The 103,591-nt window shown below is 30.4% G+C and overlaps 3 protein-coding genes across 3 annotated transcripts; 2 read left to right on the forward strand and 1 right to left on the reverse strand.

The window, feature by feature from the left end:
- Positions 1-1,942: 1,942 nt before the first annotated feature.
- On the reverse strand, positions 1,943-60,459 carry LOC135136800 (growth/differentiation factor 8). The gene is made up of 3 exons (XM_064066217.1): positions 59,638-60,459; positions 14,403-14,785; positions 1,943-2,958 (listed from the first exon to the last, which is right to left on the reverse strand). The coding sequence occupies exons 1-3, from the start codon at positions 60,083-60,085 to the stop codon at positions 2,581-2,583; spliced, it is 1,209 nt and encodes a 402-aa protein (XP_063922287.1). The 5' UTR covers positions 60,086-60,459; the 3' UTR covers positions 1,943-2,580.
- Positions 60,460-95,581: 35,122 nt separating this feature from the next.
- Positions 95,582-99,407, forward strand: LOC135136814 (uncharacterized). Its single transcript, XM_064066234.1, has 3 exons — positions 95,582-95,656; positions 95,724-95,797; positions 99,182-99,407. The coding sequence occupies exons 1-3, from the start codon at positions 95,582-95,584 to the stop codon at positions 99,405-99,407; spliced, it is 375 nt and encodes a 124-aa protein (XP_063922304.1).
- Positions 99,408-100,194: 787 nt separating this feature from the next.
- Positions 100,195-100,657, forward strand: LOC135136815 (uncharacterized). Its single transcript, XM_064066235.1, has 2 exons — positions 100,195-100,213; positions 100,308-100,657. The coding sequence occupies exons 1-2, from the start codon at positions 100,195-100,197 to the stop codon at positions 100,655-100,657; spliced, it is 369 nt and encodes a 122-aa protein (XP_063922305.1).
- The last annotated feature ends 2,934 nt before the right edge of the window (positions 100,658-103,591 follow it).

The following is a 103,591-nucleotide window of genomic DNA, read 5'->3' on the forward strand; positions in this document are numbered from 1 at the left end:
AAAAATCGAAAAACCCAAACAGCGAAGTCGAAAAATCGAAAAATCGAACAATCAAAGAACTGAAAAATCGAAACTTCGAGAAGTCGAGAAATGGGGAAATTAAAAATACATTAATTGAGAAATCGGAAAACTGAAAAGATAGCAAAATCAAAATTTGTAAAATTGGAAAATGGAATTACTGAAGAACTGAAAAATCAAAAAATCGAGAAAACGAAAAATCGAAAATTTAGAACTTAGAACGGACAAAATATCGTAAAATACAAACACCAAAAATAAAAAAAATCCAAAATCTAAAATTTTAAAATCGAAAAACTGAAATATCGACAAATCGACAGTACTTCCTAAGATAAGACTGATTTTGGCAAATTACGTACCCTCTAGGAAAATAGAGGGTGGGTGGGCGGCGCTAGTACTTGCTAAATGAAAAATCTAAAGTTTAAAAAACGAATAATTGAAAATTCAAAAAGTAAAACATCGATAAATCAAAAAATCCAGAGCTCCAAAAAATCGAAAAGTCGAAATATTAAAAAATCCCAGAACTGAAGGATCGAAAAATTGAAAAATAGAAGAAAAATTGAAGAGTCGAAAAACTGAAAAATCACAAAATTCAACGAAACATTCAAAAATTGAAAAATTGAGAGATCGAAAACCTGAAAATTCAGAAACGTCAAAATGTGAAAAATTAAACAATATTGAAGAACTGAAAAATCGTAAAATAAAAAAAAAATAAAAATCAAAAAAAATTGAGAAATCGAGGAGCCGAAAATCTAGAAATCAAAAAATCGAAAAATTGAGAACATGCAAAATATAAACCACCAAAATTGTGACTGAAAATATGTAAAAATTAATGCAAAATAGAATCTCCACTGCATGATTTCAGTTCGACAGACGCAAACGGAAGACCTACTTTTTGACGTTTTAGAAGTCATGAAACGTGTAGCAGACATCAAATTGGCCCTTCGTCAAATGGATTCGATAACACAATTATTGTAGGTCGTATTTAGTATGTTTTTAATTTCCAAAGGTATTGTAGCAGTGTTACTTTTACCAAACTTTGACTTATATCTTTTAGGTATTATTCTGAAAGGGCTCGAAATTTATTTCGTCTCAAATTTTTGTAGCGTATAAAGAAATGATTTCACTTAATCTTGTCATTTTTGCCCAGAAAACTTAAACAAACCACTTTTTGTGTGTTTTCATGGGAAATTTTATTTTGATTCTCCACTTGTAAACTAGTCAACTTTTTTTAACTTTTAGTTAATAAATACGAATACGTTAATCCAAGGATATCCTGATTTTAGGAAGATGGGTTTTCTAATTCTTGGAAGAATTTTATTTGTTATTTAAGGTTTTTTGCACCAAACTACAATTAGTGCATAATTTCACCGGTTTGTTATTTAAATTATAAACAAGCTCGATCATGAGAAAAAAAAAACACAATATTTGGTAGGTTAAGCGTCAACTTTCCTTTGTATAGCGGAACAATAGAATCATTATTTGCCATTGTCGCTGTTATAAATTTGATTTAGAAACTTCGATAAATTTTAAAGGAGAAAGAACACAGCGAGATCGATTTCACGGCATTAAATATTGTACACCTATTTTACTACTTTTATTATTAAATAGCGTAACAAGAGTATGAATTTTTTTCAAAATTTCGTTCAGATTGCACTTTACATAGACGTGCTAAATTGAGTGCATAATTTTATCGTTTGGTAGCTAAGAAGAGATAAATTTTTGGTTAAATTAAATGACACAGATTGGAATAACGACGGAATGACGAAATATGATAAAAAGAGTGTGTAATGTTTGATCCTCCGATTTTTTTTTAATACAATTTTTAACGTTGTGGGTGAAGGGTCAACCATTATCAAGCAATTGTCAAACTGGAATACAGAACCACGTTTTAATAAACTCGTGACGTACAAAAATAAAGCCATAGTCGTTTGTAGATGTATTTATTTTGCAAAATTCTATTAATTACAACTAATTTACAATTATAAAAGCAAAACACACGACACATAGAGAAATCAGGCAATACTCATAAACCAAAAAAAGTAACGGAAAAAATAAAAATGAAGATTGATTTTTTATGAATACTGCATGAGCCACACAAAACAAGTAATTTTAGCAACTAACCGAATTAAAAAAAAAAAAAACGAAAATCAGAGATCCTACAAAACAAGTCGAATCTAAGAACAGTCTTTATTTACAAAAATATGTTACATCAGTAGAAATTTTGGAAATTTATCACAAACATCCTGAAAGATTTTTCGAAAAATATTTTCTTCCCTTAAGGCCGTCGTATCACAAAAGCAACGCCGTTGTGCATAAATTTATCACTCGTTTTCGCGAACAAAACAAACAATTTATCACTGGACTCGTAAAAAATTTTGCTAGCTAATGTACAAAAATAAATATTAAAAAAAACTTAGACTACACGTATCACATATTTATACAAAATATTTACAACAGATTAAGCGGCTCCAGTCACTCGACACTTCACCAGCTCGGCCAGCGTCCCACGAATAAATTAAGGAGGAATTAAAAAAGTAAAACGAATTAAGAGAGAACGGCCCATTAGGAGCAGCCGCACCGGTCGACCACCATCCCGGGCAGGCTGCCGAAGACGACGTTGAGCTGCTGGTCGAAGTAGAGCATGGTGATGGAGCTCATCTTCCGTGGGGCGCAGCAGGGGTGGGCGCTGTTGGGGGAGGCGATCTTGGTGATGTGGGTGTGGGCGTACCGCTGCAGGGTGACGTAGGGGCACTCGCCGGAGCAGTAGTGGGCGTCGTACCGCTTGGGGGCGATTATGAAGTCCCAGCCGAACTCCTCGAAGTCCACGATGAGCGGGTAGCGGCAGCAGAGGGGCTCGTTCATCTTGTCGTCGCAGTTGAGGCCCACGTTGCGGCGGGTGCGGCGGCGGGCTTCCATGGTCGACACCTCGACGAAGGGCGCCTAAAAACAAAGCAGAATTTAAAATCATTTACCTTAATTAATTTCTAATTAATTAAATATAATTATAATTACTTAATAATTTAACAAGTATCAAATTAATTAAATAATTGATAATTCGACATTCTTTTTGTTGATTTCAACGCCCAGAAGCATTTTAAAAAGCTTCACTTCTTCGAAAATCTCACTGTTTTCTCAGAATCGACGAATTAAATATTTAAATTTTTGTAATATGTACTTTAAAAATCGCACTTTGAAACCGAATTTTTCGAAAATTTTGATCCGCTATGTTTTTCGATTCAGATTGCGAAGATTTATATCAATCTCAGATTTTTTGTGCATTTCTGGGCAACTTCGCCAAAAATCCAAATTTTCAATACCCCCATGAATGAATGAAATTTTTTACTTTTCCCTAAACACCGTCGAAAATTACCAAAAGAATCTCTTTGTATTGATTTCGACCTCAAGAAGTTTTAAAAAGGCTTTATTTCTTCGAAAATTTTGACTTTTTTTTTCAAAATCGGCAATATGAAATATGGCAATTTTTGAAATGTCTCAAAAATCAAAGTTTGAAACGGTTTTTCGAAAATCGAAGTCAACTGCATATAGATTTATAACCCAGAAATATTTTCTGTATTCTTTGACAACTTCTTTCAAAGCTTGATTTTTCGAGAACCCAATGTTTGAATGAAATTTTTGACTTTTCCCTAAACACCGTCGACAATTACCAAAAGAATCTCTTTGTATTGATTTCGACCTCAAGAAGCTTTAAAAAGACTTTATTTCTTCGAAAATTTTGACTTTTTCTCAAAATCGGCAATATGAAATATGATAATTTTTAGATATTCTAAAAATTGAATTTTGAAATCAATTCTTTCAAAAATCTTGGCCAGTTGTATTTTCGATTCAGTTCGTCCAGACCTATGAGTCCGATTTTTTTCTTGCACTTTTGGGCAACTTCGCTAAAATCTTAATTTTTCAGGAAGCTCATGTATGTATGAAATTTTTGACTTTTCTCTGAACACCGTCGAAAATTACCAAAAGAATCTATTTGTATTGATTTCGACCCCAACAAGTTTTAAAAAGACTTTATTTCTTCGAAAACTTTGACTTTTTTTCAAAATCGGCAATATGAAATTTGATAATTTTTAGATATTCTAAAAATCGAATTTTGAAATCAATTCTTTCAAAAATCTTGGTCAGTTCTATTTTTCGATTCACTTCGGCCAGACCTATGAGTCAGATTTTTTTCGTGCATTTTTGGGCAACTTCTCTAAAATCTTAATTTTTCAGGAAGCTCATGTATGTAACAAATTTTTGACTTTTCATTAAACACCGTCGAAAATTACCAAAAGAATCTCTTCTTATAGATTTCGACCTCAAGAAGTTTTAAAAAAGGTTTATTTCTTAGAAAAATTTGTCTTTCTTCAAAAGCGGCAATATGAAATATGGCAATTTTTAAATGTCATAAAAATCAAAATTTGAAGTCGAATTTTTCGAAAATTTTGGTCAGCTCTGCTTTTCGATTCGGTTCGTCCAGAGCTATAAGCCAGACTTTTTTCGTACATTTTTGAGCAACTTCGCTAAGAGCTTAATTTGATGTATGCAATTTTTGGCTTTTCTGTAAACACCGTCAAAAATTACAAAAGGAATCTTTTTTTTTATTTAAACTTTTACAATTATTGAAAAGGCTTCACTTCTTCGAAAATTTTACCTTTTTTTCAAAATCGACAATATGAAATATAGCGATTTTTGAAATGTCTCAAAAATCAAATTTTGAAACCATCTGTTTCAAAAATCAAAGTCAACTGCATACAGATTTATAACCCAGAACTATTTTCTGTATTTTTTGACAACTTCACTAAAAGCTTAATTTTTCGAGAACCCAATGTTTGAATGAAAGCTTTGACTTTTCTCTAAATACAGTCAAAAATTACAAAAGGAATCTTTTTTTTATTTATTTAAACCTTCAGAAATTTTAAAAAGGCTTCAATTCTTCGAAAATTTTACCTTTTTTTCAAAATCAATAATATGAAATATGGCAATTTTTGAAATGTCTCAAAAATCAAATTTTGGAACCGTTTTTCGAAAATCGTAGTCAACTGCATACAGATTTATAACCCAGAACTATTTTCTGCATTTTTTGACCACTTCTCTAGAAGCTTAATTTTTTGAGAACCCCATGTTTGAATGAAATTTTTTACTTTTCTCTAAACACCGTCGAAAATTAAATTAATGTTTCAAAAATCAAATTTTTAAGCCGTCTGTTTCGAAAATCGTAGTCAACTGCATACAGGTTTATAATATTTAGATGCATTTTTTGACAACTTCTCTAAAAGCTTAATTTTTCGAGAACCCCATGTTTGAATGAAATTTTTGACTTTTCTCTAAACACCGTCGAAAATTACCAAATGAATCTCTTTGTATTGATTTCGACTTCAAGAAGTTTTAAAAAGGCTTTATTTCTTCGAATATTTTGACTTTTTTTCAAAATCGATAATATGAAATGTGACAATATTTAAATGTTCTAAAAATCAAATTGTGAGAATCAAATTTTTCGAAAATCTTTGTCAGTTTTATTTTTTGATTCAGTTCGTCCAGACCTATAATCCAGATTTTTTGTGTATTTTTGGGCAACTTCGCTAAATGCTTAATTTTTCAAAAACGTCATGTATGTATGAAATTTTTGACTTTTCTCCAAACCCGGTCGAAAGTTACCAAAATAATCTTCTTTTATTGATTTCGACCTCACGAAGTTTCAAAAATGCTTTATTTCTTCTAAAATTTTGTCTCTTTTTCAAAATCGGCAATATGAAATATGGCAATTTTTAAATGTCATAAAAATCAAATTTTGAAATCGAATTTTTCGAAAATCTTGATCAGCTCTATTTTTCGATTCTGTCGTCCAGACCTATAAGCCAGAATTTTTTGTGCATTTTTGGGCAACTTCACTAATTAAAAGCTTAATTTTTCAAGATCCCCATGTATGTATATTTTTGACCTTTCTCCAAACACCGTCAAAAATAACCAAAAAATCTCGTTTTACTGAATTCAATTTCTAGAAATTTTAAAAAGGCTAAATTTTTTCGAAAATTTTACGGTTTTTTCTGACGGCAATATGTACGAAATATGGCAATTTTTGACAAGTTTTAAAAATCGTATTTGGAAACTGAATATTTTGAAAATCTTGGTCAGCTGTATTTTTCGATTAAGATCATCCTAGATCTCGATAACTTCATACTCATAATTTTTCTGTGCATTTTTGGGCAATTTCGATATCCAAAAGTTTTAAAAAGATTAAAAAATACAATTTTGACGCCGAATATTGTTAAAAATTTGGTCAGTTGTGTTTTTCAACTCAGGTCATCGAGATCTATATCCCAGAATTTTTGTGAATTTTTGTGAATTTTTGGGCAACTAAAACCTAAGAGGCTAATTTTTCAAGACCCCCCATGAATGCATGAAATTTTTGACCTTTTTTTTACTGATTTCAACCTTCAGAGTTTTAAAAGAGCTATTTTTTCGAAAATTTTCCCATTTTTTCTGAACCGGCATTACAAAATATGACAATTTCTGACGATTCTCCAAAAACCGTCGAAAACTACCAAAACAATTTATTTTTCTTTGGGCAATTCCCTAAAAGCTTAATTTTTCATGAAATATGAAATTTTTGAGCTTTCTCTAAACACAGCCAAAAATAATCTATTTCTGTTGATTTCGACTTCCAGAAGTTTTAAAAAGGCTTCATTTCTTTAAAAATCTTAACGTTTCAGAAATAGCATATAAAAAGTGGCTATTTTCGAAATTGTTAAAAATCGAATTTTGAAACCGACTACATATTTCGAAAATCTTGGTCAGATGTGTTTTTCGATTCAGATTATAAAAACCTAGATTCCAGATTTTTTTTTTAATTTTTGTTGTTTGACTTTTCTCCAAAGATGATCGAAAATTACCAAAAAAAAACTCTGTTCGTTTCGAAGTCCAGAAGTTTTAAAAAGCCCTCAAATGTTTCAAAAATGTTTCAAAAATCGAATTTTGAAACCAAATGTTTCCAAAATTTTGGTCAGCTGTGTTTTTCGACTCAGATCGAAGAATTGTTTTGTTTATTTTTGAGCAACTTCGCTAAAAGCTTCATGACCCTCATATTTGTATGAAATTTTTGACTTTTTTCCAAACACTGTCGAAAATTACCAAAAGAACCTTTTTTTAAATTCGACCTAAGATTTTTCCATTTGTTCAGAATCGACAATATGAAATATGACAATTTTTGGAAACATTTAAAATTCGAATTTTGAAAGAAAGATCATCGAGATATATATCCCAGAAAGTTGTGTGTATTTTTGGAGAACTTCAATAAAAGCTTAATTTTTGAACGCTCCTCCATATATGTTAAATAGGTTTGATTTTTTCGAAAATCTTACAGTTTTTTCAGAATCGGTAATAGATACTAAATATGGCAATTTTTGAAGTGTTTTAAAAATTGGATTTTGAAGGTTCGTGAAACTTAGTCAGCTGTATTTTTTGACTCAGATCATCGAGATCTACGAGTATATAACAAAATTTTTTGTGAATTTTTGGGCAACTTCACCAAAAGCTTCATTTTTTAAGACCTCCATACGAAATTTTTGATCTTCTTCCAAACCCACTCCACAATTACTAAAAGAACCTGTTTTTGTTGATTTCTACCTCCACAGATTTTAAAGACTTCATTACTTTGAAAATTTTCTCGTTTTTTCAGAATCGGCACTACGAAATTTGGTCATTTTTGAAGTGTTTTAGAGATCGAATTTTGATACCGAATATTTCCAAAATCTTGTTCAGCTGTGTTCCTTGATTTTGAACATAGAGAGAAATGTGTATGTCAGAATTTTTTGTGCTCTTTTTGGACAACTTTACCAAAATTTTAATCTTTCAATACCCCTTTCTATGTATCCAATTTTTTACCATTTTCCAAACACCGTCAAAAATTACCGAAAGAATCTCTTTTTGTTGATTTCGACCTCCGGAGATTTTTTAAAGGGCCTCAATTCCTCGAAAATCTTACCGTTTTTCCACAATGGGCAATAGAAAATATGGAAACTTTTGGAATATTTTAAAAATCGCATTTTACAACCGAATATTTCGAAAATCTTGCTCACCTTGTTACTTAAATCTGAACATCGAGATCTATATCCCAGCATTTTTTGTGTATTTTTGGGCAACTTCGACAAAATTTTGTACCTTTCTTCAAACACCGTCGAAAATTAACAAATGAATTTTTTTTTATAGATTTCGATCGACAGATTTTTTTTTAAGAGGCTTCGAAGATCCTATCGGTTTTCCAGAATCAGCAATAAAAAAAGTGTCAATTTTTGGAATATTTTAAAAACTGCATTTTGAAACCGGATATTTCGAAAATATTGTTCAGCTATGTTCCTTGATTTTGATCATCGAAATGTCTATCTCAGAATTTTTTATAAATTTTTGCCAAAGTTTTAATTTTTCAATACCCCTTATATCTGTATGAAAATTTTGACATTCTTTCGAAAATCAGGAATTGTGGTGGTAAATTCAATTAAACATGTTACTTACATAAATAAATCATTTTAAATCCAACGGGGGTTTAATTCTTGTTGGCATAACATAACCTAGCTTCTAAATTTAGCCACACAAAACTCCTAGTAGGTTATGTTGTAACATTACGATTTCATCACAATAAAATGCACATTGTTACGTATTTGATGACACTTGATGTTAGTTAACTTAGTTTGTTTTTATTACTGCTTGAGAAATATTATTGTTAAGCAATTAAAGAGATTAAGCCTTTTCATAGAACTTTAATTAAGGCGTGACATATAAAAACCCATCCTTCTACATTACAGGAAAAAATATCGCTCCCATTCAGAGTACATATCTAACAAACAAATACCAATATTTGCAAACAAGTTATGAAAAACGTACTGATAAATTATTAAAGAATTCCTTACAGTACGATTTCAGAATTTTGCCAACAACGATGTCTACAAAATAGTGCATAGTTCTCTCATCGATATTTTAAACCACTTTTCGTATTTAGGTTGCCACTGCATTCACTGATATCCAAATCTCAACTTAATGTAATCGCGCCTTATCTCCACTAATTTAAAACTGTGATTATCCGGGTTGTCAAAGATCACACAAGTGATGCGCATTTTTCTGAACAAATCCACAGTCATCTAGAAAAAAATCATAAACGAGTACAAGTTTCTATTGTCGTAGCGATTTGTAATTCGTCCGTACGTCAGCGCAAGAATGCTAAAAATTATTTTAAGGTACAGTGGGCAGCGGTATCCTAAATTTTGCCGATTTTTGTATTCAGGAAGTAGTTTTCAGCGAGACAAGTGTGGGAATTGGCCATCCGCCCATTGTGCTGACTACACAGTTTCCATTCAGCAGCCGTCGACATATTTATAACTTCGATGACAGTCGTAATTCAAAAAGCCTAATTATAAATTATCATCGAAATCAATTATTTTGTCAAAGTTCAAAGGTATAATTTACACAAGTGAACTTGAGAAATCCATAAATCCTACACTGAGTAGAAATTTCGGTGACTTATCACCGTGTTTGTCCACTCGCTATCTAGTTACATAATAGTTAGTGAAATTTATGGAACGCGATTCAACTTAAATAGAGAATAATTACCGCGGCTGTAATAACTCATGCAGGGTATTAATAGATCATACTTTAGTGCTGCGACAGATAAATCAAATAAACATAGGCTGATAGCGACAATGTTGTGATTAGAAACCTCATTTTTCCACATTCTTGGACACTGCACACTGCACCTAAAAAACTGGCGAAGGTTATTTCGACTGAAATTTCGCCGCCCATGAAGTGCAGCAAAATAAATCTGGCTTCGAAAAATTATACAAAAATTTGCGATTTTTGTGTTCTAATAACTTCTATAAAGTAAACACCTGTGGCGTAAATAACACTCCCGCAGGTTTTTTTGACTTGAATTTTCTTTGGTTTTTTAATTTTCCAAATTTAGATTTTTTTCAATTTTTAGATTTTGCACTGTTTCGATCTGGCTTTCTCTAGTTTTTATTTTCTTTATTTTTTTCAATTATTCTATTTTTCAGTGTTTCGACTTTATATATTTTTTTCAATTTCAGTTTTCCCAATATTTTGTTTCTCAATTTTTTCGATTTGCGATTTTTCTTTTATTTTATTTTTTCAATTTTTAGATTTGCCCATTTTTAAATTTAAAACTTCTGGAGATTTCAATTTTTAAATTTTCAAATTCCCGATAATTTGATTTTTGCGTTTCTTACTTTCTTTATTTTTACAATTTTTCGATTTTTCAGTGTTTGGATTTTATAATTTTTTGTTTTTCTAATTTAAAATTTTTCAATTTTTCGATTCTTTAATTTTTCATTGGCTTCGGTTTATTTTTTTATTTTAACAATTTTTCGATTTTTAAATGTTTCTATTTTACAATTTTCTCTTTATCCAATTTCAATTTTTTAAATTTTTGGTTTCTGCAATTTTTCAAATGGCAACTTTTCAATTTTTCATTTTTTTATTTCGTCGATTTTCCAACTTTTGGATGTTTTAATTTTTATATTTTTTAATTTTTCATTTCTTCAATTTTTCGTTTCGGTTGTTTATTTTCTTTACTATTTCAGTATTTTGATTTTCAATGTTCCAATTTTCTTGAATTTTTCAATTTTTTATCCTTCAATTTTCACTTCTCCAATTTTTAATCCTTCAATTTTCTATTCTCCAATCTTCAATTCTTCAATTTTCAATCCTCCCATTTTCAATGCTTCGATTTTCAATCATTCAATTTTTAATCCTTCGATTTTCAATCATTCAATTTTTGATCTTTCAAGTTTTAATCATTCAACTTTTAGTCCTTCAATTTTTAATCCTTCAATTTTCAATTTTTCAATTTTTAATCCTTCATTTTCAGTCTTTCAATTTTTAATCTTTCAACTTTTAATTCTTCAAGTTTTGATCCTCCAATTTTTAATCCTTCAACTTTTAGTCCTTCAATTTGTAATGCTTTAAATTTTAACCCTTGAATTTTCAATTATTCAATTTTTAATCCTACAATTTTCAATTCTTCAACTTTCAATTCTCCAACTTTAATCCTCCAATTTTTAATCCTTCAATTTTCAATGCTTCAGCTTTTGAATCCTTCAATTTTTAATTCTTTAATTTTCAATCTTTCAATTTTTAATTTCTCAATTTTTAATTTTTCAATTTTTATAAACCTTTCAACTTTTAATCCTTCAGCTTTTCGTCTTTCAATTTTTAATCTTTCAGTTTTCAATCCTTCAATCTTCAATCCTTCAATTTTCAATGCTTCAACTTTTAATCCTTCAATTTTTAATCCTTCGATTCTTGATCCTTCAATTTTTGATCTTTCAAATTTTAATTTCTCAATTTTTAATCCTTCCACTTTTAATCCTTGAATTTTTAATCTGTCAATTTTTAAACCTTCAATTCTTAATCCTTCAATTTTTGATGTTTCGAATTTTAATTTTTCACTTTTTAATCCTTCCACTTTTAATCCTTGAATTTTTAATCTGTCAATTTTTAAACCTTCAATTTTAATCCTTCAATTTTTAATCCTTCAATTTTTCAATCCGTCAATTTTTGATCTTTCAAATTTTAATTTTTCAATTTTTAATCCTTCCACTTTTATTCCTTGAATTTTTAATCCGTCAATTTTTAATCCGTCAATTTTTAAACCTTCAATTTTAATCCTTCAATTTTTAATCCTTCAATTTTAATACTTCAATTTTTAATCCCTGAATTTTTAATCCTTCAGCTTTTAATTTTTCAATTTTTAATCCTTTAGTTTTTAATCTTTCAATTTTTAATTTTTGAATTTTTAGTCCTTCCACTTTTAATCCTTGAATTTTTTAATCCTTCGATTTTAATCCCTCAATTTTTAATCTTTCAATTTCCAATTCTTCAATTTTCAACGCTTTAACTTTTAATCCTTCAGTTCTTAATCCTTCAATTTTTGATATTTCAAATTTTAATTTTTCAATTTTTAATCCTTCCACTTTTAATCTTTGAATTTTTTAATCCGCCCATTTTTAAACCTTCAATTTTAATCCTTCAATTTTTAATCCTTCAATTTTCAATCCCTGAATTTTTAATCCTTCAGCTTTTAATCTTTCAATTTTTAGTTCTTCAATTTTTAATCCTTCGATTTTAAATTCTTTAATTTTAATCCTTCAATTTTTAATCCTTCAGTTTTCAATCCTTCAATCTTTAATCCTTCAACCTTCAATCCTTCGATTATCAATCCTTCAATTTTCAATCCTTCAGTTTTCAATGCTTCAACTTTTAATCCTTCAATTTTTAATCCTTTAGTTTTTAATCTTTCAATTTTTAATTTTTGAATTTTTAGTCCTTCCACTTTTAATCCTTGAATTTTTTAATCGTTCGATTTTAATCCTTCAATTTTTAATCTTTCAATTTCCAATCCTTCAATTTTCAACGCTTTAACTTTTAATGCTTCAACTTTTAATCCTTCAGTTCTTAATCCTTCAATTTTTGATCTTTCAAATTTTAATCTTTCAATTTTTAATCCTTCCACTTTTAATCCTTGAATTTTTAATCCGCCCATTTTTAAACCTTCAATTTTAATCCTTCAATTTTCAATCCCTGAATTTTTAATCCTTCAGCTTTTAATCTTTCAATTTTTAGTTCTTCAATTTTTAATCCTTCGATTTTAAATTCTTCAATTTTAATCCTTCAATTTTCAATCCTTCAGTCTTCAATCCTTTAACCTTCAATCCTTCGATTTTCAATCCTTCAATTTTAAATCCTTCAATTTTCAATGCTTCAACTTTTAATCCTTCAATTTTTAATCTCTCAATTTCCAATTCTTCAATTTTCAACGCTTTAACTTTTAATGCTTCAACTTTTAATGCTTCAACTTTTAATCCTTCAGTTCTTAATCCTTCAATTTTTGATCTTTCAAATTTGAATTTTTCAATTTTTAACCCTTCCACTTTTAATGCTTGAATTTTTAATCCGCCCATTTTTAAACCTTCAATTTTAATCCTTCAATTTTTAATCCTTCAATTTTCAATCCCTGAATTTTCAATCCTTCAGCTTTTAATCTTTCAATTTTTAGTTTTTCAATTTTTAATCCTTTGATTTAAAATTTTTCAATTTTAATCCTTCAATTGTTAATCCTTCAGTTTTCAATCCTTCAGTCTTCAACTTTCAACTTTCAATCCTTCGATTTTCAATCCTTCAACTTTTAATCCTTCAATTTTTAATCTTTCAATTTTTAATTTTTTAATTTTTAATCCTTCCACTTTTAATCCTTGAATTTTTGAATCCTTCAATTTTAATCCCTCAATTTTTAATCTTTCAATTTTTTAATCCTTGAATTTTCAATCTTTCAATTTTCAACCCTTCAATTTTCAATGCTTTAACTTTTAATGCTTCAACTTTTCATTCTTCAATTTTTTATCCTTCAATTTTTAATCCGTTTAATTTTAATCCCTCAATTTTTAATGTTTAACCCTTCAATTTGCATTCCTTCAATTTTCAATCCTCCAATTTTCAATCCTTCAATTTTTAATCCTTCAATTTTCAATTCTCCAATTTTTAAATTCTTCAATTTTCAATCCTTCAATTTTCAATCCTCAAATCCTTCATTTTTTAATCCTTGAATTTTTAATCTTTCAATTTTTGAAGATTCTGTAGTTTTTCAATTGTACAATTTTTGGGTTTTCCAATTTCTTCGACTCGATTCGTTTTTTCTTCTTTCCAATTTTTCGATTCAGTAAGTTTTTTCTATTTTTAATTTTCTCAATTTACAATTTTTTCGACATTTCAATTTTTTTTATTTTTTAGTTTTCGATTTTTAGTTTTTCCATTTTTCAGTTTTTTCAACTTTTTATATCAAAACACAGGAGAAATTGCAAAACTCTAATTGAAAAATCAAAAATTAAAAAACAAAAAATTATAAAATCTAGAACTACAAAAAATGGAGAAACAAAAAATTGAAAAGTCTGACAATTAAAAATTCCGCATCTGCAAAATGAAAAATTGTAATATAGAAAAATAGCAAAATTGAAAAATTGCAAATAGAAAAATTGAAGAAACTAAATATTTTGAAATGAATAAGTTAAGAAATCGAAGAAAAATAAAAAACGCAAAATTATTATCACTCTTATAAGTCAAAATAAAGATATATATGTAATCTTAAAGTAAATGTAAAAGTTGTCTTTTTCCATTGAAAAATTTTGTGATGACGTCATCAACATTTTTGCAAGGAAACGATTTGACAATAATCGATCCAGTAGTTCCGAAGATTATCTGTCTAATAAAAGCGGACATACGGCAGACAGACAGACAGACAGACGGACGGAAACGGTAGACCTATTTCTTCGTACTTTACATTACAATACTTTCTTAGGCTCGGTTTCTCGAACGCACCAACTCACCTTACTACCGTCGTCCAAACTCGTATCCGTCACCACCACCTTCTTCCCGTTCGCCGTCCCGTTCACCACGAACCCGTAATTCTCCCTCGGGTTCTTGAACCACTCCGACACCGTGATGGTGAGGTCCAACTTGACCCAATCTCCCCTCCCGAACGGCTGCGTCACCTTCTTGCTCACCATCCTGTACAGCCCCGGAGTGTCCGGATGGTCCGGAGCTTTGTAAACCTTGAACACCTCGATGAGAACATCCGGTAGAGGGCGCCGCTCTGCACCTTTCACGTACACGAACAGCGTGGCGTTGCTCACGTGATACTTCGTTATGCTGTCGGAGAACATGAAGTGGAGGATGTCGTGCCCACGCCAACTATGCCTCAGTCTTGGATCTGCAACAACGAACCGATGAAGCGACTTTGTCGGGTCTCCCCTACACGGGGTACACTGTATACAAACACGTGTCGGTGTCAACTGCGCGATAATGAGTTTTTTTAAGTGGCATGCTGATAAAATTGTTTCAATTCCGTCACTTCGGTGATTGGTGATGGGGACTGGGCAGGGACGGACTGGGGCGGAATGGAAACGTGGGGTTTGGTAGAGTTCGATGGACGAAAAAAGGTTGATTGTAAATCACGCAGATGTGAAAGTGAGTGACAAAATTGTAAATACAGAGTTATCTGCTCGTTGACACCACATATGAAGATAGAGCTTTAAAAATAGATTTGTGTTATTGTTTAATTTCGTTTTGATTGAAAGGGCGCCAAAATTTACTCCTAGCTGAACTTTGCTGCGAGATTCGAAGATTCGGTTTGTTTCTGTGGGAGGAGGTCTCGAAACTGATTGTGATAATGGTTGAGAAAATAGCAACAAGTCGGGTTTTATTTACGTTGGAGATTGTGTTTGTAAATTTTGCGTTAAAAAAATTATACATTTCTGAGAAAAAAATTGGACTTTGAACAGCAAATTAAAAACACGAAAAAAACTCAGACTGTGTTTGGATAATTTTTGTTTTTAATATTTTTGAAGTGTCCAGGTGTAACGTTTTGAATTTTTGACTTTTTTTTCAAACGTTAAGGTAATAATTTAAGGTCTCTAAGTTAACGAACTAAAATGTTTGCAACTAATTCAAAAGCTTAATATTGAATTTTTGTAAATTTATCAGAATTTTGGCTTAAGACGTGAACGTTGAAACAGATTTTCAGATAATAAATTAACAAAAAAAGATATTTTAAAAATTAAAGCTTCTAAAGCCAATTACATTATTTATCTTATTTATGGAACTAATAAATTGCCATTGTTCTTTGATACATTTTTTTCAAATTTTGACTTTTTCCTCTTTCCTTCAAAACGTCTTGAACTGTCAGGACACTCAGAATTTCATTCACAATTTAAAAAAAAAAACTCTTAGTTGAAATACTTGAAAAACTATTGAAGGAAAAAATTCTACATTTTTTATTTAAGGATTTTGAGATATTTAAATAAATTTCTCAAGATTTTAAAAGAAACAAAAAAAAGGTGAACAGTGAGATACAATCTTAAGAATATCTAGAATCCAAATCAAAATGTCAAGGAGCCAAAGTTCTACATTTAATAATAGAAAGTTTTGACGTATTTAGATAAAACTGTCAAAATTCTAAAAAATATATAAAAGTTAAAAGTTATAAAACAAAACTGTAACATTAAGGGACCAAAGTTCAGCATCTTGATTTAAAAAAAAATATTGAAAATCAAAACAGAATTTTAAATATCTGGGGATCCCAAATAAAAACCTCAAGGGACCAAAGTTCTACATTTTTGAATCAAAAATGTCTGGGGTCTAAAATTCTACATTTTTTATTTAAGGATTTTGAGACATTTAAATAAAATTCTCAGGATTTTAAAAGAAACGAAAAAAAAAGGTGAACAGTGAGATACAATCTTAAGAATATCCAGAATCCAAATCAAAATGTCAAGGAGCCAAAGTTCTATATTTAATAATAAAAAATTTTGACATATTTACATAAAATTGTCAAAAGTCTAAAAAATATATAAAAGTTAAATGTTATAAAACAAAACTGTAACCTTAGGGGACCAAAGTTCAGCATCTTGATTTAAAAAAAAATATTGAAAACCAAGACAGAATTTTAAATATCTGGGAATCCCAAATAAAAATCTCAAGGGACCAAAGTTCTACATTTTTGAATCAAAAATGTCTGGGGTTTAAAATTCTACATTTTTTATTTAAGGATTTTGAGACATTTAAATAAAATTCTGAGGATTTTAAAAGAAACGAAAAAAAAAGGTGAACAGTGAGATACAATCTTAAGAATATCCAGAATCCAAATCAAAATGTCAAGGAGCCAAAGTTCTATATTTAATAATAAAAAATTTTGACATATTTAGATAAAATTGTCAAAAGTCTAAAAAATATATAAAAGTTAAATGTTATAAAACAAAACTGTAACCTTAAGGGTCCAAAGTTTAGCATCTTGATTTAAAAAAAATATTGAAAATAATCAAGACAGAATTTTAAATATCTGGGGATCCCAAATAAAAATCTCAAGGGACCAAAGTTCTACATTTTTGAATCAAAAATGTCTGGGGTTTAAAATTCTACAATTTTTATTTAAGGATTTTGAGATATTTAAATAAAATTCTCAAGATTTTAAAAGAAACGAAAAAAAGGTGAACAGTGAGATACAATCTTAAGAATATCCAGAATCCAAATCAAAATGTCAAGGAGCCAAAGTTCTACATTTAATAATAAAAAATTTTGACATATTTAGATAAAATTGTCAAAATTCTAAAAAATATACAAAAGTTAAAAGTTATAAAACAAAACTGTAACCTTAAGGGTCCAAAGTTTAGCATCTTGATTTAAAAAAAATATTGAAAATAATCAAGACAGAATTTTAAATATCTGGGGATCCCAAACAAAAATCTCAAGGGACCAAAGTTCTACATTTTTGAATCAAAAATGTCTGGGGTTTAAAATTCTACATTTTTTATTTAAGGATTTTGAGACATTTAAATAAAATTCTCAGGATTTTAAAAGAAACGAAAAAAAAAGGTGAACAGTGAGATACAATCTTAAGAACATCCAGAATCCAAATCAAAATGTCAAGGAGCCAATGTTCTACATTTATTAATAAAAAATTTGACGTATTTAGATAAAATTGTCAAAATTCTAAAAAATATATAAAAGTTAAAAGTTATAAAACAAAACTGTAACCTTAAGGGACCAAAGTTCAGCATCTTGATTTAAAAAAAAATATTGAAAATCAAGACAGAATTTTAAATATCTGGGAATCCCAAATAAAAATCTCAAGGGACCAAAGTTCTACATTTTTGATTCAAAAATGTCTAGGGTTTAAAATTCTACAATTTTTATTTAAGGATTTTGAGATATTTAAATAAAATTCTCAAGATTTTAAAAGAAACCAAAAAAAAGGTGAACAGTGAGATACAGTCTAAAGAATATCCAGAATCCAAATCAAAATGTCAAGGAGCCAAAGTTCTACATTTAATAATAAAAAATTTTGACATATTTAGATAAAATTGTCAAAATTCTAAAAAATATATAAAAGTTAAAAGTTATGAAACAAAACTGTAACCTTAAGGGTCTAAAGTTTAGCATCTTGATTTAAAAAAAATATTGAAAATCAAGACAGAATTTTAAATATCTGGAGATCACAAATAAAAATCTCAAGGGACCAAAGTTCTACATTTTTGAATCAAAAATGTCTGGGGTTTAAAATTCTACATTTTTTATTTAAGGATTTTGAGACATTTAAAAAAAAATCTCAGGATTTTAAAAGAAACGAAAAAAAAAGGTGAACAGTGAGATACAATCTTAAGAATATCCAGAATCCAAATCAAAATGTCAAGGAGCCAAAGTTCTATATTTAATAATAAAAAATTTTGACATATTTAGATAAAATTGTCAAAAGTCTAAAAAATATATAAAAGTTAAATGTTATAAAACAAAACTGTAACCTTAGGGGACCAAAGTTCAGCATCTTGATTAAAAAAAAAATATTGAAAACCAAGACAGAATTTTAAATATCTGGGAATCCCAAATAAAAATCTCAAGGGACCAAAGTTCTACATTTTTGAATCAAAAATGTCTAGGGTTTAGAATTCTACAATTTTTATTTAAGGATTTTGAGATATTTAAATAAAATTCTCAAGATTTTAAAAGAAACGAAAAAAAGGTGAACAGTGAGATACAATCTTAAGAATATCCAGAATCCAAATCAAAATGTCAAGGAGCCAAAGTTCTACATTTAATAATAAAAAATTTTGACATATTTAGATAAAATTGTCAAAATTCTAAAAAATATATAAAAGTTAAAAGTTATGAAACAAAACTGTAACCTTAAGGGTCCAAAGTTTAGCATCTTGATTTAAAAAAAAATATTGAAAATCAAGACAGAATTTTAAATATCTGGGGATCCCAAATAAAAATCTCAAGGGCCCAAAGTTCTACATTTTTTAATCAAAACATGTCTAGTGTTTAAAATTCTACATTTTTTATTTAAGGATTTTGAGATATTGAAATAAAATTCTCAAGATTTTAAAAGAAACGGAAAAAAGGTGAACAGTGAGATACAATCTTAAGAATATCCAGAATCCAAATCAAAATGTCAAGGAGCCAAAGTTCTACATTTATTAATAAAAAATTTTGACATATTTAGATAAAATTGTCAAAATTCTAAAAAATATACAAAAGTTAAAAGTTATAAAATAAAACTGTAACATTAAGGAACCAAAGTTCAGCATCTTGATTAAAAAAAAAATATTGAGAATCAAGACAGAAATTTAAATATCTGGGGATCCCAAATAAAAATTTCAAGGGACCAAAGTTCTACATTTTTGAATAAAAAATGTCTAGGGTTTAAAATTCTACATTTTTTATTTAAGGATTTTTAGATATTTAAATAAAATTCTCAAGATTTTAAAAGAAACGGAAAAAAGGTGAACAGTGAGATACAATCTTAAGAATATCCAGAATCCAAATCAAAATGTCAAGGAGCCAAAGTTCTATATTTAATAATAAAAAATTTTGACATATTTAGATAAAATTGTCAAAAGTCTAAAAAATATATAAAAGTTAAATGTTATAAAACAAAACTGTAACCTTAGGGGACCAAAGTTCAGCATCTTGATTAAAAAGAAAATATTGAAAACCAAGACAGAATTTTAAATATCTGGGAATCCCAAATAAAAATCTCAAGGGACCAAAGTTCTACATTTTTGAATCAAAAATGTCTAGGGTTTAGAATTCTACAATTTTTATTTAAGGATTTTGAGACATTTAAATAAAATTCTCAGGATTTTAAAAGAAACGAAAAAAAAGGTGAACAGTGAGATACAATCTTAAGAATATCCAGAATCCAAATCAAAATGTCAAGGAGCCAAAGTTCTATATTTAATAATAAAAAATTTTGACATATTTAGATAAAATTGTCAAAAGTCTAAAAAATATATAAAAGTTAAATGTTATAAAACAAAACTGTAACCTTAGGGGACCAAAGTTCAGCATCTTGATTTAAAAAAAATATTGAAAATCAAGACAGAATTTTAAATATCTGGGAATCCCAAATAAAAATCTCAAGTTACCAAAGTTCTACATTTTTGAATAAAAAATGTCTAGGGTTTAAAATTCTACATTTTTTATTTAAGGATTTTAATCGTAATCTTAAGGGACCAAAGTTTAGCATAAATTTGAACATTGAGACACATCCTGAAGAATGTCGAGAAACCAAACAAAATCTCAACCGGCCAAAATTTTACAATTTTTAATAAAAAATTTTGACAAATTTAGATAAAATTGTCAAGATTTTAAGAAATACACCAAAAGTTAAAAAAAGTTATGAAACAAAATTGTAATCTTAGGGGACCAAAGTTCAGAATTTTGAATTTAAAAATAGAGTTGAATATTAAAACACAATCATAAGAATCTCGAGAACCCAAATCAAAATCTCAAAAGAGCAAAGTTCTAAATTTTTTGTTTAAAAATGCTGACATATTTAAATAAAATTGCCAAAGTTCTTAAAAAAAGGAACATTGAGAAACAATCTTAATGTATTGTAAAACAAAATCGTAATCTTAAGGGACCAAAATTTAGCATAAATTTGAACATTGAGACACATCCCCAAGAATGTCGAGAACCCAAAAAAATCTCAAGCGGCCAAAATTCCACATTTTTTTGTAAAAAATTTTGACAAATTTAGATAAAATTGTCAGGATTCTAAAGAATAGACCAAAAGTTAAAAACAGTTATGAAACAAAATTGTAATCTTAGGGGACCAAAGTTCAGAATTTTGAATTTAAAAATAGAGTTGAATATTAAGACACAATCATAAGAATCTCGAGAACCCAAATCAAAATCTCAAAAGAGCAAAGTTCTAAATTTTTTGTTTAAAAATGCTGACTTATTTAAATAGAATTGCCAAAGTTCTCAAAAAAGGAGCATTGAGATACAATCTTAATGTATCATAAAACAAAATCGTAATCTTGAGGGACCAAAGTTTAGATTAAATTTGAACATTGAGACACATCCCCAAGAATGTCGAGAACCCAAAAAAATCTCAAGCGGTCAAAATTCCACATTTTTTTATAAAAAATTTTGACAAATTTAGATAAAATTGTCAGGATTCTAAGGAATACACCAAAAGTTAAAAAAATTTATGAAACAAAATTGTAATCTTAGGGGACCAAAGTTCAGAATTTTGAATTTAAAAATAGAGTTGAATATTAAGACACAATCATAAGAATCTCGAGAACCAAAATCAAAATCTCAAAAGAGCAAAGTTCTAAATTTTTTGTTTAAAAATGCTGACTTATTTAAATAGAATTGCCAAAGTTCTCAAAAAAGGAGCATTGAGATACAATCTTAATGTATCATAAAACAAAATCGTAATCTTAAGGGACCAAAGTTTAGATTAAATTTGAACATTGAGACACATCCCCAAGAATGTCGAGAACCCAAAAAAATCTCAAGCGGTCAAAATTCCACATTTTTTTATAAAAAATTTTGACAAATTTAGATAAAATTGTCAGGATTCTAAGGAATACACCAAAAGTTAAAAAAAGTTATGAAACAAAATTGTAATCTTAGGGGACCAAAGTTCAGAATTTTGAATTTAAAAATAGAGTTGAATATTAAGACACAATCATAAGAATCTCGAGAACCCAAATCAAAATCTCAAAAGAGCAAGGTTCTAAATGTTTTGTTTAAAAATGCTGACTTATTTAAATAGAATTGCCAAAGTTCTCAAAAAAGGAGCATTGAGATACAATCTTAGTGTATCATAAAACAAAATTGTAATCTTAAGGGACCAAAGTTTAGCTTAAATTTGAACATTGAGACACATCCCCAAGAATGTCGAGAACCCAAAAACAATCTCAAGCGGCCAAAATTCTACATTTTTTAATAAATAATTTTGACAAATTTAGATAAAATCTTCAAGATTCTAAAAAATACACAAAAAGTTAAAAGTTGTAAAACAAAATTTTAGTCTTAGGAGAACAAACTTCAGCATTTTGAATAAAAAAAAAGTTGAACATTAAGACACAATTTTAAGAATCCTGAGAACCCAAATAGAAATCTCAAGGGACCAAAGTTATACATTTTTGAATTAAGAATTTGAAGGTTTCAAAATTCTACATTTTTTAATTAAAAATTTTGACATATTTAAATAAAGTTGTCAAGATTCTAAAAAATATATTAAAAAAGGACCAAAATTCAGACTTTGTACAGATTGAAGAGCACCATTAATTATTAAAAAGAATCGAAGTTTAAGTAAGGATAATTACTTGAGCTTTCGACATTCTATGTACGAAAAGTTAAAAATTAAAAAGGATTTTGAGAAGACGTCATCAATGTTTTGGAGAGAATGCAGAAATATTGCTTAAAAGTGTAGTTAAATTTTCAAAGTAACTGGTTAGGTAGTTTTAGAATTTTTAATAAAATCCCATTTTATTCGTATGAAACACCTACAAAACATGGAATTCTAGAGTTTAGTCCACCATCTCTCCAAAATTAAAAAATAAATACCTCGTCACCCAGTCTATCAAACCCTTAACCTTCAAACACCCTGTATACCCACATTCTAAATTTAGCCCCACATTCCACCGAAACTAGGTTAATTTTTTCCCCCACAAAAAAACTCCAATCCAGCAAAAATAACTCGCCTTGAGGGTTCCAAATTACCCCCCGCTGTCCCGCCGGATCCGGAATTTCTTCGGCGCCTCGCCCGCCGGCCACCTAGTCCGTCCCTGCCGGCCACATGCCCGGAATTTTTCCGCGCTTCTTCCCTTAGCAACCGTCTTTTTTATCGGCTCTCGACATAACTCGAGAAATTAAGTCAAGGCCGGCGTGCGGGGGTAGGCCATTAGGAAAATGCCCCCGCCGGCGACCCTGATTTACGGCCGCCAGATCCGAAGGGTTGCTCGAGCGGACTCAGGTACGGCCGACCACGTGGCGAAAGCGGGCCAACGAAGCTGCTGGCGTCAAAGTGAGTAATAGAGTGGGCTCATATCTTGGTCAGTGGTGACCTTGGTGGCGGCCCCGACTGACCCAAACACTGACCCCTCCATGCAATTGCAAGTAATTGCACTTGAACGTGATCTACGGTTCTACACCCCACACGGCACAAGAGGTGCAAGCGAGAGGTGGGGGCATGCGGTGCGTCACCGCGGCGACGGTGACGTAGCCCGGGTGCATTCGGATCGGCGCGATTTTTGTTTGTTTTTTAATAAAAATTAATTTAACTGATGATAATAATATAATTGTGTTTAAGGATCACAGTCGCATTTACCAAGAATAAACACAGATTATCGTGACTTTAAAAAGAGGCTATGCATTAAAAAAATCACTGATATCGGGCGAAAAAAAGACTCGTTTCTTGAAATTTCTTTTTAATTTTGTTTCTAATCTTTTTGTCTCCTATTTTTAGAATAATCAGAAAATCGTTAAGATAGGACAGTGTTACATCTCAGTTGAACCGTAGCGGTATAAAACTTCTGTTCACATATGTTAACACAAAATTTCGTCAGCAAAAAACTTATTTAGATTTTGACATTTCTGATTCTATTAAAATTGACTTTTGCATTAAAATGACGGATTTTAAAATTTATAATAAAAAAAACAGATATTAAGTATATTTTTTTTATTCTTTACGAAAATTCAGGTCAAGGTTTTAAGACAAATCTCTTGACAATTTCCAAATCGACGGATTTTTTATAACTGATGTTTTTATGAAAACATGGCAAAATTCTAAGAAAAAAAGATTAAGAAATTTGGAAAGAAAAAATGTTCTTAGGAAAAATTTAATATCTAGTCGTTGTTTTGATAAAAAAACAGAATTTTGACATTTTTCCCTATTTATATACTATTGATAGGTGAAGCTTAAAACATGACAAAATTGTAAGAGAAACAAAGACAAGAAAGTTGGAAATACAATTTTTGATAAAAAACAAAATGATACTAATTTCGAAATTGTCGGATTTTTAATAAATGACGTTTTATAGAAACATGACAAGATTGTAAGAAAAAATGCGAAGAAATTTTGAAAAAAAAAATTGATCTTGGAAAAAATCTGCAGCTGATGTATAGAAAATGAAGAATATTTATAATTTGATAAAAAATAAAATCTTGACAATTTCCAAATCATCCGATTTTTTTTATAAATGATGTTTTTATGAAAACATGGCATGATTCTAAGAAAAAATGATAAAGAAATTTGGAAAAAAAATCTGTTCTTAGGAAAAATTTAATATCTAGTCGTTACATAAGATTTTTTGTTTTGATAAAAAGCAGAATTTTGACATTTTCCCCTATTTTTAAACTATTGATAGGTGAAGCTTAAAACATGACAAAATTGTGAGAGAAACAAGGACAAGAAAGTTGGAAAATACAATTTTTGATAAAAAACAAAATGATACGAATTTCGCAATTGGTGGATTTTTAATAAATGACGTGTTATAGAAACATGAGACAAGATTGTAAGAAAAAATGCGAAGAAATTTTGAAAAAAAAATTGATCTTGGAAAAAATCTGCAGCTGATGTATAGAAAATGAAAAATATTTATAGATTGATAAAAAATAAAATCTTGGCAATTTCCAAATCGTCGGATTTTTTATAACTGATGTTTTTATGGAAACATGGCAAAATTCTAAAAAAAAAAGATAAAGAAATTTGGAAAAAAAATCTGTTTTTAGGGAAAATTTAATATCTAGTCGTTACACAGGATTTTCTCGTTTTGATAAAAAACAGAATTTTCATATTTTTCCCTATTTTTATACTATTGGTAGGTGAAGCTTAAAACATGACAAAGTTGTAAGAGAAACAAAGACGAGAAAGTTGGAAATTCAATTTTTGATAAAACCCAAAATGATACTAATTTCGAAATTGTCGGATTTTTAATAAATGACGTTTTATAGAAACATGACAAGATTGTAAGAAAAAATGCGAAGAAATTTTGAAAAAAAAATTGATCTTGGAAAAAATCTGCAGCTGATATATAGAAAATGAAAAATATTTACAATTTGACAAAAAATAAAATGTTGACAATTTCCAAATCGTCGGAAACAGAATTTTGACATTTTTCCCTATTTTTATACCATTGATAGGTGAAGCTTAAAACATGACAAAATTGTGAGAGAAACAAGGACGAGAAAGTTGGAAAATACAATTTTTGATAAAAAACAAAATGATACGAATTTCGAAATTGGTGGATTTTTAATAAATGACGTGTTATAGAAACATGACAAGATTGTAAGAAAAAATGCGAAGAAATTTTGAAAAAAAAAATTGATCTTGGAAAAAATCTGCAGCTGATGTATAGAAAATGAAGAATATTTATTAGTTTGATAAAAAATAAAATCTTGGCAATTTCCAAATCGTTGGATTTTTTATAACTGATGTTTTTATGAAAACATGGCAAAATTCTAAGAAAAAAAGATAAAGAAATTTGGAAAAAAAATCTGTTTATAGGGAAAATTTAATATCTAGCCGTTACACAGGATTTTCTCGTTTTGATAAAAAACAGAATTTTGACATTTTTCCCTATTTTTATACTATTGATAGGTGAAGCTTAAAACATGACAAAGTTGTAAGAGAAACAAAGACGAGAAAGTTGGAAATTCAATTTTTGATAAAACCCAAAATGATACTAATTTCGAAATTGTCGGATTTTTAATAAATGACGTTTTATAGAAACATGACAAGATTGTAAGAAAAAATGCGAAGAAATTTTGAAAAAAAAATTGATCTTGGAAAAAATCTGCAGCTGATATATAGAAAATGAAAAATATTTACAATTTGACAAAAAATAAAATGTTGACAATTTCCAAATCGTCGGAAACAGAATTTTGACATTTTTCCCTATTTTTATACCATTGATAGGTGAAGCTTAAAACATGACAAAATTGTGAGAGAAACAAGGACGAGAAAGTTGGAAAATACAATTTTTGATAAAAAACAAAATGATACGAATTTCGAAATTGGTGGATTTTTAATAAATGACGTGTTATAGAAACATGACAAGATTGTAAGAAAAAATGCGAAGAAATTTTGAAAAAAAAAATTGATCTTGGAAAAAATCTGCAGCTGATGTATAGAAAATGAAGAATATTTATTAGTTTGATAAAAAATAAAATCTTGGCAATTTCCAAATCGTTGGATTTTTTATAACTGATGTTTTTATGAAAACATGGCAAAATTCTAAGAAAAAAAGATAAAGAAATTTGGAAAAAAAATCTGTTTATAGGGAAAATTTAATATCTAGCCGTTACACAGGATTTTCTCGTTTTGATAAAAAACAGAATTTTGACATTTTTCCCTATTTTTATACTATTGATAGGTGAAGCTTAAAACATGACAAAGTTGTAAGAGAAACAAAGACGAGAAAGTTGGAAATTCAATTTTTGATAAAACCCAAAATGATACTAATTTCGAAATTGTCGGATTTTTAATAAATGACGTTTTATAGAAGCATGACAAGATTGTAAGAAAAAATGCGAAGAAATTTTGAAAAAAAAATTGATCTTGGAAAAAATCTGCAGCTGATATATAGAAAATGAAAAATATTTACAATTTGACAAAAAATAAAATGTTGACAATTTCCAAATCGTCGGAAACAGAATTTTGACATTTTTCCCTATTTTTATACCATTGATAGGTGAAGCTTAAAACATGACAAAATTGTGAGAGAAACAAGGACGAGAAAGTTGGAAAATACAATTTTTGATAAAAAACAAAATGATACGAATTTCGAAATTGGTGGATTTTTAATAAATGACGTGTTATAGAAACATGACAAGATTGTAAGAAAAAATGCGAAGAAATTTTGAAAAAAAAAATTGATCTTGGAAAAAATCTGCAGCTGATGTATAGAAAATGAAGAATATTTATTAGTTTGATAAAAAATAAAATTTTGACAATTTCCAAATCGTCCGATTTTTTTTATAAATGATGTTTTTATGAAAACATGGCAAGATTCTAAAAAAAAAAGATAAAGAAATTTGGAAAAAAAAATCTGTTTATAGGAAAAATTTAATATCTAGTATAGGATTTTCTTGTTTTGATAAAAAACAGAATTTTGACATGTTTCCTTATTTTTATACTATTGATAGGTGACGCTTAAAACATGACAAAATTGTAAGAGAAACAAGGTCAAGAAAGTTGGAAAATACAATTTTTGATAAAAAACAAAATGATACTAATTTCGAAATTGTCGGATTTTTTATAAATGACGTGAAGTTTTATAGAAACATGACAAGATTATAAGAAAAAATGCGAAGAAATTTTGAAAAATGATGTATAGAAAATGAAGAATATTTATAGTTTGATAAAAAACAGAATATTGATAATTTCTAATTCGTAGAATTTTTAATAAATGATTTTTTTGTGAAAATAGAGCACGCTTGACTTTGATCAATAATGAATTTCACATTTTTGATTAAAATTAAAAACAAAATCATACCAACTTCAAAATCGTCAGTTTTTCAACAAGTGACGTTTACATAGAAACAGCACACGATTCTAAGAAAAAAGGTGAGGAAATTTTGAAAAAAAAACTTCTTGGGAAAAATATGAAACTGAATGGAAATGTAAAGTATCCATATTTTGATAAAAAACAAAATCTTGTCAATTGCCAATTCGTGGGATTTTTAATAAATGATTTTTTTTGTAAAAATAGGACAAAATTCTACGAAAAAAAGGTAAAGAAATTTAGAAAAAAATTCGTACTTGGGAAAAATCTGAAACCTTATCTGAGTATAGGATTTCCTTCTTTGATATAAAACGAAACATTGACATTTTCTCAGCCTTTCGATTAAATAGGTGAAGCTTAAAACATGTCAAGATTTTAAGAGAAAGAAAGGACCAAGAAAGCTGGAAAATACAATTCTTGATTTTTATCAAAAATGAATTTCACATTTTTGATAAAAAGGAAAAATCATGCCAACTTCGAAATCGTCAGTTTTTAAATAAGTGACGTTTATATAGAAACATGACACGATACTAAGAAAAAAGGTGAGGAAATTTTGAAAAAAAACTTCTTGAGAAAAATATGAAACTGAATGGAAATGTAAAATATATATATTTTGATATAAAACAAAATCTTGTCAATTGTTAATTCGTGGGATTTTTAATAAATCATTTTTTTGTAAGAATAGGACAAAATTCTACGAAAAAAGGTAAAGAAACTTTGAAAAAATTCGTACTTAGGAAAAATCTGAAACCTTATCTGAGTATAGGATTTCCTTCTTTGATATAAAACGAAACATTGACATTTTCTCAGCCTTTCGATCAAATAGGTGAAGCTTAAAACATGTCAAGATTTTAAGAGAAAAAAAGGACTAAGAAAGCTTTATCAATAATGAATTTCACATTTTTGATAAAAAACAAAATCATGCCAACTTCGAAATCGTCAGTTTTTAAATAACTGACGTTTATTTAGAAACATGATACGATTCAAAAAAAAGGTGAGGAAATTTCGAAAAAAAAAACTTCTTGGGAAAAATATGAAACACAATGAAAATGTAAAATATTCATATTTTGATAAAAAAACAAAATTTTGTCAAATGCCAATTCGTGGAATTTTTAATAAATGATTTTTTTTTTGTAGAAATAGGACAAAATTCTACAAAAAAAGGTAAAGAAATTTTCAAAAAAAATCGTACTTAGGAAAAATCTGAAACCTTATCTATGTATAGGATTTCCTTGTTTGATATAAAACGAAACATTGACATTTTCTCAGCCTTTCGATCAAACAGGTGAAGCTTAAAACATGTCAAGATTTTAAGAGAAAAAAACACCCAGAAAGCTGCAAAATACTATTCTTGATTTTTATCAATAATGAATTTCACATTTTTGATAAAAAACAAATTCATGCCAACTTCGAAATCGTCAATTTTTAAATAAGTGACGTTTATATAGCAACATGACACGATTCTAAGAAAAAAGGTGAAAAAATTTTGAAAACAAAACGCCTTGGGAAAAATATGAAACAGAATGGAAATGTAAAATATTCATATTTTGATAAATAACAAAATCTTGTCAATTGCCAATTCGTGGGATTTTTAATAAATTATTTTTTTTGTAAAAATAGGACAAAATTGTACGAAAAAAAGGTAAAGAAATTTTGAAAAAAAATCGTACTTAGGAAAAATCTGACACCTTATCCGAGTATAGGTTTTCCTTCTTTGATATAAAACGAAACATTGACATTTTCTCAGCCTTTCGATTAAATAGGTGAAGCTTAAAACATGTCAAGATTTTAAGAGAAAAAAGGACCAAGAAAGCTGGAAAATACAATTCTTGATTTTTATCAATAATGAATTTCACATTTTTGATAAAAAACAAAATCATGCCAACTTCGAAATCGTTAGTGTTTAAATAAGTGACGTTTATGTAGAAACATGACACGATTCTAAGAAAAAAGGTGAAGAAATTAAAAAAAAAATCTTCTTGGGAAAAATATGAAACACAATGGAAATGTAAAATATTCATATTTTGATAAAAACAAAATCTTATTAATTCCAATTCGTAGGATTTTTAATAAATGAATAATTTGTGAAAATAGAGCAAGCTTATAAGAAAAGAAGGTAAACAAACTTTGAAAAAAATCGTACAAAGGAAAAATCTGAAACTTTATCCAAGTATCGGATTTCCTTTCTTTGATCAAAAACTAAACCTTGACATTTTCTCAGCCTTTCGATCGAATAGGTGAAGCTTAAAACATGTCAAGATTTTAAGAGAAAAAAGGACCAAGAAAGCTGGAAAATACAATTCTTGATTTTTATCAATAATGAATTTCACATTTTTGATAAAAAGCAAAATCTTGTCAATTGCCAATTTGTGGGATTTTTAATAAATTATTTTTTTTTTGTAAAAATAGGGCAGAATTCTAAGAAAAAAAAAGGTAAAGAAATTTTGAAAAAAATTCGTGCTTGGGAAAAATCTGGAACCAATTTTAATAATGTCTTTAGATTGTCAAAGATGAAGACTAAAAGTTGTCAGGGCTTTAAAAGAAAAAAGGAAAAAAATTTGGAAAATACGATCCTTGATATCAATTTAAATCTACTGCCAATAACGAAATTAAAAATTTTGTCGGATTTTTAATAAATGAATCTTTTATAAAAACATGACAAAGTTCGAAAAAAAAGGCGATGAAATAATTCGTTCCTACGAAAAATTTTAAACACTATCGGAGTGCAAGATTGATACTTTGATAAAAAACAAAATTCTGAGTATTTCCCTATCTGTAGATTGTTAACAGGTGCAGATTAAAATACGTCAAGGTTTTAAAACAAAAAAGCAAAGAAATTTGGAAAATATAATCCTTGATAAAAATTTAAATTTTTTATCAACATTAAATTTCAAAATTTTGATAGAAAACAAAGTCAAGCTTTTCTGGAAAGATGACAAAGTTGTAAGAAAAAAAATCTTCTTGAGAAATATCTGAAACTGTAGAGAAATGAAGAATGTTCATATTTTGATAAAAATTGTTAACAAATAAAGATTTCATAGAAACAAAATCTTGAAGAACCCAATTTGCTAGAAAAAACTTAGAAAACGTGTAAATCGTTCGCATACGTATAAAACAAAACCCGACGTATTCAAACCGGAAAAAACCTAAATTTAGACAAAAAACGCCATAAATACCTCAGTACAAAAAATGCGAAAAAAGTGGTTTTTCCACGAGTATGACGGAAATCATCAAGGGCAACGGAATAATTTTCGACTTTGCAATAATTGTCAATTTTTTCGACACGTCAAACCTGCTATCCGCGTCAAAAAATTGTCGCCAATGCGGACATTTTCCCAAAAAAAGCATTCATATTCATAAATTCAATTCACTTTTTAAGCGAAAGTCCAAACCAGTTCCAACTAACCCGGTAAAAAACCGCGCTAATCTATATTTTTTATCTTTTAAATAAATATGTAGGTAGTATTAAATAATCTCGCGATTATCTTCTGATGTAACATTCAACGAAAGGTGAAACAAAAATAAACAATGAATCAATTTTTCTTGGTAGTGCATTAAGATAAAAACACTTGAATGAAAACGTTGTATGAACAATTAATTGGCACGATATATAATAATTATAAATGTTTATTTCGAAGCATAAAGCGCGAAATTTAAATTTATCGAGCGGAATTGTTGTCGATCGAGAGTGCATCGATTGCGGCGCGCCACGTCACTCTGGCGCCCGTTGCGTCATTCCCCGTGGTCCCACCTCGGCGGCCTCGGCACCTTGGTCCGTTCCGTTTCGGTGCAGCGGGAATATGGTGCATATAGAACATGTCAGTGTTAATGCAGAATTACGGTCAGAGCGCAGCGTGTCCATGAACCTGCGGCCGTTAAATAAAAACGGACGGTGTACATAACAACAAAAATAGAGAGACCGATTAGAGAGAGGGCATTGTGTGTTTTGTTTTTCGAACAACAACAACAAAACGTTTAAGTGATGCCTCTTCGAAGTGCAATGTTCTGCATGACCCCTCAAATAAAATGCCATCTCTTGCACAATGCAACCAATCTGCCTAAATTTAATCGCTTCCATTTCCTTTCGGCACCAAGCAATAATTATATAATGGCGGTTTTTCGCTTCTTCTTCTTTCTTCTCCTGGGGGTTCGGGGCGGCGCACGTGAGAACCAATTGGTGCTTCCTCCGGTTCACTGACCTACCGTACGCACGCATGGTGCCGATTTTTTCGGCTGGTGGAAGGCGGTTTCGGCGAAAGTGCATTTCCGGAAGAACATTCTTGGGTTTTTGCTGGTGGTACCGCTCGAAAATTTTGACCCGCTTCTTTTAGTTTTGATAATAAAGTAGGTGACTGAAGAATAGGGAATATAGATCCCATGAGTCGATTCGAAAAACTTGAAGTGTTAATTCCAGGACCAAAATTTTCGAAAAATCTGTTTCAAAATGCATTTTGGAAAAATTTCGTTTGAAATTTTTTTTTAGATATTTTAAAGTTGGAAAAACAAAGATCAATAGTCCTGCACCAAGATGTCCAAAAAATTCGGAAAATGATTTTTTTAATACTCCGAAATTTCGAAAAACCGTCAAAAAATTGAGACGAGTGATTTTAAAAACCTAATTTTTTTTAAATTGCCTAAAAGTAATCAAAAAATTTTGGGAAATAAACCTCAACGAGCTGATTCAGAAAATATAAGCTGCTAAAGGCACCCGACAAAGATTTTCGAAAAACTTGGTTAGAAAATTATTTTTTTTTTAATATCTCGAAGTCTCAAGATTTTTGAAAAGTTGATTAAAAATCCTAAAAAAATTCTGGGACATAAATATTGATGATTCTTCTCTAAAAACAAAGTTTAATGGTCTCGGACCAAGATTTTCGAAAAATTCGTTTCTAAGGTGTTTTTTTTTTTAAATACCTCGGAATTTCAAAGAAAAAACGTCAAAAACGGTCGAACAAATAAATTACTGAAAAATTGAGAATTTTGGAAAATTCGTTTAAAAATTCCGAAAAAATTCTGAAATATGCATGGACAAGCTGACTGAAAATATTAAATGTTAATGGCTCCACCCAAAGATTTTCGAAAAATTGGGTTTGAAATTTTTTTTTACATATGTTGAAATCTCTAGAAACGCTAGGAAAAACGTAAGGAGTAATAGTCCCGCACCAAGATGTCAAAAAAATTCGGAAAATGATTTTTTTAATACTCCGAAATTTCGAAAAACCGTCAAAAAATTCAGACGAGGGATTTTAAAAACCTCATTTTTTTTTTAAATTGCCTAACAATAATCAAAAAATTTTGGGAAATAAACCTCAACGAGCTGATTCAGAAAATATAAGTTGCTAAAGGCACCCAACAGAGATTTTCGACAAACTTGGTTAGAAAATTATTTTTTTTTTAATATTTCGAAGTCTCGAGATTTTTGAAAAGTCGATTAAAACTCCAAAAAAAATTATGGGGCATAAATATTGACAATTTTTCTCTAAAAACAAAGTTTAATGGTCTCGGACCAAGATTTTCAAAAAATTCGTTTCTAAGGTGTTTTTTTAAATATGTCGGAATTCAAAAAAAAAACCGTCAAAAACGATAGAACAAATAAATCACTGAAAAATTGAGAAAAAAATCTGAAATATAGACAAGCTGATTCGAAAATATTAAATGTTAATGGCTCCACACCAAGATTTTCGAAAAATTGGGTTTGAATTTTTTTTAATATCTTCAAATCACAAAAAAAACAATAAAAATTTTTATTGAAAAAGTGAGATTTTTGAAAAATTGCCTTAAAATTCTTAAAACAATTTGCGATAAAACTCCACGAGCTGATTCGGAAAACATAAAATGTTAATGGCCTTGGACCAAGATTTTTGAAAAATTCGATTCGAAATTTTGATATATTGAAATCGCAAAAAATGGTCAAAAAATTAGCATAAAAAAATTAAGGTTTTTCAAAAGTTACCGACATTAAACTTCTCAAAAAATTCTCGGACATAGACCTCGACAAGCTGATTCGCGAAATACAAGACCGAACCAAAATTTTTTAAAAAGTGCTATGAAAATCTTTTTAATATCCTGAAGTTTCGAATGACGAATAATCGAGATTTTTGAAAGTTGTAAAGTGTTTACTGGTTCCGGACCAAAATTTTTCAAAAACTCGGCCCGAAAATGATTTTTTTAATACCTTGAAATTTCGAAAAATGGTCAAAAAATTCATAATACAAATCAAAGTTCTTTAAAAAGTTGTGTGAAATTAAAAAAAAAAATGGCAGAAAATAGACCTCAACGAGCCCATTCGGAAAATATAAAGGGATAATGACACTGGACCAAAATTTTCGAAGAACTTTGTTCGGAAAAGATTTTTTAAAATTTTTGAAGTCTCGAAAAACGACTTAAAATTCGTATTGACGAATTGCGATTTTTGAAAAGTTGTCTAAATTTCCTAAAAAAATTCTGGGACCAAGATTTTCGAAAAATTTTGTTTGAAAATATATATCTTTTTAAATATCACGAAATTTCTGAAAATGATCAAAAAATTCGTACCGAGGAGTATTGCAAAATTGAAATTTTTAGAAAGTTACCAAAAAATCCTCAAAAAAGTTTGAAAAATTCAGTTCGAAAATATTTTTTTAGTACCCCAAAATTGCCTAAAAATCATCAAAAAATGTTGAGAAATAAACCTTGACGAGAAAACTTGCTTTGAAATTCTTTTTTTTTTTTAATTTTTCGAAGTCTTGAAAAACGATCAAAAATTCAAATTAAACAATTGAAATTTTTGAAAAGTTGCCCAAAAAGCTCCACGACTTTTTGTTTGATCGATGCTGGAAAAACTATTGAAATTTTGGAAGAAAAAAAGCCGAAAATAAAATCTGCAAGTCGAAATCTATATGAAGATGTCCAAAAACTCATACTGTAACTCGTATTGAAAAACTGAAATTTTCGAAAATTTGCTTAAAAATTCTGGGCAAGAGATTTTGAAAAATATAGAGATTAATGGTCCCGGACCAAAATTTTCGAAAAACTCGACCTCAGTTTTTCAACATCCGACCCTATGAATTTTTGTACCGTTTTTCGAGATTTTGAGGTATTAAAAGTCATTTTCGAGCCGAGTTTTGAAAAATTTTGGTCCGGGACCAGTAAACACTTTACAACTTTCAAAAATCTCGATCATTCAATTCGAATTTTTGATCATCTTTTGAAGCTTCAAGATATTTAAAAATCTCATTTTTAAACCACTTTTTTGAAAATTTTGGGTCGGTGCCATTAGCATCTTATATTTTCCAAATCAGCTCGTCAAGGTTTATCTTCCAGAGTTTTTTGAGAATTTTAAGGTAGGTAACTTTTCTAAAACCTTAATTTTTCATAATACCAGATTTTTTGAGCATTTTTTCGGTTTCGAAATATTAAAAAAAATTTCAAAAAATTCTAGAAAATAGACCTTGACGAGTTCATTCGGAAATTATAAAGCGTTAATGAGACTAGACCAAGATTTTCGAAGAACTTGGTTTGAAAATGATTTTTTTTTATTTTTAAAGTCCCGAAAAACGATTCAATATTGAATAATTGCGATTTCTGAAAAAATTCTGAGAATATACATTTCGACGAGTTGATTTGAAAAATACAAAATATAAGTTTAATGATCCCGGATCAAGATTTTTGAAAAATTCAGCTTGGAAAAATATAGGTATATTTTTTAAATATCATGCAATCTCCAAAAACTATCAAAAATTGAGTATTGTAAAATTGAAATTTCTGGAAAATTGTCAAAAAATCCCCAACAATTTTAGGATAAAATTGAAAAACATAAGTAGTCCCGGACCAAGATGCTCGAAAAATTCGGTTCGAAAATATTTTTTTAAAACCCCGAAATCTCGAAGTTTGCCTAAAAATTCTCAAAAAATTCTGGGAAATAGACTTCGACAGCTGATTCCCAAAATATAGATGCTAATGGCACTCGAAAATCATTTTTTTTTATATTTGGGGGTCCCTAAAAATGATCAAACATTCTAATTGAAGACTGACATTTTTGAAAAGTTGACTAAAAATCCTGAAAAAATTCTGGGAAATCCATTCCGACGAGTTGATTTGAAAAACATAAATGGTCCCGGACCAAGATTTTTTATTTTTTTTTTTCTAAAAACAAAGTTTAATGGTCTTGGACCAAGATTTTCGAAAATTTCGTTTCTAAGGTGTTTTTTTAAATTCCTCGGAATTCCAAAAAAAAAAACGTCAAAACCATCGAACAAATAAATTGGAAAATTGAGAATTTTGGAAAATTTGACTAAAAATCCCGAAAAAATTCTGCAATTTTTCTTCTACGGAATTCTAAAAAATTTTGAAAAACGGGCAAAAAGTACAGAATTTTGAAAAGTTGCCTAAAAGTTCCCACCATTTTTTTATCGATGCTATAGATATATCAGCAAATGACTTTCGGTAATTTTCGAAGAGCTTACGAAAAAGGTCCAAAAATTCATACTGAGGGGTATTGCAAATTAAGATTTCCGAAAAGTTACCTATCTTAAAATTCTCAAACAATTTTGTGACATAGACCTCGACAAGCTGATTCGGAAAATACAAGATGCTAATTGCACGAACCAAAATTTTCTAAAAAGTGGTTTGAAATTATTTTTTTACTAGTCCCGGACCAAAATTTTTCAAAAACTCGGGTTGAAAATGATTTTTTTAATACTTCAAAATCTCAAGTTGTTTGAAAATCCAAAAAAAAATCTGGGACATAAATATTGACGATTATTTTCTAAAAACAAAGTTTAATGGTCTCGGACCAAGATTTTCGAAAATTTCGTTTTGAAGGTGTTTTTTTAAATTTCTCGGAATTTCAAAAAAACGTCAAAAACGATCGAACAAATTACTGAAAAATTGAGAATTTTGGAAAATTTGTCTAAAAATCCCGAAAAAGTTCTGAAATAGATTCACATATCTAGAAATCTAAAAAAAAACATCAAAAATTTTTATTGAAAAGTGAGATTTTTGAAAAGTTGTCTAAAAAATCTGAAAATATTGTGGGAAAATTTTGACCCGCGTGTTTTAGTTTTAATACTAAAGTAGGTGACTGAATAATAGGATAGCATGGAAAAGAAACTGCAATTTTTGTTCTACCAAATTCTAAAAAATCTTGAAAAACGAGCGAAAATTGAGAATTTTGAAAAGTTGCCTAAAAATTCTTAACAAATTTTGGGATATAACTCCACGAGCTGATTCGAAAAACAGTCTTAATACCTTTGGACCAAGATTCCCGAAAAATTCGATTCGAAATTTTAATATCTTGAAATCGCAAAAAATGGTCAAAAAATTGGTATAAAAAAAATTAGGTTTTTCAAAAGTTACTTATATTAAAATTCTCAAAAAATTCGTTTTAGATATTTTGAAATTCTAAAAACGGTAAAAAAATTCATGCACGGGAGTACTGTAAAATTTAAATTTTTGGAAAGTTGTCTAAAAATCCTGACAAATTTTGGGATATAGACCTGGACGAACTTATTGGAGAAACATGAAAATTAATAGTCCCGCACTAAGATGTCCAAAAAAATTTGGAAAATGATTTTTTTAATGCTCCGAAATCTCGAAAAACCGTCAAAAATTCAGGCGAGAGATTTTAAAAACCCCAGATTTTTTAAAAATTGACTAAAAATAAACCAAAAATTTTGGGAAATAGACCTCGACGAGCTGATTCAGAAAATATAAGTTGCTAATGGCACCCGACAAAGATTTTCGAAAAACTTGGTTAAAAAATTATTTTTTTTTAATATCTCGAAAAGTTGACTGAAAATCATAAAAAAATTCTGGGAAATACATTTAGACGAGTCGATTTGAAAACAGTATTTAGTGGTCCCGGGCCAAGATTTTTGAGAAAGTCTGTTTGAAATTTTTTTTTGATACCTCGAAAACTTTAAAAACGGTCAAAAAAAAATTCATGGAGGCGAGTATCGTGAAATTAAAATTGTTGAAAAGTTGCCCAAGAACCCCCAAAAAATCCTGGAAGTTGATTCGAAAAACTTGAAGTGCTAATGTCCCGGGCCAAAATTTTGAAAAAAATCAGTTCTAAAATGGATTTTTTTTTAATATTTTGAAATGACAAAAAGCGGTCAAAAATTCGTTCGAGGATATTGAAAAACTGAGAATTGGGAATATAAATTAAATAATATAAAATGTTAATGGACCAAGAATTTCGAAAAATTCTGTTTGAAAATAAGCTTTTTTAAAGACCTTGTAAAATTCATAGAGGGGTATTGCATAATTGAAATTTTTGGAAAATTGACCAAAAATCCTCAATACATTTTGGAACATCTCTATGAAGTCACTCTAAAACATGAAGTTCAATAGATCAGGACCAAGATTTTCAAAAAATTCGGTTCGAAATTGATTTTTTTTTAATATCTCGAAATCGAAAAAACGGTCAAAACATTATAAAAAATAGAGGCTTCTTAAAGCTGCCTAAAAATTCTCAAAAAAATTTCAGAAACAACCTGGACGAGCTGATTCAAAAAATACAAAGTACATCTCGAAACAAGATTTTCGAACACTAGGTTAGAAATTGAATTTCTCGAAAAACGATAAAAAAATTTTGCGACATAAATTTTGACGTGTTAATTAAAAAATTTAACGTGTCAAAAATTCATTTTGAGGAATTGACATTTTTGAAAAGTTGCCCGAAAACTCTCAAAAAAATTCTACGATTTTGACATGTTGATTAAAAAAAAGCATTTTTTCGACATATTTGGTTTGAAAAAGACTTTTTCTAAATAACACGTGAAAATCACAAAAATTTTTGAGAATTTTCGGGCAACTTTTCAAAAATCTCGTAAAAATACCAAAATTCATTTTGGAGAAGTGAGATTTTTGAAAAGTTAGGTTCGAAAATGACTCTTTTTAATATTTCGAAGCCTAGAAACACGGTAAGAAAATTCACACAGGGGAGTATTGGAAAAGTGATATTTTTTTGGAAGTTACAAAAAAATCTTTAAAACAATTTGGGATATTTTTCGGAAAACGTAAGGGTTAGTGGACTCGAAGCAAGATTTTCAAAAAATTCGATTTAAAAATGAGCTTGAAGTCTCAAAGAATGGTCAAAAAATGCATATGAAGGATTTAAAAAATTGAGATTTTTGAAAAAATGCCTCGAAAATTCTCTAAAATACATAGTTCCCACAAATTGAGAATATTTAAGTCATCTAAAAGACAAAAAAAGAGTGAAATATAGATCTGGATCAGCTGATTCGAAAAACAAAAATTGTTAGTAGCCGAACTAAAGTTCTCAAAAATTCGGTTTCAGAACCTTGTTTTTTAAATATCCCGAAATCTCGAAAACCAGTCAAAAATTCATATAAATCATACTGAAAAATTGAGAAATCGAAAAGTTGCCTAAAAAATGGTCCCTAATCAATATTTTCACAAAAATTCGATTTTAAAATATATTTTTTTAATGTGTAGAAGTCTCGAAAAACGATCAAAATATTCGTGTTGAAGGATTAAGATTCTTGAAAAGCTCCTAAGAATCCTATAAAAATTCTAGTATTTAAATGTCGACGAGCTGATGCACCCTTATAGATTTCTTCTTTTTGTGATCGAAAGCTCGTTGTCACATGTCACACCACATGAGCCTGGCAGAATTAACCGTATAAGCAGATATAAGTAGTAAGTTTTGACTTAAACTATGGCTCTATGCCGTCCTCATCTGGTTTAGCTTTCATTAAACAAATTATGGTGCGATCAACACAATTTGTAATCGAGTCATCCTTCTCTGAAATTATTTATGTCCAAGATACTCATAAACTCAATCTTATTACAAGACCACCAAAAAGGTCAAATCACCTCCCCCTCAAAAATTTCCGTGGGAATCCCACCCGTCGGCGGCGCGCCGTCAAAACAACCGCGCGTAATTGCTGAAAAAATATTTATTGTTTTTTGAATTGCTCCAATATCTCCCGATAATTTCCAGTTCAAGGGGCAGAATTATTCGCAGCTAGCAGTATCAATTAAGTACGTCGTGCTCATAACAAAGATTGAAGAGGTCATTAATTGGCTAACAGTAAATAAGTCTGTAGTACAATGCGTCTTTGAGTGCAATCGAAGAAAAACAAACGGGACGAAAAAGTGCAGCTCGCCGACTTCGAATCGAAGAATGAGGCGAGGGTGCAGGATTGAGCATCGCGTGCACCTGCACCGTTTCAGCTGCAATTTGTGGCTGAAATTATACATAATTGAAAATGTTTATTATTCCTGGAAACGTTACGCACGTTGTTTATTGGCGCAAAAGTGCATTCAGCACACGCGTCTTCGATTACATGCAACCGAAATGCACGGCCGCGGGGCGGGGGGTGGATTTAAGAGTGCAGAATGCGGCGGGAAATGCAACGAGTGCGCAGGGAGGGGGGCGAAATTTTGAAATTGATATCATTTTTACGATTTTTAGATTTCTACAATTTCTAGGAGCATTAATACTTCCAAGATCTTCAGAGAAAAAAAAAATATATAAGCCCCGCCCACCCACCCTATCTCAATTGTGATGATTTTTTTATTCGTTGTGAACCAAGAGGGCGGAGCTTAGCTGCAAAACCTTTATTTATCTACGATAAATTAAAAACATGAATTCGAATATCGTCTGGTTCAAAGAATACAATGTATACTAAGAAAAAAATAAAGCCAAAGATTAAGCCCCACCCATATCTGCCGTGATCTAAATAGTAATGAAATTTTCATTCGTTGACAGACCTAGGGGCGGAGCTTAATTGCAAAATGCATATTTCCCTACAAAAATTTACCATTTTAAATTTGCTTTCACCTTCTAAAAATAAATAAATCATCACAATTAAAATGGGGTGGGTGAGCCGGGTTTATATTTTACCTATTTTTCTTAATATACCTGGTGTTTTTTGACCAACACAACACCCATAAATATGTTTTCAATTTCTTGTACAAAAATAAGTATTTTGCCCCCTTGGTACACGGCGAATAAAAAAAATCATCACAATAGAGACAGGGTGGGTGGGCGGGCTTATATTTTGCCTTGTTGTTTTAATATGTGTACACCTCATTTCACAACATAAAACTTAAAAAGTTTAAAATGGAAAATTTGTATATGGAAATATGGATTTTGCAATTAGGCTTCGCCACATAATTACAAAATCCAAATTTCCTAGCAAAAATATACCATTTTAACCATGTTTTAAGTCGCTTGTTGTGAAAAGGTGGCCATGTATATTAAGAAAAAACAGGTAAAATGTCTGCCCCCCCACCCACCCCTTCTCAATTGTGATTAATTTTTTATTCGTCGTGAGTCAAGAGGGCGGAGCTTAACTGGAAAATCCTTATTTCTCCACAAGTAATAAGAACATGTTATTGAGGTCGTGTTGTTTAAAGAATAGTAGGTATATTAAGAAAAAAGCAAGCCAAAAATTAAGCCCCACCCATATCCATCCCAAGCTAATTTGTGATGAATTTTTCATTCGTTGTGAGAGCGAGGGGCGGAGCTTAATTGCAAAATCGATACTTTCCTACAAAAAATTACCTTTCTTGTTGTGACAAGAAGACTACAGATATTAAGAAAAAATTGGTTGAAACTTATTTCGACAGAACTTCCCTAGCCCCTAAAGTCCAATCGAACAAATACAACTTCGAAAAATTATTATCAACTTTAACTTTGAGAATTCTTTTTTTTTTCATCTTTATAGTCAGTTTTTCCATATATTTTTTTTGATAACGTCATTAATATTTTAGCAAGGGTTCACATATTAATTTAGTGTTAATAGACTCCTCAGAGTTTTGGCACTCTTGGAATCCCCGAAATCTTTGAAATTTAGAGAAGACTTTGAACTTTCACACTATTTGGAATATTTTCACAAATCCTTTAAAATGTTTAGAATTTCTAGAATTCAGTAAGTTTTTGAAATTTCCAGAAGTTCCAGATTTGCTAAATGTTATAAAAATATCAGTCTCTGATAAGCCAGAATTCATTATTTTCCCCAGTTTTCAAGATTTCTAGGTCTTCCAGATTTTTCAAACTTTCTAAATATTTCCAAATTTTCTAAAATTAATAGACCCCAAGAGTCTTTAAATCTTTGAAATTATTGGAAGCTCTGGAATCTTTAGACTCATTGAGATCTATAAGATAATAATTAGGGCGTTCAAGACCCCTAATACTTGTAGGATTTATAAAAATTAAAGGAAGCTTTCTACAGATTTTTACGATTTTTAGATTTATAGGATTTTTATTTTGTTTATAGCCTTTGGAATCTCTAAAATTTTTGTCATGTTAAGAGTTCATGCGTTTTTTACAAATTATAGAATCTTTGAAATATTTGGAACAGAATTTTTAAAACTTTTTAACGTTTGAGGGCTTAGAGTGTTTAGAATCTTTAGAGTTTTCAGATTTCTTAAGAGTCTTAATAATCTTTGGGAATTTTATAAAATTTTGAATTTTTTTAATTTCTAGGAGCATTAATACTTCCACAATCTTAAGAGAAAATAAAACAAAATATAAGCCCCGCCCGCCCACCCTATCTCAATTGTGATGATTTTTTTTATTCGTTGTGAACCAAGAGGGCGGAGCTTAGCTGCAAAATCTTTATTTATCTACGTATTTGAGCATCGTGTTTTCAAAGAATATTATGTATATTAAGAAAACAATCAAGCCAAAGATTAAGCCCCACCCATATCTGCCATGATCTAAATAGTGATGAAGTTTTCATTCGTTGACAGACCTAGGGGCGGAGCTTAATTGCAAAATCCATACTTCCCTAGAAAAATGTATCATTTTAAATATGTTTTAAGTTTCTAAAAATAAATAAATCATCACAATGGGTGGGTAGGCGGGGTTTATATATATTTTACCCTTTTTTCTGAATATACCTAGTATTCTTTGAACAACCAAATACTCAAAAACATGTTTTCAATTTTTTGTAAAGAAATAAGTATTTTGGAGTTAAGCTCTGTCCCCTTGGTTCACGGCGAATAAAAAAAATCGTCACAACTGACATAGGGCGGGTGGGCGGGCTTACATTTTGCCTTTTTGGTTTAATATGTGTACACCTCTTCTCACAACATAAAACTTAAAATGTTTAAAATGAAAATTTGTATAAGGAAATATCGATTTTGCAATTAGGTTCCGCCCCATAATTGCAAAATATATTTCCTTGGAAAAGTGTACCATTTTAACCATATTTTAAGTTTCTTGTTGTGAAAAGATGGCTATGCGTATTAAGAAAAAACAGGGAAAAAGTAAACCCCGCCCACCCGCCCTATCTCAATTGTGATGAATTTTTTATTCGTCGTGAGCCAAAGGGGCGGAGTTTAACTGCAAAATCCATATTTTCCTACAAAAATTTAAGGCTTAAATTTTGCCTTTTTGTTTTAATATGTGTACACCTCTTTTCACAAGATAAAACTTAAAATGTTTAAAGTGAAAATTTGTATAAGGAAATATCGATTTTGCCATTAGGCTCCGCCCCATAATTGCAAAATATATTTCCTTGCAAAAATGTACCATTTTAGCCATGTTTTAAGTTTCTTGTTGTGAAAAGATAGCTATGTATATTAAGAAAAAACTGGCAAAATGTAAGCCCCGCCCACCCGCCCTATTTCAATTGTGATGAATTTTTTATTCGTCGTGAGCCAAAGGGGCGGAGCTTAACTGCAAAATCATGATTTCTCTACAAGTAATAGAAACATGTTTTTGAGATCGTGTTCAGATTTTCCAGATTAGCCCAATTTTTCAGATTTTTCGAAGTACACAAAATGACTAGAATTCCCACATTATCCAAAATTTCTAAAATTATCAGGCTCCAGTTATACCAGAATTTTGAAATTGAACCTTTTCCAATATCTTCAAGATTTCTAGCTCTACCACATTTCCCACACTTTCTAAATTTTTTCAGATTTTCTAAAATTTATAGATCTCAAGAGCCTAAATCTTTGGAATTTTTGGAATTTCTCTAGAACCTTTAGAATCTTTCAAGTATTCGAAACAGAATTTTAGCTTTTGCGCCTTAGAGTCCTTAGAGTGTTTAGACCCTTTAGAGCCTTTCCAATCTATGGAGATTTATACCTTTTGAATTTTTTTGAACCACTGGAAACTTTAGAATCTTTGGATCTCTAGAATGTGATATTTTTTGATCTGTGGAATCTTCGGAATTTTTGGAATCCTGAAATTTCTTTAGATTTTTTAAATTGCCGGCTTCTCTAAATTGACTCATTCATCAATTTTTTTGAGTCACCCTGTATAAGCTTTTAAGCAATGATAAATCACAAGAATAGACTCATCATATTTTGCACTTTGCGGATGGGATTTATTCGGCAAAATTTTGAGATGACGTCATCAATTTTTTGAGAGGGGCTAAACCAATTGATTTTGCTTAACGATTTACCAAGGTTACGATAACCTTAAAATATTTGCAAGATTTCAGAGCAATCAGTTTTGCAGTTTCAAAGTTGTATTGCAAAATATTGTTATCTACATGATATTCCTAATACACATACAAAATACGACAACAATCAGTCCAGTAGTTTTGGAGATTACTTGTCTAAGAAAAATGGATGCAGAAACCAAAACTTGCCTTACGCACCAATTTTGCCATTTTTCTTTAATTTTTCTTTTATTTAAAAAAAATCGAGATTCTTTGAAGTAAAGAATAATCTTCCACTTATAAAATTGTTACAATAGTTATTACCTTGTATATTTTTTTTAATTTGTCATTTATCTTAATTTGTCTTTGGAACTTAAGCTCACTTCTTAAAAAAATCCCGGCTTTTTTCGGTGAAAGTTGATGAGAATTTCAACGTTCTTTACTTTCGCTTTGCTTTCATTACTCTTTTTGCCCTTACTTTTTATTTGTTTTTTTTTAACGTTTATATTTGCACTTTCATCTTCTTTTTCGTACTCCACGTACCTTTCATTAATTTAATTTTTTTAAATACGTTCTCTCCGCCTATACGAATACGCGATTTTTTTCCATATTTCGCGTTTTACGAATCCTCGCCACCCCGCCGCCCTCGCCCTCGCCGCTTTTCCTCGCGTTTTCGTGATTCACGTCGCTAAAACCGCGCTAACGGGATGACAAAATGTGGACACCTTAGGTCAACACAGATTGGAAGGTCATACATAGCAATTGCGTAAGGCTCTATTAAATTGAAACAGACAAAACCCAGACGACAATATTCATCATAAGTTGGCTGGGCGCACCGAAAAACAAACGAAAAATTCCGCCAGATCGCCGGCTTTTTCGGCTCGGAGCGGCGCGGATCGCTAATTGACGAAAAAACCTTGACACAGAAAGAGATTGCGACTATCAATTTATCAATTTTTTGCCACAATTAAATATTTTTAAGTTATTGCCATGTTAACGCCACGATAATGGCCTATGGTGACCGGTTGCATCCGCGTCTTCGATTAAATTATTCATAACGCGAATTTGCATTTTACGACTGACATAAATCCCGACGGATTCCTTGGGCGAGATTCGAATGTGCCTGGGATGGAGGGGGAGAGGAAAAACGGAGATGGTGGCGGCGGGGGACGATATTATTATCATTAGTATTATTATTATTAATAATAGTAATAGTTTTGGACGAGTCCGGAATTGCCTTCAAGAGCAAGGACTAAGTTATTGTCAATATTTGGAGCGACCTTGAGTGCATTGGCCGTTATAGTTACTAGAATATAAAAAAGTAATCCCTCCATTTCAAATTATTGGTCCCCTAAATGCAGTTTTATTAGGCAAATACAAGTTTGCAATTTTGAGGTATTTTAAGAATACTGTACAGCAGTGTAATAGAACTATCCTAAATTTGTCTGTCATCTCCACCAAAAAGTTGATAACGTCATTCAAAAAACTGTATAAGTACTAAAAAAAATGTCTTATAGACCAACGTACAGTATGAATAATTTTGAAAATTTCAAATTTCTAAGAGGCTGTATTTTTAAACTACTTGTGGATTTTTTTCTGTCAAATTCTGTTCTTTTTTTACTAATTTTTTACTCTGTGTCGTTCATTCACAATTTCTGAACTTGACACAGTTTTTACCTTCTTCAATTAAGACTTCAATCATCTCTTTTTTTATACATTTCTACTTAACAATCAGGTCCTTTTTCTCTATTTTTGTTGTAACTTCCACTTATTTTCTATTATTTAATCCTACGTTATTTCGAATTTTGTTGTCGTTCGTGCTTTAACCGGAATAACATATATCGAAAATTGTATTCCTTTGTGTCTGTTACTTTTTCACTTGGTTTTTCATTCTTTGCTACGACTCAAAAGCTGTATATATTTTTTATCTCATATTTCTTTCTTAATCTGCCTTCCATCCTACTTATACACTCCACATTAAGACCTTCTTATTTCTCAATATTTCTCCATGAGTTCTTTCATCTTCTTTCTTTTTTAGTTCCTAATTTTAATATAGAATTATCACAAGGTTCAGAATTTTTATTGAACATTTCTTTTCAACAACCAAAAATCCAGACCTCAAGAAAATTACAGATTCTAACAAAAAAATTCTAGAGATAATCAACTACTCAAAATTACATTTAAAATTCACTTTTCTTCTAAAAGACAAAATTTTCAAGAAGAAAAAATTTAAATGAGAAAAATTCAGTTTTTAGAAATTGTAAATATTACTCTTTTGTCGAAACGTCTTTGAATTGATGTTTTTGTATTGATAAAAATAATCCAAAATTAATTAGACACAACTTTCCTGGCCTCTGAAGCACAGTCAGTCCTGCATACATGTAAAAGAAACAATATACAAGTAATAATAAAAAAATGTCTTATAGACCACTACGTACAATATTAATAATTTTGAAAATTTCAAATTTCCAAGAGGCTGTATTTTGAAACCACCTGTGAATTTTTTTCTGTCAAATTCTGTTCTTTTTTTACTAATTTTTTCCTCTGTGTCGTTCATTCACAATTTCTGAACTTGACACAGTTTTTACCTTCTTCAATTAAGACTTCAATCATATCTTTTTTTATACATTTCTACTTAACAATCAGGTCCTTTTTCTCTATTTTTGTTGTAACTTCCACTTATTTTCTATTATTTAATCATACGTTATTTCGAATTTTGTTGTCATTCGTTCTTTAACCGGAATAACTTATATCGAAAATTTTATTCCTTTGTGTCTGTTATTTTTTCATTTGGTTTTTTATTCTTAGCTACGACTCAAAAGCTGTATATATTTTTTTACCTCATTTTTCTTTCTTAATCTGCCTTCCATCCTACTTGTACACTCTACATCAAACCTTCTTATTTCTCAATATTTCTCCATGAGTTCTTTCATTTTCTTTCTTTTTTAGTTCCTAATTTTAATATAGAATTATCACAAGGTTCAGAATTTTTATTGAAAATTTCTTTTCAACAACCAAAAATCCAGACCTTAAGTAAATTACAGATTCTAACAAAAAAATTCTAGAGATAATCAACTACTCAAAATTGCATTTAAAATTCACTTTTTTTCTAAAAGACAAAATTTTCAAGAAGAAAAAATTTAAATGAGAAAAATTCAATTTTTAGAAATTGTAAATATTACTCTTTTGTCGAAACGTCTTTGAATTGATGTTTTTGTATTGATAAAAATAATCCAAAATTAATTAGACATAACTTTCCTGGCCTCTGAAGCACAGTCAGTCCTGCATACATGTAAGAGAAACAATATACAAGTAATAATAAAAAAATGTCTTATAGACCACTACGTACAATATTAATAATTTTGAAAATTTCAAATTTCGAAGAGGCTGTATTTTGAAACCACCTTTGGATTTTTTTCCTGTCAAATTCTGTTCTTTTTTTACTAATTTTTTCCTCTGTGTCGTTCATTCACAATTTCTGAACTTGACACAGTTTTTACCTTCTTCAATTAAGACTTCAATCATATCTTTTTTTATACATTTCTACTTAACAATCAGGTCCTTTTTCTCTATTTTTGTTGTAACTTCCACTTATTTTCTATTATTTAATCATACGTTATTTCGAATTTTGTTGTCATTCGTTCTTTAACCGGAATAACTTATATCGAAAATTTTATTCCTTTGTGTCTGTTACTCTTTCATTTGGTTTTTCATTCTTTGCTACGACTCAAAAGCTGTATATATTTTTTTATCTCATATTTCTTTCTTAATCTACCTTCCATCCTACTTATACACTCTACATCAAGACCTTCTTATTTCTCAATATTTCTCCATGAGTTCTTTCATCTTCTTTCTTTTGTAGTTCCTAATTTTAATATAGAATTATCACAAGGTTTAGAATTTTTATTGAAAAGTTCTTTTCAGTAACCAAAAATCCAGACCTTAAGAAAATTACAGATTCTAACAAAAAAATTCTACTCAAAATTGCATTTAAAATTTACTTTTTTTCCAAAAGACAAAATTTTCAAGAAGAAAAAATTTAAATGAGAAAAATTCAGTTTTTGAAAATTGTAAATATTGCTCTTTTATCGAAACGTCTATGAATTGATGTTTTTGTATTGATAAAAATAATCCAAAGTTAATTAGACATAACCTTACTGGCCTCTGAAGCACAGTGAGTCCTGCATACATGTAAGGGAAAAAATATACAAGGAATTATAAAAAAATGTGTTATAGAGCACTACGTACAGTATTAATAATTTTGAAAATTTCAAATTTCCAAGAAGCTGTATTCTGAAACTACCTGTAGTTTTTTTTCTGTCAAATTCTGTTCTTTTTTTACTAATTTTTTACTCTGTGTCGTTAACTCACAATTTCTGAATTTGACACAGTTTTTCCCTTCTTCTATTAAGACTTCAATCTTCTCTTTTTTCATACATTTCTACTTAACATTCAGCTCCTTTTTCTCTATTCTTGTTGTAACTTCCACTTATTTTCTTTTATTTATTCAGATGTTACTTCGAATTTTGTTGTCTTGCGTTCGTTAACCGGAATAACTTATATCGAAAATTTTATTCCTTTGTGTCTGTTATTTTTTCATTTGGTTTTTCATTGTAAGCTACGACTCAGAAGCTGTATATACTTTTTTATCTCATATTTCTTTCTTTATCTGCCTTCCATCCTACTTATACACTCCACATTAAGACCTTCTTATTTCTCAATATTTCTCTATGAGTTCTTTCATCTTCCTTCTTTTGTAGTTCCTAACTTTAATATAGAATTATCACAAGGTTCAGAATTTTTATTGAAAATTTCTTTTCAACAACCAAAAATCTAGACCTCAAGAAAATTACAGATTCTAACAAAAAAATTCTAGAGATAATCAGCTACTCAAAATTACATTTAAAATTCATTTTTTTTCTAAAAGACAAAATGTTCAAGATGAAAAAATTTAAATGAGAAAAATTCAGTTTTTGGAAATTGTAAATATTACTCTTTTATCGAAACGTCTATGAATTGATGTTTTTAGATTGATGAAAATAATCCAAAGTTAATTAGACATAACTTTACTGGCCTCTGAAGCACAGTCAGTCCTGCGTACATGTAAGAGAAAAAATATACAAGTAATAATAAAAAAATGTCTTATAGAGCACTACGTACAGTATTAATAATTTTGAAAATTTCAAATTTCCAAGAGGCTGTATTTTGAAACTACTTGTGTATATATTTTCCGTCAACTTCTGTTCTTTTTTTACTAATTTTTTACTCTGTGTCGTTCATTCACAATTTCTGAACTTGACGCAGTTTTTCCCTTCTTCTATTAAGACTTCAATCATCTCTTTTTTTATACATTTCTACTTAACAATCAGGTCCTTTTTCTCTATTTTTGTTGTAACTTCCACTTATTTTCTTTTATTTATTCATATGTTATTTCGAATTTTGTTGTCGTTCGTGTTTTAACAGGAATAACTTATATCGAAAATTTTATTCCTTTGTGACTATTATTTTTTCATTTGGTTTTTCATTCTTAGCTACGACTCAAAAGCTGTATATATTTTTTTATCTCATCTTTCTTTGTTAATCTGCCTTCCATCCTACTTATACACTTCACATTAAGACCTTCTTATTTCTCGATATTTCTCCATGAGTTCTTTCATCTTCTTTCTTTTGTAGTTCCTAATTTTAATATAGAATTATCACAAGGTTCAGAATTTTTATTGAAAATTTCTTTTCAACAACCAAAAATCCAGACCTTAAGAAAATTACAGATTCTAACAAAAAAATTCTAGAGATAATCAACTACTCAAAATTGCATTTAAACTTCTTCTTTTTTTCTAAAAGACAAAATTTTCAAGAATAAAAAATTTTAATGAGAAAAAGTCAATTTTTGGAAATTGTAAATATTACTCTTTTATGGAAACGTCTATGAATTGATGTTTTCACATTGATAAAAATAATCCAAAGTTAATTAAACATAACTTTCCTGGCCTCTGAAGCACAATCAGTCCTGCATACATGTAAGAGAAAAAATATGCAAGTAATAATAAAAAAATGTCTTATAGAGCACTACGTACAGTATTAATAATTTTGAAAATTTCAAATTTCCAAGAGGCTGTATTTTGAAACTACTTGTGTATATATTTTCCGTCAACTTCTGTTCTTTTTTTACTAATTTTTTACTCTGTGTCGTTCATTCACAATTTCTGAACTTGACACAGTTTTTCCCTTCTTCAATTAAGACTTCAATCATATCTTTTTTTATACATTTCTACTTAACAATCAGGTCCTTTTTCTCTATTTTTGTTGAAACTTCCACTTATTTTCTTTTATTTAATCATATGTTATTTCGAATTTTGTTGTCGTTCGTGTTTTAACAGGAATAACTTATATCGAAAATTTTATTCCTTTGTGACTATTATTTTTTCATTTGGTTTTTCATTCTTAGCTACGACTCAAAAGCTGTATATATTTTTTTACCTCATATTTCTTTCTTAATCTGCCTTCCATCCTACTTATACACTCTACATCAAACCTTCTTATTTCTCAATATTTCTCCATGAGTTCTTTCATTTTCTTTCTTTTTTAGTTCCTAATTTTAATATAGAATTATCACAAGGTTCAGAATTTTTATTGAAAATTTCTTTTCAACAACCAAAAATCCAGACCTTAAGTAAATTACAGATTCTAACAAAAAAATTCTAGAGATAATCAACTACTCAAAATTGCATTTAAAATTCACTTTTTTCTAAAAGACAAAATTTTCAAGAAGAAAAAATTTAAATGAGAAAAATTCAATTTTTAGAAATTGTAAATATTACTCTTTTGTCGAAACGTCTTTGAATTGATGTTTTTGTATTGATAAAAATAATCCAAAATTAATTAGACATAACTTTCCTGGCCTCTGAAGCACAGTCAGTCCTGCATACATGTAAGAGAAACAATATACAAGTAATAATAAAAAAATGTCTTATAGACCACTACGTACAATATTAATAATTTTGAAAATTTCAAATTTCGAAGAGGCTGTATTTTGAAACCACCTTTGGATTTTTTTTCTGTCAAATTCTGTTCTTTTTTTACTAATTTTTTCCTCTGTGTCGTTCATTCACAATTTCTGAACTTGCCACAGTTTTTACCTTCTTCAATTAAGACTTTAATCATCTCTTTTTTTATATATTTCTACTTAACAATCAGGTCCTTTTTCTCTATTTTTGTTGTAACTTCCACTTATTTTCTATTATTTAATCATACGTTATTTCGAATTTTGTTGTCATTCGTTCTTTAACCGGAATAACTTATATCGAAAATTTTATTCCTTTGTGTCTGTTATTTTTTCATTTGGTTTTTTATTCTTAGCTACGACTCAAAAGCTGTATATATTTTTTTACCTCATATTTCTTTCTTAATCTGCCTTCCATCCTACTTGTACACTCTACATCAAACCTTCTTATTTCTCAATATTTCTCCATGAGTTCTTTCATTTTCTTTCTTTTTTAGTTCCTAATTTTAATATAGAATTATCACAAGGTTCAGAATTTTTATTGAAAATTTCTTTTCAACAACCAAGAATCCAGACCTTAAGTAAATTACAGATTCTAACAAAAAAATTCTAGAGATAATCAACTACTCAAAATTGCATTTAAAATTCACTTTTTTTCTAAAAGACAAAATTTTCAAGAAGAAAAAATTTAAATGAGAAAAATTCAATTTTTAGAAATTGTAAATATTACTCTTTTGTCGAAACGTCTTTGAATTGATGTTTTTGTATTGATAAAAATAATCCAAAATTAATTAGACATAACTTTCCTGGCCTCTGAAGCACAGTCAGTCCTGCATACATGTAAGAGAAACAATATACAAGTAATAATAAAAAAATGTCTTATAGACCACTACGTACAATATTAATAATTTTGAAAATTTCAAATTTCCAAGAGGCTGTATTTTGAAACCACCTGTGGATTTTTTTCTGTCAAATTCTGTTCTTTTTTTACTAATTTTTTCCTCTGTGTCGTTCATTCACAATTTCTGAACTTGACACAGTTTTTACCTTCTTCAATTAAGACTTCAATCATCTCTTTTTTTATACATTTCTACTTAACAATCAGGTCCTTTTTCTCTATTTTTGTTGTAACTTCCACTTATTTTCTTTTATTTATTCATATGTTATTTCGAATTTTGTTGTCGTTCGTGTTTTAACAGGAATAACTTATATCGAAAATTTTATTCCTTTGTGACTATTATTTTTTCATTTGGTTTTTCATTCTTAGCTACGACTCAAAAGCTGTATATATTTTTTTATCTCATCTTTCTTTGTTAATCTGCCTTCCATCCTACTTATACACTTCACATTAAGACCTTCTTATTTCTCGATATTTCTCCATGAGTTCTTTCATCTTCTTTCTTTTGTAGTTCCTAATTTTAATATAGAATTATCACAAGGTTCAGAATTTTTATTGAAAATTTCTTTTCAACAACCAAAAATCCAGACCTTAAGAAAATTACAGATACTAACAAAAAAATTCTAGAGATAATCAACTACTCAAAATTGCATTTAAACTTCTTTTTTTTTTTCTAAAAGACAAAATTTTCAAGAATAAAAAATTTTAATGAGAAAAAGTCAATTTTTGGAAATTGTAAATATTACTCTTTTATGGAAACGTCTATGAATTGATGTTTTCACATTGATAAAAATAATCCAAAGTTAATTAAACATAACTTTCCTGGCCTCTGAAGCACAATCAGCCCTGTATACATGTAAGAGAAAAAATATGCAAGTAATAATAAAAAAATGTCTTATGGACCACTACTTACAGTATTAATAATTTTGAAAATTTCAAAGTTCCAAGAGGCTGTATTTTTAAACTACTTGTGAATTTTTTTCAGTCAAATTCTGTTCTTTCTTTTACTAATTTTTTACTCTGTGTCGTTCATTCACAATTTCTTAATTTGACACAGTTTTTCCCTTCTTCTATTAAGACTTCAATCATCTCTTTTTTTATACATTTATACTTAACATTCAGGTCCTTTTTCTCTATTTTTGTTGTAACTTCCACTTATTTTCTTTTATTTATTCATACGTTATTTCGAATTTTGTTGTCGTTCGTGCTTTAACCGGAATAACTTATATCGAAAATTTTATTCCTTTGTGTCTGTTACTCTTTCATTTGGTTTTTCATTCTTTGCTACGACTCAAAAGCTGTATATATTTTTTTATCTCATATTTCTTTCTAGATCTGCCTTCCATCCTACTTATACACTCTACATCAAGACCTTCTTTTTCTCAATATTTCTCCATGAGTTTTTTCATCTTCTTTCTTTTGTAGTTCCTAATTTTAATATAGAATGATCACAAGGTTCAGAATTTTTATTGAAAATTTCTTTTCCACAACCACAAATCCAGACCTTAAGAAAATTACAGATTCTAACAAAAAAATTCTAGAGATAATCAACCACTCAAAATTGCATTTAAAATTCTTTTTTTTTTTCTAAGAGACAAAATTTTCAAGAATAAAAAATTTTAATGAGAAAAATTCAGTTTTTGGAAATTGTAAATATTACTCTTTTATGGAAACGTCTATGAATTGATGTTTTCAGATTGATAAAAATAATCCAAAGTTAATTAGACATAACTTTCCTGGCCTCTGAAGCACAATCAGTCCTGCATACATGTAAGACAAAAAATATGCAAGTAATAATAAAAAAAAAATCTTATACAACACTACGTACAGTATTAATAATTTTGGTATTTTCAAATTTCCAAGAGGCTGTATTCTGAAACTACCTGTAGATTTTTTTCTGTCAAATTCTGTTCTTTTTTTACTATTTTTTTCCTCTATGTCCTTCATTCACAATTTCTGAACTTGGCACAGTTTTTCTCTTCTTCAATTACGAATACATTCATCTCTTTTTTTATACATCTCTAGTTTACATTTAGATCCTTTTTCCTCTATTTTAATTGTCAATTCCACGAATTTTTTTATTCTTATTTTGTTGAGAATTTTATTGGAAATGAAATGAAAAGAAAATACTTCAGAAATTCACACACTGCAGTGAATGCAATAACACTCAACGGGACTTTTGCACTGAAAAATCCCACTATAAACGGAGCACCATCAGATCGTCGTTACATAATGGAAGATAAGGTTATTAAACGTCTATAATTTGCCCAAAATTACTACTCCGCGAAGACTTTTTTTCATTCTTTGACGTCTTTTAATAGAAGAAGTGAACCCTGAGGTACTTATTATAGTTTTTTTTTTAATTATGAAATTAAAGCGTATTATTTGAGTCCGCTTATACCAACTTTCATTTGTTATAATAGTTACTCAGAAATAAAAAAAATAATAATAATAATGGGGTCAAAAAATATTACGTAGAAATTCGAACTTTCGCCAACTTACGCGAAATTTCTTTCTGGAACCTTATCGTTATTTAAACAATCCTAAACCGTTAAACAATTGTTATTCGGCTTTGCTAATTCACGCAAATAAAAAATAAATAAAAAAATATCGCCTACTACCGGAAACCGAAAGCAGCGATTTCGTAACAGCGCGCCACCCTCACAAACTCATTACTGTTTACTTTACGCCATAAATAAGTCACTGTTTCATGACCTGGCGAAATTATATAAAATCTAGAGAGGAAGCAGCGTGTAACTATTCGCCAGATGGTATAAATAGCGTTTATTGTAATTTTTATTTTTACGCAAAGGACACCACATGAAAGGGTCTTGGCACCACGTAGTAACAAGACTCGGAGGTTTTCACCGGCGACGTGGGCAAATCTGGCAGCCGAATCCTCTAACACCGAGTCAAAGTTAAATCCGAGTGCATCGGTGGAGTGCATTTCGAGATTAAAAAGTCCTGACGAGTCGAAAATTTGCAGAGGTTATCGGAGGCAAAAATAAAATAGAATTTTGCGATAAAGTACAAAGTAACAAAGTTGCACATGCCCGAAATTAAATTGTTCTTTGTTAAGGTTATTCGCCCCTCCAAAACATTGATGACGTCGGCTAAAAATTATTTTGGCGACGTGGAGCGTGAAAATTTCTGTGTTTGGACCTACCACAACGTTGGTGACGTAGGTGGAAAAATGATTAAATAAATATACATTTTAACACGAAGTTTCCCGATTTTGTTAAAAATATGTTTCAGTCTGGATAAGAATTACATCTGTTTTTGTGGTTATTATGTTGCTATGTTATCTATAAATACGGTCGTTTTTTCAAAGAAATTATGACATAAATACACTTTTTTCTTATCAATTGAATGCATACGTAATTGTAAATTTTATTTATAATTCCTCTTTGATTGCAAAACGGTTTAAATTTCAATCTATTTATGTGTATGTGTAATATACCAGTTTTAACAAAATGTATACAAAGTAAAAAGCTACAATTTCCAAACAATATTCAAGTTAAATCAATAAAATTACCTTTTTCAGACTTCGTAACAAACGCAAGTCATATATTCTACCTTTCTTAAAAAAATAAAAAAATAATATACAGGGTGTTCCAATGGACAGTAGTGAAAAACCTATCAAAAAATTATTTTCGCACTTTTAAGATCTACGTAATAACATAATTTTATGTAGTTAGTTGTTTGGACCTAAATTACAAAAATAATATATACAAAAAATCATAACGATAAGTCGTTTAAGGTGTTCGAAAAAAATTTTGGAAAATTTCTATTTTTGAAAAATTGATTGACGGCCGTTACAAAATCAGCGACTTTTCAGCAACGAAGAAACGATTTGTGATTAAAAGTTTTCTCACAGTTTCACTATTCAAAGTCGTTAAAAAATATAAAAAATATTGAAAAATTTTCATTTTTGGATTTTTTGCACGGCCGTTAGAGGTTCAGAAATTTCCCAACAATTAAATATTAATTTACGTTTAAAAGTTTCATATAGTTTCACGATCGGCCCGGATCAAGGTCCAAGGGCTAGAGTATCACAATGTAGTTTTTGCCTTTTTTTGATAATAATTAAAGACATATTGAAAAATAAGGATTTAAAAACATGATTCAAGTTAAATCAATAAAATTACCTTTTTACCTTTTTCAGACTTCGTAACAAACCCTAGTCATATATTTAACCTTTCTTAAAAAAAAAATAAAAAAAATAATATACAGGGTGTTCCAATGGATCAGTAGTGAAAAACCTATCAAAAAATTATTTTCGCACTTTTTAGATCTACGTAATAACATAATTTTATATAGTTAGTTGTTTGACCTAAATTACAAAAATAAGATATCCAAAAAATCATAACGATAAGTCGTTTAAGATCTTTGAAACAAATTTTGGAAAGTTGCCATTTTTGAAAAATTTATTGACAGTCGTTATAAAATCAGCGACTTTTCAGCAACGAAGAAACGATTTGTGATTAAAAGTTTTCTCACAGTTTCACTATTCAAAGTCCTTAAAAAATATAAAAAAAAAAAATGAAAAATTTTAATTTTGGATTTTTTTCACGGCCGTTACAGGTACAGAAATTTGTCAGCAATTAAGTATTAATTTACGTTTAAAAGTTTCGTATAGTTTCACGATGGCCCCGCTCCAAGGCCCAAGGGCTTAAGTACCACAATGTAGTTTTTCCCTTTTTTTTGATAATAATTAAAGACATATTGAAAAATAAGGGTTTAAAAACAATATTCAAGTTAAATCAATAAAATTACCTTTTTCAGACTTCGTAACAAACGCTAGTCATATATTTAACCTTTCTTAAAAAAAATAAAAAAAAATATACAGGGTGTTCCAATGGATCAGTAGTGAAAAACCTATCAAAAAATTATTTTCGCACTTTTTGGATCTACGTAATAACATAATTGTATGTAGTTAGTTGTTTGACCTAAATTACAAAAATAAGATATACAAAAAATCATAACGATAAGTCGTTTAAGGTGTTCGAAAAAAATTTTGGAAAATTTCTATTTTTGAAAAATTGATTGACGGTCGTTACAAAATCAGCGACTTTTCAGCAACGAAGAAACGATTTGTGATTAAAAGTTTTCTCACAGTTTCACTATTCAAAGTCCTTAAAAAATATAAAAAAAAAATGAAAAATTTTAATTTTGGATTTTTTTCACGGCCGTTACAGGTACAGAAATTTGTCAGCAATTAAGTATTGATTTACGTTTAAAAGTTTCGTATAGTTTCACGATGTCAAGGTCCAAGGGCTTAAGTACTACAACGTAGTTTTTCCCTTTTTTTGATAATAATTAAAGACATATTGAAAAATAAGGGTTTAAAAACAATATTAAGTTAAATCAATAAAATTACCTTTTTCAGACTTCGTAACAAACGCTAGTCATATATTTAACCTTTCTTAAAAAAAATTAAAAAAAAATATACAGGGTGTTCCAATGGATCAGTAGTGAAAAACCTATCAAAAAATTATTTTCGTACTTTTTGGATCTACGTAATAACATAATTGTATGTAGTTAGTTGTTTGGACCTAAATTACAAAAATAATATATCCAAAAAATCATAACGATAAGTCGTTTAAGGTGTTCGAAAAAAATTTTGGAAAATTTCTATTTTTGAAAAATTGATTGACGGTCGTTACAAAATCAGCGACTTTTCAGCAACGAAGAAACGATTTGTGATTAAAAGTTTTCTCACAGTTTCACTATTCAAAGTCCTTAAAAAATATAAAAAAAAAAATGAAAAATTTTAATTTTGGATTTTTTCACGGCCGTTACAGGTACAGAAATTTGTCAGCAATTAAATATTGATTTACGTTTAAAAGTTTCGTATAGTTTCACGATGTCAAGGTCCAAGGGCTTAAGTACTACAACGTAGTTTTTCCCTTTTTTTGATAATAATTAAAGACATATTGAAAAATAAGGGTTTAAAAACAATATTAAGTTAAATCAATAAAATTACCTTTTTCAGACTTCGTAACAAACGCCAGTCATATATTTAACCTTTCTTAAAAAAAATAAAAAAAAAATATACAGGGTGTTCCAATGGATCAGTAGTGAAAAACCTATCAAAAAATTATTTTCGCACTTTTTGGATCTATGTAATAACATAATTGTATGTAGTTAGTTGTTTGGACCTAAATTACAAAAATAACATATCTAAAAAATAATAACGTTAAGTTGTTTAAGGTCTTCGAAAAAAATTTTGGAAAATTGCCATTTTTGAAAAATTTATTGACAATCGTTATAAAATCAGCGACTTTTCAGCAACTAAGAAACGATTTGTGATTAAAAGTTTTCTCATAGTTTCACTATTCAAAGTCCTTAAAAAATATAAAAAAATTGAAAAATTTTCATTTTTGGATTTTTTCACACGCCCGTTACAGGTTCAGAAATTTTTCAGCAATCAAGTATTGATTTACGTTTAAAAGTTTCGTATAGTTTCACGATGTCAAGGTCCAAGGGCTTAAGTACCACAACGTAGTTTTTCCCTTTTTTTGATAATAATTAAAGACATTGAAAAATAAGGGTTTAAAAACAATATTAAGTTGAATCAATAAAATTACCTTTTTCAGATTTCATAACACATGCAAGTAATATATTTAACCTTTCTAAAAAAAAAACTAAAAAATAATATACAAGGTGTTCCAATGAATCAGTGGTGAAAAACCTATCAAAAAGATATTTTCGCACTTTTTAGATCTACGTAATAACTTAATTTTATGTAGTTAGTTGTTTGACCTAAATTACAAAAATAATATATCCAAAAAATCATAACGATTAGCCGTTTGAGGTCTTCAAAAAAAATTTTGGAAAAGTTCCATTTTTGAAAAATGTATTGACAATCGTTATAAAACCAGCGACTTTTCAGCAACGAAGAAACGATTTGTGATTAAAAGTTTTCTCATAGTTTCACTATTCAAAGTCCTTAAAAAATATAAAAAAATTGAAAAATATTAATTTTTGGATTTTTTTTCACGGCCGTTACAGATTCAGAAATTTGTCAGCAATTAAGTATTAATTTACGTTTAAAAGTGTCGTATAGTTTCACGATCGGCCCGGTTCAAGGTCCAAGGGCTTGGCTAGCAAAACGTGATTTTTCCCTTTTTTCAGAATTATACATGTTGAGAAATCAGTTTTTACAAAACAATATTAAAAATGAATCAATAAAATTTAACTTGAATTCTTCGTGTCACATTCAAACCATCTATTTTACTTTGATTAAAAGAAATCTATGAAAATAATAATATACGGGGTGTCTCATAGCACAAGCATAGAAGATCTATTAAAAAATATATTTTAGTAGCCATTAATTGTTTGACCTAAATTACACAAAAAATATATGCAAGAAAACCTACCGATAATTCGTTTAAGTTCCGTTTTATTTTATTTTTATAATTTTTTCACGAAAAAAGTCAATGACTTTTCAGCAATAAAGGTTCAATTTGCGTTTACAAGTTTCGCATGGTTTCACGCCCGGCCCAGTCCAAGGTCCAAGGGCTTGTCTAGCACAAATTGCCTCCCTCCACAATATTAAAATTTAATCAATAAAATCACCCTGCTAAAAAATCTAAAAATAATAAAATAAAGGTGACCCAATAAACCATTGAAAAAATAGTTTGGCACAGTTTTTCGAAACACACCATGTAAATTTAAATTTAAAATTAAATCATTATTTTGTCACGACAAACAAAAAAATAAAGTGGAACACCCTGTATTTATAACTGCTCCGAACTTACCTTGACGTAGCTTTTTTGACATCTTGTGGTCTGGTTTCCCCGTCAGGTTTTTTGTAACAATTTTTACTGTCCCATAAACGTAAGAGATTAGAATAATTATTTGTTTATATCCGTGCACTATGGAACCGAATTATTTAAACAAAAAACATGAAAAAAAATTTTGACAATTCACCCCACAAAGCCCAAGATTAATTAGAAGCGGTTTTAAAATACAGGGTGTCTCGATATTTTCGTCGAAAGTTGGACTTACATGGTTGAGCGAAAGTGAGGACTTCTTGCGTTTTGACGTGGTAGTCGTCCTCTTCCTCCGTGATGGAGTATCCCGTCTTGAACCTGGGCTCGTCGCTCTGCATGCCGCCCATTTCCTGGTCCACCTTGGCCAGGAAGTGCGGCGGCACCGGGGGCAGCACGCGCCCCGTCACGTTGGGGGCGGTCTGGAAGCCCATCCGCCGCAAGACCTCCCCCTTGATCACCTCCAGGTTGCGGCTCTTGATCTCCTCGCGCATCTTGCACGAGCCGCAGGCCGAGGCCTGGGTGGGCTCCAGATTGTCCGCGAATCGTCTTTTCACAATACTGTTTGATCGGTTCCGGATTTCCTTATCACTAAACGTCGGCGTTATCATAATGAGGATTAAGAGCAGTTTTATAGTTCTCCCGGAGTCGGGGAGCGACCCCCAGACGCAGCGCCCGCTTACCATCTTATCTCTCTAAATTAATCAGTCGGAGTATCACAAGTTTGTCAGATTCGATATGGCGTATCACAAGTCCGAAAATCACTCGAATTTTATCACATTTTCGAAGGCGCGAAGAGGAGCACTCAGCACTAAACCTTCATCCCCCATCGCTCTATAATACTTGGATGGCAATTTGGATCACATTCATCTATTATTAATTTTTTTCTAATCACAAGTCGATCACAATCTGAATTTACATTGGACAATTTTTTTTTCAGTCGAAGCTCTCGATTTTTTTTTCTTAGATTCTGTATCACATTCGCACGCGTGTCGGCTTCAAGAAGAGATCTATCAGTACGGTAATAAACCGAGTTGGTTAGAGTTAAAGACCAACACTGAGCTATAATATAAAGCTGAGACTATATATGTGTGTAAACCTCTACAGTGCGTGTGTATCTACTTGTACGAGCGCTACCGCGTCGATCAAGCCGTGCTCGACGGACAGCGGCACTGCGATTGGCGGAGACGCGGAACGCCGTTTCGAAAAATAGATCGTACCCAAAGAGGGCACAACGCTCACCAAACGTACCGGGCCGCAAAATCGGGAACCGCGGTAATTACACAAAACGGACGCAGGGGGCGCCAGCGTCGAAAAAAGACGATTTTTGAAAAATTTAACTTGTGGCCTTATTAGTATTATTATTATTTTTATTATTACTTGGTATATTTCTCGCTGCGCTTAAATATTGCACCACCAAAACTAAATTCTCTCCCGACCTAATTGTTGCTGTTGAGAAGATATCGCAACACAGTAAAAGCCGAGTTTAATTACAATTTGAGTGGTACCCAAAACTCAACCAAAAGTCTGTTCTCGTTTTTAACGTTGCAAAATACATAGTTTGGAAAAATATTTCATAAAAGTCACAATTTTACTTTTTGAAAACAAAAGTTTCCTCTTTAAAAATTAAAAATAGGGTTTTTTTGACTTAGCAAAAACATTTTTTTAATTTCTTTAAGACAATGCTAACTTTATGAAACATTTTTTGCTAAACAAAGGAAATTTTTTCGTTTAATAAAATCTTTTGGTAAAAAACTTTTGTTTTTAGTTTTCGTCAAAAAATTACCTCGCTGAGTACAGTGGTTTAGAGAAAAATATTTCACAAAAGTCACAATAATTTTACTTTTTGCCAAAAAATGATCTTCTGTTTAAAAATGAAAAGTTGGAGTTTTTGGTCCAAAATATTGCCATATGTTTTTTTTAATTTGGCATAAATATTTTTTGAATTTTTTTTGACAATGCTAACTTAATGGAGCATTTTTTAGACCATATAATTTATCATTTTTTACATGTATAAGTTTGTATTAAAAATAAAACAGTCTTTGGGTTGTTCGATATATTGTTTAAAACATTTTTGACTTTACGTGCTTGTCACCTGAGCAAAGTATACTAAAATTGTAGACTAAAAATTAATATTGAAAATATATCAGTGCTATACAAAGGGAATTTTTTCGTTTAATAAAATCTTTTTTGTAAAAAACTTTTGTTTTTAGTTTTCGTCAAAAAATTACCTCGCTGAGTACAGTGGTTTAGAGAAAAATATTTCATAAAAGTCAAAATAATTTTACTTTTCGCCAAAAAATGATCTTCTGTTTAAAAATGAAAAGTTGGAGTTTTTGGTCCAAAATATTGCCATGTTTTTTTTTAAACTTAGCTAAAATATTTTTTGAATTTTTTTTGACAATGCTAACTTAATGAAGCATTTTTTAGACCATATAATTTATCATTTTTTACATGTATAAGTTTGTATTAAAAATAAAACAGGTTTTGGGTTGTTCGATCTATTGTTTAAAAGATTTTTTGACGTTACATGCTTGTCACCTGAGCAAAGTATACTAAAATTGTAGACTAAAAATTAATATTGAAAATATATCAGTACTAAACAAAGGGAATTTTTTTCGTTTAATAAAATCTTTTTTGTAAAAAACTGTTGTTTTTAGTTTTCGTCAAAAAATTACCTCGCTGAATACAGTGGTTTAGAGAAAAATATTTCATAAAAGTCAAAATAATTTTACTTTTCGCCAAAAAATGATCTTCTGTTTAAAAATGAAAAGTTGGAGTTTTTGGTCCAAAATATTGCCACTTGTTTTTTTTAACTTAGCAAAAATATTTTTTGAATTTTTTTTGACAATGCTAACTTCATGAAGCATTTTTTAGACCATATAACTTATCATTTTTTACATGTATAAGTTTGTATTAAAAATAAAACAGTTTTTGGGTTGTTCGATATGTTTAAAACATATTTTGACGTTACATGCTTGTCACCTGAGCAAAGTATACTAAAATTGTAGACTAAATATCAATTTTAAAAATATATCAGTATCATACAAAGTGATTACTTTTAGTTTAATAAAATTTTTGGAAAAAAAACACAGTTACCTGCAGTTTTGGCAAAAAAATTACGTCGTTGAATAAATTGGTTTAGAAAGAAATATTTCATAAAATTCACAATAATTTAACTTTTCCCAAAAAAAAGATTGTCTATTTAAAACTGAGAAGTTGCCTTTTTTGGCTCCAATTATCATCATATGTTTTTTTTAATCTAACAAAAACATGTTTTGATTTTTTCTTTGAAACAATGCTCCTTCAGGATACATTTGTTAGAACATTTAATGTATAATATTTTACATACATATATAAGTTTATATTAAAAAAAATCAATTTTCTTGTTCGATACGATGTTTGGACCAATTCTTGACGTTACATGCTTGTCACTTGAGAAGAGCATATTAAAATTGCGAAGTAAAAACTGCTGTTAAAAATATATCAGTGCGGAACAAAGTAAATTTTGTTCGTTTAATAAAATCTTTTGGAAAAAAAACACAGTTATTTTTATATTGTGTAAAATTCATAGATTTTTTACCCTAAATATTGTCATATTTTTAACCTAAGAATACAATTTTTTTGAAAATATTTTTTTTAATAGTGCTAACTTCATGATACATTTGTTAGACCACATAATTTATAATTTTTTACATATATAAGGCTATATTAAAAAACAAAAAAACCATTTTTGAGTTGTTCGATATGTTGTTTAGATCATTTTTAACGTTACATGCTTGTCACCTGAGCAAAGTATACTAAAATTGTAGACTAAATATCAATTTTAAAAATATATCAGTACCATACAAAGTCATTACTTTTAGTTTAATGAAATCTTTTGGAAAAAAAAAACACAGTTACCCGCAGTTTTGGCAAAAAAATTACGTCGTTTAATAAATTGGTTTAGAAAGAAATATTTCATAAAATTTACAATAATTTTACTTTTCCCAAAAAAAAAGATTTTCTATTTAAAAATGAGAAGTTGCCCTTTTTGGCTCGAATCATCATCATATGTGTTTTTTTAATCTAACAAAAACATGTTTTGATTTTTTTTTTCTAACAATGCTCTTTCAGGATACATTTGTTAGAACATTTATTGTATAGTATTTTTCATATATAAGTTTATATTAAAAAAAATCAATTTTCTTGTTCGATACGTTGTTTGGACCAATTTTTGACGTTACATGCTTGTCACTTGAGAAGAGCATATTAAAATTGTACAGTAAAAATTGCTATTAAAAAAATATCAGTGCGGAACAAAGTAAATTTTGTTCGTTCAATAAAATCTTTTGGAAAAAAAACACAGTTATATTTATAATGTGTAAAATTCAAAAATTTTTTACCCTAAATATTGTCATATTTTTAACCTAAGAATACAATTTTTTTGAAAATATTTTTTTTAATAGTGCTAACTTCATGATACATTTGTTAGACCACATAATTGATAATTTTTTACATATATAAGGTTATATTAAAAAACAAAAAAAGCGTTTTTGAGTTGTTCAAAATGTTGTTTAGACCATTTTTTGACGTTACATGCTTGTCACCTGAGCAAAGTATACTAAAATTGTAGACTAAATATCAATTTTAAAAATATATCAGTACCATACAAAGTGATTACTTTTAGTTTAATAAAATCTTTTGGAAAAAAAAACACAGTTACCTGCAGTTTTGGCAAAAAAATTACGTCGTTGAATAAATTGGTTAGGAAGAAATATTTCATAAAATTCACAATAATTTTACATTTCTCAAAAAAAATGATATTCTATTTAAAAATGAGAAGTTGCCCTTTTTGGCTCCAATCGTCATCATATGTTTTTTTTAATCTAACAAAAACATGTTTTGATTTTTTTTTTCTAAAAATGCTCCTTCAGGATACATTTGTTAGAACATTTAATGTATAATTTTTTACACATATAAGTTTATATTAAAAAAAAAAAACATTTTTTTGTTGTTCGATACGTTGTTTGGAACAATTCTTGACGTTACATGCTTGTCATTTGAGAAGAGCATATTAAAATTGTAGAGTAAAAATTGCTATTAAAAAAATATCAGTGCGGAACAAAGTAAATTTTGTTCGTTCAATAAAATCTTTTGGAAAAAAAACACAGTTATATTTATAATGTGTAAAATTCAAAAATTTTTTACCCTAAATATTGTCATATTTTTAACCTAAGAATACAATTTTTTTGAAAATATTTTTTTTAATAGTGCTAACTTCATGATACATTGGGTAGACTACATGATTTATAATTTTTTACATATATAAGTTTATATTAAAAAACAAAAAAACCGTTTTTGTGTTGTTCGATATGTTGTTTAGACCATTTTTTGACGTTACATGCTTGTCACCTGAGCAAAGTATACTAAAATTGTAGACTAAATATCAATTTTAAAAATATATCAATACCATACAAGTGATTACTTGTAGTTCAATAAAATCTTTTGGAAAAAAACACAGTTACCTGCAGTTTTGGCAAAAAAATTACGTCGTTGAATAAATTGGTTTAGAAAGAAATATTTCATAAAATTCACAATAATTTTACTTTTCTCAAAAAAAAATGATTTTCTATTTAAAAATGAGAAGTTGCCCTTTTTGGCTCCAATCGTCATCATATATTTTTTTTTCTAACAATGCTCCGTCAGGATACATTTGTTAGAACATTTAATGTAAAAAAATGTAAAAAAATAAATTTTCTTGTTCGATACCTTGTTTGGACCAATTTTTGACGTTACATGCTTGTCACTTGAGAAGAGCATATTAAAATTGTAGAGTAAAAATTGTTGTTAAAAATATATCAGTGCGGAACAAAGTAAATTTTCTTCGTTTAATAAAATCTTAAAAAAAAACACAGTTATCTTTAGTTTGTGCAAAATTCATAGATTTTTTACGCCAAATATTGTCATATTTTTAACCTAAAAATACAATTTTTTTATTATATATTTTTTAATAATTCTAACTTCATGATACATTTGGTAGACCACATAATTTATAATTTTTTACATATATAAGTTTATATTAGAAATAGATAAGTTTTCAGGTTGTTCGATATGTTCCTTAGACCATATTTTGACGTTACATGCTTGTCACCTGTGCAGAGTATAATAAAATTGTAGACTAAAAATTAATTTAAAAATATATCAGTGCTATGCAAAGAACTTTTTATAGTTTAATAAAATCTTTTGGAAAATACCAAAGTCAAAATAATTTTACTTTTCCCAAAAAAATTATCTTCTATTTAAAAATGAAAAGTTGGAATTTTTGGCTTCAATTTTCATTTTTTTTAACCTAGCAAAAATGCGTTTTGAACACTTTTTGAACTTACTGAGTTGAAAGATTTATTAGAATATACTTACAACGTAGAACATTTTTTAGAAATATTTGTAACACTTTTTGAAAAAGCGTTAGCTTTGATTTTACAAAACCAATAAAAAATATTTGCCACGTCGTCCAAATGCTAAATGTGGCAACGTTGTCAAGGCTAACTCTGAATAAAAGTGTTCTCGATTGGAGTAATATACACAAGACGAGTTTTTTGACATGTACGTAGTTTGTACTTTACATAAACCTGAATTATTTTTGGCACATTTAAAACGAATTATACACGGCATGGTTACGTCCTGGGTCTTTTTTATCGAACAAGGATACCGCTAGATCCTTGACATTTTTGATTTTCTTGTTGCAAATGACGTGAGCGGTTCGCTTGAATAAAATTATTCATTGTGTGTTCTTATAACATTATTCTTCGTAGTATATGTGTTTTTACTAATAATAGAATAATTTTTACATATATCTAAATTTCCATATATGTATATGTTTTTTTTTAAAATAGTGTTTCTGACGCCTTGATCGACCCGGTGGCCGTAGCATCCCGGGGGTTTCTTCGTAACATGCGTCACTCCCTGCAAAAAGCCGAATGTAACCAAATTACATAATTTCAATTTTTCGGTCACCGTGACGCCGTTTAATTGCACGTTGCGAAAGATTTTTTACTTCGACCACAATATCGCAAAAGTCGATTTTCATTGTGCGCCTCCAAGGTCAGAGTGCAGCTACCCTGGACACATCCTGGTGGCTATCCTTGGTCGAATTCGTTAGCGGCCAACACGCGTCCACAGTTTTTTTCGGTTTCGCAACTCGGACTCTTTACGTAATAGGTGATCTTGCTAGAATGCGACCTACCTCAACATTTCGGTAAAACCAGATAGGTTTTTTAGGTATTGACGCGCCGCAAATTCTGCGAAAAAACTTGCTCGGAATTATTCAAATGACGCGAGTTGCAGCACGGGCGCCAGAAATAGACCAAGCTGTTTGTAAACAAACGAGGGAACGAGGACGCTTTTTGGCGGGGTTTTGGCGCGTAAGGGAGGATCTCGGGCGCACGACTTTATCGAGTCGGTCGGGCTGGATGGAAATCGCACACTGACGTGTGTGTGTGTGCGCTGGGTGCATGTGTGTGTGGAGTGGGTGAATCTCGCGGGTTTTGATTGATTTGGCTATTGAGTTGGTGGTTTTTCGAATTGAGGAAATCGGGGAGGGCAAATTGGGATAAAGGATCTGTGGAGGAACGAGTCGTTCTTGACCGATGGAAATTACCGGAATTTATCACGTTTTATTAACTTGCTCTTTAATTTAATTCATGAATATGATCATTTTTATATAGAATGGGTTTTATTTAAATTTATTATACGTTTTGTGGGTTTCTTTTGTTTAAATGATCATATATAAGCAGGATGCCGGAGCTTTCGTAACAGCGCGATCCGGAATTTGGAGAAACTCCGGTTTTCCGAAAATTTGCAAGGTTTGTCGGATTTCAATAAATTAAGCGACACGTGTGATTAACTTAAAGCTAAAATAAAAATTTTATGGGCATAATGATTACTGTTATTATTTTCCACTCTAAATGATAATTAATATCATAATTTCCTTAATTTTTTTTATTACGAGCAGAGCGAGTGTCTAAAACACAAGTATCTGGAGAAATTTATAAAAGAGATACGTACTATACTTTTTCTATGACTTCAAATTAAAACCATAATTATCAAAACTCTGAATTTTATTACCTTACAAAAAAAATAAAATACTGACATCTGCAGAAATTTTAGGCTTTATAAAGCTCCTAGTCGTTCCCAAAGTGTTCAAAATTTCCATACTTTAGAAAGGTTCTAAAGGGTCTAAAAACGCTAAGGACTCTAAGAGGCCAAAAGCTAAAATTCTGTTTCGAATACTTGAAAAAAAATACTAAAGGTTCTAGAGAAATTACAAAAAGCCAAGGATTTTAAAACTTGTAAAAATGGCACGAACTCTTAAAATGCCAAAGATTTTAAAAATTCCGAAGACTTTAAAGAAAACAAAAATCTTCAAGACCTGAAAAGCGTAAAGATCGGAAAAATGCGCTATTTAATTTTTATAAATCCTAGAAGCACTGAAGGCCTTGATCACCTTAATTATTATTTTATAAATCTTAGAGACTGTACAGATTTCAGAGATTCCAAAAATTCCAAAGATTTAGACTCCTGAGATCTATAAATTTTAGAAAATCTGAAAAAATTTAGAAAGTGTGAGAAAATGTGGTATAGATAGAAAATATTGTAAAAGGTTGAATTTCAAAATTCTGGTATAACTAGAGCCTGATAATTTTAGAAATTTTGGAAAATGTGGAAATTCTAGTCGTTTTGTTTACTTCGGAAAATCTGAAAAATTGGGCTAATCTCGAAAATGTGAACATTCTGTAAATTTTGAAAATTTTGCAAATTACGAAAATTCCCAAAAATCAAAAAAAAATTAAAAAATTTTGAATCTCGAAACTTCGAAAGTTTACACAATCTTAAGATTTTTTTTTCCACCTTCCATAAATTCTAAAGACTCGATACATCCTAAAAATCTTAAAGTTTTCATACACTAGAATTTGCGAATTATAGAGACACCAAAGATGCTAAATAAACTAAAGTTTTAGGTTTTAAATAGAAAAAACATCAACAAAATCTTAAAAATTGTAAAGATCTTGGATGTATTTATGTTCCTAGAAATTATAAAAATTGTAAACTTTATAAAATTTAGAGTAATTCTGAAATATCCAATAACAATCGTAAAAATCTGAAGGAAGCTTTGTTTAATTTTTATAAATCCTAAAATAAATTCTAAAGATTCTAGACATTTCAAGAATTTTTTAATATGTGTAGTCTTCTTTTCAAAACAAGAGATCTAAAATATATTTAAAATGGCCAATTTTTGTAGGAAAGTATCGATTTTGCAATTAGGCTCCGCAATTGAGTTTGCGATGGATATAGGTGGGGCTTAAATTTTGGCTTATTTTTTCTTAATATACATAGTATTACATAGTATTTTTTGAACAACACGATCTCAAAAACATGTTTTTATTACTTGTAGAGAAATAACGATTTTGCAGTTAAGCTCCGCCCCCTTGGCTCACGACGAATAAAAAAATCATCACAATTGAGATAGGGTGGGTGGGCGGGGCTTACAATTTGCCTGTTTTTTCTTAACACTCATAGCCATCTTTCTATAACAAGAAACCTAAAACGTTATTAAAATGGTACATTTTTGCAAGGATATATGGATTTTGCAATTATAGGGCGGAGCCTAATTGCAAAATAGATATTTCCTTATACAAATATTTCATTTTAAACATTTTAAGTTTTATGTTGTAAAAAGCGGTGTACACATTTTAAAAGAAAAATACTAAATATAAGCCCGCCCACCCGCCCTGTCTCAATTGTGATGATTTTTTTTATTCGCCGTGAACCAAGGGGGCAGAGCTCAACTTCAAAATACTAATTTCTTTTCAATAAATTGAAAACATGTTTATGAGTATTGTGTTTTTCAAAGAATACCAGGCATATTAAGAAAGAAAAGTAAAATATAAACCCCGCCCACCCACCCGATCGTAATTGTGATGATTTATTTATTTTAAGAGACTTAAAACACATTTAAAATGGTTAATTTTTGTAGGGAAATATGGATTTTGCAATTAGGCTCCACCCCTCGCCCTGACAACGAATGAAAAATTTATCACAATTGAGTTTGAGATTGATATGGGTGGGGCTTAATTTTTACCTTCTTTTTTCTTAATGTACATAGTATTACATAGTATTTTTTGAACAATACGATCTCAAAAATATGTTTTTATTACTTATAGAGAAATAAGGATTTTGCAGTTAAGCTCCGCCCCCTTGGCTCACGACGTATAAAAAATTCATCACAATTGCGATAGGGTGGGTGGGTGGGGCTTACATTGTGCTTGTTTTTTCTTAATACTCATAGCCATCTTTCTATAACAAGAAACTTAAAACATTATTAAAATGGTACATTTTTGCAAGGATATATGGGTTTTGCAATTATAGGGCAAAACCTAATTGCAAAATAGATATTTCCTTATAGAAATTTTCCAATTTAAACATTTTAAGTTTTATGTTGTGAAAAGATGTGCACGTATATTAAAACAAAAAGGCAAAATGTCAGCCCGCCCACCCGCCCTATCTCAATTGTGATGATTTTTTTATTCGCCGTGAATTGTTTTACAAGAAATTGAAAACATGTTTTTCAGTGTTGTGTATTTCAAAAAATACTAGGAATATTAAGAAAGAAAGGTAAAATAAAAAACCCCGCCCACCCACCCCATCCTAATTGTGATGATTTATTTATTTAAGAAACTTGAAACACATTAAAAATTGTAAATTTTTGTAGGGAAATACGGATTTTGCAATTAGGATCCGCCCCTCGTTCTAGCAACGAATGAAAAATGCATCACAATCGAGTTTGAGATTGATATGGGTGGAGCTTAATTTTTGGCTTGTTTTTTCTTCGTGTACATAGTATTACATAGTATTCTTTGAACAACACGACCTCAAAAACATGTTTTTATTAACTACTTGTAGAGAAATAAGGATTTTGCAGTTAAGCTCGGCCTCCTTGACCCACGACGAATAAAAAATTCATCACAATTGAGATCGGGTGGGTGGGCGGGGCTTACATTTTGCCTGTTTTTTCTTAACACTCATTGCCATCTTTTTATTACAAGAAACTTAAAACATTGTTAAAATACTACATTTTTGCAAGGAAATATGGATTTTGCAATTATAGGGCAAAACGTAATTGCAAAATTGATATTTCCTTATACAAATTTTCTAATTTAAACATTTTAAATTTTATATTGTGAAAAGAGGTGAACATCTATTAAAACAAAAAGGCTAAATGTCAGCCCGCCCACTCACCCTAACTCAATTGTGATGATTTTTTTATTCGCCATGAACTAAGGGGGCAGGGCTTAACTGCAATATACTAATTTTTTTACAATAAATTGAAAATATGTTTTTGAGGATTGTGTATTTCAAAAAATACTAGGAATATTAAGAAAGGAAGGTAAAATATAAACTCCGCCCACCCACCCCATCGTAATCGTGATGATTTATTTATTTTAACAAACTTAAAACACATTTAAAATGGTAAATTTTTGTAGGGAAATATGGATTTTGCAATTAGGCTCCGCCCCTCGCTCTGACAACGAATGAAAAGTGCATCACAATTGAGTTTGGGATTGATATGGGTAGGGCTTAATTTTTGGCTTGTTTATTCTTAATTTACATAATATTATATAGTATTTTTTGAACAACACGATCTCAAAAACATGTTTTTATTACTTGTAGAGAAATAAGGATTTTGCAGTTAAGCTCCGCCCCCTTGGCTCACGACGAACAAAAAATCCATCACAATTGAGATAGCGTGGGTGGGCGGGGTTTACATTTTGCCTATTTTTTCTTAACACTCATAGCCGTCTTTTTATAACAAGAAACTTAAAACATTGTTAATATGGTACATTTTTGTAAGGAAGAATGTATTTTGCAATTATAGGGTGGAGCCTAATTGCAAAATTAATATTTCCTTACACAAATTTTCCAATTTAAACATTTTAAATTCTATGTTGTGAAAAAATGTGCACATATATTAAAACAAAAAGGCAAAATGTCAGCCCGCCCACCCGCCCTATCTCAATTGTGATGATTTTTTTAATTCGCCGTGAATTGTTTTACAAGAAATTGAAAACATGTTTTTCAGTGTTGTGTATTTCAAAAAATACTAGGAATATTAAGAAAGAAAGGTAAAATATAAACCCCGCCCACCCACACCATCGTAATTGCGATGATTTATTAAAATATGGATTTTGCAATTAGGATCCGCCCCTCGTTCTACCAACGAATGAAAAATGCATCACAATCGAGTTTGGGATTGATATGGGTGGGGCCTAATTTTTGGCTTTTTTTTTTTCTTAATATACATAGTATTACATAGTATTCTTTGACCAACACGACCTCAAAAACATGTTTTTATTAACTACTTGTAGAGAAATAAGGATTTTGCAGTTAAGCTCGGCCTCCTTGACTCACGACGAATAAAAAATTCATCACAATTGCGATAGGGCGGGTGGGCGGGGCTTACATTTTGCCTGTTTTTTCTTAACACTCATAGCCATGTTTTTATAACAAGAAACTTAAAACATTGTTAAAATGGTACATTTTTGCAAGGAAATATGGGTTTTGCAATTATAGGACGGGGCCTAACTGAAAAATTGATATTTACTTATACGAATTTTCCAATATAAACATTTTAAATTTTATGTTGTAAAAAGAGGTGTACACAACTTAAAACACTTTAAAATGGCAAATTTTTGCAGGGAAATATGGATTTTGCAATTATGCTCCGCCCCTCGCTCTGGCAACGAATGAAAAATTCATCACAATTGAGTTTTGTATTGATATGAGTGAGGCTTAATTTTTGGCTTGTTTTTTCTTAATATACATAGTATTACATAGTATTCTTTGAACAACACGACCTCAAAAACATAGTTTTATTAAGTACTTGTAGAGAAATAAGGATTTTGCAGTTAAGCTCCGCCCCCTTGGCTCACGACGAATAAAAAATTCATCACAATTGAGATAGGGTGGGTGGGCGGGGCTTACATTTTGCCTGTTTTTTCTTAACACTCATAGCCATCTTTTTATAACAACAAACTTAAAACATTGTTAAAATGGTACATTTTTGCAAGGAAATATGGATTTTGCAATTATAGGGCGGAGCCTAACTGCAAAATTGATATTTACTTATACGAATTTTCCAATATAAGCATTTTAAATTTTATGTTGTAAAAAGAGGTGTACACATTTTAGAAGAAAAAGACAAAATATAAGCCCGCCCGCCCACCCTGTCTCAAGTGTGATGATTTTTTTTATTCGGCGTCAACCAAGGGGGCGGAGCTTAACTCCAAAATACTAATTTCTTTACAAGAAATTGAAAACATCTTTTTGAGTATTGTGTTTTTCAAAGAATACTAGGAATATTAAGAAAGAAAGGTAAAATATAAACCCCGCCCACCCACCCCATCGTAATTATGATGATTTATTTATTTTAAGAAACTGAAAACACATTTAAAATGGTAAATTTTTGTAGGGAAATATGGATTTTGCAATTAAGCCCCGCCCCTCGATGAGACAACGAATGAAAAATTTATCACAATTGGGAATTCAGGTCGGGGCGGATATGGGTGGAGCCTAATCTTTGGCTTTATTTTTTTCTTAATATACATAGTATTCTTTGAACACGATATTCAAATACATGTATTTAATTTCTAATAGATAAATAAAGTTTTTTCAGTTAAGCTCCGCCCTCTTGGTTCACGACGAATAAAAATCAGCACAACTGAGATAGGGTGGGTGGGCGGGGCTTACATTTTGCCTTTTTTTCTTAAGATTTTGGAAGTATTAATGCGCCTAGAAATCATAAAAATTCTAAACTTTATAAAATTACTAGTAATTCTGAAATATGCAAAATTTCCAAAGATCGTTAAAACTTTAAGGACTCAAAAGATTTTTAAAATTCTGTTCCAAATATTTCAAAGATTTTATAATTTGTAAAAAAACGAATGAACTCTTAACATGCCAAAAATTTTAGAGATTCCAAAGACTCTAAACAAAATAAAAATCCTAAAAATCTAAAAATCGTAAAAATCTGAAGAAAGCTTCCTTTAATTTTTATAAATCCTACAAGTATTAGGGGTCTTGAACACCCTAATTATTATTTTATACATCTAAGACATTCTAAAGATTCCAGAGATTTCAAGAATTTCAAGGATTTAAAAACTCTTGGGGTCTATTAAGTTTAGAAAATTTGGAAATATCTAGAAAGTGTGAAAAATCTGGAAGACCTAGAAATCTTGAAAACTGAGGAAAATGTTGAATTCTGGCATATCAGGAGACTGATATTTTTATAACATTTAGAAAATCTGGAACTTCTGGAAATTTCAAAAATTTACTTAAAACTAGAAATTCTAAACGTTTTACTGAATTTGTGAAATTATTCCAAATAGTGTGAAAGTTCAGTCTTTTTTAAATGTCAAAAATTTCGAGGATTCCAAGGGTGGCAAAATAGTAAGGAGTATTAATACTAAATTGATATATGTGTCCTTGGTAAAATGTTAATGACGTTTTCAAAAAAAAATTATATGGAAAAACTGATTATGAAGATGAAAAAAAAAGAATTCTCAAAGTTAAAGTTGATAATAATTTATCGAAGTTGAATTTGTTCGATTGTACTTTAGGGGCTAGGGAAGTTCTCTCGAATAACTTTCAACCAATCTTTTCTTAATAAGTGTAGTCTTCCTTTCACAACAAGAAAGGTAAAACATGTTTAAAATGGTAAATTTTTGTAGAAAAGTATCAGATTTTGCTAATAGGCTCCGCCCCTTACTCTGACAACGAATGAAAAATTCATCACAATGGAACTTCGGATGGATATGGGTGGCGCTTAATTTTTGGCGTGTTTTTTCTTAGTATCTATAGTGAACAACACGATCTCAAAAAGATGTTTTTATTACTTGTAGAGAAATAAGGATTTTGCAGTTAAACTCCGCCCCTTTGGCTCCCGACGAATAAAAAATTCATCACAATTGAGATAGGGCGGGTGGGCGGGGTTTACCTTTTCCCTGTTTTTTCTTAATATACATAGCCATCTTTTCACAACAAGAAACTTAACACATGGTCAAAATGGTACATTTTTGCAAGGAAATATAGATTTTGCAATTATGGGACGGAGCCTAATTGCAAAATCAGTATTTCTATATACAAATTTTCGATTTTAAACATTTTAAGTTTTATGTTGTGAAAAGAGGTGTAACCATATTAGAACAAAAAGACAAAATATAAGCCCGCCCACCCACCCTATGTCAATTGTGACGATTTTTTTTATTCGCCGTGAACCAAAGGGGCAGAGCTTAACTTCAAAATACTTATTTTTTTTCAAGAAATTGAAGACATGTTTTTGAGTATTGTGTTGTTCAAAGAATACTAGACATATTAAGAAAAAAAGGTAAAATATAAACCCCGCCCACCCACTCCATATTAATTGGCTGAAACAATGGCTTAGGTTGTTCATAACAACTCCTCATTAGTCACGAAATTATTTAATCACTAGCGGAGCGAGTGTTTAAAACACGAGTGTCTAGAGAATTTTCGTGTTTTTGTATTTTTTTCTGTTCAAAATATTTTCGCAGACCTATACTCAAGCGTTTGTCGTAAACAATAATTTTCAGAAAGTAATAACAGGAACCACACAATTTGTTCTATTTTTTTTTTTAATTGTTTACTGTTTATCAATAAAGAAAATCTATTTACGGACATTCATCAAGAATGGGAAACTTTGAAAGTCAAAGTGCAACACGTGTTCGAGGCAAAAACCCGTACACTTTTAGCAAATAGGCAAATTCCAAACTGCACCTCTCGCAGCAAAAAATCGGCCGCGATCTTCGCTAATTAATTTTAGGTTTTACACAAGCCCCATTCATGTTCCCATCACGTGTAAACTAAATCGCATCTCTCACGACTTGTTAGCCGAAAACCGAACTTTAACAAGTAGGAACACCCACGTCCAAAATGGAAAAAAAGCGCACAATGTGATAATACACCGGCATTTTTCAAAGGACCTTGCATTTAACAACTTTTAAAATGCAGTCGCTTTATATTCATGATACCATATTATTAAATTGTAAAAAATGGTGCATTGCAAACGGCCAAACGAGATAATGGTCTTGAGATCCATCTCGGCACGAACACGAAATAGCACGACCGGCACACATTTCATTTATTATAAAAAACTGGTTATTGTTGCCCGCATCTCTTTTGTTTTAGCTTTTTTATTGAAAATAAAGTATGTCATGATTAATATAAAATTTTGTGCGACATATCAAGGACAACGAGATTCGGTGCACTCTCCTGAGAGAGAAAGAAATGTCAAAATTTTCTCGGCCGAACGGCGGCGTTGACGCTAATGTAATGATATACAAGGTGACGCACGAAAAAGTGCCTGGTTGGGCCCAAAATGCCCTGTGGCTGAGAACTTTGGCGAATTTGCACAAAATTCTTGATCTTTTTAAGTAAACGTACGGTATTTGTTGTCCACAGATTCATTGCCGGTTTTTATCTTCTGACAGATGACAACAAATTTTTGCGATTTTTGTTTACTGATAAATTCTGTAAAGTTGAAACCAGTGGCGTAAGTAACACACGGACTTGAATTTTCAATTTGCTATGTTCGAGTTTTCAACTTTAAATTTTTCAGTTTTTCACTTTTCCAAATTTTGAATTTCAATTTTCCAAATTTTTTTAATTTGTCGTTTCGTCAAATTTTCGATTTTTCAATGTACCGATTTTATCATTTTTTCAACTTTTAGACTTTTTGCTGTTTCACTGTCAATTTCACATTTTTCAGTTTATCTATTTCCGTATTTTTTTATTTTTTTAATTTTTGATTCGCAATTTTTCTCATTTTCATTTTATAATGAAATTATAAATATTTATATATGTAATAATAACTATAATTTTTTAATTTTGTCACTCTTCTTTGATAATTTTTTTAATTTTCAATTTCATTTTTTTGACTTTGCAATTTTGACGATTGTATAATTTTTCAATTTTTACAATTTTGGGCCTTTCAATTGTTCGATTCGATTCGTCTTTCCGTATTTCCAATTTTTTGAATTTATTAATTTTTTTGATTTTCAATTTTCCCAATTTTCAGATTTTCAATGTTTCAATTTTCCGTTTTCAAATACACCAATTTAAAATTTTTAGATTGTCCATATTTTCGATTTTGCAATTTCTCGTATTTTCAATTTGTCCTTTTTGCAATTGTTTCCGGTTTTTTAGTTTTTTGATTCTTAATTTTTCGTTTTTCAACTTTTTCAATCAAAAATGTTTAATTTTTTGATTTTTCAATTCTTTAATTTTTCATATTTTCGAAGTTTGGATTTTCAGCTTTTCGTTTTGCTTTATTTCGTTCATTTATCCAATTTTTCGATTTTTCAATGTTTCGATTTTATAATCCTTTATCTTTTCAATTTCAATTTTTCCAATTTTTCGATGTACAATTTTTTATTTTAAAAATCTTCAGTTTTTCGAATTTCTAATTTTTGGATGTTTCAATTTTTGGACTTGCAACTTCATGAGGTTTCAATTTTTAACTTTTCGATTTTTCTTTCTTCAATTTTCCGTTTCTTCCATTTTCAATTTGCAATTTTTTGTTTCGGTTTTTATTTTCTTTATTTCTTAAATTTTTCGGTTTTAAAATGTTCTTATTTTATGGTTCTTTTTTTCAATGTAAAAATTTTCAGTGTTTGGATTTTCCAATTTTTATATTTTGTAATTTTTCGATTTGAGTTTTTCAGTTTTTAATCTTTCTATTTTTTGAAATGCAAATTTTCGTTTCGTTTTTTTATTTTCTTTAATTTTGCAGTTCCCTTCTTTTAAATGTTCTCATTTTATAAGTCTCTTTTTTCAATGTGAAACTTTTGGGTTAGTAAATTTTTCGATTTTCAATTATTCGATTTTTCAATTTTTCGTTTCTTCAGTTTTCGTTTCGCAATTTTTTTCATTTTAAATATGTAATAATAATTTTAATTTTTAAAAATTTTCCATGTTTCTATTGTTGGATTTTGAAACATATTCATTTATTTTTTCTTTTTTTAATTTTCCATTTCCTCAATATTTAATTTTTCATTTTTTCGATCTCTCAGTGTTCAGTGCTCAGTTTTATTTTTGTTTTTTCGATTTTTAAGTTTCCCGAGTTTTAGCTTTTCGATGTTTAATTCTTTCTTTCGTTTCTTTAGTGCTTCGATTGGCAATTTTTCGATTTTCTACTTTTTCATTTTTTCAGTTTTCAATTGTTCAACTTTTCGAATCAAAAAAATGGAAAAATTGCAAAATTGTAAAATTCAAAAATGAAAATGAAAAAACGAAAATGTATAAAATGAAAACTTTGAAAAATGTAGAAGCTGGAAATCATGAACTTGAAAGATTGAAGAAATGAAAAATTGAAAAATCCATAGATTGAAAGTTGAGAAATTTTGTAAAATTGAAACATTAAAAATTAAAAAGAAAAAACAAAAACCTATAGCGAAATCCAAAAATTGCAAAATTGAAGAATTTAAAAATTGGAAAATCGAGAAATTTTTAAATTTTTCAGTTTTCCGATTATAACTTTTGGAAGTTTCCATGTTCTAATTTTCTAAATTTTCTTTATTCAATGTGAAATTTTTCAGTTTTTGGATTTTTCAATTTTTCGATTTGCAATTTTTCAGTTTTTAATTTTAATTTTATTTTGTATATAGTAATGTATAATTTTTAACATTTTTCACTTTTTCAATTTTACGGTTTTGGAATTTTTGTAATTTCTACATATTTAATTTTTCAAATTTTCCATCTTGACAATTTTTCGAATTTACACTTTTTGGGTTTTCTAATTTTTTCATTCGATTTGTTTTTTCTTCTTTCCAATTTTTCGTTTCATTAACATTTTCAGATTTTCAATGTTTCCTTTTTTTCGTTTCTTGGACGTCAGTGGATTTGAAATTTATCCCTTTTTCAATTTTTTCCGATTTGTTAGTTTTGGATTTAATTTTTCGGTTTTGAATTTTTCTATTTTTCCACTTTACTATTCAAAAAAATGTGGAAAAATTGCAAAATTGTAAAATTTGAAAAATCAAAAATGCAAAAACGAAAAATATAAAATCAAAAGTTTGAAAAATCTGAAAATTAGAAACCAAGAACTCAAAAATGTGATAAACGAAAAATTGAAAAATCGAAAGATTAAAAATCGTCAACTCGGATATTTGAGGAATTCAAAAATTGATAATTCTAAAAACTGGAAAATCGGGGAATTGAAAAATCGAAGATTGAAAATTTAAAAAATAGCAAACCGAAACATTATAAAATCGAAATAACGCTGAAAAAATAAAGGAAATGAAAAAACTAAAAATTCTGATATAAATTCTTGGAAAAATGAAAAATAAAAATCGGGAAAATGAAAAAGAAAAAACGGGAACTTGAAAAATTGAACAAACGAAAATTCGAAAAATTAAGAACGGAGAAACTGAAAAATCGAAAAATTGAAAATTTTAAAAATGGAAACTCGAGGACTTGGACTTTTCAATTTTTCATTTCCTCAATTTTTAATTAGCATTTTTTTTAGTTTTCATTTTGATGTGTAATAATAATTTTAATTTAAAAAAAAGATTCACTTTTCAATTGCTGGATTTTGAAACCTTTTCATTTAATCATTCGTTTTTAAATTTTCCATTTTCGCAATGTCTAATTTTTCAATTTTTCGATCTTTCAGTGTTACAGTTTTCCTATTTTACGGTTATTGAATCATCTAATTAAAAGGGGTAGGAATATTTATAATTTTTAAAATTTTTCACTTTTTCAATTATTGGATTTTAAAACTTCCCCCCTTTTTCGATTTTTCCAGTTTTCAGTTTTTAATTTTTCAATTTCTCCATATTCAATTTTCCAACTTTTCGATTTTTATATGTTACAAATTTTAGATTTTCGTATTTTCACGATTCTATAATTTTTCAATTCAAAAATTTTTTTAGTTTTCCAATCTTTCTATTCGAATTCATTTTTTCTTCTTTCAAATTTTTCGATTCATTAATTTTTTGGATTTTTAGTTTTTCATTGTGTCGATTTTTCGTTTCTTCAGTTCTTCGATTTTCCGATTTTTACCGATTTTTTGGTTTTTCGGTTTTAATTTTTTGGATTTCTCAATTTTTTAATTTTTCAAATTTTCGATTCGAAAAATTGTGAAAAAATTGCAAAATTGTAAAATTTGAAAGATCAAAAATGAAAAAACGAAAAGTATATAAGAAAAATTTTTGAAAATCTAGAAATTGGAAATCAGGAGCTTGAAAAAGTCAGGAAAAATTGAAAAATTGAAAAATTAAAAATTGAGAAACTGAAAAATTGGATTTTTGGATTGACAATTTTTCGCTTCAGATTTTATTTCCTTTATTCCTTCAATTTTTCGATTTTTTATTGTTCTACTTTTCTAATTTCCTTTTTTAAATTTTGTATTTTTCAATTTTTCGATTTTTCTATGTTACAGTTTTCCAATTTTCCGATTCGATTCGTTTTATTTTGTTTACCATTTTTTGATTTCGATTTTTAAGTTTCCCAAATTTTAGATTTTCAATGTTTCAGTTTTTCGTTTCTTCAGAGCTTCGATTTGAAATTTGTCCCTTTTTCAATTTTTTCCGATCTGTTAATTTTTTTTGTTTTTAATTTTCCGAATTTTCAATTTTCCGACTTTTCAGCAAATCTAAAATGAAAAACGAAAATTATAAAATGAAAACTTTAAAAATGTACAATTTTTGGCTTTCTCAATTTTTCGACAGGTTCATTTTTTTTCGATTTTTCGTTTTTCCACATTTTCAATTTTGCATTTTTCCGTTTCTTCAGTTTTTCGACTCTTCATTATTTATTACTTTTTTTTTTGATTTATCAATTTTTTTATTTTTTCGATTTTTCAACTTTTCAAATCAAAAAAAAAATGAAAAATTACAAAATGGTAAAATTGAAAAATCAAAAATGAAAAACTAAGATTACAAAATGAAGACTTCGAATTACCTAAAAATTGTAAATCAAGAATGAAGAGAAATTGAGAAACTGAAAAATCGAAAAAGTGCAGAATCGAAAAAACGAAATATTGAAAATTAAAGAAATCGGAAAATCCGATAATTGAGAAATCTAAAAGAATTAAATTGAATTAAAAAATCGAAGAATTGAAAAATCAAAAATTGGAAATTTTAAAAATTGGGAAACCAAAAATTTTCAAATCGAAAGAAACATTGAAAAAATAAGATAAAATGAAAAACTACAAATTGTAATTTTTTTGAGTCAGCCTGTATGAATAATTCTAAAATCTATAAACGCATTGATAAACCACTATTATATAGTCACAATATTTTGCAATTTTCAAAATTTTATTACACAATTTTGATTTTTTTCCAAAAATTTGGTTGTGTAAGGTAAAAAGTTTCTTGATTTTTAGTGGAAAAATTGCAAAATTTAAAAATTGAAAAGTGAAAAAGCAAAAACGAACAAGTACAAGCTGAAAACTTTGAAAAATCGAAAAATCGAAAAACTGCAAAATCGAAAACACGAAATATTGTTAAATCGGCCCGATTTTCAAATTTTTCGGTTCCCTGATTTTCAAACTTTGGGATGTTTCTATTTTCAGATTTTCCAATTTTCTATTTTTTCAATTTTTCTGTTTGCAATGTTTCGTTTCAGATTGTTATTTCTTTATTCTTTCAATGTTTCGCTTTTTCACTGTTCTAGTTTTCTAATTTTTCTTTTTTCAAAGTTAAACTTTTAAGTTTTGGATTTCGACTTTCGAATTTTGACGATTCTATAATTTTTCGATTTTACAATTTTTGTGTCGATATTTTGGTTTTTCGATTTTCATTTTTTGAATTTCTCAATTTTTTAGTTTTTCAACTTTTCGATTCAAAAAAAAAGTGGGAAATTGCAAAATTGTAAAATTTGAAATATAAAAAATGAAAAAACGAAAACTATAAAAGAAAAATTTTCAAAAGTCTCGAAATTGGAAATCAGAAACTTGAAAAAGTCAAGAAAAATTGAAAAATTGAAAAATAAAAAATTGAGAAACTGAAAAATTTGATTTTTGGATTGACAATTTTTCGTTTCAGATTTTATTTCCTTTATTCCTTCAATTTTTCGATTTTTTATTGTTCTACTTTTCTAATTTTCCTTTTTTAAATTTTGTATTTTTCAATTTTTCGATTTTTCTATGTTACAGTTTTCCAATTTTCCGATTCGATTCGTTTTATTTTGTTTCCCATTTTTTGACTTCGATTTTTAAGTTTCCCAAATTTTAGATTTTCAATGTTTCAGTTTTTCGTTTCTTCAGAGCTTCGATTTGAAATTTGTCCCTTTTTCAATTTTTTCCGATCTGTTAGTTTTTTGTTCTTAATTTTCCGAATTTTCAGTTTTCCGACATTGCAATAAATCTAAAATGAAAAACGAAAAGTATAAAATGAAAACTTTAAAAATGTACAATTTTTGGCTTTCCCAATTTTTCGATAGGTTAATTTCTCGATTTTTCGTTTTTCCACTCTTTCAAATTTGCAATTTTCCGTTTCTTCAGTTTTTCGATTTTTCAATATTTTACTTTTTTTGATTTTTCAATTTTTCAGTTTTTCGATTTTTCAACTTTTCAAATCAAAAAAAAAAGAAAAAAATTACAAAATTGTAAAATTGAAAAATCAAAAATGAAAAACTAAGATTATAAAATGAAGACTTCGAATTATGTAAAAATTGTAAATCAAGAATGACGAGAAATTGAGAAACTGGAAAATCGAAAAAGTGCAGAATCGAAAAAACGAAATATTCAAAATTAAATAAATACGAAAATCCGATAATTGAGAAATCCAAAAAAATTAAATTGAATTAAAAAATCGAGGAATTGAAAAATCAAAAATTGGAAATTTTAAAAATTGGTAAACCAAAAATTTTCTAATCGAAAGAAACATTGAAAAAATAAGATAAAATGAAAAAACAACAAATTGTAATTTTTTTTGAGTCACCCTGTATAAATAATTCTAAAATCTATGAGTGCATTGATAAACCACAATTACATAGTCATAATATTTTGCAATTTTCAAAATGTTGTTATACAATTTTGATTTTTTCCAAAAATTTTTATGTGTAAGGTAAAAACTGAGCACGGATTCATAAACCACATGTGAATGATTATCTTATTTTATAAATCTGGAATAATGTGCGACAGACGGACAGACAGACAGACATTTTTTTATTTTTTCGTACTCTAGGGATCACGAAACGTCGAGAAAGCATCAAAGTAGCAGTCATCCAATGGACTCGATTAATAATAAAAAAAATAGAACGGCTACTAGATCGACGTTTCTGTTACATGCAGTACCTCGAAAAAAGACCATCGATTATTAAATCAAGTACCAGCAGCTGGTCAAAATGTAAAAGTGTTCTTAGAATTCGGTACGCAACGTTTCGTACTGCACCGTCTTTCTTTTTTGGTCTATTTCAATTTGGAATTTCCAGCGTTCTTGTTCGAAAAAAGTGGAAATCCTTTCTCCCCGCGCCCTGCCGTTCTGCATTGACAGGTGTTCTCGATCTAACCTGAAATCAATCAAGCACGCGTCAGCTAAAAACAAGAACAGAATTTATCAGCATCGCTTTATTACACAATTTCCTTATGCTACAGATGACACAAAATTAAAATTGCTAATATCGCCCTGTATAATTTTACGGTTTTTTCATCTCCTTCCATTAACCATTTATCCGTCTTACAGCCGATCACGATTAAAATTCATAAAGTCGAAATTTACATTAAATGTCAACCTCGTGTGCGGTGCGCTCTACCTAAGAAAAAAAATCTCCTTTCGGTGCAGTTCAACGTCTGAAATTTATTATTGTTGTAATTATTCAGTTGTAAAAAAACGAAATGTAGGACCGGACATAAATAATACATGGTGAGCGCTATTTAATCCGAATTTTACCTGTAGACCTGTTCAGGTAAGGATTCACACAGTTAAAAAAGGAAAAAGACTCCTGATATGCCATATGTTACTATCTGAATAAATTGCCTTCAACCCTTTGCCGGCTATTAGGGGGTCATTAGACCTTTTTCGAATTTAAAACTTTTAACCGTTCTTTGGTGCTTTTTCAAATCGAGAAAGCGTGGGAAATTAAAAATCAAACTTGTTTGATACAGGTGGCCCACAGAAACGGTTACTGGTTCGTGCGGTGCGTGGAAGATAGATACAGGGTGCAGGGAAAGACGCCCAGCGATTAATCTTACGGGGCGCATCTGATAAGAAAGCGAAAAAAGGGCCGACGCTGCGGGCTTGAGTAATTTGTAAATGACACGGGTGGGAGCGGCGCACGAATTCACTCATAAATTTACCTAGAAAAGGTGCCTTCGGATATACAGTTGATCGTAAAATATCACATATTATTATAAAAATTACAAAAATTCGATTCCTACATTGATTTATCAAACGCAGTTACGAAAAATCAAGCAATTTTTGAATAAGTACATATTGATGATTTTTAAAACGACGTCATTATTTTTTTTTATTTCGTTGGGTATTTCTCAAAGATGAAACTAAAGTTTAATCTAAAAACAATGGCGTTCGCAGAATTTTCACTCACAGTACTATTACTATTTTCGTATACTAGGTGCTGCCAAACACCGAGACAACTTTTATTTTAATTCCTATTCTATATAGTTCTCGTTCTCATTTTAGTTTTTGCTCTCTGCTTCTCGTCTGTATTCTTCCTCACACTTTTCTTCTTCATTTCTTCATTCTGATTTCTATTCTTATTTTTCCCCTTTACGTTGTGGTTCGTTTTCATTTTGGTTCTGTTTTTCCCTTTTTCTTCTATTTTCGTTCTTATTTTAGAACATTTGTTCTTATTTGGTTTCTCATTCTCGTTTTTATACTTTCATTAGTTCTCAGTCTCATCCATTCTCGCTATTATTCTTTCCATTTCGTTGTATTTCACATTGTCATTTTGGTTCTCATTTTTTCATATTTTTCTTTTGCTTTTGCTTTCATTCTCGTTCATGCGTTAGTTTTCGTTGACATTCCAATTTTCGTTCTCATTCTCTTATTTTCCATTCGTGTTCTCAATCTAGTTCTAGTCTTATTCTCGTTATTTTCTCATCTTCGATTGTGTTTTCATCCCCATTCTACTCCTTTACGTTCATCTCACTTTAGCTCTAATCTTGATTATTGTTTTGTGTATATTTTTGTTCTTATTCATTGTATTTCTCGTTTTCATTTTGACCTTCACTTTCTGCTCATTTTTATTTCATTTTTCTTCTTAATCCCGTCGATATCTTCGTTCTCGTTGACATTCTAATTTTCGTCCTCATTCTTTTTCACTTTCTTCTAGTCTCGGTTTAATTCTCATCTCGTTTGATTTTTCATCTTTGATCGTGTTTTTATTTTCATTCTTATTTTCGTTTTTTGCTCACTCTTGGTTCCTGTTTATTTCTTATCTTTATTTCCAAATTTATTCGCCTTTACATTTCTCGTTTTCATTTTGGTCCGCATTTTCTTTCCATTTTGTCTTTATTCTCGTCAAAATCTTCGTCTTCGTTCACCTCCTCTCAGTCTCGTTCTAGTCTCGCCTTAATTCTCACTCTATAGTTCTAATCTTGGTTCTTATTTTGTTTATATTCTTGTCCTTATTCCCAATTTGTTCCCATTTTCTTTCAGTTTTGTTTCTATTCTAGTCAAAATCTCCGTTTCCGTTTCCATTAATGTTTTAATTTTCGTTTTCATTCTCTTTCTCATACTTGTTCTCAATCTCATTCTAGCCTCGCTTTAATTCCCATTTTGTTTGTTTTCTCATCTTTTTCGTGTTTTAATTCCCATTCTCATTCACGTTCTTTACCTTCATTTCGCTTTAGTTCTAATTTTGGTTCTTATTTCGTTTATAGTCTTGTTCTTAATCCCAATTTCATTCTCGCTACATTTATCGTTTTCATTTTGGTTCCCATTTTGTTCCCATTTTTCTTTGCTTCCTGTTCTTACTCTCGTCCACATGTTCATTATCGTTTTCGTTGACATTCTAATTTTGGTTTTCGATCTCTATCTCCTTGTTCTTATTCCCGTTTTCATTCTCGTTATTTTCCTCGTTTTCATTGTGGTCCTCATTTTCTTCCCAATTTTCTTTCATTTTTGTTCTTATTCTCGTCGCTATCTTCGTTATCGTTTTCATTAACCTTTTCAATTTTCGTCCCCGTTCTTTTCTCGTTCTCATTTTCCTTCTTTACGTTCATCTCACTATAGTTGAAATCTGAGTTCTTATTTTGTTTATGTTCATGTTCTTATTCCCAGTTTGTTGTGGTTGTGGTTCGTTTTCATTTTGGTTCTCTTTTTCCCCTTTTTCTTCTATTTTCGTTCTTGGGAAGTAAAACCGATAAAGGATGAAAAAATTAATGAGAGAGAGAATTAAAGGGAGATTAAATCGAGATTGAGAACAAGAATGAGAACGAGAAGAGGACGAAAATTAGATTGTCAACGAAAACGAGAACGAAGATAATGTCGAGAATAAAACAAAAATGAATGAAAAGTGGAAGGAAAAGAGAAAAACAACTGGAATGAAAACCCTTAACAAGAATACAAGTAAAGTAAGAAAAAAATTGAGATGATTTTAGAAAACGAGAATGAGAAGGAAATAACAATCGAAAATTAGAAAACAAACGAGAACGATAATTAAAAGGAGAGTAGGACGAGATTGAGGACAAAAATGAGAAACAGGATGGGAATAAAAATTAGAACGTCAACGAAAACGAAGACGAAGATTGACGAGAATAAGAACTAAAATATGAAGAAAATTAGAGCATAAAATAACGAGAAATACGACGTGAATAAAATTGGGAATAAGACTATGAATATATACAAAATAGGAACCAAGATTAGAACTAAAGTGAGATGAACATAAAGAACGAGAATGAGAATGAAAACATGATGGAAGATGAGAAAACAAAAGGGAATGAAAATTAAAGCCAGGCTAGAACGAGATTTAAAACAAGAAAGTAAAAAAGAATATTAACAAAAATGGGAACGGATATACGGTGAAAATAATAACAAGAATGAACGAAAAACAAAATAATAAGAGCCAAAATGAAAACCAGAAATACAGTGGGAATGAAAACGGGAATAAGAACAAGAATATAAATAAAATAAAAACCAAAATTAGAACTAGAGTGAGATGAATGTAAAGAACGTGAACAAGAATGAGAAAGAGGAGAACGAGAACCAAAATTAGAATGTCAGCAAAAACGAACATATGAACGAGAATAACAACTAGAACGAAAGAAAAATGGTAAGAAAATGGGAACCAAAATGAAAACGATAAATGCAATGAGAATGGAATTGGTAATAAGAACAAGAGTATAAACCAACAGGAACCAAAATTAAAACTGAAATGAGATAAACGTAAAGAATGAGAATGAGAATGAGAACACGATCGAAGATGAGAAAACAAACGAGACTGATAATTAAATCGAGACTAGACGGAGATTTAGAACAAGAAAGAGGAAAAGAATGAGGACAAAAATTAGAACATCGATAAAAATGAGAACGATCATAAGGATGACAATAAGAACAAGAATGAAAGAAAAATGGAAAAATATGCGAACCTAAAGGAAAACGAGAAATGCAATGAGAATAAAAACAGGAATAAAAACAAAAATATAAATAAAATAAGACGAATTGAAAGAACGAGAATGAGAATAAGACGAGGAATTGAAAAAAAACCGAGAAAAATGAGAACCAGAATGAAAACGAGAAGTAGAACGAGAATGAAAAGAGGAATAAGAACAAGAATACAAATAAAGTAAGATGAATATGAAGAACGAGAATGACTTGAAAAGGAAAAGAAGATCGAAGATGAAAAAACAAACGAGATTGGAAATTAAAGCGGAACTAGAACAAGATTTAGAACAAGAAAATGATAGAGAACACGGACGAATATATATATATATACGAAGAATATGGACGAGAATAAGAAGATGAATGAAATAAAAATGGTAAGGAAATGAGTGCCAAGAAGTAAAACAGAAATAGAACGAGATTGAAATCGTCAATAAGAATAAGAATATTAATAAAATAAGAATCAAAATTAAAACTTGAACAATGTAAATGTAAAGAATGAGAATGACCAATCAAGGATGAGAAAATAAACGAGAAAGAGGATTAAAGCATGATTAAAACGAGACTGAGAACAAAACTGAAAACAAGAATGAGAACGAGTATGAGAACAACACGAGGACGAAAATTAGAGTGTTAACGAAAATGAGAACGACGATATTGTCGAGAATAAGAACAAAAATGAAAGAAAAATGGGAGAAAAATGAGAGGCCAGATGAAAACGAGAAAAACCACAGGTATGAAAGTGTTTAACAAAAATATAAATAAAATAAGACGAAAATTTAGAACTAGAATGAGATGATTCTAGAGAATGAGAATGATAATTAAAGAGAGAAAAAGAAAAATGGTAGGAAAATAGAGCCAAAATAACGAGAAATACAACGAGAATGAAATTGGGAATAAGAACAAGAATATCAGCGAAATAATAACCAAGATTAGAACTAAAATAAAATGAACGTAGAACAAAAGAATGGTGAGAAAACAAACAAGAATGAGTATTAACCCTAGACTAAAACGTGATTTAGAACAAGAAGGTGAAGAAAAACGAGGATGAAAATTAGAATATCGACAAAAATGAGAACGAACATGCGGATGAGAATAAGGACAAGAACGAAAGAATAACAAAAAAATTAAAGCCAAAATGAAAACCAGAAATGCAGTGAGAATGAGAACGGGGATAAAAACAAGAATATAAATGAAATAAAAACCCAAACTAAAACTAGAGTGAGATGAATGTAAAGAACGAGAACTAGAATGAGAAATAGAACCAGAACCAGAATGTCAACGAAAACGAGAACGAATATATGGACAAGAATTAGAACAAGAACGAAAGAAAAATATGAACCAAAATAAAAACGACGAAAGCAACGAGAATTAAATTGGGAATAAGATCTAGGCTATAAACGAAAGATTGGAAGTAAAATAATATGAACGTAAAGAACGAGAATGAGAATGAAAACACGATCGAAGATGAGAAAAAAGACGAAAATTAGAATAATAGCGAGACTAGAACGAGATTGAGAGCAGGAAAAAGAGAATGAAGACAAAAATTAGAATGTCAATGAACACGAGAACGAAGACAGTGACGGAAATTAGAACAAAAATGGAAAGAAAATGAGGGCCAAAATGAAAACGAATAATACAATGTGTATAAATAAATATAAAGTGAAACTTACGTAAAAAATGAGAAAGCGAATGAGAAGGAAAACGTATCAAAAACGAGAAAACAAAAGAGAAGGCGAAGTAAAGTGCGACTAGAACGAAATTTAGAAGAAGAGAGTGAAAAAAAAAACGATGCCGAAGATTAGAATATCACCAAAAATTCCAACGGATAAACGGATATAACATAAGAATGAAAGCAAAACGTAAAATGAAAGCTAAAATAAAAACCAGAAATACAAAGAGAATGAAAAGGGGAATAAGAGCAAGAATATAAATAAAATAAAACGAATGTAAAGAACGAGAATGAGAGTGATGTGGAAAATACTATCGAAGATCAGAAAACGAACGAAAATGGGAATTAAAGTGAGATTAGAACAAGATTTAGAACAAGAAAATGAAAGAGAACATGGACGGGAATGAACATATGGACGAGCATAAGAACACCAATGAAAAAAAATCGGAAGGAAATGAGAGAGAATGAAATCGGTAATAAGAACAAGAATATAAATAAAATAAGAATCAAAATTAGAACTAGAGTGATATAACTGTAAGGAATGACAATGAGCAGTAAATACTATCAAGGATGAGAAAATAAACGAAAAAGAGGATTAAAGCGAGACTAAAGTGAGACTGAGAACAAGAATGAGAACAAGAATGAGAACAAAATTGGGAACCAGAACGAGGACGAGACGAGGACGAGAATTAAATTGTCAACGAAAACGAGAACGAAGATATTGTGGAGAATAAGAACAAAAATGAAAGAAAAATTGTAAGAAAAACGCTTAACAAGAATAAATAATATAAGAAGAAAATTTAAAACTAGAGTAATATGATTCTAGAGAACGAGAATGAGAAGGAAAAGAGAATCGAAGATGTGAAAAAGAACAAAGACAAAAATTAGAGCGTCAACGAAAGCGAAGACGAAGATCGACGACAACAAGAACAAAAATGAAAGAAAATTGAGAAGAAAAGGAGGACCACAATGAAAACGAGAAAAATAATGAGAATGAAAACTTCATTATTTTTTTATTTCGTTGTGTATTTCTAAAAGATGAAACTAAAGTTTAACCTGAAAACAATAGCGTTCGCAGAATTTTCAGTCACAGTACTATTAATATTTTCGTATACTAGGTGCTGCCAAACACCGAGACAACTTTTATTTTAATTCCTATTCTATATAGTTCTCGTTCTCATTTTAGTTTTTCCTCTCTGCTTCTCGTCCGTATTCTTCCTCACACTTTTTTCTTCATTTCTTCATTTTCTCTCTTCCTCTAATTTCTATTCTTATTTTTCCCCTTTACGTTGTAGTTCGTTTTCATTTTGGTTCTATTTTTCCCCTTTTTCTTCTATTTTCGTTCTTATTTTAGAACATTTGTTCCTATTTGGTTTCTCATTCTCGTTTTTCTATTTTCATTAGTTCTCATTCTCATCCATTCTCGCTATTATTCTTTCCATTTTCGTTGTATTTCACATTTTCATTTTGGTTCTCATTTTTTCATATTTTTCTTTTGCTATTGCTTTCATTCTCGTTCATGCGTTAGTTTTCGTTGACATTCCAATTTTCGTTCTCATTCTCTTATTTCCCATTCTTGTTCTCAATCTCGTTCTAGTCTTATTCTCGTTATTTTCTCGTCTTCGATTGTGTTTTCATCCCCATTCTAGTCCTTTACGTTCATCTCACTTTAGCTCTAATCTTGATTATTGTTTTGTTTATATTCTTGTTCTTATTCATTGTATTTCTCGTTTTCATTTTGACCTTCACTTTCTGCTCATTTTTATTTCATTTTTCTTCTTAATCCCGTAGATATCTTCGTTCTCGTTGACATTCTAATTTTCGTCCTCATTCTTTTTCACTTTCTTCTAGTCTCGGTTTAATTCTCATCTCGTTTGATTTTTCATCTTTGATCGTGTTTTTATTTTCATTCTTATTTTCGTTTTTTGCTCACTCTTGGTTCCTGTTTATTTCTTATCTTTATTTCCAAATTTATTCGCCTTTACATTTCTCGTTTTCATTTTGGTCCGCATTTTCTTTCCATTTTGTCTTTATTCTCGTCAAAATCTTCGTCTTCGTTCACCTCCTCTCAGTCTCGTTCTAGTCTCGCCTTAATTCTCACTCTATAGTTCTAATCTTGGTTCTTATTTTGTTTATATTCTTGTCCTTATTCCCAATTTGTTCCCATTTTCTTTCAGTTTTGTTTCTATTCTAGTCAAAATCTCCGTTTCCGTTTCCATTAATGTTTTAATTTTCGTTTTCATTCTCTTTCTCATACTTGTTCTCAATCTCATTCTAGCCTCGCTTTAATTCCCATTTTGTTTGTTTTCTCATCTTTTTCGTGTTTTAATTCCCATTCTCATTCACGTTCTTTACCTTCATTTTGCTTTAGTTCTAATTTTGGTTCTTATTTCGTTTATAGTCTTGTTCTTAATCCCAATTTCATTCTCGCTACATTTATCGTTTTCATTTTGGTTCCAATTTTGTTCCCATTTTTCTTTGCTTCCTGTTCTTACTCTCGGCCACATGTTCATTATCGTTTTCATTGACATTCTAATTTTGGTTTTCGATCTTTATCTCCTTGTTCTTATTCCTGTTTTCATTCTCGTTATTTTTCTCGTTTTCATTGTGGTCCTCATTTTCTTCCAATTTTCTTTCATTTTTGTTTTTATTCTCGTCGCTATCTTCGTTATCGTTTTCATTAACCTTTCAATTTTCGTCCTCGTTCTCTTTCTCGTTCCCATTTTCGTTCTTTACGTTCATCTCACTATAGTTCAAATCTGAGTTCTTATTTTGTTTATGTTCATGTTCTTATTCCCAGTTTGTTCCCTTTTTCTTTCCATTTTTCTTTCATTTTTGTTCTTATTCTCGCCAATATCTTCGATCTCGTTGTCATTGACATTCTCAATTTTCGTCGTAATCGCGTTTTCATTTTTGTTTTCATTCGTGTTCTCATTCTTGTTCTCATTCTTTTTCTTATTCTTGTTCTCATTTTTGTTCTCATTCTTGTTCTCATTCTCATTCTCATTTTTGTATTCAGTCTCGTTTTAATCACGTTTTACTTCTCTTTGTCGTTTATTTTCTCATCCTTGATTGGTTTTACTCCTCATTCTCATTCTCGTTCTTTACATTGACATAATTCTAGTTCTAATTTCGATTCTTATTTTATTTATCTATATTCTTGTTCTTATTACCGACTTCATTCTTGTTGTATTTCTGTTTTTCTTCTGGGCTCCTTTTCTTCCCATTTTTCTTTAATTCTTGTTGTTATTCTCGTCCATATGTTCGTTCTTGTTTTTGTTGATATTCTAATTTTCGTCCTCAGTTCTCATTCTCATTCTTATTATCAATCTCGTTCTAGTCTCGGTTTAATTCTCGTTCTTTACATTCATCTTATTTTATTTATATTCTTGTTCTAATCCTGTTTTTATTCTCGCTGTATTTCTCGTTTTCCTTTTGGTTCTCATTTTTTCCATTTTTCTTTCATTCTTGTTCTTATTCTCGTCCATATGTTCGGTCTCGTTTTTCTTCTCTTTCATTTTCTTGTTCTAAATCTTGTTCTATTCTCTCTTTAAGTCCCAATCACGTTTGTTTTCTTGTCTTCGATCGCGTTTTCCTTCTCATTCTCATTCTCGTTCTTTACTTTTATATCATATTTCGTTTATATTCCTATTCTTATTCCAAATTTCATTCTCATCGCATTTGTTGTTTTCATTTTGGTTCCCACTTTCTTCCCATTTTTTGTTTGATCTTCTTCTTATTCTTGTCCATATGTTCATTCTTGCTTTCGTTGACATTTTAATTTTGATTCTAGTTCTCTTTCTCACTCTTGTTCTCGTTCTTTAATTTCATCCCACTCTAATGCTAATTTTGGTTTTATTTTATTTATATCTTGCTTTACTTCCCATTCTCATTCTTTCGATTTACATTGTTCGAGTTCTAATTTTGATTCTTTTTTTACATATTTATTCTTCTTATTATTATCTTCGTCGTGTTTTACTTTGCATTATCATTCTCGATCTTCACATCCATCTTATTTAATTTATATTCTTGTTCTTATTCCTCTTTTCATTCTCGTTCTACTTCTTGTTTTCATTTTGGTTCTTATTTTTCTCGCTTTTTTTAATTTTTGTCCTCATTCTTATTCATATTCTTGTTCTAAATCTCGTTCTAGTTTCGCTTTAATTCTCAGTCTCGTTTGTTTTCTCATTTTTCTTTCGTTCTTGTTATTCTCGTCCATATGTTTGTTCTACATTTTATTGACATTCAAATTTTGGTTCTCGTTCTCTTTCTCATTCTTGTTCTCGTTCTTTACATTCATCTCGTTCTTATTCTAATTTTCATTCTCACTGTATTTCTGGTTATCATTTTGGCTCCTATTTTTTTCGTTTTTCTTTCATTCTTGTTCTTATTCTTATTCGTAGATTCATTCTCATTTTTGTTGATAATCTAATTTTGGTCCTCGTTCTTTTTCTTTCTGGTTCTAAATTTCGTTCTAGTTTCGCTTTAATTCCCTTTCCTGTTTGTTTTCTCATCTTCGATAGTGTTTCATTCTTCCTCTCATTCTCGTTCTTTACTCAGTTTAGTTTTAGTTAGTACTTATTTTGTTTATTTTTTATTCTTATTCTCAATTTCATTCTCGTTGCATTTCTCGTTGTTTTTTTGACCCTCATTTTCTACCCATTTTTTTTCATTTTTGTTCTTATTCTCGTCAATATCTTCGTTGACATTCTAATTTTCGTCTTCGTTTTCTTTCTCTTTCTTGATCTCATTCTTGTCCTAGTCTCGTTTTAATTCCCATTTTCGTTTGTTCTCCTATATTTTCACCCTCGTCCTCTGCGTTCATCTCGCTTTAGTTCTAATCTTGGTTCTTATTTCGTTTTTATTCTCGTTCTGTACATTCATCTCACTCTTGTTCTAATTTTAGGTTTTATTTTATTTATATTCGCGTTTTTATTCCCATTTTCAATTTCTTGGTATTTCTGGTTTTAATTTTGGTTCTCATTTTTCACGTTTTTCTTTCGTTTTTCGTCCTCGTTCTTTGTCACTTCATCCTTCTAAATCTCGTTCTAATCTTCGTTTAATTGTCATTCCCTTTTGTTTTCTTTTCTTCGATCGTGTTTTCATTCTCATTCTCATTCCCGTTTTTTACATTCACATCACTCTAGTTCTAATTTTGATTCTTGTTTTATTAATATTCTTGTTCTTATTACCTATTTCATTCTCGTTGTAGTTCTGGTTTTCATCTTGGTTCACATTTTTTACCATTTTTCGTTCTCGTTCTTGTTCTCTTTTATTTTCTTGTTCTAAATCCTGTTCTAATCTCGCTTTAATTCCCATTCTCGTTTGCCTTCTCATCTTCGATCGTGTTTTCCTTCACATTCTCCTTCTTGTTCTTTACGTTCATCTTATTTCATTTATATTCGTGTTCTTTCCTGTTTTCATTCACGTTGTATTGCTTTTTTTCCCTTTGGTTCTCATCATCTTTCCCCGTTTTTCTTACATTATTCTTATTCTCATCCATATGTTCGTTCTCGTTTTTGTTGATATTCTAATTTTCGTTCTCAGTTCTCTTTCTCATTCTTGTTCTTAATCTCGTTTAGTCTCGGTTTAATTTTCATTCTCGTTCTTTACATTCATTTTATTTTATTTATATTATTTTTTTTATTCCTGTTTATATTTTCGTTGCATTCTCGTTTTCATTTTTCTCGTTTTTCTTACATTCTTGTTCTTATGCTCATACATATGTTCGTTTTCGTTTTTGTTGTTATTCTGATTTAGTCTTCAATTCTCCTTCTCGTTCTTTACATTCATCGCATTCTAGTGCTAATTTTGATTCTTATTTTATTTATTTATATTTTTGTTCTTGTTCCCGTTCTATTTCTCCTTCTCATTCTCACTCTTTAATTGTTCTTCTACTCTATTCCATTCTCGTTTGTATTCGTTTTGACATTCTCTTTCTTGGTTTAATTCATTTTCATACTATCGTTCTGTAATTCTAAGTTTAATTCTCAAGTTCCTTCTACTCTTGTTTTTATTCTTGTTCATAGTTGCGTTTCAGTCGCGTTTTCGTTGTCAATTTAATATCCGTTCTTCTCATTGACTCCTATTTCTTTTTCTTCTTCTAATTTTTATTCTCATTTTCTTTTTTTGGTGAGCCGAAAAATAATAGAACCGTCAAAAAAGTCGAAAAACTGTAACATAGGAAGATAGAAAAATTGAAAAATTAAATATCGAGAAACTGAAGTCTAAAATTGAAAAATCGGAAAATTAAAAAGTGAAAAATTGCAAATCGAAAAATAAAATTGAAAAATCCAAACATTTAAAAATTTGACACTGAAAAAAAAGCTAGAAAATTAGAACATTGAAAAACCGAAAAATTGCAAAATCTAGAAAATGAAAAATTCAAAATTTGGAAAATAGAAACACTGATATAAAAGAATAAAAAAATTGAAGAACTGAAAAATTCAAGTCAAAAAATCTGCAGGAGTATTATTTCCCCACTGATTTTTACTTTATAGAGGTCATCAGAAAACAATTTCTAAAATTTAGGAAACCCTGAGGATTTACAAACCTGTTGTGTCACTCGTTTAGAATTCTCACCGAATTAACGACCTTTAAAAAAAACTAACAGTAAATTTTAAACTTTAAGCAAGCTATTTTTTCCCCAATATCTCCAATTCCCGGCCTACCCCTGTTAACATCCACCGCCCCCTCACTACGCATCTCTTCCGAATGACGCCTTCCGAAGGCGTAGGACTTTCTCGCGTAAGCAGCCACCATCGAAAAAAATTTCCAATAATTGGCCCAATTTCCATTCAGCGCTAAATCAGCCAGTCTTACGACGCTACTACAAAAACGTTTTTTTCAACAAGTAGAAGTCTCAATGAGGGAAGAATTAAGTTACAGTTACTATGACGCCTGTCCCGACGTCTGGCACTAGGAGGTCACAGTTGCCATTGATGTCTAAAGCTCCAACAGAGTCGGTCGTCTCTTAGTCTACGTTAACCATCCCCAGAGCTGGACTGGCCCCTTAACCTCAATACGTTTTTTCAGGGGGGTGTTCGTGGGGTTGCGAGAACCGTCTGGGAGCGTTTAGGGGAACGGACGCGAAGAAGAGGAGCCGATTGGTAATTGGGGGCCTGTGGAGGCAGGACAATTGCGGTTTTTTCGGGAGAGCTGGGACGTAAATAGAATCCGGGGTGGGTAGGGTAGTCAATGAATGTAGTAGTGGTTTGACGTATTTCATTTTTAATACACTTTTTTATTTAATATTTGTTTATTATTTATTTTAATGGATGCAGCGAGTCAATAGGAGTGAGCGAAGCTCCAGACACGTTTAATGTACAACGTACTAAGTATAATAAAAACTTGAACATTTATTCTTGATTTTAATACTTCGAAAATACTTTTCTTAATGAAGTCGCGACGATCGACAGACAAACGGACGGAAACGGGAAATCTGAAATCTATGGTTCGTCTTTCCAATTTTTCTTCGCTCGGGAGTTGTGAGCGAACAAAATGCATAGAAATGAGTGTGGGTGTAATTTTCGCGCGGCTTTATTGCATGGAAATATGAAATGATCCGGCCCTGGAACAACCCCTCCAGAGCAGGATAAACGGAACCACGATATTTTCTAGGTCAGAAGATTCATTGTCACCGCCTACTCGTAACATAATGCACGATATTTGATCTAGTAAACTAAAAGGACTCTCGCGTTTAACAAATAAGTTGTCGCATTTGAGCGTTTTCCGTCTGAAATTTTTAAGGACGACTCAACACAAAATTTACGACGTAATTGGACATTAATATTTTGATTTAAAATCAGTTTGTAAACTCTCAAATTCAATGTGTAAATTGGAAGTGTTCTACTAAGCAAAATGTTGGTTTAATGATTTGTTGGATGACGTCATCAGTTTTGGGGGGGATGAACGTGAAGATGGCAAGTCATTGATGGACTCGGTTTTACGTGAAGCTACTTAAAACGAGTCACGATTTTCAAGAAGAAAAACACAAAAAATTTGGAAAATACAATTCTTCCAAAAATTTAAATTTTTTATCCATACTGAATTTCAAAACTGTGAGAAAAACAAAATCATAAAATTTTTCTTTCTTTGATAAAAAACAAAAATTTGACGATTTCCCCACCTTTAAATTGTTAATACGTGAACCTTAAAATATGGCAAGGTTTTATGAGAAAAAATGTTTGTGGTAAATTTTAACCAGAACTAGAACGAGAAAGAGGGTGAGAACGAAAATGAGAATGGGGACGAGAATGAGGACTAGAATGAGGACGAGAATAAGAACGAGATTGAGAAGGAGAATGAGAAAGGGAATGACCAAGGATAATGAGAAGGGGAATTAGAAGGATAGTGAGAAGGAGAATTAGAACGCGAATGAGAGCTACAAGGGGAACGAGAATCGGCACCAGAATGGGAACGTGCATGAAAACGAGATTGGAAACAAGAATGGAAACGAGAATGAGCTGAAGAATGGGGACGAGGACGGGAACGAGAATGGCAAAGAGAACGGGATCAAGAATGAGAGGACGAGAATAAGGACTAGAATGAGAACTCATTCTCGTCCTAATTCTCCATCACATTCTCTTTCTCATTATCATCCTCATTCTCGACCTTATTTTCGTCCTCTTTCTCGTCATCATTTTCGTCCCCACTATCCTCTTCATTATCGTACTCAATTTCGTCCTTTGTTTGGTTCTCATTCTCGTCCTCATGCTCGTCCCCAATCACGTTCTCATTCTCGTGCTCATTCGCGTCCTAATACTCGTTCCCATAGTCGGTCCCGTCCTCATTCTTGTTGTCGGTCTCATTCTCGTTCTCATTTTTTTCTCCACATTCTCGTCCTTATTCTTGGCCTCATTCTCGTCCTCATTCTCCACTTAATTCTCGTCCTCATTCTCGCCCTAGTTCTGGTCTTCATTTTCGTCCTCATTTGCGTTCTCTTTCTCGTCCTAATACTCGTCTCCGTACTCGTTCTCTTTGTCGTTCTAGTTCTTGTTCTCGTTCTCATTGTCGTTCTCATTTTCCTCCTCATTCTCGTCCTCATTTTCATCCTAATTTACGTTTACTCTGTTTCTCTCTCTCCTTCTACTTCTCGCTCTCGTTCTTATTCTCGCTCTCATTCTCCTCCTCATTCACGTTCTCATTCTCGTCCTCATGCTCATCTTCATTCCCCTCTTAATTCTCGTCCTAGTTCTGGTCCTCATTTTGGTCCTCATTCTCGTTCTCGTTTTCGTCCTTCTTCTCCTCCTCATTCTCATCTCATTCTGCTCTTTATTTTCGCCCCTATTTTCACCTTCATTCTACTTCTTGTTCTCGTTCTCATTCTCGTTCTCATTTTTTTCTCCTCATTCTCCTCCTTCTTCTCGGCCTCATTCTCGTCCTCGTTCTCCTCTTAATTCTCGTCCTCATTCTCGCCCTAGTTCTGGTCTTCATTTTCGTCCTCATTTTCGTCCTCTTTCTCGTCATAATACTCGTTGCCGTACTCGGTCCCGTCCTCGTTCCCATTGTCGTTCTAGTTCTTGTTCTCGTTCTCATTCTCGTTCTTATTCTCGTTCCCATTCTCGTTCTCATTCTCGTCCTAATACTCGGTTCCCGTACTCGGTCCCGTCCTCGTTCTCTTTGTCGTTCTAGTTCTTGTTCTCGGTCTCATTCTCGTTCTCATTTTTTTCTCCTCATTTTCGTCCTTATTCTTGGCCTCATTCTCGTCCTCATTCCCCTCTTAATCTCATCCTCATTCTCGCCCTAGTTCTGGTCTTCATTTTCGTCCTCTTTCTCGTCCTAATAGTCGTTCCCGTACTCGGTCCCGTCCTCGTTCCTTTTGTCGTTGTAGTTCTTGTTCTCGTTCTCATTCTCGTTTTCATTCTCGTTCTCATTCTCGTCCTCATTCTCGTCCTGATTCTCGTCCTCATTCTAGTCCTAATACTCGTTCCTGTACTCGGTCCCGTCCTCGTTCTCTTTGTTGTGCTTGTTTTCGTTCTCATTCTCGTTCTCATTCTCGTCCTCATTCTCGTGCGTCCTCGTTCTTCTCTTAAATCTCTTCCTCATTTTCGTCCTCATTTTCATCCTAATTTACTATCCCGTACTCAGTCCCGTCCTTGTTCTCTTTGTCGTTTTTTCTGATTGTCTTGCTCGTTTTCTTTCTTATTTTGTTTCTTTTTCTCCTTCTACTTCTCGTTCTCGTTCTTTGTCTCGCTCTCATTCTTGTCCTCATTCACGTTCTCATTCTCGTCCCCATTTTCGTCCTCATTCTCGTCCTCATTCTTGTCCTCATTCTCGTCCTTATTCTCATCCTCATTCTCGTCCTCATGCTCGTTCTCATTCTCGTCCTCATTCTCGTCTTCATTCTCCTTTTAATTCTCGTCCTAGTTATGGTCCTCATTTTGGTCCTCATTCTCGTTCTCGTTTTCGTCCTTATTCTTCTCCTCATTCTCATCTCATTCTGCTCTTTATTTTCGTCCCCATTTTCGCCTTCATTCTCGTTCTCATTCCAGTTCTCTTTCTCGTTCTACGAAAAGTAGGACGAAAACGAGAAATGAGGACGAGAACGGAAACGGGAACGAAGACGATAACGGAGACGAAGACAAGAACGAGAACGAGAACAATAATGAGAGCGAGAATGGGAACGAGAATGATAACGAAAACGATGATGAAAATGGGGACAAGAATGAGGATGAAAATGAGGACGAGAATGAAGATGAAAATGAGTACGAGAATTAGAACGAGAATGTGGACGAGAATGAAAACGAGAAAGGGAACGACAACGATGACGAGGACGACGACGAGAATGAGGGCGAGAATGGGAACAAGAATGGAAACGAGAATGATAAAGAGAATGAGAACGAGATTAGGATCGAGAATTAGGACGAGAATGAGGAAGAGAATGGAAACCAGAATGATAAAGAGAATGGAAACGAGAATGGGATTGAGAATGAAGACGAAAATGAGGAAGAAAAAGAGAATGCGGAAGAGGATGAGCACGAGGACCAGAACGAGGATGAGAACGTAAAGGGAGGAAAATGACAATGGAAATTACCAGAAGGAAGAAACTAGAACGAGAACCAGAACGAGAACTAGAACGAGAACTAGAACGAGAAGTAGAACGAGAACTAGAACGAGAACTAGAACGAGAACTAGGACGAGAACTAGAACGAGAACTAGAACTAGAACTAGAACGAGAAATAAAACGAGATCAATAACGTGAACTAGAACGATAACGAGAACGAGAAATAGAACGAGAACTAGAGCGAGAACTAAAACGAGAATTAGAACGAGAACGAACGAGAACTAGAACTGGAACTGGAATGAGGAAAAGTCGAAAACTAGAATGAGAAAGAGAATGAGAACGGGAACTAAAGCGCGAACGAGTAGAAAGTAGAGAATGAGGACGAGAATGAGAACAAAAATGAGATGTCTTCGTTCCCGTTTCCGTTCTCGTCCTCATTCTCGTTCTCGTTTTCGTCCTACTTCTCGTAGAACGAGAACGAGAACGAGAATGAAGGCGAAAATGGGGACGAAAATAAAGAGTAGAATGAGATGAGAATGAGGAGAATAAGGACGAAAACGAGAACGAGAATGAGGACCAAAATGAGGACCAGAACTAGGACGAGAATTAAGAAGAGAATGAAGACGAGAATGATGACGAGAATGAAGACGAAAATGACAACAAGAATGACGACGAGAAGGGCGACGAGAATGGGAACCAGAACAGGAACAAGAATAAAAATGAGAATGTAAACGAAAATGGGATCAAGAAAGAGGACGAGAATGAGGAAGATGATGAGGACCAGCATAGGGAAGACAATGGGAACGAGAATCGGAACGAGAATGGGATTCAGAAAGAGAACAAAAGCAAGGAAGAGAATGGAAACGAGTACAAGAACGAGAATGAGGAAAAGAAAGGGGACGAGAATGAGAATAAGGACGAGAATGAAGACGAGAATGAGGTCGAAAGTGAGGACGAAGAGTGAGGATGAGAATGAGGACGAAAATAAGGACTAGAATGGGGACGAAAATGGGAACGAGAACAAAAACTAGGACGAGAACTAAAACAAGAAAGAAAATAAGAACGGGAACGGGTACGGGAACGAAAATGAGGTCAAGAATGAGAACGAGAACGAAGATGAGGATGGGCGAGAACGAGGATGAAGACGGACGAGAACGAAGATGAGAACGTAAAGGGAGGAAAGTGTCAACGGAAATTATCAGAAGGAAGAAACTAGAACAAAAACTATCACGAGAACTAGAACGAGAACTGGAACCAGAACTGGAACGAGGACTAAAACGGGAACTAGGAGAAGAACTAGAACTAGCAGGAGGAAGAGACAAAAACTAGAACGAGAAAGAGAACGAGAACGGAAACTAAAACGGGAGGGAGTACGGGAACGAGTAACGTAGAGAATGAAGACAAAAATGAGAACCAGATTGGGATCGAGAATGGGAACGAGAGTGGGAATGAGAATGAAAACGGGAATGGGATCGAGAAATAGGACGAAAATAAGGACGAGAATGGAAACGAGAACGAGAACTACAACGAGAAAGAGAACGAGAATGGGAACGAGAATGAGGAAGGGAATATGAGAACTAGAACGAGAAAGAGAGCGAGAACGGCAACGAATATGGGGACGAGAATGAGGTAGAGAAAGAAGACGAGAATTAGGACTATAATAAGAATGAGAATGAGGATGAGAATCAGGACGTGGATAAGGACTAGAATGAGGACAAGAATCAAGACGAGAGTGGAGACGAGAATATGATCGAGAATGAGGAACAGAATAAGAACTAGAACGAAAATGCGATCGAGAACGAGGACGAGGATAAAGACGAGAATGAGTAAGATAATGAGGATGAAAATGAGGATGAAAATGGAAACTAGAATGAAGACGAGAATGACAACGATAATAAAATCAAGCATTTTTAAGAACACGAGGACGAGAATGAGGACGAGAATGAGAGCAGGGATGAGAACGAGAATTAGAACGAGAATGAGAACAAGAATGGGAACAAGAGTGGGAACGAAATTGGAAACAAGAATAGGAACGAGAATGAGGACAAAATTGAGAACGATAATGAGGAACAGAATGAGAACTAGAATGAGAAAGAGAATGAAGGGGAGATTGGGGACGAGAATGAGGACGAGAATAAAAACTAGAATGACAACGATAGTGGGATCAAGAATGAAGAACAGAATGAAGACGAGAATAAGGACGAGAATGAGGTCGACAATGAGGACGAGAATGAGAACGAGAACGAGAATGAGGACAGATTGAATACGACAACGAGGACAAGAAGGAGACCGAGAACTAGAACGAGGATTAGGACGAGGACGAGAACAAGATCGGGAATCAAAACGAGAATGGGAACTAGAATGGGAATGAAAATGGGAACGAGAATGGGAACAAGAGTGAGGACGAGAATGAAGACGAGAATGCAAACGACAATAGGGACGAGAATGAGAATTAAAATGAAGACGAGAATGAGGATGAGAATGAGGTCGAAAAAGTGGACGAAAATGAGAACGAGAATGAGGACAGAATGAAAACGAGAAGGAGGACGAAAAGAATAACGAGAATTAGGACGAGAACGAGAAAGAGATCGGGGACGAGAACGAAGACGAGAACGAGAATGAGAGCGGGAATGAGAACGAGAATGGGAACAAGAATGGGAACGAGAGTGAGGACGCGAATGAAGACGAGAATGAAAACGAGAATGGGGACGAGAATGAGAATGAGAATAAGGACGAGAATGAGGATGAGACTGAGGTCGAGAATGAGGACGAGAATGCGAAATAGAATGAGGACGAGAATGTGGATGTGAATGGGAACGAAAATGGAATTGAGAATGCGGACGAAAATGAGGATAATAATGAGAATTTGGACGGGAATGAAGACGAAAATGATTACTAGAATGAGGACAAAAATGAGAACGAGAATGAGGACGGACGAGATCGAGGATGAGAACAAGGACGAGAACGACAACGAGATGGAGAACGTAAAGGGGGAAAAGTCGCAATGGAAATTACCAGAGGAAAAAATAAGAATGAGAGTCAATACAGGAACGAGGATAAGCAGTAGAATACGAAGAATTAGCTTTTGAACGTGGATTAGAACGTGAAGGGGAATATTAACACGAAGGACAATGCAGCGGAAAAAATTAACAAGAATTATAGAGTCATATTTAAAATGAACGAATGAATGAATAAATGAATGAAAACGAAATAAGAGGAATACGAGAATGTAACTAAAGTAAAAATCAAAATCAGAACTATAGTGAGAAGGATTGTAAAGGGCTAGAATGACAATGAAAAGTAGTAAAGAACGAGAATGGGAATAGGAAAAATGCAAACGAAAATCGGAAAACAAATGAGAATCAAAATCATAACGAAAATTGGAACAAAAATTAGAATGAAATTGAAAATAAGAATAACAACAAGAAGGAATTAAAATGACAACGAAAGATGTGAAAAAGGAAGGGAACGGTGATAATTTGAAAACTAAAAATGTGGACGGAAATTAGAGCGAAAACAAGAATGAGGAGAAAATCAATAAGAAGACGAAAGAGAATAGTACCAAATAAACAAGATACTACTAATAACAACGATAAAGACAAGAACAAATATGAAAATTAGAAAGAGATTGAGAACAAACATTTGGTCCAGAATAAGAACGAGAACGGAAGGAAAATGAAAATCAAAACCATAATTACAATAACAGATTTGTGAAACACGAGAATGTGAACGAGAATTAGAATGAAAACGAGATACAGCGAAAACAGACCGAGAATGGAAAGAAGAATACGAACAAGAATATACAGTGTATTTGATCCAGTAAGCTAAAAGACCTCTCGCGTTTAAAAATAAGTTTGAGTGTTTTCCTTTGAGAACAGCTCAACAGGAAATGTACAAG

The sequence above is a fragment of the Zophobas morio genome, unplaced genomic scaffold (genome assembly GCF_036711695.1).
Source record: "Zophobas morio isolate AGI-343-1 ecotype UQ-CSIRO unplaced genomic scaffold, CSIRO_AGI_Zmor_V1 ptg000027l, whole genome shotgun sequence".
Lineage (NCBI taxonomy): Eukaryota > Metazoa > Arthropoda > Insecta > Coleoptera > Tenebrionidae > Zophobas > Zophobas morio.

Excerpts from the sequence above, each read along its gene's own strand:
- LOC135136800 (XM_064066217.1), bottom strand. The coding sequence starts at position 60,085 with ATGGTAAGCGGGCGCTGCGTCTGGGGGTCGCTCCCCGACTCCGGGAGA. Across the intron at positions 14,786-59,637 it reads CCTCACTTTCGCTCAACCAT|ATCCAAGACTGAGGCATAGT; the intron begins GTAAGTCCAACT and ends TCGTTGTTGCAG. Across the intron at positions 2,959-14,402 it reads GTTTGGACGACGGTAGTAAG|GCGCCCTTCGTCGAGGTGTC; the intron begins GTGAGTTGGTGC and ends CTTTGTTTTTAG.
- LOC135136814 (XM_064066234.1), top strand. The coding sequence starts at position 95,582 with ATGACGCCTGTCCCGACGTCTGGCACTAGGAGGTCACAGTTGCCATTG. Across the intron at positions 95,657-95,723 it reads AAGCTCCAACAGAGTCGGTC|GGGGGTGTTCGTGGGGTTGC; the intron begins GTCTCTTAGTCT and ends ACGTTTTTTCAG. Across the intron at positions 95,798-99,181 it reads CGAAGAAGAGGAGCCGATTG|TTCTCTTTCTCGTTCTACGA; the intron begins GTAATTGGGGGC and ends TTCTCATTCCAG.